At 33.7% G+C, this 117,371-nt stretch overlaps 11 protein-coding genes, 1 long non-coding RNA gene and 1 pseudogene across 12 annotated transcripts; 4 read left to right on the forward strand and 9 right to left on the reverse strand.

Annotated features, from left to right (window-relative positions):
- Window positions 1–2,239: 2,239 nt before the first annotated feature.
- Window positions 2,240–4,520, reverse strand: LOC114730733 (glutamate receptor 2.9-like). Its single transcript, XM_028917842.1, has 4 exons — window positions 4,167–4,520; window positions 3,724–4,063; window positions 3,185–3,597; window positions 2,240–2,677 (listed from the first exon to the last, which is right to left on the reverse strand). Exons 1-4 carry the CDS (start codon window positions 4,518–4,520, stop codon window positions 2,240–2,242), a joined length of 1,545 nt encoding a protein of 514 aa, XP_028773675.1.
- Window positions 4,521–8,254: 3,734 nt separating this feature from the next.
- Window positions 8,255–10,009, reverse strand: LOC114730734 (glutamate receptor 2.9-like; annotated as a pseudogene).
- A 1,741-nt stretch (window positions 10,010–11,750) lies between these two features.
- On the reverse strand, window positions 11,751–14,097 carry LOC114730735 (glutamate receptor 2.9-like). Its single transcript, XM_028917843.1, has 4 exons — window positions 13,738–14,097; window positions 12,828–13,152; window positions 12,321–12,733; window positions 11,751–12,194 (listed from the first exon to the last, which is right to left on the reverse strand). The coding sequence occupies exons 1-4, from the start codon at window positions 14,095–14,097 to the stop codon at window positions 11,751–11,753; spliced, it is 1,542 nt and encodes a 513-aa protein (XP_028773676.1).
- A 3,875-nt stretch (window positions 14,098–17,972) lies between these two features.
- LOC114730736 (glutamate receptor 2.9-like) lies at window positions 17,973–20,203 on the reverse strand. Its single transcript, XM_028917844.1, has 4 exons — window positions 19,844–20,203; window positions 19,053–19,377; window positions 18,546–18,958; window positions 17,973–18,416 (listed from the first exon to the last, which is right to left on the reverse strand). Exons 1-4 carry the CDS (start codon window positions 20,201–20,203, stop codon window positions 17,973–17,975), a joined length of 1,542 nt encoding a protein of 513 aa, XP_028773677.1.
- A 7,503-nt stretch (window positions 20,204–27,706) lies between these two features.
- Window positions 27,707–51,959, forward strand: LOC114730787 (uncharacterized). Its single transcript, XR_003738857.1, has 4 exons — window positions 27,707–27,777; window positions 31,032–31,035; window positions 51,022–51,032; window positions 51,950–51,959. It is a non-coding gene; the product is annotated as an uncharacterized LOC114730787 (long non-coding RNA).
- On the forward strand, window positions 31,798–43,251 carry LOC114730786 (protein GLUTAMINE DUMPER 2-like). Its single transcript, XM_028917898.1, has 2 exons — window positions 31,798–31,814; window positions 42,448–43,251. Exon 2 carries the CDS (start codon window positions 42,449–42,451, stop codon window positions 42,968–42,970), a length of 522 nt encoding a protein of 173 aa, XP_028773731.1. The 5' UTR covers window positions 31,798–31,814; window position 42,448; the 3' UTR covers window positions 42,971–43,251.
- A 696-nt stretch (window positions 51,960–52,655) lies between the features above and the next one.
- Window positions 52,656–54,273, reverse strand: LOC114730784 (zinc finger protein CONSTANS-LIKE 5). The gene is made up of 2 exons (XM_028917897.1): window positions 53,453–54,273; window positions 52,656–53,359 (listed from the first exon to the last, which is right to left on the reverse strand). The coding sequence occupies exons 1-2, from the start codon at window positions 54,179–54,181 to the stop codon at window positions 52,964–52,966; spliced, it is 1,125 nt and encodes a 374-aa protein (XP_028773730.1). The 5' UTR covers window positions 54,182–54,273; the 3' UTR covers window positions 52,656–52,963.
- A 7,726-nt stretch (window positions 54,274–61,999) lies between these two features.
- On the reverse strand, window positions 62,000–66,614 carry LOC114730737 (probable 1-deoxy-D-xylulose-5-phosphate synthase 2, chloroplastic). The gene is made up of 10 exons (XM_028917845.1): window positions 66,498–66,614; window positions 66,180–66,377; window positions 65,832–65,996; window positions 65,551–65,701; window positions 64,221–64,492; window positions 63,836–64,109; window positions 63,420–63,727; window positions 62,895–63,176; window positions 62,510–62,794; window positions 62,000–62,367 (listed from the first exon to the last, which is right to left on the reverse strand). The coding sequence occupies exons 1-10, from the start codon at window positions 66,612–66,614 to the stop codon at window positions 62,209–62,211; spliced, it is 2,211 nt and encodes a 736-aa protein (XP_028773678.1). The 3' UTR covers window positions 62,000–62,208.
- Window positions 66,615–86,221: 19,607 nt separating this feature from the next.
- Window positions 86,222–89,973, reverse strand: LOC114730710 (ADP-ribosylation factor 1). Its single transcript, XM_028917818.1, has 9 exons — window positions 89,816–89,973; window positions 89,500–89,730; window positions 89,356–89,394; window positions 88,964–89,026; window positions 88,221–88,239; window positions 87,758–87,869; window positions 87,081–87,128; window positions 86,665–86,795; window positions 86,222–86,529 (listed from the first exon to the last, which is right to left on the reverse strand). The coding sequence occupies exons 2-9, from the start codon at window positions 89,600–89,602 to the stop codon at window positions 86,496–86,498; spliced, it is 549 nt and encodes a 182-aa protein (XP_028773651.1). The 5' UTR covers window positions 89,603–89,730; window positions 89,816–89,973; the 3' UTR covers window positions 86,222–86,495.
- A 1,916-nt stretch (window positions 89,974–91,889) lies between these two features.
- On the reverse strand, window positions 91,890–97,160 carry LOC114730781 (xylose isomerase). The gene is made up of 21 exons (XM_028917894.1): window positions 97,129–97,160; window positions 96,879–96,960; window positions 96,675–96,782; window positions 96,330–96,404; window positions 96,105–96,234; window positions 95,921–96,012; window positions 95,667–95,723; window positions 95,281–95,354; window positions 95,152–95,206; window positions 94,968–95,069; window positions 94,496–94,547; window positions 94,191–94,236; window positions 94,054–94,109; window positions 93,484–93,535; window positions 93,287–93,366; window positions 93,095–93,165; window positions 92,950–92,990; window positions 92,719–92,818; window positions 92,513–92,584; window positions 92,353–92,430; window positions 91,890–92,183 (listed from the first exon to the last, which is right to left on the reverse strand). Exons 2-21 carry the CDS (start codon window positions 96,939–96,941, stop codon window positions 92,148–92,150), a joined length of 1,440 nt encoding a protein of 479 aa, XP_028773727.1. The 5' UTR covers window positions 96,942–96,960; window positions 97,129–97,160; the 3' UTR covers window positions 91,890–92,147.
- A 1,939-nt stretch (window positions 97,161–99,099) lies between these two features.
- LOC114730788 (pathogenesis-related protein PR-1) lies at window positions 99,100–100,092 on the forward strand. The gene has a single exon (XM_028917899.1). The coding sequence runs from the start codon at window positions 99,119–99,121 to the stop codon at window positions 99,707–99,709; it is 591 nt and encodes a 196-aa protein (XP_028773732.1). The 5' UTR covers window positions 99,100–99,118; the 3' UTR covers window positions 99,710–100,092.
- A 2,407-nt stretch (window positions 100,093–102,499) lies between these two features.
- LOC114730800 (pathogenesis-related protein PR-1-like) lies at window positions 102,500–103,423 on the reverse strand. Its single transcript, XM_028917915.1, has one exon. The coding sequence runs from the start codon at window positions 103,352–103,354 to the stop codon at window positions 102,836–102,838; it is 519 nt and encodes a 172-aa protein (XP_028773748.1). The 5' UTR covers window positions 103,355–103,423; the 3' UTR covers window positions 102,500–102,835.
- Window positions 103,424–112,575: 9,152 nt separating this feature from the next.
- LOC114730739 (zinc finger protein 2-like) lies at window positions 112,576–113,061 on the forward strand. The gene has a single exon (XM_028917846.1). It carries the CDS (start codon window positions 112,576–112,578, stop codon window positions 113,059–113,061), a length of 486 nt encoding a protein of 161 aa, XP_028773679.1.
- The last annotated feature ends 4,310 nt before the right edge of the window (window positions 113,062–117,371 follow it).

A 117,371-nucleotide genomic window follows, 5' to 3' on the forward strand; every position in this document is an offset into this window, starting at 1 on the left:
TATACATTTTTATATAGAATTTATACACACACACACACTATATATATATGAGCGTGGCCGCATATGGAGGATGAGTTTTTTAATCAAATAGTAAAAATTAAAAAATAACATCTTTTATAGGAAAGATAATTAAGACGAGTCAAAATATTTGAATCCATGACTTGGGAGTTAGCTTTAAGCTTGAACCGGTCAAGTCTCCATCTAGAAAATTAGTTAAAAACAATAAATACTTTAGAAATATATTTTTGTTTTCAAATATGAGAAAAAAGAGGAAAAAATATATAGAAAAATGTGATAAGAGAGATTATGACAAGAGAGAATGAATAATTAAGGATAAAATAAGAAAAAGTGCATTAAATGTGAAGACAAACATGATAACCTCTCAAAGTTCCTACTTATTCAACTTGTTTTAGCACTCTTTTATTTGGTTTGGAAGTCAATTTTGTAGGAAAAAAGCCTGAAGCGAGTAAGGAATAGAGACCAGAAGCGGAGAGCTGAAAAGAGACCATTCGCCACGGCACATGGGAACAAACGCCATGGCAGCTCTAACAGAGAGGAAGGAGTGTACTTCTGTGTGAGGTGCCATGGCCCCTGACCATATCCGTCGCGGCGCCCAAGCTGTCCTGAAGGAGTCCTTGTTCGGTGATATCCGCCGCGGCCTATGATCACATGCGCCGCGGGGCCAAAGCCGTTCGCAGAAAGCCATTCTATATAATCTACCACGGTGGATGACCACATCCGCCGCAGCGCCTAACCCCTTGTAACTGTGCATTTTATGATGTAAATTAAAAGTTATGACATGTAAAGAGAGAGACTCGGTTTTTCTGGAGACACTTTGACTTTGGGGCAATTTTGAAGGCTTGCTCTGCTAGGGTTTGGAACTTTGGAGGCTTGGAATCTTTGGGCTCGAAGCTAGAAGAGATTCGAAGCTTGTTACTCGATTTTTTGGGTTTCCTTCTTCTTCCCTTCTTGTTTCTGCAATGACTACTGGCTATTCTTATAGTTGTAGTTTTTTACTCAACATGTATAGCTAAATCAGTTTTTCTAGGGTTATTTTAATCTATTGTATGGATTGAGACTTGATTTTACTATCTCTTGAATATTAATGATAATGTTCAGTTGTTTTTACCTTAAGCTTAATGCTTTCTTATGTCTGGTTATCATTTGGATTGATTGTTTGATTAATTTAACTTGAGAAAGTTAAGTTAATCTGTGAACTTTGGTAAAAACGTGCTAGTCCAGAAATTTAACTGAGTAAATAGACAGTTTGTTGATAGAACAGAGATGTATCTGTTAACTTAACATAGATTAAATGGGTTTTGGTTTTCAAAGTTGAACCTTTTTGAACAAATGCAAGAGATTACTATGTTTTATTGTGATTACAAACATTTGGTTTTGACTTGAGAAAGCTTAATCAATTCTGCAAACCCCGACTAACTGAACTTATTGTTAAGCACTACTTGAGAAGTGATTAATCTAGTTTTATGAAGTATTTTAGTGAAGAATAACCCTAGTCTCTTAATTGTTTCAAAGTCAAGTTGATTTTATACTGCCGTAAATCATTGCTTTCCTAATTTCATTTCACAAACTCTTTTACAACATTTGTCTCACTTAACCTAATCAAGAACAAAATCATGATTTTTAACTCATCTAGCCTTAGTCTCTGAGAGAACGATACTTTTTATATTACTTGTGACCCGTCCACTTGCAGTTTAGCTAATCGGCGAACAAAACACCAAATTGAAGCTTATAAAATAGACCACACCGCTCCTCCAATTTGAAGCTTATAAATAGGACCGGAGGGAGTAGTAAACAAACATGACAGCAGGGAAAAATAGTCAAAATTCTAAGTCCCAGAGAGTGGGCCATTCAATATCCGTCATGGCATCAATGCCTTCTCTTATAATTAAATCACTATATTAACTTCCCCTGTCTTTGTTAGTGTGGGTATATGAAGAAATTGGATCTCCTTCCCCTCCTTCTCTCTCCCCCTCCCTCCCTCCCTCTCCCTCCCTCAATATGTGATAGTCCAGAATAATATCACTACAAATTTTTTTAAGTTGCAAATAAAAGCAACAACTCAATCAATATGCAGTCTCCACATCCCCGAAAGAATATCTATTAAGTATATAATGGAGTTACACATTGTATGGCTAGAAAGTGGTTTAGGAACGTATGTATGAGCCCGAGGTGAGTCTAAATGAATGGCTTAAGCTATTTTGTGAGATGACAGAGAGATCTAGTGCACGTCTTCCACGTCATATACCTCAATTGTTTGTTGGTTATTTGATTTATTATCTTTGTTCATTGATGAGTTAAAGTCTCTTGTGATTGTAGAACCCTTCCTTAATTGACTTGCTTTCTTAGAATATCGAACCACCAATGTTTTGCTATAAGTTTTTGCCAACATCATCGGTTTTCTCCAAATACCACTTTCTGAAACTACCAAAGCCAAAAATGTTAGGCCTCCAATCACAATGAATAAACCTCCAAAACTATACGTGGTGAGACTAGTGCTGGTATTCTCAGACGACGACCCCTTATTTTGTTCTACGACTTCATCGTCATCTCTACTTCCAAAATATTTTCGTTCAATCTGCTCCATTGCGTCACTTTCAGTGACATTTAATATGGCTCTTGAAAAATACGAGGTTATGCTCGAGTTTTTTGGGAACGCCTGGAAGACAAATAGCATAATGTTAAAAGTCGGAATAATCAAGGCCCTACGAGTAGTTGATGTAAAGATCTTAATTTCATCACTAAAAATGTAGGAATTTAAGGGCCCAAGATGAAATTTCATTCTCAATAGATAATATGGCATATGTTTTTAATATATTTTGTAATATACTCCCTCCAGTCTATAGTATAAGATGTTGGTTAGAAAAAAATTATTGTTCAAAATATAAGAAGTTGTCAGGATAATTAATGTAATTTTTTCACTTATGCCCCTATTAAATATAGAAGAGAGAGGAGAGACAATAAAAATATAACATTAAGGGTAACTTTATCATTTTTTGGGGGGTTAAAATAGGAAAACTCTATTGTTTCAGAATAAACTTAATGACTAAATTTTCATCTCTTGATATGTGGGAAAAGTTAACTAACTTCTTATACTCATATAGGATTTAATCAATTTTAGTTCTGAATAGTATTGATATTAAAGTAGGGAAACAAAGAAACTTACGAAACCAAAACCGCCGGTGTGGTAACTAAGTCCGGACATGGCATAACTGGGACCACATTCCTTGAGGAAGACCTTAATATAGGGAGCTTCATCAAAAATAGCATCAACACCGCCATTTCTGCTTCCTTTGTCCAAGGCATCTTTGTATTCTTCGATGGTGCGGAAAGACTTTAGTCTTGATTCATCAAGCTTCAAGCGATCCACTAGCAAATCTCTGACAAATGAGTCACGTTGGTATCCAACGTTAATTTGAGGATCTCTCATGACATCATTAAGACCGATGTAATCAGGTTGTAATTGATCTACTGTCAGTATTGATGACAAGCTTGCTGTGTAGCTTTGCATGAGGATACCCGCTAATATCAACCACAACACCAACACAAACCTCGAACAATTCTTCACTAATGATTCTCCTATGAAATTAATTAAACAAATGTGTAAGTACAGACTTCGTACATATATATAGGATGATGCTTCTCATAAACTACAAAACAACAAGTAGAGATTTAGCATATGAGGACAAGAAGATTAAAATTTACTTTCAGGAAGAACTGCTTGTGTTAAAGGGAGCCACAAGAATGATACAGCTTTATTTAGTTGTTCTCTTGGTGGTGGTGGATTGCCGGGTCCTGCATTCTCATTATGGACATGACGTTCCATGAACCGTAAAGTACATCCTATAAAAATACTGAACATGACGATCGACAGCCAAAGATCCCAACTGAAAGGTCGTACGAAATTCCACATGTGCTTGTTCCAGTTCTGTTCTTGTCGAACTTTTACAAGCATTTTTACACCTGACTCTGCGTATGGTAGTGTAAGGTCTACATAATTTGATCGATTTGCCACAATCGTTACATCTCCCACCACAGCATCATACTTTTCATAAAAACAATGAATCAAACATTAAATTTATGTGCATATATATTATACATCGATCATTTAAAAAAGTGGCATTTCAATGTGGACAATCATGTCTCACCTGTCCAGGAATATTTTGAAGGAGTGTGTCGTAGGTTCCTGCGCTGCCTCCAATGTCGTTTACGAAAGCTCTAAATTCAACAGAAACATTGAAACCTATGTTCTGAAGGTGAGTTGTCGTAGCATTGAAAACCTCGATGGAGAAGCCAGTAACCTTCACCAACTGTTTATCACTTGGATTCACTTGTACATCTACAAATTGAGTGAAACCAGGTTTCTTAGGCACACCAATTATCAACTTCTTGCCCCCCAAAAGTGGGACTACGCCATCACATGTCCCAAGCTGAGCAATGAACCAAACAATAAAAGAAATGAGGCAGACGTAGTCATAGTAAGAAAACTTTGGTTTCGCCATAATCATCAGAATAAATGAAGGAATGGATTAGTGACTTAGTCTGAGTTCAAGTTCTTATACGAAGTAATCAGTGTGCTGCGTATATTCTTTCGTGTGCTGTAAAAACAACAGCAAAGGGAACTATGGCCCTTATTAGTTTGTTCAATTTTCTTTGTCTTTAGGCAAACAGAATAATTTTTCAGGTGAGACAAACCAATGAAGCAAAATATAGGATCTATTTGGTTGGACAGTAACACAAGTTTCTCAATTCATGTCCAGTGGGGCCAAATTTTTGTGGAAGATACTCCTCTGATCCTTAATATATAATCTAATTATTGAGTTGACTTTAGCCCTAAATATAATACCTATTTTTTATATTTATCAATTTTTTTAAATTACTCCTATGGATACTTCCTCAATCATCATCAAATAGAAGATGAATAAAGGATATTAAAAAAGATGACTATAGTGTTTTAAGAAAAACATGTCATATTTCTTATGATTAACTAACTTACCTAACTTCTTTAATATAATCAAATTAGTTAAATAGGTTTTATATTAAGGACCGAAGGAGTACTTTTTAATTTGTAGGAATATATTTGTGTGGTTTAGTGTCGGGGACCATTCGGGTGACAAACGTTTCTGAAATCTTATTGATTTGTTCGGGTGGATTTTGGGATGAAGCAGCTGCAAGTGACAGGGACCTAAAGATATATTTTGTAATTATATAAGATTTCCTTGTCAACAAATGGAAGCCCGTATCAAACGAATGAAAAGTCCTTCCTAGAGATGACACCGAAATTAAACATCATCTTAAAGCCTATAATTTGGTACTCCGCCGGTTCTTAATATAAGACCCAATTATTGAATCAGTTTTGGTCCTAAATATAAGACTCATTTCTCATATTTATCAATTTTCTCTAAATTACTCCTATGGGTACTCCCTTAACCATAATCAACTAGAAGAGGAAGAGGGGGTATTAAGAAAGATTATTATAATATTTTAGGAAAAATGTATTACATTTTTTATAATTAACTAACTTACCTAACTTCTTTAATATAATCAAATTAGTTAAATGGGTCTTATATTAAAGACTGGAGGAATATTATGTTACTTGTAAGAATTTCTTTGAATTATAAGGTAAATTAATCCTGGAAAAAATCAGCATCTTGGAATAAAATGTGAAATTTCTCAATCATGTGTACTCAATTGATAATTTGAACATTTTAAACGGAACAAAAAAAGGGTCGAATTAATTAGATGAAACACCATATATGCTGGCCTTCGAAGTCTATCTGTTCATGTTTTTCTCTTTTTGAACTCAAATTCATTTTGAACCGTCCGTTTGGCTTGGATTATAAAATAATTGCTTCTTTTTTCCCCTTGGAAGAGGAAATTAATATAACTTTTTATCCTATATTTGAAGATGAAATATTTTTATGACGGTTTGAGACAAGATTTGCATTAATATTAATTCTGTTCAAATCAAATATATATTTGGACAAAGATGTTGGATACGTAGGGCTAAATAATTGGAAGTAAGAATGAGTTGGATTGCGACATTGAGAAGACTTTTATCCGGGATGCTTCGGAGAAGCTAAGAGCAAAGTCAAAACCGTGTAATTAATTCCATAGTAGACATTACACCTGTAACGTCCTGAATTTATTTTAGGAACTAGAGATCTTACGAAGGCGTTAGAAGTTAGAACTAAGTATTGTAGGAAATCACTAACCTAATTGCATCATCACACCGTTATTAATTATAAGCTTCTAAACTTCCCATATGTTGATTAATTAAATTCTTAATCATAATTAAAGATGTATGAAGCAAGCCATAATCGGTGCCAGGTATCAAACTTGTCTTCATATTCTTTTGAGCACAGAAGCTCATCAGTAACAGCTGTCGACTACGTTCAAAATTAAATAAAGTTTTTTTATAGTTGTACAAAAAACTAATAATAAGTTATTAAATAAATACTTTATGATTAAATAGATCACTTAGTTATAATCGAGTGAAGTAAGCATTTGATCTGACATATTAATCTTGTATTTCTGACATTTTCAACATTAAAAATTGCCACGCGTTGGATATTTTTAGAGATCAATCTCAGTTTATTTCAAGACCATTCAAAAACAGAAACTAGTTTGCTTAGACGTATATTTAGGATAGAAAAGAGTAATATTTAAACTAATAAATAATCTATGTCCGTTAGCTATCTTTCTTGGTAATTTACTTAATTCTTTCCCATGGTTGAACATCATCGGCTTGACTCGTTCATGAGAAACTACGAGTCAAACCGACCAAAATCTATAGTTCACATAAAGACACACACAATGCAGCGCTCGGTCGGCCCGATTATGGAAAACAGATTTTATGAAATTAACATTTGATTTTTTTGGCCAACGGAAATTAATATTTGAATTGATCAAATCCCAATGTTCCATCTCGATCCTATTAGTTTATTAGGCCTAATGAATTGATTTAGCTAGCGAGTGACCTAATTGTTTGACATTTAATTTAATCTTCTTCTTTTTTGGAAAAATATTAGGATAGATTTTTAATTGTTTGTTACCAAATTTTTGAACAAAAATATATACACACACATGATAACATATGTACATGTTTTCTTTTTTATACCAGGCTTCTCTACGAATATAATTTACAGTTCAAGTTACTCGGTGTCTTTACATACTCAGCTTTTTCAAGAATCATAAAGAGAAAAAGAATATATATCTTTGGAGGAAAATAAAACTAATCATCTATATGTGTGTGAAATTTTATATATATATATATATATATATATATCAAAAGGAAATAAGAGGCTACCCAGTGGCATACGTGAACGCTTAAATATGAGAGGCCATAGGCACAATCCGCCTGTAAGTCGTTAATACCTGCTACTTTAAATTATATTTTAAAAAAAACAAAAAGAGGAAAAACAAGAGTTAAAAAAAACGGACAAGGTAGTACAATACCGGTACTACGGGGGTGTTTGGATAAAAACCAAACCATGGTTTCAGAAGTGCTTTTACGGATTACGAAGTAAATATGTGGAGGAGATTACCTCGTTTTGCGTAAAAATACTTCTGAAACCATGGTTTTGGGTTTCCCAAACACCCCTTACATAATATTAGCATATAATACATGTATCCGTTTCAGTCAGTTAGGTCAAAGTAGATGAGCTGTCAGCATTTGGTTCGTGCCACGTGTATTGTGGGTTTCTGTCCCTCACTCCTGTGTGATGTAAAAGGAAAGGATTTCTCCTCTTTCCTTCCCTTCTTTTCACCCCGTTTTTTTAAAAAACCATAACGTCAACAATCAAATGATTTCTATTTTATTTCTTTACAAAATGTTTGTTTTATTTTCTTTAAAGAAGTTTGAAAGTATTCATATCAAATTTTAGTAGTATAAATTTAATTATTTATTTTTAATTTATAATTTAATATTTTCATAATAATTTCATGAAAGATTAAATATGAATCATTCAATTGTAGAGATATAATGATTAGAAAAGTAGTGGAGGAGAGAAGAGGATGGGACAAGACCGAAGCATATTTTATGGATATCCTTGGTTTCTGGCATATAAATGTATAAAATATCTGGGATTTAACAAATCTGGAAACACAACTCACCAGCAATATCCTACTTTTCACATCCCACGTTAGCTCTAAATTCGAATCTCTATCGTCAAACCATTTACTCAGCAAAATCAACTACTGACTTGCGTACCACATTTTTTAATTTTATTAACGGTTATCTGTTTCCATCTGGTGAATCTGAAGCTGAAGTATCTATCGCAGCTGGAGAATCAGAGCTTGGATGAACAGTGTTATCTCTGGAACGTGTAGGAGTACTACCGAACAAATACTTCTCACTGTAAGCTCTAGCCATTGAAATGGGTTTTTGCCAAATAACACTTTCTGAGACTATCAGTGCCAAAACCGTAGCGATTCCAGTGACCAAGAAAAGCCCTTGAAAGCTATGAAAAGTAAGGTTCGTTGTAGTTGTTGATGACACTTGCCCAGTTTGATCTTGGACTCTTCCATTGTCATCATCCCCAAAATATTTCTTCTGAATACGATCCATTATATCACTCTCAGTCACATTCAAGATAGCTCTTGAAAAGTGAGAGGTTAGATTAGAGCCAAGCTGAAACGCCTGAAAATAAATAAAACTTGCAGTAAAATTTAATGGCGTAATTAATCTACCTTAAATGACTACCAAATAGATAAACCTTTATGTGAGAAAGAGACACTTACAAAACCAAAGCCATCTGCTAGATAGGTTGGTCCGGCCATCACGTAGTTGGATCCAAATTTATTAAGGTAAAGCTTAAGAAAAGGAATTTCGTCAAATATAGCTGCGACACCACCTCCCTGGCTTCCTTTTGATAAAGCTTGGTGATATTCAGAAAGGTTATCATAAGCCCTCAGCTTGGAGGGATCAAGCTTTAATCTGTGCACCAAAAGATCTCTTACGAAAGAATTAGCTTGATAGCCAACATAATAACCCCCTTTTCTTAGATCATTCACATTCAGAAAACTAGGTTGTAGCTGATCCACCGTTAGTATCGTTGTCAAGCTCGCAGTGTAACTCTGCATCAGCACGAAGGCTAATAATAGCCAAACCATCAACACAAATCTCGAACAGCTCTTGACTACAACCTCTCCTGAAAGTTGAACAATAGTTTGAACCATACTATATATGATGAAATGGAATAATCAATCAGAGGATATATGTGGATAAAGGAGTGAGTTTTAAAACTTACGATCAGGAAGCACGGCCTGTAATAATGGAAACCATAGAATGGTGACTACGTTGAGCTGTTTCGGTGAAGTAGTTTGGGATCCTCTTTCAGGCAAATTGTTTACATTTCGTTCCATGATTGATATGACGAAACCGATAGAGATAGAGGCGATGGCTATGCTAAGCCACAGGCCCCAACTGAAGGGTTTCACGAAAATCCACATGGTTCGGTGCCTCCCATGTTTGGCTGTTACTATCATCGATACTCCTGTCTCCGTTTATGGCAGCGTAAAATCCACAAACCTCGAACGGTTGGCCACGATCGTCACGTCTCCCACCACAGCATCGTACTGTGTTCCATGAAATTTCCAACAAGAAAATGGGAAGTTTTATTATTCAGAAGGGAAAAAAGTACTGTTTTAATGATCGATGGCTAGTTACCTTTTCAGGAATTTGCTGGATGAGGGAATCGTATGTGCCGGCGCTTTGTCCTGTTTGATTGACGTAGGGAATAAACTCAGGAGAAACCTTAAAGGGTAGGTGCTTTATTACGGCATTAAAGACATCAATGCAATATCCTCCAGAGACTTTGTACTTATTTTCACGAGGTTCCCATCGTACTTTCACGAATTGGGTGAAACCATCTTTCTTTGGTACGCCTATTCTCAGCAAATTGGGTGACCCATTCACAGTTTGGGAGTTTTGTAGCAGAAGAAGCTGCAAAAGAAGCCAGAAGAGAAGGCACTTCAAGGACTCAGCCATCTGACCACTACTCATGAGTTAACTGTCCTTTGGTTTTAAATTTGCTAATATATGCCTATATAAGGATTAGTTAAATATTTAAGGAAAATAGGAAAAACTAAAAACTTTGCAGTGGGAAATTATATACTGTGCCAATCATTTTCTTGACCAATTCACATTTGGAATAATTAAAATAATCATCTTTATCAATTCGCCCACGCAAACGAGTAAATTTTGAAATAAAACATCATTTTTATTGGGCGGAAAGGCTGATTATAGCTATTTCGTAATAAAGTCAAGACACAAGTTACTGTTTCATGAATTAGTAATATATGCACGACGTGTTAACATAATCGAGTCATCAACACGAATAGATACCTGAATATTCTTTATATGTGACGAAGAAATATTTGACTTTGGTACAGCATCATCTTTTTATGCTTTTAGCTAATAAAAAAAATTCTCGAATGACGATTTTTCAATCTAATTATTTTTGTTTTGTAAAATTAAACTTAACATATCAAGTTGTTAACACTTAGAATTGCAACATTGACCTTTTTGTTATTAAAATTGATAATGTTAGGATGATATTACTACAAATACATTTTATAAAATTAAGAGACTAAGTGTAAAAAATTATGGAACCTACATCGACTTTTTCCAAAAAAGTTATAATAAACAATTTAAATATTGTTATAGATGTATAAAAAATGTGTTTTAGTTTTCTTTTGGGCTTTGTCTGATTTTCATATTTATATTTGAGCCCATGTTCGTATCCGCCCAGCTCACGAAGTTCTGCTTCGGCCCATGAGTTTCTTTGGAAGAATGTTAGCCCATAACATAGTAACGACAAAAGTTCAAATCCAACACAAAGCCTATGGTGAAGTATCAGCATTTTTTCGGCATGTATCATAAATAATCCTCTTGCGAGGGACTTATTGAGATTGCCTTTCAATGACCTTAACTTAAAAAAAAAAATGAAGAAAAAGAAAAAGGGGAAAAGTATATTTTACATTAAAATGTTCACATTAAATTCTAGAATTTTTGATGGAATTGACATATTACATATAATTAATTTTCCAAGGCATACAGGCATGACCATAGGGAGAGCAGGCTTCAGTTTCTTCAGTGTTCATCCGTGTTTTATGAGAGGGGACTTTATGCGGACAAGTAGTTATATACTACCAAAACGACGTGCTCTTATATACTGCCATGTTAATTTCCTTGAAACATCAGTTTTGACTTGCTAACATATCGTTCAGAGAATTTAAGGGGACCATGCAAGGTAGAGATTAGGAAGGCCACATATTGATCTTTAAATATGCTTTACTTGAAATGTCGATGGTGTTGACTCTTTTTCATTTCCTGTGCTTCATTTCAACATTTTAATGGTGATGGGACGGAGAAAACGATGTGTTCCAAATTGGAATTCTCTATTTCTAAAACGGGTGCTGCGTTTTTTTTTTTTACCAAAACAATAATTGCTTCTCTTTAACTTTCTTCATGCTTTTGCAGATTGATGAGTTTCTTCAAATTGCTAACTTGAGTATCAAACAAAAGCCTGGCGCAAATTTTAAACAAAAAAAAAATGAAACCAAAGGGGGCAAAAAGAAAAAGAAATATACATGGTTTTCGTATACAACTTGACTATTACTACTTCACACAAACTGATTACTCTAAATCTTAAAACTTATTAGGAGTTGATCCGATATCACTATATACTAAATTATTTATCCAAGCAATGTCTTAGCTAAGTAGCCGCTTAAGGAAGAGATGCCACCAATATCTTTGCGTGGTTATAGTATCCATCTTCTGATCCAATATTTTCTCTGTTTATAGAACCTTCTCCATCCTCAACATTTCTCCTTACTGTAGAACTTTCCTCTGGCGGATTAATTCTTGTACAACTCCGACCCAACAATCCATTGCTATACATTTTCATTAGCATAACATGTCTTCTCCAAACACGATGTTCAGAGACTAACAAAGCTAGCAGTGAAAGAATTCCAAACACCACAAACAAACCTGCAAAGCTGTATGCGCTGAGGCTGGCACTATCACCATCTAACGATGAAGTAGATTTGCCATCATCATCGTCATGAGTTTTAAAATATTTATCCTCGATGCAGTCCATTTCATTACTCTCGCTTACATTTAATATCGCTTGAGAGAAGTACGAGGTTAAGGTGGAATTCTTACGAAATGCCTGAAAAATTATGCAATGCAGACATGTTACGAATTGTATTGAAATTTCCAACCATATCAGCAAACAAAAGTTCTGCACAACACCCCAACGTATACATCGCAAAAGAAAATATAGAATGGAACTTACAAAGCTAAATCCACCCGTGCGGTGCCTAGGCCCCACCATGGCATAATTTGAACCATATTTCTTAAGGAAGACTTTCATGTAGGGAACTTCGTCAAAAATGGCATCGACGCCACCTTTACGGCTTCCTTTGTCCAAGGCCTCCTTGTAACTTTCGATGCCAGCGTATTCCTTCACCCTTGAACTATCAACCTTCAAGCTATCAACCAGTAAGCCGCGGATGAATGAGCCATAGTGGCATCCAACGTAAATGTTGGGATCTGTTCTAATTTCATACTCACTAGAAAAACGAGGTTGGAGCTGATGTACGGTCAAGATTGATGAAAGGCATGCCGTGTAACTTTGCATCAGTACAAATACTAGAATCAGCCACATCACCAGCACAAACCTAGAACAATTTTTGGCCAATGATTCTCCTACCAATAGTACAGAAGTCAATTAATAAAGAAAAACAAATAGGAAGAAAGGGAAACATATTGAATCTTGCGTGTGCAAGGTTATGATGCTTACTTTCAGGAAAAACCGCTTGCACTACGGGAAGCCACAAGATAGAAACCCCACTAAGTTGCTTTTTGATTGGAGAATTTTGGCGTGTTGAACCTTCCTGGACATGGCGTTCCGTGAATATTATGACAGCCCCCGTGAAAATACAAACCACGACAATGCATAGCCACATGTCCCAGGTAAATGGTCGTACAAAAATCCACATATTCAAGCGTGGATCATGTCGAACTTTCACAAGCATCCTCAGGTCAGACTGTGCATATGGCAACGTAAAATCTACGAAGTTCGACCTGTTTGCCACAATCGTCAAATCCGCCACTGCAGCATCGTACTATTCATAAAAAGGAAAGTCAAATGTTCAAGTTAGAATCTTTATCTGAATTATGGTGAAGGATAAAATTCAAAACATTCTGTTGCTAAAATACTATCTCCTGTACTAGTTATAAGACCTTGTTTGTAGTTTACAAACAAGGTCTTATAACTAGTACATGAGATAGTATTTTAGCAAACTACAAACAAAGTCTTATAATTAGGAGCAGAGGTAATAGTGAAGAGGATGGATATTCTAAGCCTAAACTAAATTAACCTCGTCATACAGTCAGCTGGTCTGCAAGAACAATATAAACAGATTAAATTGTATTGCTACTGAATTGAAAAGAGATAAAAATACACGGGGCTTCTGTAAAAACCCATATTAGGATTACAAAACTCGACAGGTCGTTAAACCGAATGATGAGATACTGATGATTTAAGAGTGAACGGTTCGAATGGTCTCTTCTCTAATCATACTAACTAATCTCTCTCTCTCTCTCTCTACTTCAGGAGATCATGTTCACACCAACAGTGTTATACATATGTGCATCAGCGCACCCGCGCGCGAACACACGCACATCCAAGATATAGTATAGTGTCTAACCTTTCCTTGGTGAACCTCGTAGACGAGTCCATCATAACCCCCACTAGTTTTTCCACTTTTGTCGACAAAAGCACTAAACTCGTAGGAAATATTGTAATTTGAACGCCGAAGGTAAGCTATTGTAGCCAAGAAAACGTCAATTGAATAGCCAGTAACATTCAAGAGCTGAGTCTTGTTGAAAGGATTCAGTTGTGCATCCACAAACTGGATGAAGCTTGGTTTCTTAGGGACACCAATTATCAACTTCTTCCCTCCAAGGAGTAACCCTGCATCATCGCTTGCTCCAATCTCAGCCGTTAACAAGACAGCAAAAGAAATTATTATAAGGGAAGCATGGCAATAGAAGTTTAGGCTGGCCATCTCGTATAAGTTACGTGAGCAAGAAAAATGAAGAAATTGAGAAGCTAGTTGGGTCCATATGGTCTGAGTCTGTGCAGCTTTATATGTTTATATGATGAACTAGCAAGCTCCCGTGATGGTGACTTGTATTTGGCTATTGGCTATGGGATGTTAATTCGTTAGTTACAAGGGATTTGAATCCACGGCTCTCTGGTCCCAAAAAAAAAAGGGAATAATATCAATGACTTGCGTCTTGATAGCTAGCTTCAATCTTCAAGTCGGAGCCCATAATCGGTTGATATTTGCTCTAGTGGTTAGTTATATATGAGATTGACTTGTTCGCAGTTTATGAGTCTTGTCAAGTTATAATAATGCTTTTCAAAGAAAGAGCTTCATTATGCAATTCATAAATTATATATGAGATTGACTTGTTCGCAGTTTATGAGTCTTGAGTCGACCTATGCAAATTTCCAACTTCGCAGAAGAGGAGAACATATATATATAACACTGATTTTTTATGTTTTACATGAAATTTTGAAAAAACAAAAACAGAAACTCACAATATATAATTTATGAACGGTGGACCTTGATAGATTTTTTTTCTTACCAACAACTTATTAGAGTTCTGTATATTATATACAAATTAAAATTATTTAATATTATTTTTTATTAACGTATTATTTATTTTCTATTAATATTTGAATCCTTGACAGTTGGGCCCAAAAAAAAAGAAAGAAAGAAAGAATCGTTGACTTCAGAGCCAGCTTTGATCAAGTCTAAGCTCTCGTGGTTTATTCAAGTCTCATTTTTAATTCACACGCGGTCTCCCTGAAACCTGATAGTGCAGGATTCCCAGAAATTTCGAGGAAGACCATATATTGCTCTAAAGATTCATTCGGCTCCGGAATACTCATTTTTAAATAAAAATTAAATTGTATGAAATTCATTTCAATTATTTAATTATTTATTGTTAAATAAAAATCTTGAAATAATAGTTATATGTTTTATTTTATTATTTTATTTTTAAATTAAACTATTAAAATTTAAAAGTTCTTTAAATTTAATAAGATCGAAGCCACAAAATGCACTGACTAGAGTTTTGACCATTCAAATAAGTATATTTTGAATATCCCTTCAGAATATGACATTAAACCAAATCCGTTGGACCCAATAAAAAGTCTTTTTGATGTAACGAAGCATGAATTCAATTTTTTTGTGAGAAGCATCATTGTCCTCAACCAAAAACAAGAGTGTCAGGGCAGATAATTACCTATTAGATTAGCCGAATCGATGTCATATACTACTTATGATTTTTAATATAAGAACTAGTTAAATAATTTAAATAGAATAAAAAAATTTGTTAAATTAATTATTTATAATAATATGTATTGTCTTCCCTTAAATACCGTTACTAATAATGTATATTAATTAAAATAACTATTTAATGAAACATTTAATATGCACAATTACTATAAAAATTACCTTAAAAAAATAAATATAAAAGGCAAAATAGATTAGGATCTTATATTACGTATCTGATTTTTAAAATAATTTCACAATATAAAAGAGAAGTCATTGAAAACAAAATTGTGTGTAAGGGTATGAAATTTAAAAAGACGTTACAATACTAAAAATACAAACCAATATGTTAATTTCATTTAAAATGGAAAAAATTACTGAAAAATACTTAAAAATGAATTTATGAAAAAATATTTCTTATTTTTTCCGTTATTTGTTCCCCTCCCCTTGGCTATAGGAACTTGCTATGGTATGATTTAATTTTCACCATGTTAATTAATCTATTCCCCACCCCCACGCACACGACTTTGATATCGTGGGCCCTATATTAAAAAAAATAAATAAAAGATCATTAATTTCAATGGACAAAACAACTAGATAGTAATAACTAATAAGTAATGAAGTCAAGATTCTGCTTGATGAAAAAGGGATGTAATTACAATGTCTTAATAATTAATTAAAACGATCAACCCCTAGAGATTCATGAATGTTGTTTGCATTTGACGAAGGGGGCATTCTTTTTCACTGAAACGAAGGTGGTAAAAGTATAACTATAAGTCTTTGTTTTTTTTTTTTTTTGGGTCAACAGTACCTCTCATCCTTAATAAAAAAGCCAACTAACTAATTTGAGTAGACTAAGAAAACAAGTTAAATTAGTTATTTGTAATAAATAGATATTGTCTTTTGTAAAATATTCTTACTAATTAAGTGTGTTGGTTAGAATTATCATTATTAGAAGAATTACCTTAAAAAAATACATAAATACGAGAGATAAAATAAATTGGATTTTTATATTTAGGATCAAAATAAAAGTAAAAAAAAATTTTATATTAAAGACAAGAGGTAATATTATTTAAGTTATTAACAACCCCATTTTTTTCCCCATACATTAATAGTTTGATATTATAAATCGCATGTAACCTTTAACCTCTCGTTTATAAGAAAATCTTTAATGTCACTATATTACAAAACTATTAATGCCATATGGTCAAGTATTCAAGTTAAACTCTGATTTAAAGATGATCAGTTACCCGAAAATTACTCCATTGTTTGCAAAATAGAACGTTCATCTGAAAATAGCGCGAGAGACTAATTGCTAATAGCGGGTGCTATCAAATTGGACAAAATTCACCTAAGCAACATATGCTCTTTTTTTTTTTTTGGGCATCTAAGTAACAAATACTAATAAAACATGACAACGTGCAAATTCTAGGCATTATCATTAATATCTATGATAATCTTCTTTTGCTAACAATATATATCATAATATTTTTAACAAAATGTATTATTCATAAATTATGAAAAATTATAATAAAAAATACCCTTATCAGTGTGTAATAAAAACGCATTTTAGTTCATATTTTCTTTTGGGCTTTGTCAGGTTTTCATTGGTCATGTTCCAATTTTCTATGTTAATAACTTCAAGCCCAGTGTTATATTCACTATTTTGGGCCAACCTTTCGTTTCCCGTAGCATATTAACAACTTTAATTCAACATCTTAGCATATTGACAACTTTCACGGGCATTCGCCCCCCGGGAGATTACCATGATAGCATATGACGTTATTTTTCTCTCCCAGACTTCAGAGAAAATATATGGTAATTTACAATATTACAAAAATTTCATCAGTAATTTACTTCCCGACAATAGAATTAGTTTTTTTACTTATAAAATAATCTATTTCAAAAGAGTTAAAATTATTTAATTTAATTAACTTTAATATCATGTAAAATAAAATCTGCAAAGCCCTAATTAAACTCTCACGGCGATTGAATCTTATATCCAGTTGGAAAAAGGAATTTCACCGTAGAAAAGAGAATTCTCAAATATCGAGTCTGTGAAGTTTAATGTCGACCACCTCCCTCAATTTACTTTGCCAGTTGGCCAAATGCACTCGTATGCTTAATTATTTATTTGTAAGGGGAAAGACGTAATTTGAATAAACTTCGATCAAAATTTAGGTTAAAAGATAATAATTATCTTTAAAATTTTATAAAATATTTCACATATCAAAGCATACATATTTTTTAAAAATGAAAAAATAGAAAAAGAAAGTCTCTCGTCATAATTTTGTTAATAGGGATATTCTAAATCAGAGTACCAGTAAAGATAAAATTTTTATCATCAATAAAATTCTGAATGAAAGATTGTTCCCAATTTTTCCTTAAAACATAGCATACACACACACACACATGTATGTACGTATGTATGAAGGGAGTTAATAAAGATAAACATGGCTTCCATATAAAACTTGAATATTACTACTTCACACAACCTGATTAACTAGCTGGCTCTAAATTTTAAACTTATTAGGAGTTGATCTGATATCACTGTATATTAAAGTAATTATCCAAGCAATGTTTTAGCTACGTACCACTTAAGGAAGAGATGCCACCAATATCTTTGCGTGGTTATAGTATCCATCTTCTGATCCAATATTTTCTCTGTTTCTCGAACCTTCTCCATCCCCAACATTTCTTCTTCTTGTAGAACTTTCCTGTGACCGATTAATTCTTGTACAACTCCGATCCAACAATCCTTTGCTATACATTTTCATTAGCATAACATGTCTTCTCCAAATACGATGTTCAGAGACTAACAAAGCTAGCAGTGAAAGAATTCCAAACACCACAAACAAACCTGCAAAGCTGTATGCGCTGAGGCTGGCACTATCATCATCTAACGATGAAGTAGATTTGCCATCATCATCGTCATGAGTTTTAAAATATTTATCCTCGATGCAGTCCATTTCATTACTCTCACTGACATTTAATATCGCTTGAGAGAAGTAGGAGGTTAAAGTGGAATTCTTAGGAAATGCCTGAAAAATTATGCCAAAATGCAGACATGTTACGAGTAGTATTGAAATTTCCAACCATATCAGCAAACAAAAGTTCTGCATAACACACCAACGTATATATCCCAAAAGAAAATATAGAATGGAACTTACAAAGCCAAATCCACCAGTGCGGTGCCTAGGCCCCACCATGGCATAATTTGAACCATACTTCTTAAGGAAGACTTTCATGTAGGGAACTTCGTCAAAAATGGCATCGACGCCGCCTTTACGGCTTCCCTTGTCCAAGGCCTCTTTGTAACTTTCGATGCCAGCGTATTCCTTCACCCTTGAACTGTCAACCTTCAAGCTATCAACCAGTAGGCCATGGATGAATGAACCATAGTGGCATCCAACGTAAATGTTGGGATCTGTTCTAATTTCATTCTCACTAAGAGAACGAGGTTGCAGCTGATGTACGGTCAAGATTGATGAAAGGCATGCCGTGTAACTTTGCATCAGTACAAATGCTAGAATCAGCCACATGACTAGCACAAACCTAGAACAATTTTTGGCCAATGATTCTCCTACCAATAGTACAGAAATCAATTAATAAAGAAAAACAAATAGGAAGAAAGGGAAACATATTGTATCCTGTGTGTGCAAGGTTTTGATACTTACTTTCAGGAAAAACGGCCTGCACTACGGGAAGCCACAAGATAGAAACCCCACTAAGTTGCTTTTTGATTGGGGAATTTTGGCGTGTTGAATCTTTCTGGACATTGCGTTCCATGAATATTATGACGGCCCCTGTGAAAATACAGACCACGACAATGCATAGCCACATGTCCCAGGTAAATGGTCGTACAAAAATCCACATATTCAAGCGTGGATCGTGTCGAACTTTCACAAGCATCCTCACGTCAGACTGTGCATATGGCAACGTAAAATCTACGAAGTGCGACCTGTTTGCCACAATCGACAAATCCGCCACTGCAACATCGTACTATTCATAAAAAAGAAAGTCGAAAGTTCAAGTTAGAATCTTTGTGTGAATTATGGTGAAGAATAAAATTCAAAACACCCTGTTTCTAAAATAGTAAAGAGAATGGATATTCTCAGCCTGAACCGAATTAACCTCGTCATAAAGTCAGCTGGTCTGCAAGAACAATAGAAACAGATTTCTTAAGTTGTATTGCTACTGAATTGAAAAGAGAAAAAAATACCGGGGCCTCTGTAAAACCCATATTAGGATTAAAAAACTGGACAGGTCGTTAAACCGAATGATGAGATCCTGATGATTTAAGAGTGAACGGTTCGAATGGTCCCTTCTCTAATCATACTAACTAATCTCTCTCTCTACTTCAACACCAATATACTTTAGGAGATCACGTTCACACCAACAGTGTTATGCATCCACACACAAACACATATATATACGCTCACATCCAAGATATGGTATAGTGTCTAACCTTTCCGTGGTGAAGCTGGTAGAGGAATCCATCATAACCGCCAGTAGTTTTTCCACTTTTGTCGACAAAAGCACTAAACTCGTAGGAAATATTGTAATTTGAACGCCGAAGGTAAGCTATTGTAGCCAAGAAAACGTCAATTGAATAGCCAGTAACATTCAAGAGCTGAGTCTTGTTGAAAGGATTCAGTTGTGCATCCACAAACTGGATGAAGCTTGGTTTCTTAGGAACACCAATCACCAACTTCTTGCCTCCAAGGAGTGACCCTGCATCATCGCTTGCTCGAATCTCAGCTGTTAACAACGCAGCAAAAGAAATCATTATAAGGTAAGCATGGCATAGAAAATTTAGGCTGGCCATCTCGTATAAGTTACGTGAGCAAGAAAAATGAAGAAATTGAGAAGCTAATTGGCTATATAGTCTCCGTCGGTGCAGCTTTATACGTGCCTATATTTACAAGAAAAATGGCGATAAGATCCCTTAAAATCATTCTAAAGTCCAAAAAAACTCATTGTAAAAATTTTATCTGTTTAATTATCAAATTGTTCTTTTTTCTTAAGTACGTATTAACAATTAAAACAGCAGTTGTGAACAATTTAAAATGTAAAAATTAACAACTATTGCGGTGGATATTAATAATATATTTTCTCAGCACATTACAAAATGTAATATATGAGTTGTTAATATCTGCTATGATCGTTGTTAAGCCTTACACTTTAAATTGTTAATAACTACACTTTCAGTTATCAATACAAACTTTGAAGAAAAAAAAGATAAGAGCAATTTAGTAATTAAACAAATAGATTCTCTTACAATGAGATCCTTTGAGACTTCAAAATAATTTGATGATTTTAAATGATTTTTTTATTTAATTCTCTTATGTGAGAATTTATTACAATTTTTTTATTTAATTCTCTTATGTGAGAATTTATTACAATTTTTTTATTTAATTCTCTTATGTGAGAATTTACTACAATTTTTTATTATTTATATGATTCTTCAATGAACTGGCAAGCGCCTGTGATGGTGACTTTGTATTTGCTGTGGGATGTTAATTCGTTAATTACGAGGGATTTGAATCCATGGCTCTCTGATCCCACAAACAGGGAATAATATCGATGACCTGAGTCTTGATAGTCAGCTTCAAACTTCAAGCCTGAGCCAAGTGGCTAGTTCTATATAATACTGACTTGTTTGCAGTTTACGAGTCTTGAAAAAAGACCTTGGCTATGCAATCATATATGGAATCACTGCAATGGACAACCCCTCGGCTGGACGCGACCAATACAAATTTCAAACTTCGCAGAAGAGGAGAACATATATATATATAACACTGATTTTGTACGTTTTACATGAAATTTTGAAGAAAAAAAAAACAATAGTAAAGAAACTCACAATATATAATTTATGAATTGTGGACCTTGATAGATTTTTTTTCTTTTTTCCCCATTACCAACAGCTTATGAGAGTTCTATATATTATATATAAATTAAAATTATTTTTTTAATTAACGTATTATTTATTTTCCATTAATATTTGAATCCTTGACTGTTGGACAAAAAATAGAAAGAAAGCAAACGAATCCTTGACTTCAGAGCCAGCTTTGATCAAGTCTAAGCTCTTAGGTTTATTCAAGTCTCATTTTTTTTCCTAAAGCATAGGTATCCTTCTATTAGAGGCAATTCTATTCGAGACACTGTTGGACACTAAATATGGACACCTCTCCCAGCGGAGATTCAAATCTTGATTCGTCACGTTATAAAAGACTAACCCCTTCTACTAGACCTAATTCCCGTTAGTATTCAAGTCTCATTTAATTTACGCAGCGGTCTCCCTGAAACCTGAATACCATGGGATCCCAAAAATTTTGAAGAAGACCAGATATTGCTTTTGGTCCGTTTGGTATGATGGAAAATGTAAGGAGAGAACAGGAAAAAAAAAAGTTCGATTTAAAAAATTAAAAAAATAAGATTAAAAGTTTTTAATTAATTTTTATTATTATTTTAGATTACTTCTTTTTTTAATTAAAATTTCAAAACCTCACTTCTCTAATTTTTTATAAATAGAGCTAATTAAAATTTTTCTTCCTTTCCTCTCCTCTCCATTTTTCTCATATCAAACACTACCTTAAATATTCATTCGGCTCCAGATTACTCATTTTTAAATAAAAATTAAATTGTATGAAATTAATTTCAATTATTTAATTATTTATTTTTAAATAAAAAATCTTGAAATAATAGTTATAATTTTTATTTTATTTTTTAATTTTTAATTTTTTTACCTGGAATTATTTTATTTTTAATTTAAACTATTAAAATTTAAAAGTTCCTTAGATTCAATAAGATCGAAGCCGCAAAATGCACTGACTAGAGTTTTGAATTAGTGGGGCAGTCAATTTTTTTCAAATAGATATCTTATACTACCTTTAATTCTTAATATAAGAACCAATTGACTAATTTGAATATATTAAAAAAAGTTTATTAAGTTATGTATTTGCAATAAATATGTGTTGTCTTCCCTTAAATACCCTTATTAATAATATGTATTAACTAAAACTATTATTTAATGAAACATTTAACATGTCCAGCTACTATAAAAACTACCTTAAAAATAAATAAATATGAGAGATAAAGTATATTGAGGTCTTATATTTAGAATCAAATTAAAAGTTAAACTACCTCTTATATTAAGAATCGAACATAGTATGTAATTGATTTTTAAAATAATTTCACAACATAGAAGAGAAGTCATTGAAAACAAAATTTTGTGTAATGGTAAGAAATTTAAAAAGAAGTTACAATAATTCTTACCGAAAAAAAAAAATCCAATATGTTAATTTCATTTAAAATGAAATAAATTATGAAAAATACATAAAAATGAATTTGTGAAAAAAAAAATCATTTTTTTTCCGTTATTTGTCCCCCCCCCCCCCCGGGTTGGCTATAGGAATTTGCTATGGTGTGAAACTGTGAATGTATGATTTCAGTTTCACCGTGTTAATTAATCCATTCCCCACCCCCACGCACACGACTTTGATATCGTGGGCCCAGTATTAAGAAAACCAACTCGATGGTAATAACTAACAAGTAATGAAGTCAAGATTCTGCTTGACGAAAAAGGAATGTAATCACAATGTCTCAATAATTACATTTGACGAAAGGGGCATTCTTTTGGACCGAAACGAAGGTGGTAGAAGTATAACTATAAGCCTTTGTTTTTTTTTTTTTTTGGTTCCATAGTAGCAATTAGTAAGTCTAATACTACTTCTAATTCTTAACATAAAAATTAGTTAACTAATTTAAGTAGATTAAAAAAATAAATTAAGTTAGTTATTTGTAATAAATAGGTGTTGTCTTTTCTAAAATATCCTTACTAATTAAGTATGTTGGTTAGAATTACCATTATTAGAAAAATTATCTTAAAAATATATATAAATATGAGAGACAAGATAAATTGAGATATGATCAAAATAAAAGTCAAATGAGATTTTATATTAAAAACTGGAGATAGTCTTATTTTAGGTCATTAACGACCCTATTTTTTTGAGGGAATTACAATCAAATCCCACAGAAGAGAAATAATTACCAAAAAATCCCAATAACAACCTCAACAGTTTATAATGACAAGTTCTATAATGGAGATGACAACCTCTAGGACTAGTTTTTTAATTGTTTTCCTTACTTGGAACCTCATTGTAATTCTCTTTTTTTTTTTGTACATTAGTAGTTTGATATTATAAATGGGATGTGACCTTTAACATCTCGTTTATAAGAAAATTTTTAATGTCACTGTATCGCAAAGCTATTAATGCCATATGGTCAAGTATTTCCAATCGAACTGTGATTTAATGATGATCAATTACCCGAAAGTTACTCCAATATTTCTAAAAGAGGACGCCAATCCCAAAATAGTGCGAGAGACTGATTGCTAATAGTGGACGCTATGAAATCGGACAAATTCACCTAGGCATTATCATTAACATGTATTATAATTTTCTTTTGCCAACAATATATATCATAAAATTGTCATCAAAATGTATTATTAATAAATTATGAAAAATTATACACCTCACATCCTAATTATAAGATCTTATTTATATACTATAAATGAGTTTTTATAATTAGAACAATAGCTAGTAATTAGAGTATACCCTTATCTGTGTATAATGATAATGCATTTTAGTCTCTTTTTTTTTTGGAAAAATTACTGTAGAGTCCCACAGAAGAGAATTTACTACTGAAAGGTCCCATGAAATCATAAAATGTATATGAGGTCCCAAGGGACTTTATAGCAAAAAATTTGAAACGTGCAATTACTTTCTTGCCCTTCTAATTAAAGAAAGAAACCGAAGCACACGATTGAGAGAAAAACTCCTTTCAGTTGTCATCTTCGTGAAATCCGCCGCCGTCTCGTTCGTGTCCATCCTTGTGTGCTCCGATAGCTTCAATTTCCGGCGAGGTCTGTCAGTGTTTGCTCGGTACATTGTCACTCGCTGCTCCGCACTCCGTCGGTCTCTGGTCCGCACTCATTCGGTCTCTGGTCGGATGCCTCCAATCTCGTGCACGGTCCGTCGGTCTCTGGTTCGCACCCCACTACCCACGAGCCTCGTGGGTTCCATCATCAATGACCTTCGCACCCCACCGCCGGCGAGCCTCTCTCTCTTGGTATATCATATTGATATTATCTATTACTGGCATATTTAGGTGAGGCGCTTCTCAGTTTCAGAGCAACAGTTGGCTATTGTGTAAGTTGTATTAGTTAAATTTCGAAGTAATGTTGGCTATTGTTAATTGTTGTGCGTAAGTTGTTATTACAGTGATCGAAGGTTGTCATTAACGACCCCATGACCTGTCCTGCTATGTAGGATGTAAGACTTGTGTAAGTTGTATTAGTTAAATTTTGAACTAATGTTGGCTATTGTCAATTATTGTGCGTAAGTTGTTATTACAGTGATCGAAGGTTGTCATTAACGACCCCATGACCTGTCCTGCTATGTAGGATGTAAGACTTGTGTAAGTTGTATTAGTTAAATCTCGAAGTAATGTTGGCTATTGTCAATTGTTGTGCGTAAGTTGTTATTACAATGATCAAAGGTTGTCATTAACGACCCCATGACCTGTCCTGCTATATAGGATGGAAGACTTGTGTAAGTTGTATTAGTTAAATTTCGAACTAATATTGGCTATTGTCAATTGTTGTGTGTAAGTTGTTATTACAGTGATCGAAGGTTGTCATTAACGACCCCATGACCTGTCCTGCTATGTAGGATGGAAGACTTGTGTAAGTTGTATTATTTAAATTTCAAAGTAATGTTGGCTATTGTCAATTATTGTGTATAAGTTGTTATTATAGTGATCAAAGGTTGTCATTAACGACCCCATGACCTGTCCTGTTATGTAGGATGGAAGACTTGTGTAAGTTGTATTATTTAAATTTTGAAGTAATGTTGGCTATTGTTAATTGTTGTGCGTAAGTTGTTATTACAGTGATCGAAAATTGTCATTAACGACCCTATGACCTATCCTGTTATGTAGGATGGAAGATTTGTTTGGAGGTTCAGATGCATTGTCCATATCTCCACCCAATATGTTTAGTGAAGACCCACTATCATTGCCATGTGGTTCAGAAATGATGCCAACCCCAATTCCGAAAATGAATTCAACAAAGTGAAAGGATTTGGTTATTGGAGAAGGACAAATTTTTCCTAATGCAGTAACCCTTAGGCAAGCACTATATAGGTACAGCATTGCTGATAAGTTTTCATACAAATTTGTTAGGCCCATTGCGAAGGTTGTTAGCCACTTCTTTTCGGGTTGTCAACACCCACTGTTGAGGTTGTAAATGAATTGCTGCAGTAAAAATCTGCTGTAATCCTATTGAGTTCAGCTGTTAATAACTTTAAAATGCTCTCAATTTTTTTTGTTAAGGTCGTTATACGTGCTGATAATACAATCTATTTAGAAGTTGTGGCATCCCACAGAGTGATTTGTCAGGGGTACTGCCCAGGTTGTTAACCACTTGTCTTCGGGTTGTCAACAACCCCCGTTGAGGTTGTAAATGGATGTGGCAGAGAGGACTGTGATATATACCTATCATGTCATTATGGTTACCATTTGTTTATCCAGTTTTATTTAGTCTGCATTTGTGGACATGATCCGTGTGTGGAACGAAGAATTTCCTATTTTGTCAAAACACACGAATGTCATTACAAAAAAACTTCATAACCAGTAAAGGATGTCAATACACATTAACATATCTTAACATCCAGCTATCATTACATGGTCAAATAAAGAAACAAAATCTAAACTTTACATTCAGCTGTCAAATAAAAAAAACTAAATACAATCTATGCTCATCGTTTATTTCTTCTTCTTGCTTTGGGAGTTTTCTCATAGCAAAGACAGCACTTGATCACCATGCAGGTTGTTCCGATAAGTTACAAGCCACCACAAGCATCCAACCTTCAAGTCATGGATTTCTTGAGGGGAGTACAAGCATCCAACATGCACAGCATACAGTCACAACCTACACATCAGCCAATCACAACCCACATTTGTGCCATTCACAACATACACAGCAGCTAATGACAATCCATGCTAAATCAAATGACAACAAGAACAGCAAGCAATTACAACCTATACATAAGCAAGGGACAAACTAACAGAGGCTAATGACAACCTGCACACAAGACAATAACAACCTTCACATCAACCAATTACAACATACAAATAAGCAGTTGACAGCATACATACTAGTGAATGACAACATAGAGTAATAAATGACAACATACATGATAGTAAATGACAACATACAGAATAATCAATTACAACATATAAAGAATAGTATATTCCCACTGAGGGAGTTACTTGATATAACCCTAGAAAATACAGGAATATGATGAATGAATGAGATTTGTCCATCCTTATAACAACATAAATTAGATGAAATGAACCAAAAACTACATTAAAATACTGCACTCACGAACTTCTGAGCTGTGATAGGTTTCCTAGTTCATTTGGAATCGCTCCACTTAGGTAATTGCAACTTATGCACAACAATTGACAATAACTAACATTACTTCAAAATTTAAATAATACAACTTACACAAGTCTTCCATCCTACATAGCAGGACAGGTCATGGGGTCGTTAATAACAACCTTCGATCACTGTAATAACAACTTACGCACAACAATTGACAATAGCCAACATTACTTCGAAATTTAAATAATACAACTTACACAAGTCTTACATCCTACATAGCAGGACAGGTCATGGGGTCGTTAATGACAACCTTCGATCACTGTAATAACAACTTACGCACAACAATTGACAATAGCCAACATTAGTTCGAAATTTAACTAATACAACTTACACAAGTCTTACATCCTACATAGCAGGACAGGTCATGGGGTCGTTAATGACAACCTTCGATCACTGTAATAACAACTTACGCACAACAATTGACAATAGTCAACATTACTTTGAAATTTAACTAATACAACTTACACAATAGCCAACTATTGCTCTAAAACTGAGAAGCGCCTCACCTAAATATGCCAGTAATAGATAATATCAATATGATATACCAAGAGAGAGAGGCTCGCCGATGGTGGGGTGCGAAGGTCATCGATGATGGAACCCACGAAGCTCATTGGTAGTGGGGTGCGAACCAGAGACTGACGGACCGTGCACGAGATTGGAGGCGTCCGACCAGAGACCGACTGAGTGCAGACCAAAGACCGATGGAGTGCGGAGCAGCGAGCGATAATGTACCGAGCAAACACTGACAGACCTCGCCGGAGATTGAAGCTATCGGAGCACACAAGGATGGACACGAACGAGACGGCGGCGGATTTCACGAAGATGACAACCGAAAGGAGTTTTTCTCTCAATCGTGTGCTTCGGTTTCTTTCTTTAATCAGAAGGGCAAGAAAGTAATTGCACGTTTCAAATTTTTTGCTATAAAGTCCTTTGGGACCTCATATACATTTTATGATTTCATAGGACCTTTCAGTAGTAAATTCTCTTCTGTGGGACTCTACAGTAATTTTTCCTTTTTTTTTGGGCTTTGTCAGATTTTCGTTTGTCATATCCACTATTTTGGGCCAACCTTGCCTTCCCGCTTCCCCATGAATTCATGGTTTTGTGCTATGTCTTGCCTACTGATAAGCTGCCCACTAGTTTTCCTGCCTGATGTAAGCCCGTATTAAATTATGTCTGACAGAATTTGAATGATCTTAGTTTACAAAAAACAAAATAAATGGTTCTAAAAATAATATTTTATATTTATTAAAACAAGGGAAAAATTAGTGGAATGCTACACCAGCATAATTTAATTCAACATTTTAGCATATACCATAATAAAATACTATGATAGCATATGACGTTATTTTTCTCTCCCAAACTTCAGAAAAAATTTATGGCAATTTTAGAATATTACAAAAATTTCATCAGTAATTTATTTACCTACAATAGAATTATTTTTTTCTTTATATTTCAAAAGAGTTAAAATTATTTACTTAACTTTAATATCTTGTAAAATAAAATCTGCAAAGCCCTAATTAAACTCTCACGGCGATTGAATCTTATATCCAGTTGAAAAAAACAATCTCACCGCAGATAAGAGAATTCTCTAATATCGAGTCTATGAAGTTTAATGCCGACCACCTCCCTTAGTTTACTTTGCCAGTTGCCCAAATGCATTCATATGCTTAATTATTTATTTGTAAGAGAAGACACGTAATTTGATTAAACTTCTATTGAAATTTAGGTTAAAAGATAATAATTATCTTTAAAATTTTATAAAATATTTCACATATCAAAGCATAAATAATTTTTTAAAAATGAAAAATAGAAAAAGAAAGTCTGTCTCGTCATAATTTTATTAACAGGGATATTCTAAATCAGAGTACCAGTAAAGATGAAAATTTTATCATCAGTAAAATTTTGAATGAAAGATTGCTCCCAATTTTTCCTTAAAACGTACTGTGTGTGTGTGTGTGTGAAGGGAGCTAGTAAAGATAAAAGAATCAAATGTAGTTGGCCAAAAAAATGTAGAAGAGTTGGAGAAGGAGGTGGTGGGAGGAGGAGGGCCCTTTGATGCAACAACATTGTGGGAAGACAGTGAATCGCAGGCCTATTCATGTCTCCTCATCACCAAGCATTATTTTCTGTTCATTCTTTGTTCTTTTTTACCCACTTCTCTCTCTCTCTCTCTCTATCTCTCGCCCCCTTCCCCAAATCATCCACTCATCCTCCACACATTTCATATCCCACCTTTCTCTCTGTAATGCAACAAAACTTATGCTTAATCTCTTTTCTTCCTTTAAATCTCTCTCCCACTCCCTCACTACACCTCCATCATTTCATCTCTCTCCAATTATGATCCTCTTCGAATCTCATTGCCTCCCAATAGCTCCTTCCATTTCAAGTTGCCAGGTTTGTAGTGCCAAGTACGAATCATATCTTGCAGATTTCTGGTACAAATCAAATATCTTGCTCTACCAACAAGCTTCTGCAAAATTACTGTATATTAACAAATCCAGGGTGCTTATGAAAGATTTACATGGAACGCTTCTTTCTATAATGAAGTGCCGAATTACTAGTTGTGGGGAGTGGCACTGCAAGTGGCGGAGAATGGTTATATAAATTTGCGAATGATGTCGTTGTGCATTTGTTGTTGTGATTGTTACGTTACGTTACTTTACAGGACAATGTCTCTTACTCTGATTGAAAAGGATGCCTCATAATGAAGGGTCCCATTATATAGCGTCTTACCGGTTGTTCCTATTGCATTTTCTTTTTCTGGCTTCCTATAATTTCTTATCATCTGATGCATTAATAGCTGCAACTACTTGGCTTCGTGTGGGTTCGCTACATTTATGCGTTTGTCTGAGAATTTGTGTGAGATATTGACATCTGCATTAATTATTGTATAATTTAGAGACTTGTATGTTTGCCAGATTTGTAACAAGTTTTGAGCTTATCTCCATAGAACCTTTGGATAACCAGACTGCGTCCTCTCAAGTTCTCACCAGTAATTAAGAACAGAATTAACCAGTATATTAAGTAACAGTTAAGCATTTGTCACTACTACAAAAACATCCATTTTTGCCTGTTCTAGAATTTTTTTTTATCTGTTTAAAGGGAGACGTAAATCAAGAAAGTAGCTATATATTCGTCTATGTTAAACAGAAAAGTATTATGAAATTATACAAGAACAGACGATTATAACTATACATACTCGTCTGTTCTTGTTGAACAAATGAGTATGAGACTCTATATTTCTCTGGTTTAGTTTAACATACTAGAATATGGTAATTTTTTCTTCTGTTCTCAAATTCAAACAAAAATAAAAGACAAAAATAGACCATTTTTTAACTGTGTGTATCTTTGTTTTGTTCAGGAGATTTTTGGTGCGCAACAAAGTCATAACAATAAGATGTGCTTTGTATTCTATGTGCTGCAACAAGCAAATACCACTCGCCGCCCTTTTAGATTCGGATTGGCTAAGGCAACTAATTGGATTGTGAAACATTTTAGTATATTGAAGTTGAATCATCACGTCACATGCACTATATATATATATATATATATATTGCAATTTGAAGAAGTTAGACAAGGAAAGTGCTCAATTATTATGAGTTTGTGGTCAACGAAAAAAATCATGGAAGGGACCAGGCTGTCACTTCCACTAATGACACAAGTTAGTGATCTTCACACTCAGCTCATCATACTCAACTTAGTCACGTACCATCTGATCTGTAACTCTGATCTCAATGAGATTCTTCAGTTTGCTATTTCAGATCCGAACAAGAACAAATCAAGCACACCATGCTGGAAAACCTTGTCTGCTTCCGAGCTTGATACCTATGACCTTGTCCGATCTAGCTCTGATCTCCTCATATCGCAGATTAGCATCCATAAAAGTACCGATATGTTCAAATAGGTTGAAAAACTTTAGTAGTGAGTGTTCAAAAACAAGGCCCCGATCATAAATCATTAGTAAGATTATGTTTTGCTTTGGCCTCCTTGGAGTAGAGAACACTCATATCAGAATTGCTTTTTGAAGCGTTTATCTCTATAAGAGATGGCAAAGCACACGTGGAGTAAATTAATAAATGATGGGTGTTCAAGTATTGGACCACACTAGGATTTTTACCTGGCCAGATGAGGATGAACAGAACAGTTTCGTTCTCAGTCTGGCAACCACATTAATGAATAACAATGATGTTCAAAAAGGAGTGCTCACTTGGACCACTTGACAAAAAGTTTTATCTGCGATTTATATCAGTTCCTTTTCTGCGAAGAACAACACAGCGAAACAAAAACGTACGTTGCATTAATTAATTAACCTATGTGAACATGTATGCTTTGATATATCTCTATATATATCGATCCAAGCCTTGTGTCTATTGTTGACACATTAACTCCATCTGCTTTGTTGACTTGAAAACTCACAAAAACGTGTGGGGTTGGTTCACTTACATAATAGACCTATCTCTGAAAGTAAGGGGATGGGGACGCATCAGCATTATATATAGAGCCTACTTTGCATGTCATGGCGTAGACTGATTGATGATTGGTCCCATGACGACCCATTAAATATAAATATATATATATAGATGTCATATCTATGTGTTCATGATTGATGGTAATAACAGTACACTAGCTAGATAATGCTGATTTTGCCATTCTAAGAAGGATGAATGAGAAAGCCATTTATGCTTTTTGATTAATTGTGTGGCATTCCCTTTCTTTTCTTGTCACTGTCTGCTATATGTATCGTTTTCGCAAGTTTTAACTGTCTTCTAGTGGTACTGACAGTGACACCACCGGATGCATCATGCTCATCATCTCCATTTTTACCATGAGGCAACATCATCACCATCTAATAATTTACAATTTTATTAATTCAAATGCATTATATATAGTCTTATCGTTAAGGGTTTGTGAGAGAGGGGGAGAGAGAGGATTTGAGTATTGGCATTATTTTCTTAGTGGGATCAGAATCAGTAAGTACCTACCTTTCTGGATCCCCCGAGACTACATAGCTAATTATTCATTGGTGGTCTTTCTAGTTTATATGCCGCTCTTCGAACCGAGCCAAACCTGCAATGACAAAACCCACCAAATCAGCTTTTTATTTCTTTCATATATTTATAAAAAAGAAAGACAGAAAGAAAGAAAGGGTCACCTATGCTTACAATTATTATGCTTTCTCTAAAGCATTCTTGTCATTTTATGAGTGTGATTCCATTTCAAGGGCTCTCTTTTTCGTGTGTGGGTGTGTGAGTTATTATTATTATTATTATTATTATATACACACACATATATATAATATATAAATTCATGATGGATCGCAATATAAAGTAGATAATTTTAGCCTAAACAATTGAATTGCATGGAATCTGTTTATGACTCTTTAACTGTGTAATCAGTGTGAGTTCCCTTTTATTAATGAAATTATTAATATTTCTTTTCCTATGAAGCATGCATGCATGTGTGGTTTAATTTCAGGGAAATTTTAAAAGAAAAGGGAGGGAGGAAAAGGAAAGAAATAGGAAAAAGGAACAAATTATGAAGTCAATCTGTCCTTACACTTATCTTGGTTGGTGATATGAGATTCCAACGATTTTCTTCATCACTCATTCTAGCCTCTCTAATTAATTATTTTTATAGTGCCCCAGTTAATTTCCTAGGCTTATTATATATAGATCCTCCCCGCAAGTGCACTATTGCCCGTACATATTTCATTACTCCTCCTGTTATTAGTGCAAGACATATTTAACTAACTTAATTATATTAAAAAAGTTATGTAAGTTATTTAATTATAAAAAATATAACATGTTTTTCTTAAAACATTGTAATTATTTTTCTTGATATCCTTCCTCCCTCTCCTACTTGATTATAGTTGAGAAAATATCAATAGGAATGATTTAAAAAAATTAATAAATATAATAAATAGGTCTTACATTTAAGATTAAAATTAACTAAATAATTCAGTCGCATGTTAAAGGACCAGAAGAGTATATGTTCATTGGAAAAGTATGCCGTTAAGTGGTAAGAACAAACAAATTATCAATTAACTTTACTTCGTGGCCGAGTCCCCTTGATTTGCGAAAACTATGGGCTTCACGGCATATCTACTATGATTTTTTTTTTTTGGTTACACATACCGTTTTTTTATTAGAAATAATTCTATTCAAGTCATCATTGAATATTAAACGGGAACACCTCTCCCAACAAAAATTAAAATATTGATTCACTATATTGTGAAGAATTGACCCCACTCTACTAAATCCAAGCCTGTTGATATCTACTATCATGATTGATTATTTTTTAAAAGCATTAATGTCAATTTGCCTGAAACATCAGAGCATCTAGAATTACAAAGATTTAGTGAAGTTGGCCGAGAAAGAAAGGAAGATTTAGTGAAATTAAACGCAAAACTCCCCACTTTTACACGTAGTCATGTATGGATTAATATATATTCCAAAGGAATTATGCGATTTGAGCGTCATCCTATCGGAGGAGATACTTTTGAGTTCAAAATCTAAAAATGATGAATTTATAGATCATTATATTTGTACGCGTATTTTTTATTTAGCTGAACTCTATCCAGCATAAGATTTTTTTTTTTTAATATTAACTCAGAACTTGACATCCTAAAAGTACATTATTAATGCGGTAAAAAAACAGAAGGAACATCAAACAAATTTATAACTTGATTGAAATCAATGCTACTTGCAAACGTTTGTTCATCTATTTAATCTTTCTATCTTGCTCCATTAGCTATGATTATTTTTTACTCTCCTTTATCTTTCCATGTAAAGGTTGCAAAGACCATGACATAATTGCACACCAGTCCATTCCATTTGACGAGCTTTGCCTCCTTTGGCAATCATAATATCACATCACAACCTTTGCACGCGTGATAACATTACGTCAAAATCTCAAGTCTTTAATTTATATTCTCAATCCCATGAAAAATCAAGTGGATGAAATAAAAAAGCAGGTAATAATTATTGGTTAAATAATGAATCCGTAAAAACATCATCTGCCTTTTTTCTATATATAAATTTAGATTTTCACTCATTTGTGGAAGTTGAGCTGAAATGCATATATACCTTAGGATGGTGGATTTTGGAGTTACAAAGCATATTACTGGACTGTTATTTTGTTAATTTTATTTGCCATACAAATACAGGATTCCACTTACTAGTGGAAGCTGAGTTTGAGATGCATACTCGATTAGGGTGGTGTGTTGTGGAGCTATCAATCATATAAGACAACTTCCCTCCTAGGGGCTAATAGAAATTAGAAACATAATCCGGATATCATAATTAACACAGAGAGAATCAATATACTGACAATAGTATGGCATGTAGAAAAAAATATTAGGAATGATTAAAAATTAGTGTAAGACGAAAGAGACTTGCCATCATGGGAAAGAGAGATAGAGAAATTAAAGAGAGACAAACGTGTAGTTCACTTCATAAAATCAACATTTATTATGGACGCAACGAAGTGAGATTTAGTTTGAATTTGTATATTTGTATATATTTCTGCCTTCTGGTCTTATCTATAAATTACTTCTAACATGTTTCACACATATTAATGAAAACTTTAAATTTTATTAACTCTCATTTAAAATTTAATTTTTTAAGTTTATCTCTATTTAATATACATTATATCTTATAAAAATAAAGTCAACATAATACTAAATGAAGGATAAAATTGTATATCTACACACAAAAATTTTCTCAATACTCCATAAATAGGACTAAAAATATCTTTTTTTTTGTCTTATAAATAAAACCAAATGAGTATATGTTTTATCCATAGTTTCACACTACCGCTTATCCTATCTATTAGTGAGATGAGATAATGCATGCGAGTGCCTAGTTTATTAATGAAGCCCTGAAGTTGTGCTTAGACGAATAGTCACGGTTATGAATAATTGTACATATAATTATGACAATAATATAATATAGTGATGATGGAAGTTGACGAGGCCTAGTGCGTTCCTAAAGAGGGCCCAGGAAATTTAAGTGGAAGGAAAATGACATGGATACGCCACCTGCGAGGGTAGTGAATCGAAGAAATCAGAGGTTTGTATTAAATGGGGATGGGTATTGTTCATATATTTTTGGTATTTTATTATTAGTGATAGATTTTGAAAGGATAAAGGTGGTGAAAATATAGCTTCTTAAGAATTCTCTCTGCCTTGATTGGAACATGCATAGATGTCTTTCCTACTTCATGGGACCCATTATTACGTACCTTGCAAGGGATTAGAACTCATTTTTCTAAAGTTTAGGTATCTGTATATTGAGGCGGCACTTTTTTAAAATCTGCATCAATTTTAAAGGAATTTATAAGGTCTTTCTTAATTTTTTGGCTTATAGCTAAATTTTTATTATTCGATCAGCAAACATCTATATGATTTTCTCGCTTAAATACCCTTCATCATTTGAAGTTATTTTTTTTCTCAATTTTATATAAAAATAACTTTATACATGTATGTGTGTATATATATATGCTAGAAAAATTAATCTATTTTATTGTTAGAAGTATATTTTTTTGTGGTAGTCCCTTTCCGGTTAATCTTGACTCTATAAAACGGAAATGAAACATACAACGAACTACACGTTCAAGGTTAAAAAAAAAAATCCCTACCATGTTTTACAACAACTTAAAATGGCTATTAAAATTATGTTTTTATTTACATAATATATAATTTCATAATCTTGATAGCAATACATATAATTATGAAAATTATAATTTTCAAATTAAATACGACAATCATATTATTATGAAACTATTAAAAAATTAAGTGTGTGTGTGTGTGTGGATAAGTAATTATACACCATATAATTAATTAAGTTGTTACGGAGGTTAAGATAATATGAAACCGAACTTAATTTCCAAATTAATTCAAACAGTAGTGTTATAACACGATTAAAAATTAAAATTTAATATGCGTAAAATAAAACACAAAGAAGCAAAACAAACTACTCCTCTGATCCCTAATATAGGATCTAATTAGTAAGTTAATTTTGATCCAAAATATAATATATATTTATCATATTTACTACCTCCGATCCTAATTATAAGAGTTTGTTGACTAATTTGAAGAGATTAAGGAAAGAAGTTAAGTTAGTTATTTGTAACAAATAGGTGTTATCTTTCTTAAAATATCATCAAGTGTATTGGCTAGAACTATCATTGTTAGAAGGATTACTTTGAAAAATATATATATAAGTATGAGAGACAAAGTAGATTGAGATATTATATTTAGGATCAAAATAAAAGTCAAACAAAGTTTTATATAAAGAATCGGAGGTAGTATCAATTTTTTCTAAATTACCCCTATAGATACTCCCTCAACTATAATCAAGTAGAAAAGAGAGAGAAGTTATTAAAAAAGATAATTATGATATTTTAAGAAAAATATATTATTTTTTAATTAACTAACTTATCTAATTTTTTTAATTTAATTAAATTAATTAAATGGATCTTAGGATGAGAGGAGTAGTACCATAAGCTTGTAGCTTTGATCATATTCTTGTTTGGGTTGCTGCATATTAATTGATGGCGGAAACTAGGGAAGCTGAAAATGATATAGAGCAAGAACATGATAACATCACTTTATTCAGCCTATGTACGTACGTAGAGCTAACTAGTGTACACAGTACTGCTGCTTCACTGTACAACTTCGACCATGAAAGTCAGAAAAATAAGCGAGTCTTCATATTTTTAAATTATACAATTCAATAGTCATAAAAGTAAAATATTGCAGTGTACCATATGCTACAAATTATACATATTAGGCTAATTGAAGAATGAAAGAAAAGTTATACCTATCCTTAGCTATAGTGCTGGGCGTGTTTATAATGTTTATATATGAACAGAGAACACGTGCGAACACTTGCTTTGTGTGTGTGTGTTTTTTTTTTGTTATGTTAATTAATGCTTTTATCTTGAAATAATTTAAAAATTGAACCATTATATTTATCTCTTTAATTAATTTAATTTGTTTCATTTTTGAAAGCATTTTTAATTAGATACAATATTTTTTTTGTGAGTCCTCGGGGAGCGCATCGAAGGGTCCACGCAGGCTATAAGAGATAAGCATGCATTTCCCTCTTTCTACCTTCCTTCTACATCATTTTCAAAGTCCAACTACCCTTCATTTCCATCTATATATATTATTCACACCATTCCATCTCCAGAAGTAGTCAGATGAAAATTTTTTGTGTTCACATTATATTAACCATCGTTTTATATATATCCATGTCAATTATTACTTTTGAGTTACACAAAATAAAATGTACATAAATAATGGACTCCCTACCAGATAATTTGATGATACTACGCTTCCTCCATCCCTAAATATGGTAAATAATAATATGGGTTTATTTTAACTTTATCCATGCCCTAATACCTACACACACACACACACACACACACACATAATCACTCTCGTGTCATCGTGTGTGTTTGTTGTGTGGGGTGTGTTCTCTTTGTGAGCGTCGTGTGGTGCATATGCGCAAGTGTGTAATCCACATGTTGAATTAATTTTATTTATATATCCTCGTCCGGTCATCCATAATTAAATCATTATCCATGTCGAAATTCGACATTACATATAATTCTTAGTTTATTTTGCATTTGTGAACTCTTAATTTTCCATTTAATTTAAGAACTAAAAAATAAAGATTTGTTAATGAGATAATATGGTGCCATTGAAATTTCCTGTGTGGGATTGAATTCGCGCATGAAGACGCGGGTAGCAATTTAATGTGAACGCTCTGTGGCATCTGAGAATTTCTCCCTCAATAAATGGCCACCGAGTCCTTATAAAGCATGACGTCACGGGATCCTACTCCTACTCTACATGGTAGGCGTACGGATACAGAGCGCATCGACACGTAGGAATCCTCTTTCCTTCCCTTCTTTTAAACTAAAAAATAGCTACATTTACGGATACGACACGCCCCAGGCGCCCATGGGGGAGGAATCCACTTTTGGAGAAAAATATATACTATGTCCCGTATCATAATTATAAAATTTTATTTATAATTTATAAATAAGATTTTATAATTAGAATTAAAAATAATACTTACTGATTTTAATTTTTAAGTTAAAAATTATTTAAATAATTTAAATAAATTTAAAAAATTATTAAATTAATTACTCATAATAAATAAGTGTTGTTTTTTTAAATATATTTTTACTATCTTCCGTCTTTAATACAATGCAATGCTTACGTAAAGGGGCAAATCAGAGCTCCCGAGATCTCATATTGGAATCTCCAGGAATGCTTATAAATATTTTGGACATATGATTATTTCACTCTGTTTTTGTTTCCCCGGAAAAAAAGGGTAACTCAAAGGAATCCTGTTCTCCTGAGAGGTCTCGGATCCAGCGTGAGAGTTTTTGACTTTTTGACATCTTAGGCTTAATATTTTAGATTCGAATTCATATAAATGTAGAAAATATTTTTTTACAGAAATACATCAAATCGGACCTAATATTAGAGTTGTATTCAATCAGGCTGCACATATTAAAAAAAAAAAAAAAGGAATCTTTTCATTGGTTAAAATAAAATTTTATTCTTTTTTTTTTTGCGAACAATATAATTTTATTCATGACTATGAATCTCAAGCGTCATGATCATATCATGCAACTCGAAGATATTAATGAATATTAAGGAGTTATTCCTTAGAAAACTACACATATATAATCAAGGATAAGATAACATTAAGGATCCAAAAGTGAGGGCTTTTTGGTACAACACGATAACATACTTAATTAAAGCCGCCCAGATTGATGCCACATTACGTATTGAGTGGATGAATGGGAGCAATATGATAAAGTTTAAAAAAAAAAACAAGAGAAAAGAAAGCATGAAGAGGGATACTTTATTAGATAACATGATCATCAAATTATTTACTATTAATTGTCCATAAACAGGACTCTAATGATGAGGTGCAACAATACAAGTTGTAGTAAATTAAATGAAAATTTGCATTAAAAAAAAGAAGAAGATTAACTGAAAATGAGAGCCGATCAGGATCCAATGATAGAATGAAAGGAACATTCACTTTGGTTCCCCCCCCGCCCTGCCAGTGGAAACATTAACTTTGTTACCAGAGCACATTTTCACTTCAAGTTATATAATACTGCTTCCATTTTAACATAAAGTATTTCTAAAAAAAAAAATTTATGTTTGATATATAAAATATGGGAGAATTGTAGTAGCTAGAGTTTCAAGGAAAGAAAATAAATACCAAAAAGTTTCAATAATAAATAAAAAGTTATCATTTCATATTTTAAAACTTGTCACTGTAAGCTGTTGAATTGTTATTGAGATTTTATAGCAATTATATCCCTTCTTTAGGGATTTAATTATAATTCTCTCATAAAATATTTACAAATTTGAAAGACAACTAATATTTTCCCCCAGTGCCCTAGGAGCATATTTAAACTATTTTTCATTCCTTTATTAATATAATCCATTCCTCATGCATCAAATAAAAAAATTAAAATTTTAACTAGCTAGTTATTTTCCGACTAATTCATTAATTAATTAGCTCAAAGACTGATACGTGATATTCAATATTTCCCCAAATAATAAGAATATACTATCTTCTATTCTTAATATAAGCTTAATTGATTAATTTGAAAAATTAAGAAAGTTAATTAAGTTAGTTATTTGTAATAAACATATATTATTTTTTCTAAAATACCCTTATTAATCCATGTGAGTTTCAATTACAAATTAATACTCCCTCCGTTCCTTATTATAAGAGACATTTGATGCTTATGGCATATTCCTATATATAAGAGACACTTAAAAGTTGTCTCTATTTTTTTGTACTGATTTCCTATTTTACCCATATTTATTGTCTCCAACTCACACTCTCTCTCCTTCCCACTTCTCTTTTTTTTAATAAGTTACCATTGTTCCCTTTCATGTTCTCTCTCCTTATTAATGAGGGCATTTTTGGAAAAAAAAATTTATACTTTTTACACATTGATTGTTCTTAACTAATTTTAACTGTTTTTTTTATCAACGTAATTCGGTTATTTGTCTCTTATAATAAGGAACAGAGGGAATAGTAATTGCTTGACATATAATATTATTATAAGGATTACTTAAAAAATAAATAAATATTAAAAATAAAGTAAACTGATGTTTTATATTTAAAATTAAATTAAAAATTAAATTAATTATTATGTTAAGCACCGGAGGTAATACTATTTATCTCATTTTTTGGACCATATGAACGCTTCAAGGCAAATTAAAAGACACGGAAATGAAGGGAAAAAAGAACGACAAAATCAGTGAAAAAATTTGTTAGTTTTAATTTTGGTTTGCGCACACAAAAAGAAACTACTGATTTTGTCGCCATTTTCAGACAATCTTGGCCATTCGCAATCACCAAAGGCTGCTTCTTGCAGACTTACAGTACCAATCCGCTGAATCATCCCAACGTAATATTTTAAAATCATTAAAAATAAAAATGCATTCTTTAAAGTTATTTCAGTAATATAAATAAAAAACAGTCAAGGAATTAAAATAAAATATGCTCTTTATATGTTATAAATAATATAAGCACAACTCCACTTTATATTTATAGAAACAGCCTGCGGAGAAACATCTCTCGTGACATTAAATCTATTTTAAAAAGAATAAAAAATTGGGAAAAATCCTCCATTAAAACATATATTGATGAGATTACTTAAATCATCAGATATTATTAGTCTATGCATGTATACAGAATTTGCAGAGTACTAATATTTTTTAGAATAAAATTTATCAGATTATTCTTATTAATAAAATTTTCAACAGGGTATTTTTTTGTGTGAATATTTTCAAAATATAACTCGCTTCAGATTTTGTATAAATGAAGAAGCAGAAAAACAAAATTAGTGATAATAGGAAGGTAGGAGAGTGGCGCGGCCGGTGTGACGTGATTGTACCATAGTTGCACGGTAGGAAGCGGATGGCTGAGCCCTACATTTTTAAATTTATTTATGTCTCTAAAAAGCGTGCCTTTTTTGGTTTTTTTTTTCTTTTATTATTCCTCGCTTTCCTTTCTTGCCGAACACGTCCCTGAAGTAAGAGATCTGATATGACCAATATGCCCCTCGGTGCGCTTCACTTTATTGATGAGTCCTTTACTTGAGTATCCAAACAAGTTAAATTAATCCCCCCACCCCACGCAACAACGCAACCTTGCCTTTTTGGTTTCGGGGCAATAATATTTTAAGTCCGAAAAATTAAATTAATGATCATTAGGTCTTCAACAAAAAAAATTAAAGAATGAGTTACAAATGAATAGTAATTTAGAGAATTACAAATAAAAATCTTAATTGAGAATTTCATTTAAAAATATTTTATTTACAACTATAACTCCTAAATTTGTAACTCTTTAAATTGATATGTTCGACTCAATTTTTGCTTAAAATTTATTAAGACCTACTTATTATTAGTTTATTTTCTTAGAACTTAATTGTTATTCCACCTTTGTCTCTCTGTGGCTTTTGAAAATACAAGGGTCTTTTGCCTAACTCCCCCTCCGTGTTCCCCACCGGGTCCCATTTCCTTCTCATCCAAAATTATCCCAATCCACACCCTATTCTTATTTTTAGGAATTTCACAGAATATATTTCATATAATTCGTTCAGGGAGTCATAGAAGTTTCATATATTCACATGCATGACGATGTATAATCATCATTGATGCCAAATGCCTTTTTCTTCCACACTTGAAATGACATCAAAAAATAGTTTAAAAAAATAATAATTTTCTGAATTCGAAATGCTTTTTTTATATCCTTGATTTCAAAAATAACAAAAATATACAAAATCAGTAACTAATAATTAAAAAGATTCAATAGATTGTGCCCTTTGCATAACATAACCAAATCGATTCTTTCAAGTTCCACCTACCAACTTCAAATCTAGCAAAAATGGTTTTCGGGTTGAATATTGGAAATGTAATTGTACTAAATACTTGTTAGAAAAATTTTGTCATCCTTGTTTATCCAAAAAAAAAAAATGTCATCCTTGTCTTATTTCTAATTGGACTCACATCAGTTGAAGTTCAATGTAGCATTTCATCCAAGTGTTTTGATTAAAAACATAAATCTTTGTCATCTAAAATTAACTGTGATTTTTCGTTGTTTATTAAGATTATGGATAATACTTTTTATTTATTAAATTTAATTTATTTTCTTTCTGTACACTTTCCAATTGTGGAGAATACTTTTTATTTATTAAACTGAACTAAATATAATTGGAAATGCGTGTCCAAAATTTGGATATCATATACAAATACAGATATATTATTATAATTAAAATCCACCTGAAAAAATACAACCCAATTATTTATTAGAGATATTCAGTATGTCCTTGTACGAGCCAAGCCTGTACAATCCACTCTTTCTGGTCTCTCTATATATACCCCTTCCATCCCGGCGTCCGGTTCCCAACCCAATTCTTTCTTCTGTATCCTTCCTGGTCATTACACTAATTCTTAATTAATTCTCATTCTTCTGCCTTTCTCTCTCTCCCTCTCTCAGAAAATTAATGGCGGCAGCTTACAGAGAGCCCGTCGATGTCTCAGAGAAATCCCCTGTGTCGCCAGCGCAGCCACTCCACTCCCCGTGGCATTCTCCTGTGCCGTACTTGTTCGGCGGCTTAGCGGCCATGTTGGGTCTCATCGCTTTTGCCCTCTTAATCCTCGCCTGCTCTTACTGGAAGCTCTCCGGCTACCTTGAAGGCGACGGGGACGGCGAGCGAGACCTCGAAGCCGGCGACGCCAAACTCGACGACGAAACCCAGAAAGCTCCGGTTCCTTACGAGGAGAAATTCCTGGTGATTATGGCCGGACAGGAGATGCCGACATTCTTAGCCACTCCGATGTGGTCGAACCGGTCTGCTTCTTTCGGAGACAACAACACGACTTTTTGTTCCTGCGACAAGAACGCTAAATCTGAGCTGCCGACGGCGGAGACGACTGTGAAACCAGAGGGGATCAGCGGCCATCACGATCAGCCACAGAGCGAGAACAGGGGAGTCCCAGAAACCTCACATGACGAAGACCATTGAATCTTCTTCCTATATTTCTGATTTTCTTCCTCTTTAAAGCTGCCTTGAAGAAGCTCGTGAGCCAGAGATATAAAGTTTTTCCCGACCTTTACTTTTGGTCAGTCTGGTGCGGATATGAACGAGCTTGCATGCCCAGTGATTGGGTGATGCAGAATCCGAGATAGATAAAATCATATAGATCCAAATCTCCTCCTCCTTAAATGTATAGTGATAACTAATGAATTCGGGGACTGTAAATTCACTTGAGGTGAAATGAAAATCTGGTTCTGCTCTTTTTCTTTTTCTTTTTTAAATCAATTGAGATGAGATATGATGTTTTGGAGAGATAGGGAGGAATTAGCCAGAGGAGTTAAAGAAAAGCCAGAACTTTGACCTCTGTTTTTTGTGTATCTGTGGGCGATGGGATTAAGTATCGATATATACGTGGAGGGTGCGTGTAAATCTGGAATTGATGCGGCGAGAGGAAATTGTTGAAGCACAGTTTCTTTTCTTTTCTTTTCTGCCCTTTCTTTTTAATTTCTACTTTAATCTTCAATGTTCTGGGTTTCTCGACCACTGTGCACATGAAGACAAGACAAGCTCTGGTAAATGAAGAAAGCAGTTTTGAAATCTGTAGTTCTCATCAGTTTTAGTAAGAATGCTGAGTGGGAAACAGATTGATATACAGCTTGTTCTCAATGATTTAACATCTTGATAATTGGATTGGAGGAGGTAGAATTGAATACGAACCCCTAGATAATGCTAGAACTTGGAAAGAAGCTTGTTTATTGAATGAAATTGATGAGATAGGTGAACATGACTGGTTAACCATAATAATAATAATAATAATAATAATAATGGTGGATCATACTCACAGCTTTGTGAAGCATTTTTAGAGAATAGGAGCTTTAAACTTTAATGCATGTCGCAGGGGTGTCCCCAGAATGATGAAAAAACGACAATTCATATGCTGCGCTTTGAGAGTATGATGGTGCGAATAGTGAACCACACCACAAGCTGGGAAAGTAGGAAGCTCCCTTGCCCCTCACCTTAATGCTCTCTAATTTGCAAGTATTTTCACAAATAGAAAAAAGGAAAATAATATTTATGATATAATTCTGAGTGAGGGTTTTGTAAAATTGAATTAAAAATTTGCGGGAATAGTAGGGATTTTCGTTACTTGAGAAAGTTACTTGAGGTTTACAATCTCACACTCTTTTAGTTTTATTTATAAATCATTTTAATATATTCTACTCAAATAACAAAAAAAACTTTAAATCTCATTGTCATTAACCCTTCTCTTAAAATTTTAACAAATTTTCAATTTTTTATATTTAATATGAATTTTCTTCCTGTGTTTGTCAAAAACTAGTAAAAAATAAAGACATACAACTGTTTATTTTGGAAGATAATTTTTAAAATTTTATAAGAATGTGTTTGTAAATTCACTGTGTAATACAAAATGAGTTTTACATTGAAGACTAGAGAAGGTATATAACATAAAAATTTACAGAATATGTGATATTTATGAGCTACAAATAAGTAATATAATTTACACATCACAATTTTTTATACTATCTTCAGTCCTAATTATATAACTTTATTTGTACACTGTAATTGAGGTTTTATAATTATGATTGAAAGTAATACTAGTTTTAGGTGATTTTTCAATCAAACTCTAGATAATCATTACTCCTAACCACTGCAGTAAACACACACGTACATGTAATTACTAATTATTACGAGATGATACAAATTTAAGTGGAATTAGTTCAAAAATATACAGGAAGTCATTTTGCAGTTTTAAGCTTGATTCTATCTATGGTCATGTACCTTTCCCATTCTTCAATACTCTAAAAGAAGACAACTTGACACGGACGTTTTGTTTTCATGATGAATAATTAACATTGGTATAAAATAAAAACAATATTATGTCATTATTTACAAATGACGAATAAAAACACTTGATAAAAACATATCACATCGACACTCAGATAAAAATATACGTTCAAAGTGAAAGACGAGCGGATAAGAAAATAGATTTAACTGATAAATTCAGGCCATTAAATCGAAAAATTAATAAAGGATAGACTTTAATTAAAAGTGGTAGTTACGTTGTAGGGCCAAAAGAATAAAAATGGAAGAGAGGGATAGTAGAATTTCAGGTAATTTAAGCACGTAGTTTCTGATTATATTCTTTTCTTCGTGAGATGATTGGCGTAATTCATAATAATAATTCTCTGCCTTGCAAGCCTCAGTTATTCCAACCGAGATGCCTTAATCTTCTTTATTCATCTATACTTTCTTTCACACTACATTTAATTTTCTCTAAGCACTTTCCTTCAGAATCTTTCTTGGAATATAATCCCATATATAGATGTAATACATCTGAGAAAGTGAACAGAAAAGAGTAAGTGCAGGGGTGGGGTATAATTCTTCAGAATCTTTCCTTCACTTCAAATGGGATAGATGAACGTAAAAAATGTAAGAGGTCAATTACATTAAATTATTTACCTGATATTTGTCTTCAAAGCTATATTATGCTGTTAGTGTCCAAGTGAATGATTCACAATATAAAGCATGCCAAAAGATTACATTGTTTATGTATTCCTCCGGTTTTAAATATAACACTTCTTTTGTAGTGTAATTTATACTACAAAAAGGATATTATATTTAGGACTGGAAGAGTACTATAAATTAAATACTCCTCCAGTCTTTAATATAAGACCCATTTAACTAATTTGATTAGATTAAGGAAGTCAAGTAAATTAGTTAATTACAAGAAAAGTGACACATTTTTCCTCAAACACCATAATTATCTTTCTTAATACCCCTCTCCCTCTTCTACTTGGTTATGGTTGAGGGAGTATCCATAGGGGTAATTTAGAGAAAATTGATAAATATGAGAAATGAGTCTTATATTTAGGACCAAAACTAACTCAAGAATTAAGTCCTATATTAAGGACCGGAGGAGTAGTACAGTTTATTTATTATTATACGCATGTAATTGAAAGAATATATGAACAATATAGGTTTTCAAAAATTTTAATGTATAATTATATGAAAACATGTCACTCATGTAGTTCTTAATATAGGACCTAATTATTAAGTTAGTTTTAGTCCTAAATATAAAACTCATTTATTATATTTATTAATTTTTTTTGAATTATTCATATTAATACTCTATCAACTATAAGCAAGTAGTTAGAAAAAAAACATATCATATTTTTTTTCTAATTAATTAACTTACCTAACTTTCTTAATTTAATCAAATTAGTTAAATTAAATATGTCTTATATTAATCACTATAAGAGCATTAATTATGAGCAAAACATTGGCAAAATAAATTATAAGTACATGAGGGAGAAGAGAATGTGGAGGGAAATAATTAAAAGTAGAAGAGGGCCTGAAATGGGGTGAAATGTTTGGAGAAGTGTCAACTTCAGATTGACTGTGAGAAAAAGGGGCCTGAAAAAACACGAAACTGCTCTCTCAAATCTACAGAGAATAATAATGTGCAATTAATAATTGGATAAAGTTATCCAGATTAGAAAAAGTCCAGCTGCCACATCCTGTTTGTATCTTCTTCCTCCCCTCAACGCAAGGTCATTATTTTCCCTTTTCTTCCTTTTAAATAATATTTTATCGCAGAAAATTTCCACCGTACATACATTCTTTCTCACACGCAAAAATATATTTGCCGTTGGAGATATTAATCAATTTTTGGGCGCTTTCAATATGGCATTCCCAAGAAGAATCTGAACCAACAGCACGCAATGGATAATTATATAATATAAATCAATTTAGACATTGCACGGATACATTTTTATTATATGATATTAATATACTACTTCTGGTTTGAACTATAAATTAGACCTTATATTAAAAACTAAAAATAATAATATAAGAAACTCCCAAGTATTGGTTTTAATTGAGATTTGAGCCGAGTAATTAAGATAAAGAGGACCTTAGTAATTTAGTTGGGAAATAATAAGCAAAATAAAACTGATTTTCTTTTTGTGCAAAATCAAAAAAAGTGAGTTTAAATTGTGAAAAAAAAAAAACAAAAGTGAGCTCAACTTAGAACTCGTTATATCAATTTATACGCGTTATAATATTCTGTATTAATAAATAATCCAGCTAACACCGATGAAGGAAAAAGAAAATTTTGGGGAAAAGACTGCCCTATATATATCCCAAATATATATATATATATATATAAGACAAAAAAGATCATAATTCCTACAAATTAAAAAGATTCCCCCTGTTTCTTGTTGTATTAATATTTAATAAGTTAAAATTAAATATTCAACCACTTAGGTCACATCGCTTATGCCCAGAAAAGCTACATATTTTTCTTTGAATAGGGTCTGCTACAGTGCTTGACCTTTTATCTTTTGCAAGTAAAAGTATGTGACGTTCTAACTATTGATGGTCCAAATATGCAATAATAGCACTTGCGAAAATATATTACCATAGAAGCACTCACCTGGAACAGTCCAAATGGCAAGTCCAATTTTACGTATTGTCATAACTTTTTCCGTCATTTTCCCCTTAATTTTCAAATGAAATTAATCCAAAAAGTATTCCTATTCTACGCTAACTAATTACGTCGTGGTGGTAATTAGGATTTTCTGTCCAAACTTTGACCAGGTTAGGAGGAAGTTTGGAAACTCTTAAAAACACTTAAAAAAAATATTTTCACATGACCGAAATAAAATTTATTTCACATACTTAGTCCAAATATTATAAAATTATTTTGAAAAAACTAATCCAAATATTCTCTAAATAATTGAAGGTGAGCTTGGAAATCGAGGTTATTCTGCAATAGGACAACTAATTGTTGAGGAATATTTTTGCGGACGCAAATGATAATTGCTGTCAACGAGAGAAATTAAGATAGGTCCAACACTATTAGTACTCCTCCGGTCCTAAATGTAAGACCTTTATACTAGTGTGTATAAGGGTCTTACATTTAGGACCGGAGGAGTATTAATCATCACTCGTTAATTTAAACCCTTCCGTCTAATCATGTCTTTCTTTTTTCTTTTTGTCCAGTCAAGGATCCATTTGGTCCGGTTAATAGATTAACCATAATTTAAGTGACTAATTCACTCATTGCTAAATCAGAAAATTGGGAAAAATATTCCCATTGAAAATCTCATTAGTGAAAATGACCTAAGTCAGCATATTGATAAAAATATGAGTAAATATATTTAAAATTTAGTTCATGAACTTTGAGAGAGTTTTTTCAGTTTAGTATTAACTATTAACAAATGTCCTCGTACGTGGAAGAACGACAATTTTTCATAAGACTGGGTCTGAACTAACAAGTGAAAGCCCAATAACAAAGCAATTTAAGGGATGTACGTGAAGGCCGGCCCCCTATCAATCCCCCCCCCCCCGGGAGGAGCCCAGACTCGGAAGATCGAAGCTACGAGCGCATTACAGTGTTGTGAAGGACGGTTAAGAAATGCCAAAAGGAAGAGTGCATGCGTGTTCTTATAATATAAACGCCCCCAAGTTATTTATAAATACTCCCGTGCTTAATATAAAAATAGTTGATTAATTTGAATAAATTAAAAAAATTAGTTAAGTTAGTTATTTATAATAAGTATATGTTGAATTTTTTAAAATATCTTTGCTAATCAAATATATTGGCTATAACTACCATTATTATAGGGACTACCTTAGAAAAAAAAATAGATAAATACTCCCCAGTTTTTAATATAGGACCTAATTGTTGAGTTAATTTTTATCTTAAATATAAGATCTATTTCTTATATTTATCAATTTTTCCTAGATTACTCCTATGGATACTCCCTCAACTATAATTAAGCAGAAGAGGAAGGGAGGATATTAAGAAAGACGATATGGTGTTTTAGAAAAAAAACATGTTATATTTCTTATAATTAACTAACTTATCTAATTTTTTTAATCTAATCAAATTAGTTAAATATGTCTTGTATTAAAAATCAAAAGAATGTGAGAGAAAAAATAAATTAGAATCTTATATTTAGGATCAAAATAAAAATCAAATGAATTATTAGAATTGATTTTACGGTGGTATTAGTTTTAAATTGCAGAGTTAAATCGGAAGCTTGATCTAATCATCTAAACATGATCAATAATGTGCCACCTGTTTCTTGCAAACCTGAGGCTGAAAGTACAGTTGGCCTATGGCTGGGCGATAGTGGTAAGTAAAAGAAAGCCCACGGAGAAGCTTCCGGCTTGGACCTGGAGAGCCGTAACTGGATGGGCTGACGCCTTGGTGTCCAAGGAATGTTCAAGCCCAGAGGACCCAAAATTTGGATTGTTCCCTCACTCTCTCGGCAGGCCCTAAGCCCCCAAACCTCATACCACCTTTCTCTTTCTTTCTTTTTTTTTTGGGGGGGTGGGTTTAACCTCTAAAGTTTTAAGGGTTAAGGCACGTCTAATACTAAAAATATTTTTTTAATTACATTTAGTATTCTAAAATATATTGTGATGCATCTAGTATCCTGAAATATTTTTCTGGTGTGTCTAGCACTTTGGAATTTTTTTTTGTCTTGATATTAGATACACTATGAAATATTTCGGGACGTTGAATGCATGTTAACCCAAGTTTTAATGCATTTAAAGTAGCTTATGTTGATCTCTATTTTCCCACTTTGCGGCGATCAATTTATTTTTGTAGAGAATAAAAAGGGAAAATTGTCATTCACTTCTTTGTTAAACATATTTTGGTCAAAATAAAACAAGAATTAATTGCAATAGTGAATAAATAAATAAATAAATAAATGTAAAAATGAAAATTGAAATCATAAGAAAGTGACTTTATATAAAGTCGGTTCAGAGCCTCTCCTCTTCCTTCCTCATCTCTTCCGTCCTCTTCCTTTTTCTAACTCTTAGATTAATATTGGAATGGTTCATATTTAAAATTTTTTAAAACTATTACTAAAATATTAAATCATAAAAACAAATTATAAAGTATAAAGCATATTAAATTTAATTCTAATATTTTAGAAAATGCACTAAATATTTTTAAAATTTTTTTATAAAAAATTAAAATCTGAACTGTTAAAATATGATAATCTAGTAGTTAAAAAGAAAAAAAAGAAAAAGAAAGGAAGAGGATAAAAAGAGAAGGAAAGGGAAGAGAAGAGGTTGGAACCGATCTCAAGGAGGCCCAATGGAGTCTGGGGAGCGAAGGGTTTGACTTTCCATGCGGGAAAAGCACAGCAATTTGACCATTTCTAATTTCTCACAGCGCGTGAACCCCGCCCCAGGCTTATGTGACAGCAATATATTTGACACCAACTATTCTTTTCTATTCATTCCTACGGTACGCGAATCTCCTGTTGAAATGCAGTTTTCAACATTTTATTTCTTTTTTTTTTGGGGTTAAAAAAATGATTTAGATTAATTATGTTTGATAGGCTCAATAGTAAAATTGGTAATATCGAGTCTCCTACCATTACTTGTTTCGTTACATTTTCTCTCCAAAGGATAGTTCCATCTAACATTAGGCAGCACGCCGATCTTGTCATTTCAAATAGAAGAAAACAAGTATAAAATTCCAAATTTTCCCCAAAAAAGAAAACTCTAATGTCATTAATCCACTGGGTTAAAAAAAAAAAGAGAGAGAGAAAAAAGAAATCGTGAAAAATGACTGAACCAAATGGATAAACACTGGTACCATGTTGTCGGCCGTGAAAGGAGATGCTTAGGGTTTGTTTGGTTGTTGATTTTTTCTTGTGACTAATCATAGCTTAATCCGGACAGCGACACGTGGTGTGCTTGCCAGACAGCCGAGCCCACAGCCCACTCGTCTGGGCCGTTGACACACGTGAAGAGGATGAGTCTGGGCCCACCAATTGTGGGCCCCCCAATATCGATGGTGCCTCACGTGCCCCATCATGCCCCCGCAACTTTCCTTTTCCTGTTAAAAACAGAAAGCGCTACCAACTTGCTTTCTTACAATCCCAAATTGTGTTTAAAAATTGGATTAGTAATAAACCTTCTAAACTCAGCTGCATTAATTTAGATTAACAACCTTTTGAATTAAAATCGTGTATTGTCATGTAATCGAGAAACATGCAGTGTGTGAGATCGCGTTTGAAGTTCAAGTGAACATAATTTTGCCACCCACAGCCATTAGTTGCCACGTCTATTAAAGAGACTACAGGTATATTACAGTCAATGCCCTCGTTCTTCAAAATTGTTCACTTTAAATAGACATGAATCACATGAACACACGAATTAATAGCGATTTTATATCCAAATGTGGTATTCGAGCATCAAAGACTATTTTGATCAAAACCATGCCTTGACATTTAGAAAGAAAGACTTTTTCCTGGTTTTTTTTTTCTCAATTAAAGAATGAACTTGAATTTAAGAATTACTTACAAGGATTTTTTTTTCCTGGTTCTATTTATAAAATATTTTGAAGACATTTCACCGAAACAGAAAAAGCCTTAAGTGTCATTAAATTTAATTTAAAACTTAATAACTTTGGAGCTTCACTCCTATGTGATATATATTTGACTTGTTTTCATGAATAACAAATGAAAGAATAATTGTGTTGATATTTAAAAAATTTTTAATTGTGAAACTCGCGAACAGAACTAAAGAACACTCTTTTTATGAAAAGAGTTAAAGGAAAAGAGGAGTATTTGCAAATTATTCAGTAGTGGGAACAACAAGATACAATTTTCATCAATGGAACTAATTTGCGTTGAATATTTGCAGGGATATGATTAACGAAGCAGATACAAGAAAGAGGGCAAGAGAAAATCTGGAGGGGGTGCCCCACGGGGGGGAAGATATGAGGAAGTGGATTGAATGTCAGGGGCATATGAACACTGACTGCCATATCATGTCCCAACAAAACATCTTTGTTCTCATCAATTCCTGATGTTGACCCTTCTTCATGTATTTGCGCATTCCATGTATGCCCCATCTCTCCACATATCTTACTCTCTTTCTTTCTTAAATACTAATCATAAAAAAATTAGTTAGTATTTTCTTAGATTGTGTGTTGTTGTAATTGAATAAATATATAAAAGTTAATAGTGCCCTTGACATCACGAAAGGTAACGTTGCCTGGTTGGGTGGTGAGTCACCGACTCACGAGGTCTCCAAGGACAGTGACGCTCCCACTCACGCCTCACCCTCTGGGTTTTTTCTTCTTCTTTTTTTTTTTTGGCAATTTAGGAAACGTTTTGCTGTAATTTTTAGATTTTATGATATAAGAAATGATAATCCATCAATAATCTGGTTCCAAAAATATTCTTCGTTAATTAAGTAGGAGTTAATCAGAAGTTATTATATTAAATGAATGGTCCTTTTAAATGTCCATGCCATTTTTTGTTGGGCAAAAAAATTACCATTTTTTTTAAAAATAAAAGTCCTAATTGTACTTAATAAGATTGATTGATTTTCACGAGGCACTCTAAATTTGACCCAGTATGAATTTGAGGAATAAACTATTGTTTTATTCTCCGGGAATGAATCTCATAATTGATAATGATTGACGGCTTTTTCCTCCTGATCTCTCTCTCTCTCACGCTTCGCAAACTTCCATGAGATCCGAAGTTTCTAGCAGTTGCTCCCATTCCCAAACTTCCCATCTCTCTTTTAATTTAATATTCACGGATTTCCTCGTCTCAAAGAAACCAACATAATAAATAATAATAAAATGAGCCAATAGGAACGCGGAAAAAGATACACCGTCAGCACAGCACGAAAATGAAACTTTTCACTGGATAGCGATGGAAGCAGTTTTACAGTACAGATTCTCTCTACTCAAAGTAAATCAGCTTTTACTTTCCTAAGAAAACAAACACAACTCTTCGGGTCCCCGGAAATCCCCACTTCGTGGTCCACTTCATCAGCGGCCCTTCATCGCCCCTGTCCCACCGTTCTCCTCATAATCAACGGCTCAAGTTGACGCTACACATGGGGCATTCTACCGACGACCTAGATTCACTATTCCACGTCCTTACTACTGTTATTGAGCCTCCATCCCCATGTTTAAAACGAGGGGACGACGCCGTACTGAGTATCCAGCATTAGATCCGAGGTGGGGTCTACCGAGCTGAACAGCCGGTCGAAATCCGACTCCATCTCGGTCCGTTTGGCGAACCGCCCTTTGATCCTCGGCCGAGTTTCTGCGTAAGCCTTTCGCGATGCGTACCGTATGGTTTTCTCAAACTTGCGGTTCTTCCTCTTCTCCCTGTATCTCAAAACGCGAGCTTCCCTGTTCATACCACTCACCGAACTTCCCGATTGGTTTGTGGAATTGCCCGCCGATATGATCCCGCTTGATTCCGAACTGTTACTTATGTTCCTCCCGAACGGGAACGATATTTCTGACGCCGTGTTTCCTCCGTCCGGGACCACTCCCACATCAACCGAAGAAGATGACACCTGCATATCACCAATTAGGTTTCAAACATCAGCACAACTTGAACTTCAATTCCTATTTTTGCCTGGAATGAACAGAGTTTCAGTGATACTCACGCTTTGGCGGCTAAATGACTGCGCTGGATAGCTAATTGAAGAGAGCTTCGATCTGCAAAAATCGATGTCGAAGCAACTCTCTGTGTGATTCATAACCGGAGCTTGAACTGGAACTACGCTATCGTTATTACCCGCTCTGTTATTGTTATTCTGATCGAAGGAGTTTGAGTAATCGAAATCCAGGAATGGATACTCCATGTCCGGAAAAAACATATCGCCCGATTTGATATCCGGAACATCCACGATCTTCGGGTTGAAATTCGGATTGGAAATTAGCCATGATGCTGATTCGGACTCTTCCTGAGGGAATCCATCGGATCCGATTCCGTTATCATTTGGAACCAGAAAGTTAAAGGCAGCAGCGGAGGATTTCGCCACAGAGTCGGCGGCATCGAAGAAGGGCTCCACAGGGACACGCTCGTGACGGCGAGCCAGCGGGTTGGCGGAGTGGATATCCGAATCGCACGTGAGGCAGAGCGCGGCGGCGTCGGCCTTGCACGTGACGGAGGCAGGGGCTTGCTCGCAAACCTCGCACATCCACACACGCTCATGCCGCGACGCAAGCTTATTGGCAGAGTGAATCTTGTTGTCACAGAGCATGCACAGAAAAGCCGAGTCGGCTCGGCAAAAAACCACAGCAGCCGAGGATTTGCAGGAGTCACAGGGCTTCGGCGGCACGGTCCAGCCACCGCTACGAAAGCCCCTGAGGCTTCCCCTCTCGATTCCCATAAAAACAGATTCTCGTTCTGGCGAAGTAGGAAGTTAAGCTGAGGGGTCGGAAGCTGAAGGCCGAGACGCTAAAACACTTTGTTTGGGGAAGGTTGAAAACTTGAAATGAAGTGGGAGGGCTGGGGGCAAGGCTTTTCTAGCATCGAAGAGAGAGAGGAAATCTAGGTGATGACGAATGAGGGGAGGACACGTGGGTGAATATAAGCCACATGCAGGACAAATAATAGATATATACGAGTATCAATCCCCGTATTGAGAGGCAATAGTTGTCATTGTGAGTGGGGCCCATGTGAGGACCACAGAGAGAGATTCATTTAGATGCCCTGACGGGGCGTTTTATGAGAAGAGGCGACAAGTTGAAGTTGGCATGCCGCGACACCCACATGGGATGGGACTCGTCTTTTTCATTTTTCTTCTTTCTCAGAAATTACTTGATTTTTTTTTTTTTTGGCTTCTGCTTCTTGGGAAATAAATTTATCTTAGCGAGAGATTTTATTTTGCCGCTTTTGGGAAAAGAATGATGCGATATTTTTTCCTGTCCTTGGAACTATGAAAGGATGAGTTGTGTGTGTTGTTGAGGAGAGATGCAGGATCGATCTCGAAGAGAACAAGGTATTTGTTCATAGAAAGTCAGACAGCAACGGCACTTTCTCACCGATCCAGAATTCTTGCATGATTCTGGAAACACAAACTTCCATTCTTGGGACACAAGCTTCTGAGTCCCCAGAAAAATGCAAGCAATTACTAGTTTGGTTTCACCAACTTGAGGATTTTCTTCAAGAATATATAAATTCTTGAAATGTTCCCCTTTGCAAAGTTTATTAGTGAGATGACGTAAATCCGAGTATCAATATTCTCAGTGTGTAAAATTTATAGAGTGTTGATATTTTTTGTGTGTAAAATTTTTTGTGTCAGAAGGGTTTTGTTCCTCTCTCTCTCTAAATTTCCCCCTTTTCTTTCTTAAACAGCAGTGAAAAATTCAAGGGGGGCGTACGCGTATTTCTGGATCCTTTTTCCCGGCAGCGTAGCTAACTATGGCCAAAAGTACAAATTGGGTGTTTAGGAACTATGAATTATATTTAAAAGTTAATTATTAGCACTAACGTATGGGTGATTAATTAAGATCTACGTCAATACTACCTCTAATTCTTAAATAAGATGTCGTTTAACTTTTATTTTAATCCTAATTATAAAACTCTAATTCATTTTATCTCTCATATTTATGTATTTTTCTTAAGGTAGTCCCTCTAATAATAGTAGTTCTAGTCAATAAACTTGATTAGCAAGGATATTTTAGGAAAGACAACACTTATTTATTATAAATAACTAACTTAACTTATTTTTTAATCTCTTCAAATTAGTTAACTAGCTTTCATAATTAAGACCAGAGATAGCATATAACAAATTAATAACGCAATGAGGTCGGCAAAAAATCTGTATAGATCTACATGGGGGAATAAGCCTATATCAACTTGATGTGCACCCACGACCTGTCCCCATAATGCTCATCCCCAACACATGAAAAGGACATTTTCTTATATATAATTACGGACACTTGCTAACTTATGAACTAAGTCTAAATGTTTTTGTTGTTAGATAAATAAACTAAAAGATAAAACTTAAATCGCATCCAACCCAATGTTCTAGTTCACTGTGATCATATCAAAGATCTAAAAAACACAAATAAAGCAACTGGAGGAGAAGAAGTGTGAGTGTGTGTGTAAAATTACAATTCACAACACACACACACACCCCTCAGAAATTTAGTGAGCTTGTCTCTTCTTTTTTGAGGTCAAGAACGAACCTGCGAATAAGGAAACTAACATCAAATTGAGCTTTCTAACTATACCAAAAAGGGATAATGGAATTATATAGGCTAACTGGAGTCTGGTTTCCTAAATAAGCTAATAGCTAACTTGCCTATTTTAAACTAGCTAATTAATAAAGTATCAAAAACAATATAAATTGATAATTTATTGAGATATTTATATTTCATCAAATGCTCAAAATGGAAATATGAATTGTTGCTCATAGAATTATGATTTCTACCCCTCATTTTAATCAAACTAGTTGCATTAAAAAAATAAAAAGAATTGAATTAGAAAAAATGGTTATAACATTAGAGAGAAGAAGTATTTCACCCCATATATAAAAGCTCAAAGTGGCGCAGCAAGTGGATAAGAGGAGATAGACAAGATCATAGGACTAAGGTCACAATACAAACGCTATTAAAGGTGCATGAATAAATGTGTAGTTATAATTCCAAGGGAGAAAAGTGTGGTTTAATGGGTGTCATCTTCAACACACACAAATATAAGCCACTATGAACAAATTAAAGTGAATCTGTGCTACAAAGATTAATTTGAGAATGACCTCCTCGATCATCATGGACCATTTTCTTTCTTTGCCTTTTGGGAAAGTCAGATATTATCTTCAAACACAGTAATTACATATATATATATGAATTTTATTAATATTTTTTGGCCAGCCATCATTCTTATTTTAATATGATTCTTCTTAAAGATATGTTGATAGAAACCCTCGTTAATTTTACAGTCATATTTGAGAATTAATATGATGGGGTACCGAATATGATTGATCTAATGCAACATAATTCTTATTTTTCAATCCATTATTACGCATATAAAAAACTAGAATGTTTCATTAATTAATGAATTTCAATTCTATCTTTTGCCGTTAGCTGTGGCAACACTAAAAATAAACCAAACAAATTAAATGTGAAAAGAAAAGATGCACTGGACACAGGACTTTGTCCTCTAGCACTAAAGATGATTTGAAAGTTGAAAGATATAAAATCAATTAGAATACTCTGGACAAAAAATAAAATAATACCGATCAGATTACGCTTTTTGTGATTTTTATTGCTCTATCATGAGAACTGCAAAAGGACAATGGAAGTGAATAGAGAGGGGGGGGGGGGAATTTAATCGCAACAATGGAAGTGAATAGAGGGGGGGGGGGAATTGAATCGCAACTATGTGGGTCCATATGAAACAGTAAATTGATATTACATGTTGGCCCAAAAAAGGTGAATTGATATTACATAATCACTAAAATACTAACTATAGTCCTTATATATCCAGTTTTATTATAGAATCAATAACTCCCTAAAAAAGTTTTAAATGGAATGAGATATTAGCCCTTGAAATATATATAATCAATACTCTCTTCAATCTATAAGAATTAGATAATCAATTTACAGATGCTATGAAAATTATCTAAGTTGTTTATTTTTAATAAAAGTGTGTTAATTTTATAAAATATGCTGAAAACTACCATTATCATCACAAACATAAAAAATCTCACTTTCATAGGTGCAATTAATAAGAAAAAAATAAACTGAGATTTTACATCCAGAATGAATTTAAATCTCTTTTAAGAGAGCATTAAATTTGATGAGGTAAAAGAATGTATTGATGTTGTGCATTCTAATTGTTGGTGCACAAAATAGATGTCTCCTTATATCAAAATTTCTTGTCTTTTTGCTAAAATATCTAGATCCATTAGTCAAAATGCTAAATCACATGTTAAATATATGCTGATAATGATTAGAATTCATTAGGTTTGGAGGTAACTCCATCACATAAGATTTTTGCTTATCAAAAGAATTCATTCATTAAGCAAAAATTCGAAGCTTAGTCAAGTCTTGTTCCTGTCTTGGCTCTACAAAGTAAATTGATCAAAGGAGTTTGAGCCAAGAACTTCTTGATTCAATGATACCTCATACCTCCCCTCATAGAAAAGGTTATAGGTTGGTTATTTGCCATGACAAAATAACCAATATGGGTTGGGTGGGTGTGTGGGTCACCTATTCTGTGAAAGAAGGGGGTTTAAGCTGCTTAAAAAAAAAGAAAAGAGGCGCTGAACCATCCATATGGGGGCAACCCCTTACATTTAGAGTTTTGACAAGCCAATCAGCCATAAAATTACACAATCTAAGAACATAAGATAAATTAAATTAAAGTAAAATCTATGCAAGATTTAAGCAGACATTATAGATCAGTAACAAAAGTACTAGCCTTCCAAACAGGACAAGAAACTTGCTCTTTCACAACCTTCATTACCAATTGCAAAGAATCAGATTCAACTCCCAGCTTTACCATCACTTACGCTGTATCATTAGTTATTTCAAGAATAAGTACAGATTTACCAAAGAAACTGCTATGAACCTAACTGAGTCATACGACTGTTAAAAAGGCAGGGTGTCCATAGAAGTCTACAATTCAGATTCTCTGTCAATGTAATAGACAAATTAGTGATTAGTTCTGATTTTCCCTTTGTTTTTTTTTTACTTAATTAATTTGTGATGATTATCCAAGACTGAAGGGTTTAGGTTTTCAGGCGTCACAGGATATCCTTGCCAGCGCCACCCCACCTTTGGGATGCCTATCAGATCATTTATAAATTATAAATGTAATAATAGTCAACATTTTTCCTTAAATGAAAGAACTATTTTAGTGTTCGGACAATGTTACCCTCTTTGGCGTTAAGTGATTGGATGCATTAACAGACGGGGCAACTCAGTGTGAGCGTGCCACGTAAGCCCGCACCGCCCCGGTGGTTCAACCACGCTTCTTCTTTTTGATTCGCTTCCAAGATTCTCCCAACCCTACTTTCGTCCACCTACATTTTCTTCTCCTCTTTTACCCATCTCCTTCATTTTTCTATTCGTTTCCTCCTTCCTTTGCTTCCAATCTTTTGTCCCTTCAATTTCATTCTCAAGCAGGCAAGTTAAGTTCAGATGATTTATTATTATTAGCTTAGTTTTTTAACAGATAATATTTAATATCCGATTAATCGTTGTCAGATGAGCCAGTCTTTTAGAAGACAGTTTTTTTCACATTCATATGAATTTAATTAGAGATATGGTATTGAAACAATCATAACTTTTGGAAGAATTATTGTGAGGTTTAAAAAAATTTAATTATCAAAAAATTGTCATAACAAGGGAACAACATAATAAACATTGATTCCCTCTAACCTTTTCTATTCCCAGCTGGACGGTGCGTGAGGGAAAAGGACCTGGAGACGAAGCATATTCAATTATTTTATTTAGAGTCAAAGCATTGAAATGATAAGTTGCTCAAAATGGAATGGAGGATGACGTCGCACATGATGTCACAGCTCGATGGGGATAACCAACCAGATAATATTCTGATTAAAAAAAAGACGTGAAATATTATAGAAGAGATAAATTTATTTATTACAAAGTCGGTCCTGACATTCCACTACGGATGCTCAGTCAGAATTCGAGAGTTATATTAATATACATTGAACATATTCATTTGCATTGAACTGCTCAATTATTCGCTGCTCCTACCATTTTAGGAAGGTAATACTTAATTAATAGCCCTCTCACATGATAATATTATCATCTCATGGCAGTGTATGTTTGATACCCAACATTAATAAAAGCAAGCCCTTACACGTATTTTTTTCCCATTCTTTATTGGGTATAAGAAACTCACAAAATCAAATGCGTACAATTGCATATTTGAATAAGATCTGAGGAAGTTTGGTTAAACGGTCCTGATAAACCCTCATAACCATCAAAACATCTTTATAGTTATCATCATACTAGCTCTGATTCTAATTATAAGACCTCATTTATACTTATAAATAAAGTCTTATAATTAGAGTCAGAAATAGTATTTCATTTTTATCATGTTAAACTCAAATTATAACTTTTTGCTTCAAGAGAAGATAAAATCTGTATTTTAATACGTAAAATCCGATGGGGCCAGTGTTGTTGTGAAGGACCCACTATTATAATAGCATTGGATGACTATCATGTTCAACAATATAATTAGATTAGATTATTTTTTGTCAAGATAGATGAGATCATGGACGGTGTAAATTATAAAATTAACATATTAATTCACTGTAGTCATGTTTATAATTTGAATTAAAGTAAGGAAAAGAAAAGGAAGAATGGAGGCAGAAGTTGGAAGGAAAGGGACGACAGTACATCTCGAAGCCAAGAGTTTCTGTATTTTGGGGGACATTTTGCACTAAGAACTATTTCTGTGTTTTGCTTCAACAAACCATGGTTTATAACGTTTGATGACTGAGAATTTACGAACTTTTTTTGAAACTATAAGTGAATGTTTATAATTAAATTTGATCTAAACGATTGGAAAAAAAAAACAACGATAAAGTTTTAAAGAAAAATACAGTAGAGAGAGGGGGGAAAGGGAAAGTTCGTCAGGTAGTGAGAATGTAGAGAAATAAAGAAGGAGAGGGGTGGGTAGTTGGTGCGGGATGGGTTTGGCTGCCCTGCCGTCAAAGCCACAGCTTTCGGCATTTGGTGACAAATTTGAGTGACTCATTCTTTAATCTTTATCTTTTCTCATTCAATACTTTTTATTAGTTCATTAACACTTTTGTCCGTTCCCCGCCTTAATTAGGTTGCAGGCTGGGCCGACGAGCGAGCCCGATCAGGTTGGCAGATTAATTGTAATAAAAAGAATCAGTATTCCTTTTAATATTTGAATTTCTCTCTCTCTCTCTCTTAAAAATACCCCTGCAACTTCAGCCGTGAAAGAAATTAATCTTCACAAAACAAAAAAATTGTCAGATAAGTATGTGTGAATTGCAAATTGCCAATTTTTGAGGCCCTGAGTCCAAGGCCTTCAAAGAGTTTTAAATTAAGCTTTCATCAATCAAGCCTCTCACACAGATCCTTCCAAAAAAATCTTCTTTGTCGAATTCCATTAGATCGAAGCCAAAAAAAAAAAAACACTGAACACACATTTATTTCTTATTTTAGAATTGTCCTATTCCTTTTTGGCTCTATCTATGTCATTAATATCACACGGTCTTGCCTGGCCCTCTCGCCTCTAAAATCAACTTTTTGATCTTCAACTTTCTCACTTTATCACTTCATCTTATCTCTTCCTTTATTTCTAAGAAATCATCCACATGATCCACGCACCCAATGATTTCTTCAGCCTCTTTATAAAATTTTTCTGCATTTTTGGCTCCCCCAAAAAACAAAATTTTAATTTTAATTTATACAGAAAATCATATTTTAACTTATCAGTGTAGGTTTTTAATTCCATGGTTGGGTTTTTTCCCCTTATCTTTCGAAGAAGAAACTTGCACACTCAACATATTCACAAAGGTCGAACATTAAGTCTTATATTTAAACAAGACTTCAACAAATAGTTGGTGTCCTGGGTCAAATTAAACGATCCCCTCCCATCTTTGCTATACAGTACGTAAATTTTAATTACTGGAGTATTCTATATAATATCGTTTACCTGTTGTTGCACCGGATTTGAAAATTTTTAAGTTTATGTGTATCAATAAACATGATTTAAAAATCTAGCTATGGATTACTGTTTTCATGATGTGAAAGTTATATGTGGTGAATAATTTTTTTTCCCCAAAAATGAGATTGAAAGATAACGATTGAGGACCTTATCGATCTCTAAATTTCTCATTAAACCTCCATCAACCCCCGTCCACGTGTATTAAGATACATAAACGTCGTTTAATTTTTCTAAAATCAAGCAGATTTTCAAAAATAAATTAATTGTTTAAAATAAATTTTTAAAAAAAGACTAGTAGTGAAGAAGCATGATGCAGCAAACAAACTCATCAGATCAGTAGATGATAACAAATGGGATTTTTTTTCTTGAAGCATTTTATAATGTATTAACAAATTACCAAACCACGTTTCTTGGCCGCTGAAACGATATTAATTATTTTATCTATGAACGAAATACTTTTATAACTGATCCACAAAACATGAAATTAGATTATCCTATCTGATGAGGGTCTCATCAGCTCATATGAACAACAATAATTTCCATTATTGCGCAGAAATACACTGCGTTATTACAACTTTATTTATTACCATAATATTTAGGGAAATTAAACATACTATATTTATATATTTGATTCCTTTCATGCTTACTGCGGCCGTACCCCATTATTAATTGTTATCTACAGTCCCTTTGCTTCATCCACAAAACGATCACAATTAACAATGGCTTCAGGCTTCAAATTTGCAAGCTGAGAAGAAGATGATGATCCCAATTCACATTGGCCAAAGTTAAAGCAGTGGCTGCAATATGATTTGCACTCAGTCCTGCAGCTTCAGTTTGATCAGCCTGAGACCCATGGTCGATGTATCTATCAGGCAGTGTCATCGGCCTCCACTGAAAGAAACAACCACACAAACCCAGCTAAGTCTTAAACATGAAATAACAAAACGTGCTTCCAGTTCATATAGAAGGATGATGAAATTAAAGCGACAAGTTATTAAGATTGCAGTTGATAATGGTGATACGTTATACGTACCTTGAGATTTCCATCCAGCAATCCGTTTAAGCCGAGGAAATGGGAAACATGGGAACCAAATCCTCCAATGGCTCCCTCTTCAACAGTGATGAGAATTTCGTGCTGTTTAGCCAGTTCCGTCATCAGACCTCGATCCAGAGGCTTACAGAATCTCGCATCAGCCACAGTGGTAGAAACCCCATGAGCTTCAAGGATCTTTGAAGCTTCGACACAATTCTGTACCATTGTCCCGTATCCAACCAGAGCAACTCTGCACCCTTCCTTTATAACTCTTCCTTTTCCAACCTGTATATACATGAATTTCAATTAGTTTTGCTTACAGTTTCATTGTTCTGATAATCCTCAGCATTGCGTGATGAGTTATTAAGTAATAATAATTAAGTACCTCCAAAGGCGTGCCCTTGTTATTTGGTGGAAGTGTGGTTCCTATTCCGTTTCCTCGCGGATATCTGAAGCAACATGGCCTGTCGTCGATGGCCACAGCCGTTGCGATCATATGCATAAGTTCAGTTTCGTCCGACGGAGCCATAACCACCATGTTGGGTAAGCAGGCCATGTACGTAGTGTCAAAGGCTCCACAGTGAGTCGGACCATCAGCTCCCACAAGGCCAGCTCTATCCATGGCAAATCTTACTGGTAGCCTTTGAAGGTCCACATCGTGAGCTACCTGCACCAACAGCCACAATGCCAAATATCAGACAATGAACGCATTTATTCTCAACTCACTTTGGAACGTTTAAGATTAAAACCCTCTCAGTAAATATGTTTCTTAAGAATGGAGCTTGTGTTCTTCTTCTTATTGTCGTGAGGTTGGTTACCTCTACCAACAACTTGTTTGTTGGTGACAAAGGACATATTTTAAACCATGGGGATGGACTAACTAAACATTAATGATTATGAAGGGAAAAACCTGATCGAAGCCTCTTTGAAGGAAAGTAGAGTAGATGGCACAAAAGGGCTTAAAGCCTTCAGTAGCAAGACCAGCAGCGAAGGTAACAGCGTGTTGCTCTGCGATTCCCACGTCGAAACACCTATTAGGGAATTCTTTCTGGAAGAGGTTGAGTCCTGTGCCACCTCCCATGGCGGCGTGGATGGCCACAATTTTGTCATCAACCTTAGCTTCCGCTATCAATGACTCTGCAAAGTACTGTGTGTAAGAAAGTGTACTTGTTTTCTTCTTCATCTGCTTCCCTGACCTTGGATCAAACTTCACAACCCCTGCACACACGAAGAAAAAAACACAACCCCTCCATATTTTTGCTACATGCATGTACAATGATCATAACAATATAAAAAACAGGTCTTTTGAACTAGTAATATACGTACCGTGCATTTTGTCAGGGGCATTTTCAGCAGGGAGATAGCCCTTTCCTTTCTCAGTGATGATATGAACGAGAACAGGTCCCATAAGGGGCGAGGTTTTGAGGTTATCAAAAACATATGTGAGGTCTTCCATGTTATGGCCATTAAGAGGACCGATATAGTACAGCCCAAGCTCTTCAAACAAACACACACCAGACCCACCAGCCACCCCTCTCACTAACGTATCCAACTTTGCAGCAACCTCATGTGCCTGGCTTCCCATTTGCTTCGTGATTCCCTGTTACGTCCGTAACCAAATATCAGGCTTTCAAGTTCTTGGGCTTATTAATAACTCCAAAACAAGTTGAAACAAGAAAGAGAGCGTTGTTATAATTAATTAACCAATTACCTTAGCAGCTTCACGCAACTTAAGAAAATTTTTGTTGGATTGAAGCCTGGTTAGGGCTCTGCTTAGGGCTCCAACAGGTTTGGCTGGGCCATCCACGGTTGCAGTGGGAAGCGAGACCTGTTCGTTGTCGTTTAAGACAATAATAAGCTTGGTGTGGTGGAAACCAGTGTTGTTCAGGGCCTCATAGGCTTGGCCTGCTGTGAGGGCTCCATCTCCTATAACAGAAATCACATGGTTGTTCCTCCTCATCAAGTCCCTCCCAACTGCCATTCCTGATAGCCAACACACAAATTAAATTGTCTCCAAGATTTGTTTTTTCATTTTTGGTCACAGGAAAAGTGGGCTTATATGGCCTACAAACTTTCTCGGCCTATATATTTGTTCCTTCCCGTTCAATTTTTCGGCCCATGGATCTCTAGACCTGCTGATTCCAACAACATTGGCATTCACAACTTGACATGCTTTTACTAGAAAGGCTGGGTCTAATGAGGCCTGTCCCCTTATAACATGACAAATCAAAATTTAAATACTTGTTGAGTGATGTGTTTATATTTAACACCTAACAATACTTTAGATATGATGGTTTTTAATTGTAGGATAGTCATATGGTTAAAAAAAAACCCATGCTTTTAAGCCGTGCACACGTACTTATAAGATTCTATGACAATACTTTCTCCTGTTAAAAATATAAGATAAATTTTGTTGAATGAGTTAGGGTTTTTAAGGAAAAACCATAAAAAAGATCGCTGAAATAAAAAAGTTACACACAGGGACCCATTCACAAAAATTATTGTCAAAACCCATACTAATATTGTCATGAGTCCTTATTTTTTAATTTTTCTATTTTGATGGTCTTTTTTTGCCATTTCCTCTTTTTTAATAAGATAATATTTATTTTTGTTTAAGTATTTAGTGATTTTTTCCAATTTTACCTCTAACATATATTTTCCTTTATCTTTGATTCATTTATTATATCTTTTATTTGTTCTCTTCATTAATAAGGGCATATTTGAAAAAAAATATATGCCTTGCATATTTATTGTTCTAAAATGATTTTAAATAATTTCTTAATAAACGCATATGAATAAAATTTACGTTATATTTTGAAGCGGGTGGAGTATTATTTTCCTGGAGCCAGCTATGAATTTATCGGAATTTTTTAAAAATTTTTTTTTCAAACTCTGAAAAAAAGAAGAAGAAGAAGAAGAAGGAGCGGCCTGTGAAAAAAATTAACCGCAGCAACCAAATGAAGAATCTAAACAGTGATTAATTAAGATTATAAAAAGAGAATCTAATCAGAGAATAATGAAAAATGAAAAGACATGTATACCCAAGCCAGCTGAAATGCTAGTAGAGCTATGACCAACTCCAAAAGCATCATGAACACTCTCATCCCTCTTCGGGAACCCGGCAAGTCCATTCGTCTGTCTGATAGTATGCATTCTGCTTCTCCTCCCCGTCAATATCTTATGCCCATAGCTCTGCAAGAAGCCACCCAACCACACACACACACACACACACACACATATATATTCTACGAATCATTCACACACACAGTGACAGAGATTATTCATTAAACTCTCAAATCAAAATGGTTCATTTGTGTGTTACCTGATGGCCAACGTCCCAGATAATCTTGTCGGTTGGACTGTTGAAAACATGGTGAAGTGCTACAGTTAAGTCAACCACCCCCAGGCTCGCACTTAAATGGCCTCCTGTCTTCGACACTACGTACACTATCTCCTCTCTCAGTTCATCGGCCAGATCTTCCAGTTCCTGGGCATTTCATAATTCTTCAGTAATAATGTCACTGTCAACACGTGCGCCAAAGCGCACCGCTTTTAACTAATCTGGTCGATGCAGTTAATCAACTCAGATACATGAAAATTAATGAGTGTGCAAGTGAATTCATTACAGCCACTTTTTGTCAGTTACTTTTGCCGCTCAACAGAGTCAGACCTGAATGGACAGATTCTTCATGTGGATTGGGTGGTTGATTGTGTCCAGGATCGGAGTGAAAGGCTTCTCTCCTGAGAAGTTCAGATTTCTCCTACTCTGAATCTTTGGATCATCGTTCTCTTTGCTTCCTTTGGGTCTCTTCGAGTCCTCATCAGCATTAGCATTATCCCCTTGTTGAGCACATATCGCTCTCTTCATCTGAGAAACATATCATCAAATACACGAATTAACGTTAATATATATGTGCCAGCACCGACAGAATCAATCCATAGATTTTTGCCTTTCTGCTTCTGAACTGGTATATGTTTATCAGCATACCCTTTGGAAGAAGGAGGCAGAGATTTGGGTTTGACGATCTGGGACGAAGCAGGATTTGTGCAGGTCGCTGGACTGGAAAAGCGGAAGGAAGGAGGGTCGAAGAACAGAGGAAGCCATTGTTGAAGCAGAAGGAATATGACGAGGAGGGGAAATAGTGAGAGTACAAGCTCGATGGCTCTGTGGTTGTGAAATATGAGCAGGACTTTCAGGTCAATTTATAGCCAAATTAGTCGCAACAAATTAATGAATAAATCTGACCTCATTACTTAGCTTTACCAAACAGAGAAAATCTGACCTCATTACATCGCATTGAATGAGTTGTTTACTCCTAGTTATTTCTTCCTAAGGCATTATAAGATACAAATAATTGAACCATGTAATTAAAGTCAAAATTGGTTGAGGACAATAATTAATTCATACAATTTAAAAAGTTAATTAAAATCTGTTAAAGATAATAAATATGTAAAACAATACAACTTATTTTTCTAAAATATTCTTATTTATGAAGAGGTAAGTAGGAAAGATAATGAGTGGAAAAAAAGAGATGAAGAAGACTTATACTTTATTAAGGGTAAAAATAAAAAAATTTATTCAATAATCAGACAAATTCAAAGTGATACTTATAAAAAAAAATCAAACTTCTTCAAAGATTTGATGCTTATATTTTGAAAATATAAAAAAAATATTTTTTTGAAATATATCTTTATTTATGGAGAGTGACTGAATGAGAAATAGAATGAGTTGGGGAAAAAAAAAAGATGAAACAAAGAATTGGTTAATTGATGCAGTGCATATTTATATCTATAGAAAAAAAATGAAACGAGTATATTCTATATATAAATTCGATGACTATGATTTTATGGCTGCTAGGTATGCTATAACTTATGGCTGTTAGGTATCCTATAATAGGAGGTCACGAAAAGGAATTATCACAATTCGGTCATATGAATTTCTTATTTGCTGACACTACCACAACTAGAAAACTTCAAATTGATATAATTGTCAATAATTTGTATGGGAGAAAGAAAGGATCTCGTTCATTGGGAACATTTAATTTTTTTGGACAAACTATTTGAATTATTTTCATTTCATTTTGGAAAATTTACTTTTAAGATGTATTTGTTTAATTCTTTAAAACAAAGGAAATACTAGAATAAAACAAAGACCCTATGAACCATTTATATTCAATTTAAATGAAGAATTTATTCTTACACTCGTATTATATAAAAAAATAATTATGAAAATGCTACCATATCCCTATTTTTATTGCTCTACGAATTACAAGAAATGAACCACTGCTATTCATACTTGATAAATAATAACTATTGGTAAAGTTTTTATATTCTATACAAATATAAAACTCCAATATATACATTTTTTTAGATGAAGCAAGAGTATCCTCAAGTTACATTGGACTTGAGACTGATCCTTTTCGGACTTAGAGCGGGTAAGGAATAGCCCTCCCAACAAGTGCGTTTCTCGGGATTCGAACTTATTTTCTCCTATTTATGTGAGTAAGACCGCTATCACATCAACTAATAGCTTGTTTTTTCCAATATATACATTTTTATCACAACAAATCTTTATTTTCTTTTGCTGTCGTCTGAATACTTCTTATAGGATATGATTACTAATTAATATTTCTATACATAGCATTCATATAATATTTCATTCATGCATTTGCTATCCATAGAGACAGATTTATACAAAATTTAGATATTGGATAATTGACTTTTTGTTCGTTTTCTTATTATGGAATTGAATGTATCTGGTGATGATTAAAGAGAGGTTTCATGTTGGCAAAAACAAAATTATATTTATATAACCACCCTTTTTTTTATTATCAACTCTCCAAATATATTGTTTATGCCTTGGCATGTTCAAATTACAATCTCCATTTCATTTTTCTGAAATTCGGTGTAATTTTTTATTCACACATTCAAAATTAATCATGCGCAGCACATTTAGAGAAGACAATAAATATGTGCATGCACACTGATATGTAGGTACATTGTAATATTTCATAAGATCATGTATTACTAGATTTTTCTGATTCTGAAGATAAATCCTAATATTTGTATGAAGATTATTAGTGATATTATTCCATACATACTTGGTTTTAATGTTAGTTAATATTTCTAGTGATGCATGAGAGAAATTATAACTTAATACCCCAAAAAAAAAGTTGATGAGAAGCTAAATGCTTCAAATTAGAACACATATCATGTCGCAGTCTCAAATCGATTATAAATTAAGACATATAAGTAAATCAATTTTATATTGACCATTATGTTAATGCATGGTGATATTGATTTGCTGACTATTACTCCATCTGTTTATATTTATAATTTTTGGAACACATTTAAAAGATGTTTAAATTTTTAACCAATCTTTTTATGTTTGCCCCTATTAATTATGTATATTAATTATCTCTCCAACATCTCTTTTTTTTTCGTACTTATTTTATTTCTCATTAACTATCTCTCCCCAAGTAAAAAGGTATTTTTAGAAAATAAAATATATTTTTTTACTCATTCATTATCTTTAACTAATTTTAACTAACCTTTTAATTTATATAATTGAATTATTTGTATATTATATATAGGATTGGATGGGTGTTAAAAAGGTCAAATTGAGCAAGGAAAATTACAGATTCTTATTTTTGTAAGTGACATAAAAAAAAATCAAAATACAGTATTAAATGCAAATGATTAATGGGGAATGAATTCTACTGGTTAGTTGTATCATATGCTCAACCTGACCAAATTCACTTTTATTTAGTTATAATTCAATGCACATGGTGCAAAAATTAAACATACTAATAACCACTATGATCCTCATTATTATTTTTTTTGGGTATAATTCAGAAATTTTCAAATCATTTTAGGTTTGAGACTAACCAACGAGTGTTCTCTTTCTTATAGGAGGTGAGACTGCTTACTATCCCAACCAATAGCTTGTTGGTTATGACTCTTATAAGAAGAAATTTTGGTTTTTTTTTTATTTGTCACTTGTACCCTTTTCAATGCCTTGTTTCTCTTTTTATTGGTTACTTATTTGTCCCTTTCCAATTCTACCCGTATTAATTATAGTGAAGATGAAAGGAGAATGAATGAGTAAAATAAAATATGCTACTATTTAATGCGTTCTAAGAAATTATTATGAGTGATAAATAATGAGGAGCATACGGATATTTTTAACCAAATTTCAAACATTATGCAAGATGCATGTCCCTGACAAGTGAAATGGATTCATTTCATTGATGTTAGGACAAAAAGAAATTTTATCGTTGTTTGTTTCATGTTTCTTAAAAGACTTTAATTTTAGGATTAATATTATTGTTTATCTTTATATTTTGATCAAATTTCAATTTTGATCCACATAGCTTTAAATTAGTGGCTTTGGTCTTTACAATTTTATAAAGACTTCGGTTGAGTTTAGGTATGGGAAAAAAAAAGAAAGAAATGATGTTGCCTCTTGAATCTGAAAAATGGAGCAATATTTTTCCCTTAGACTGACATTTTCTTTTGCCAAAAACTTATATTATTTTAACCATCAGTAGATAGAGAAAATTATAAAGAAGGCTGCTAAATATTACGAAGAATAAGTTTCCTTAAAAAATTAATGCCGACGAAGAGTCTAAAATTATAAACAAATGTTAAGAAGCTAGTGTTATTTCCTACCATTGTAAAAACAAGTGATTAAGCACTTTAACAAACTTTAATCGGTTATGTATCTTTTGATCGTCATCGTCATTTGTGACAGTGCTAGTAAGTAATTAGAAAATAAAAAAAATTACTTTAATAATAGTTGAATTTGTAAATTTCTAAGAAACACTCATAAATGTTGAAGGAGGAATCCCAAATTACCACACTAATTTAATTTAATACTTAACTGATATAAAAACACATTTACTTATAAATCACGTATGTTCGAAAATTTTTGAATAAACACTTATAAATTTTGGAAAGAGACTTGCAAATCAGCACAACGTTTTAATTGACAACTTAGACAGCGTAAAGGAACACTTGTAAATTTATTATGAGATTTGCCCTGTCGGCCCAATTAGATAGTTATTGGTCAAAATATATTGATAATAAGTAATGGTCTTTCACAATTATTTTTTATCTTAGATATTTATTTTATATTATTTTTTAATAAAAGACTTATTTATAATTTTATGGGGTTTATTCAAAATTTTCTTTTATCACTAACCGTCAAAATAATGGAAGTAAGACCGCTCTATCTTTTGGACTTAACACAAGAATAGAGAGTTATGGATAAAACTTTATACATATTAGCCACAACCGAAATTCAGTTCAGAGCTTCAGTCAGCGTTTTGCAGTTACAATCCGAGATTTGTACGGAAAAAAATTACAATCCGAGCTTAGACCTGCCCCAGTTAAAATATTAAAAACATTCATATATAAGTCTGCAAAATATAAAAGAAAACATTTATATATACACAAAAACATATAAAGATTCAAATAATTTTTAATAGAATTGTAATTCTCTAATGTAACTGTAATTTTATAAGTTGTAACCCATTAATATATTAATATAATACTATATCTGTTTTTTTTTTATTATAGCATAGGTATCCCTCTATTAGAAGCAATTCTATTTGAGGTATTGTTGGGCATTAAATGTGGGCACCTCTCCCAATATAGATTCAAACTTTGGTTCGTCATGTTATGAGGGACTAGCTCATTTTGCTAAACCTAACCTGGTCTGGTTCTAAATATAATATTTTAATTTATTTTGTTTTCTAAATTTATAATTTTTTTTCCTAAAACATCCCTATTGAATATAAAGATTTTTCCCTTTTCACCAAAAGGGCGTTCTAATATATATAACTAAATAAGGAAATTTAAAAAAATTCAACATATTTTTGTTACAAATAAACAATTTAACTGATTTTATTAATCTTCTTAAATTAGTTATCTACTCCCTCTGGTCAACAAGCTAATTCACAAAGAACACAAAATAATAGTTATATCATTAAATGTGTTTTAAAAGTATACAATTTTCCAAACCTATCCTTATAATAAACTTCAAGGAGTCGGTGAAAAGCTATTTGTATCAGTAATAATAATTTGTAACCGGGGATAAATTAGGAAAAAAATTTCATTAATGACCCTGTTGACTCCGTATAATAAGGACCAAAATTTTAGATAATACCTTGTAATAAGAACAAGAGGGAGTAGTTTTTATATTAATGATGAGAGAGATAGTAAAAAGAAATGATATGATGGCGAATTATTTTCTTCCTTTGCTGTGTATGAACTCTTCTCTCGATTCAAATTAAATTTAAAGTTTAAAATTCAAATCAAATATGATTTACTGGAATGACTTTTCGTGTTCGCACGGTCGTTTTCTTTGGTGTTTTACATGTGTTACGACCGTGCATGTGTCGCACTGTTCATAGTCCAATACCACATTATCACATCTACGTAATCATATTTACTGTTAAAAAAAATAAGGCGTTGATTCTAATACAAAATTAATAAACAAATAATAACATTTATCTCTCATTATAATTGATTACTAGATGAATCTTTATATATTATAGACCAAATTATATAAAACTCTTATGAAATTTATGTCATATGTAAATAACTTATTTAATTATTAAAACTTTACAATAAATGACTGTCATAGTACTAGTATTAATTTTCTTTATTATTAATTACAGAGGATGTTAGATATCATATATACGATACTATCATATATTAACTAATGTGTAGATATTATGGGGATATTGAGGAGAGAGAAAAGTCGGTCAAACGAAGTATATTTACAGTTAGGATACAGAGAGATATATGCGGCTCACACACCTGTATATATGCAGTCATTGATATTCGAATAATACATACTCTCTTGATCCATTCCAATTTATCATGGTATCAGAGCGGAGATCCATAACAGCAAAATACTAGAGCTTAGGTGTCTGAGCCAGTGAACACAATGAGCGAAACTACACCAAGTGTGATGTCGCCTTATTTTATTCATGCCTCAGATAGTCCGGGGCAAGTCTACGTGGGAGAACTTCTCCATGAGAGCAATTATAGTGAATGGGTGGTTGACATGAGCAACGCTTTATTTGCAAAGAATAAGATTGGTTTCGTTGATGGTTCAATTCCCATGCCAAATGCAGATTCATCAGACTTGAATCACTGGATGCGCTGCAACGCTATGGTCAAAGGGTGGCTGAAAAGTGCAATGGATAAAGAAGTACGTAGCAGTGTTAGATATGCCCAAACAGCCCGTGAAATATGGGTGGACCTTGAAGAGAGGTTCGGGAAAGGCAGTGCACCCAGAGCCTATGAGTTGAGACGAGCTATCGCACATATGCGACAGGACAAACAGTCAGTGCCGACGTTTTTCAACAAACTCAAAGGCTATTGGGATGAGATCGATTCCATAGCACCGCTGCCCAAATGCTCGTGTGGAGGATGTAAATGTAACATACAAAAGCAGCTCATTGAGATGAGAGATAGGGATCATCTTTATGACTTTCTCATGGGTCTTGAAGATAGATATGGGACAATCAAAACTCAGATACTTAGCATGACGCCTCTACCCCGACTTGGCGTTGCGTATCACCTTGTGGCTGAAGATGAACAACAGAAGCAAATCTCAGCCATGAACAAGCCGATGACTGAAGCGGCTGCTTTTCAGGTACGTAATGATCGTGGTGATCATAAGAAGGACAGGCCGAGGTGCAGTCACTGCAACAAACTTGGGCATACTCAGGATAAATGCTATGATCTTGTGGGATACCCAAGTGACTGGAAGAAAGGAAGTCGAGAACGCCGAGACAGACGCGGTAACCCCCGAACGGCTCATCATGTCAGTGGAGAGGCTAGCCCAATTCCTGGTCTCACATCGGACCAATATGACAAACTCATACAATACTTAAGCTTGGATTCTAAGGAGACCAAGACGAGTAACAATCAAACCCAGCCAGTGGCAAATATGTCAGGTAACTTTTGCGATGGTGAACCATGGATAATAGACACAGGTGCATCAGTACACATAACTCACAACAAATCACACTTGACGTACCTGAGAAGCTCCAACTCGCCGCTAGTAAAGATACCCAATGGACAGGCAGTTCCAGTCAAAGGAATAGGGAGTGTTATACTCTCTCCTAAGATGAAAATAGATGATGTTCTATATATACCAGATTTTAAATGTTGCTTGTTTTCAGTCAGCAGATTCACTAAAGATTTTAATTGTGCAGTCGTCTTTCTTGCTGACTTCTGTGTTATTCAGGACTTGAATTCGAGGAGCCTGATTGGAGTGGGTAAATGCTGTGATGGTCTCTACTACTTGAAGCCGCTGCAGCAGGAGGGGGTGGCACTAGCAGTACGAACTGATAAGGCACATGATTTGTGGCATTCACGATTGGGTCATGCATCTTTTGATAAATTAAAGCAAGTTTCTATTTGTTCCCATTTATTTAGAAATAGAGAAGGTGAATCTCTCTGTGACTCTTGTATTCGGGCTAAACAAACTCGGTTACCTTTTGGCAGTAGCTCAATAAAGTCCAGCTCTTGTTTTGATTTAATTCATTGTGATATTTGGGGAGGTTATAAAACCCCGTCTCTCACTGGCGATCACTACTTCTTGACAATTGTTGATGACTACAGTAGAGGTGTTTGGGTATATTTAATGAAACACAAATCTGATGTGAGTTATTATTTACAGTCCTTCATTAATATGGTTACTACTCAGTTTGGCAGAAACGTTAAGCAGATACGAACTGATAATGGCCCAGAATTTCAATCAGACGCTATGCAGCAATTTTATACTGAACGTGGGATTATCTTGCAGACCACATGTGTGTACACACCACAGCAAAACGGGGTTGTTGAACGCAAGCATAGACACGTTTTAGATACTGCACGTGCTCTTCGTTTCCATGCCCAGTTACCCGTTCAGTTTTGGGGTGAGTGTGTACTAACAGCTGCATATATCATTAATCGTCTACCCTCCAAGGTTCTTCATGGGAAAACACCATATGAAGTATTGTTTGGGAAGCAACCAAACTACGATCACATGCGAGTCTTTGGATGCCTTGCATATGCACGACATGCAATGTGTCTTGACAAGATGGAAGAACGTGGCCGTGCTTGCGTGTTTCTTGGTTATCCACCAGGTAAGAAGGGTTACGTCCTCTATGATCCTCAAACCTGCAAAAAGGTGGTTTCTCGAGATGTCATTTTCATTGAGACCAAGTTCCCATATGCAATGGTTTCACCACCCAAACCCACTACTGCGGCCCCGCGTCCGCCACTTGTTTATGATGAGCCTAACGAGATCATTGGTCCTACTAACATGACGGTTGATAATCAGAATATTAATGAGCAGATTCCTCTTGAACAGTTTGCTGTTTCAGAGTTGTGTCAGCAACGTAGTCAGCGTACTAGAAACCAACCAAGTTATCTTAGAGATTATGTTACCGAATTGCCTCCATCTATTGCCCCCCTGCAGCACCATCCGGTAATGCCCCTCCATCATGTGCCTCGGTAAAGTACCCTCTTCCTCAATACATCTCTTATGAACAGTTTTCTCCCTCACATCGAGCATTCTTAGCGGCCATTGATGCCCACAATGAGCCTAAGAGTTATTTTCAGGCACGACAACATGCTTATTGGCGCGATGCCATGAAGAAAGAAATTGCTGCTCTTGAAGCAAATGGTACGTGGGAACTCGTCCCTTTACCGCCTGGCAAACATGTCATTGATTCCAAATGGGTCTTTAAGATCAAATACCTCCCTTGCGGAAAGGTTGAGCGATATAAAGCGCGTTTAGTTGCACGAGGTTTCACTCAAATTGAAGGTCTTGACTTTCATGAAACCTTTGCACCTGTTGCCAAGCTTGTCACTGTACGGTGTTTATTAGCTGTCGCGGCCAAACGGTCTTGGCATGTCTGTCAGTTGGATGTGAATAATGCATTTCTCCACGGCGACCTTGATGAAGACGTCTATATGCGCATTCCTCAAGGATTCGCGCGTGAGGGGGAGACAAGAGTATGCAAACTCAAGAAGTCTCTTTATGGTCTACGACAGGCATCACGAAACTGGTACCATAAGTTTACCCAAGCACTACTGGACATTGGCTATCGTCAAAGCAATGCAGATCACTCATTATTCATTTTTCGAACATCTACAGCATATGTTGCTTGTCTCATATATGTTGATGATGTATTGTTAGCCGGGGATGATGAGGCAAAGATACAAGAAACCAAGAGGCATCTAGATCAACGTTTTAGCATTAAGGACCTTGGGAAGCTAAAGTATTTTCTTGGGATCGAAGTAGCACAATCACCACAAGGTATTGCCTTGAGTCAACGGAAATATACTTTAGATATATTAAAGGAAACAAACATGATGAGCTGTAGGCCAAGTGACTTTCCAATGGAGCAGCATTGTAAGTTGCAGAGCAATGATGGTGACCCCAAGGTAGATGCTATGCGATATAGGAGGTTGGTTGGAAAGCTTCAATATTTAACAGTAACGCGACCAGACATTGTTTATGCTGTCAATGTGCTGAGTCAATTCACTTCCGAGCCGAAGCATCCACATATGGTGGCTGTAGAGCGAGTCCTTCGTTATCTAAAGAGCACCCCAGGACAAGGTATATTACTTCGAGCAGAAGGACCGTTAGAACTAGAGGCGTACTGTGATGCAGATTGGGGAGGTTGTCCCTTAACTCGACGCTCATGTAGTGGGTATCTCATGTCTTTGGGAGGCTCACCGGTATCATGGAGAACAAAGAAACAAAATGTCGTCGCAAGGTCATCGGCGGAGGCAGAGTATAGAGCAATGGCTTGTGCGGTCAGTGAAGTTGTGTGGCTTAGATGGTTACTCAAAGAATTACAGACGCCACAAAGCAAAGCGACTCCACTATACTGTGACAACCAAGCGGCATTACACATAGCCATGAATCCAGTTTTTCATGAACGAACCAAGCACGTGGAAATGGATTGTTATTTTGTGAGAGAAAGATACCAATCAGGAGAAATATTGCCATGCAAAGTTTGGACGAAAGACCAGCTAGCGGACATGTTCACAAAGGCGCTCGGGAAGGATAGGCTCAAGACACTAGTAGACAAGTTGGGCATTACAAACTTACATGCACCAACTTGAGGGGGAGTGTTAGATATCATATATACGATACTATCATATATTAACTAATGTGTAGATATTATGGGGATATTGAGGAGAGAGAAAAGTCGGTCAAACGAAGTATATTTACAGTTAGGATACAGAGAGATATATGCGGCTCACACACCTGTATATATGCAGTCATTGATATTCGAATAATACATACTCTCTTGATCCATTCCAATTTATCAGAGGACTTAAAGTGTAAAGGGTTTATATGCATATATAACTCAGTGCTAAAGGTCAAATGCATTAAAAAAAAAAAGAAGTTTAATGAGATATAAAAATTGATAGTTTCGCGTTAGTTACGTAGCCTTGAAAGTTTAGGGGATTTATTATCAAATTTTAAATATGACAGAGGTTATAATTTGTGAATGATTCTGAGTTTAGAGAAGTTTCATGTAATTTATTTTATATTATATGCACTTTGAATAACAATGCTATACGGGTTCCAGTAAATAATATGATTTATTGTAAATTTTAAGTTTTATTATAATATTACTATATCAACAAATTAAAGGTTACGTAGGAGCCAAAAAAAAAAAAAGTAACTAACTAACTAAAGGTTGCAGGTAACTGCACTAGTTGACCGTGATGGATCTTAATAAAATAAGCCATTTTACAGAAGACTACAAATTTATCAAATTGATCCATTAAATGATATCGCCACATATTAATTACTACTATTTTTTTTCCAGCTTTTGACTCATATTAGTCATTGATGCTATTATTAGTTCACTATATTTGTTAATTGTTTGTCACCAAGCAATTGTTATTATATGATTGCTGGTCAACAAAATTATTATTATATAATTTTGCTATGCTCGACGGAGGCAAGGCGGCGTCCCACAGAGAAGGGCAGGAGTTCAAGGTGAAATTAATTAATTAAGGACTTAAACTAAATGATCGAATAAATTAATCATTTTATTATTGAAGTGTTATACACTTATCCTACCTCTAGTACTTAATATAAGATCTAGTTAACTAATTTGAGTAGATTAAAAAAATTAGTTAAATTAGTTATTTGTAATAAATATTTGTTATCTCTCCTAAAATATCTTTGCTAATCAAGTATATTGGCTAGAACTATAATTATTATAAAGACTACGTTAAAAAAAAAATACGAGAAACAAAATGGATCAGGGTCTTTTATTTAGGATTAAAATAAAAAGTAAACGAACTCTTATATTAAAGACCAGAGGTAGTATAATACATCCCACCTCTTAACATATTAGTTAATAGAAAAAAACCATTTTACATGCATTTATATTTTTTAATTTATAATATGGTACCTATACATTTTTTTTATTAAATCCTTTAACAATTAAAAAAATTTAACAAAAAACAAATCGACATCAAATATAAATAGCTTTAAAATGATTTTCCTATTTAATACACACGTATGTGTGAAATTAAATAAAGGCTCATACAAGATCTATGATCGATGGTCATTTGTATCGCCTTGGTGTTATTTTCATCAGACCAACATTACTATTTTGCCTAATTATGATCATGTTATTTAATGTTGAGCAATTATTAATCAGTCAAAATGACAAGTAAGAAAATTCAAACACATGAAATAAACATAAAAATAATGACAAGAACAAGAACACTATCTACGGATAAAACCTAGTTTCCCAAACTCAAACTTAGGCTGCCTCTTTGACTTAATTAAAGTAGCTCAAAATTCAAATACCTGTTTTTGGCATTGATCGTGTGCCTCATGTTTATATGATATCCTTTTTATATTAAATGGTTTCCTCATTCTACCCAATCACATAAGACGTTCATTTGAAAATAAATATTATCTTCAGTCCTTAATATAAGAACTAATTAATTAATTTGAATAAATTAAAAAAATAAATTAAATTAGTTATTTGTAACAAATAGGTGTTATCTTACCTAAACTATACTCTTACTAATCAAGTGTCATTTGATTGAATATTTAATATGTGTAACTACTATAAAGACTACCTTAAAAAAATTAATAAATATAAGAGACAGAGTAGATTGGGGTCTTATATCTATCATCAAATTAAAAATCAAAATAGTTATTATATTAAATGTCGGAAGTAGTAGTTATTACTATCTTGATTTAATCTGTACTTCAAATTCCCTAAATTTTAAATAATAAAAAGGTCACAACAAGGGTAAATGACCAAAGGGAAGTCGGTATCGTAGTATCCTTGTTTCCGTTTCTCGGACTTGGAATATTAAGTAGGGTTAAATTTAAATTTAAAATTATAGTGAAAACAAGTAAAAATTTACTTTATAAAATATTTTAATAAAAATTTAAAGTTTTAAACTATTCACATCAGATTTTAACAATTTAAATTTATTCATGTATTTTTTATGTGAAGTTATTATTATAAATGTTAAATTTAAACTATTAAAATTTTAATCCAATAGTAATAAAATAAAAGGTAGAAAAAGAGAGATTCCGCTAAGTAAGAACCGTCTATTAATTAATTAGAAAATAATTAATCACATAAAAATAATTAAGTTTCTCATACACCAAACATTTCAAATAATATTGACGAATTTAAAAATTTTACTCTGGTCAATTTTTTTAAAAAATAATTTATCTCAAGATATCCAATACAATCATCAAACTATATCCAGCATTAATTAGTCCGATGAAAAAAAAGCTCTTGATCTAATTTATTTTTCACCTTCAATATTTGAACTCTCAATTTTATTTAAAAAACACAGAGTTTATTTTTTCCACTTAACCTCACCACCATGTGTAAATTTGATCAAATATAATAAATGTGGATTAAAATTTTAAAATAATACTCAATGTCTGCTATTATTTTCACACACACACACACGTGTACATATATTGTGAACGGAGCTCACGAGGTCAAGTTTTGCAGCTTGCCCATCAATGTGTATGTGTCTTAGGACACGTGCTGCAGTATTAATCAACCAATGCATGCATGGTTGTTAGAACTGATGTTGCAAAAATAAACGTGCATATACAAATGATGAATTAAAAGCGGAGGACAATTTCAAATTAACAATTGTCACAAAACCTAGTACTCGTTTTCTGTTGTTGTCAAGTTAATGTTAGTAAATGCTCTCGTTTATCTTGGGGGGGGGGGGGACTAAGGTACTACTTAGTTTTATCATGAAATGGTGATGAATGATGGGTTCTTTTTTTCCCCAATGGAGTTTGACTTATAAATAAAATTAAGAGCGTGACTAATTTCCTTATTCTGGACCTAGCTATTTGTAATTCTCCAGCTAATATGTACTCATGCTTATGTGAAAAAGCAAAGACATTTTATTTGTAATTTCTTTCATCATTCAAAGTAATTTAGTAAAAAAATCAAAAGAGCATTGCCTGGAATCTCCAGCCTCTCTCTCATATTACTTAGGCTATCATTTTTACGGAAACAATCAGAGACATTCGATGCACACGAGTTCGACACTCCAATGTATCAATTTATTTTTTTAATTCTTTATACGAAAATTTAGAAGAGTTGAGCATTGAATTTATTACTAGGGTTAATTAACACAAGCATCAAGACTCAACAAGGGGTTCACAGAGATTAATTATATATTACTACCTTTTGTCCTTGATATAAAATCCTATTTAACTTTTATTTTAGTCTTAAATATAAGACCCAAATCGACTTTGTCTCTCATATTTATACATTTTTTTCAAAGTAACCTTTCTAACAATGATAGTTTTAGTCAATACACTTAATTAACAAGGATATTTTAGGAAAAACAACACCTATTTAGGACAAATAACTAACTTAACTTACTTTTTTCTTTAATCTCCTCAAATTAGTCAATTGGTTTTTATAATTAAGACCGGAGGTAGTATTTATCAATAAAATCTTGATATCAACAAAATTTACAGGAGTTTGGGTATTAAATTTTTGTATATCAATTTATTTTTCTGTGAGACTATGCACACAGCGCTAGAATATTCAACTCGTGATTTCCGATCTCCACGTGATGAGTCATTCGTGGCAAACGCGGGGCACTTAAAATATTAATCAGGAACAAAACTAGTTAAGAATGGCACAACGGGAAAATTGTTATTAAGTAATTAACATGATTTGCCAATGGAGGAAGATTGTTAACATAAAACATCAAAATATTTTTATACAAATATTTTGTCAATTTTCAGAATTCTGTGAGCTTTAGACACTTATATAAATTTTGACCCCAAAACAAAGATCTTACATAAATAATTCATTCGCTGTGCCGTCATTTTATGAAGAAAATCAAAGTGTTATCACTGATAAGGAATCCGTTGGCATAAGTTTTTGAAAAATAAAGAAGATAGATGTTGATTGTCGATTTGCCGTCTAGAAGAATTTTATCCTATTTAATAGAAAATTAACGCAAAAGACTGCTTAATGTTGGAGAAATTGCTTACAAAAAACCTCCATTATCAATTTTATTATTCAAAGGTACTTAAAGTTTGTGTAAGTACTTAGGCTCAAACTATTTTTTCCGCCGATGCAATTTTTCTACAATTATATATGACATATTTTTAACTATATGTAAAACAGAGACATCGGATATTTTTTAATAATAAAATTTGCAATGAAAAAATTTTCATCAATTTTCCTTTGATGTCTTGTCCTGACATGATATACACAGACATCAAGTTTATGAAGGCACGGCGCGGACCCTCTAATACTACTAAAATTATTATACTATTGACGTAATTTAGGCATAATATTAGGTAATATGTTTTTTTCAAAGTTGAAAAAATTCATTTTATATGGCCTTTAGAGGTTGGCTGGGCGCCAAGCACAAACATGTTTCCGATTCAATGTTAAGAGTCACCTTTTCTTAGGCCACGTGGGGGCTTAACATTTCAACTGTGAATATATAAAATCAAATACTTCCTCTAATCCTATATATAAAAACTTCACATTTAGAGAGAAGTATGGTCTAAAATATAAATTTTATTTTTGAATCTGTCTAGTATTTATTATTTTTTTATATTTTGCCTTTAGTTGACCGTATTTTTTTATTAATATTTCCTCTGATTCAAAATATAAGCTAAAATTTGTTAGAAGGGCTTGGTTTTTTTAATAAGATAACATTCACTTTTGTCTAAGTATCTAATGAGGTTTTTTTTCCAATTTTACTCCATATATTCTCTTTTTTTTTAATTCATTTATTGTATCTTTTACTTATTGTCTTCATTAATAAGGGCATATTTTGGAGAAAAAATATATGCTTTACATATTTATTGTTTTAAAGTGATTTTAACTAGTTTCTTGATAAACATAAATAGATAAAGTTTAGCTTATATTTTAAACAAAGGGAGTATTAATCCCATATTTTCTCCTACATTATTTTTTTAATTTATTGCCTCTCTCATTTACTCTCTTAATAAATAAGAAAAAATTTGAAAAAAAAAATACATTTCTGACCTATTTATTATTTTTAACTAATTTTAACCGCTAATTCATTAAATATGATTCGGTTATTTAAAGCTTATGTATAGGAACATAGGGAGTACTTTTTTATTTAGATGTTCCCTCATAGTTTTTTGGTACAAATGTTCACATGTATTGTTTCTTAATATATAAGAGTTAGTTTGACATTCAATTTGGTTTTAAATGCAAGACCCTAATTTATTTTATCTCTCATATTTATTAATTTTTTTCAGGGTAATTCTTATAATAATCGCACATGATAAATATTTCATCAAATAATAGTTCCAGGTTTTTAGCTTATTACATGATTAGCAGAGATATTTTAAGAAAGATAGTACCTATTTATTACAAATAACTAATGTAACTAATTTTCTTAATATATTCAAATTAATCAACTAACTCTTATATTAAAAATTCGAGGTAATATCTTTTTATTGAAGATAATCCTATTCGAGCATGTTATATGTTTATAACATGCTTGATTCTTCATATTACAAGGAACTAACTCCTTCTACTAGACTAAAGTATTTTCTTGTTACAAGGAAGGAATTTAGCTTGAAAAAGAAAAGACCATGGAATTAAAAATCAGGCTGGACTGGCCAGTTCCAGTCACCTGTCTGGTCTAGGTGATCACTAGCCGGTGTGGAAAGAACTGAACCGGTGTGACACGGTCTAAACCGGAATAACCCGCTGGGCTAGGCGGGTTACTAGTTTATTTTTTAAAAGAAAAAGGGAAAGGAAAACTCAGTCACCGGATCCCCGTTGTTCTCCTTACCAGCCACTACCATACAAAATAGCTTCTTGCTCGTACTCCCTCGTCCATTCTAGTAGTGAGATCTCTCTCTTGGACCATTGCAAACGCAGACGATACTAAGTTCAAAGTAGAGGGACCAACATGGAAGCTACTGAAAGTCCAAGCTTTAAGGTGTACTCCTTCTAACTTGTGGGTGAATTGAGACTTGGCTGCGCGTGCTCCTCTCTTCTTTGAGGAAATTCAAAGACGCAAGTTTGGATCTGATAATGGGTTTTGGGGAAATGACCGGAGGAAGAAAGTGATTATTATTAATTCATCATTACATTTATTAGAGAAAGAGAAAAGGTATTAATGGAGGAGAGAGATAAAAAAATTTGTCAATCCCGTTAATCATATTGATTGTTGTGTGTGGGGAAAAAAAAACAGAGAGAGAAAAGACTTGATGTGTTGAAGAAGAAAAGAGGATAAATCATAATTAAAATGAGCACATAGTTATAAATTTTGATTAAATTATATTATTTTAATTATTACCAATTTGATCCCGGTTTGATCCTAATCTGATTCACTGACTCTTAATCCTCTATCTTAACTAGTTTATTTACCGGTCTGATTTTTAGTATCTTGGAAAAAACTAAACTAGAGGGATTGAAATCCCAAACTATCGGAGTGTCCGCAAGACATCCAAAAGAGAAGTGTGATACTCCTTTGGCTGAAGCATCAGTTAGAGAATTCTGTTGCCCAGGCACATGAGTGAGAAGAAGTTCCCAGTCGGTGACAATGTTCCCTTCGGAGTACATTGAACTGGTTGACTCAAACCCATCCTCTTCTATGTTGAAAGCCCAACTTTTTATTGGGCCACTATACAAAGGCCGACTCTACGTCAAGGATGATCCAGAACTTCGACATTGTTTGTAGCAACAAATCCTTAAGCCGAAGAAAAAAGAATACTCTTTCAACAGAATATAAAAGAGGTGCAATTTACGTATATAAAAAAATCATCATGCTGCGGGCTTCAATAATTGTCATTGTATTAAATGATTTCAAATATTTATTATATTAACATTTCTTCAAATATTGGAGACAAATCGTGGTAAATATACTGTGTGAATGTAACTAGTATGATCATGCGTTTGTGACAAATGAGAGTACAAATTGATTTGCCAATGGAAGAAGACTGTTAACAGGAAACTTCAAAATATTTTTATACAAATATTTTGTCAACTTTTAGAATTGTGTGAGCTTTAGATCTTATATAAGTTTTGACAAAAAAAGAGAGGATCATATAAATAATTCATTCGCTGTGTCGTCATTTTATTGAGAAAATCAAAAAGTTATCAATGATAAGGAATCCGTTTGTACAGGTTTTTTGAAAATAAAGAAGTTAGATGTGATTGCAGCCTAAAACAATTTTATCCGATTTAATAGAAAATTAGCGCAAAACTGCTTAATGTTAGAAAAATTGCGGGAAAAAAAAAATCCCCTATTACCAAATCTATTATCCAAAAGTACTTAAAAATCTGTTTAAGTACTTAGGCTCAAACTATTTTTCAGCCCATGCAATTTTTCTGCAATTGTATGTAACACATTTTCAATGATATGAAAAATAGAGTCATAAAATATCTCTGACTAATAAAATTTGTGATGAGGTTTTCATCAATTTTCTTTTGATGCCTTGCCTGGCGATGATATATACAGACGTAGAGTTTATGAGGGCACGGCGTGGACCCTCTAATGGTACAAAAATTAGCAAACTGTTGCTGTAAGTTAGGCATATTAGGTAATGTGTTTTTTTCAAAGTTGAAAAAAACCCATTTTACGTGATCTTCAGATTGAAGACAAAGAAGCTACCTAGGTGCCAAGGCCAAACATGTTTCCGATTCTAGATTATGACTGAGTGTCGAGTTTTTTCTTAGGCCGCTTGAGGGCTTACCATTTGAACTATAAATATATAAAATCAAATACTTCTTTATTCAGATGCTCCCTCACAGGATTTTTGGCACAAATGTTCATTCGTATTATCTCCTCTTCTTAATATAAGAACTAATTTGGCATTTAATTTTGATTTTAAATATAAAACTCTAATTGACTTTATTTTTTATATTTATCTATTTTCTTTTAGGTGGTCTTTGTAACGGTTCCACATGATAAATATTGCATCAAATGATAGTTGTAGAGTTCTAGTTTATACACATGATTAGTAAAAATATTTTAAGAAAGACAATACTTATTTATTATAAATAATTAATTTAACTAATTTTCTTAATATACTCAAATTAGTTAATTAGTACTTATATTAAAGATCTAATATATTATATTTTTATTCAAGACAATCTTGTTCGAAACATTATCAATCATGTTACATATTTATAACATGCTCGATTCCTCATGTTATAAATAACTACCCCTTCTATTAGACTTAATTTTTTTTAAAAAACAAGATAGGGACTCGGGCCGGAAAAGAAAAGCTAGATCAGGGGGGCTGAAATCCCAAACTATCAGAGTCCGTAATGCTCCCAGAAGAGAAGGGTGATTTTCGCTCTTTTGCCACAAAGCATCAGCTAGAGAATTCTGTTCCCCGAGCACCCGAGTGAGAAGAAGTTCCCAGCCGGTGACAATGTTCCCTCACAAGTACGCTGAACTGGTTGACTCAAACCCTTCCCCTTCAATATTGAAAGCCCAACTTTTTATTGGGTCACTATACAGAGCCCAACTTTACGTCCAGGATGATCCGGAGCTTCGACGCTGTAGCAGCAGAATCCTTAAGCCGAAGAAAAAAGAACACTCTTTCAATAAAAGAGATGCAATTTATGTATATTAAAAATCATCATGCTACGGGCTTCAATAATTGTCATTGTATTAAATGATTTCAAATATTTATCATATTAACATTTCTCCAAATATTGGAGACAAATCGTGGAAAATATATAGCATGAATGTAACTATATAGTATGATCATATGGATTTGGATTTAAGATTTAAAATATCATATTCAAAATATGTATTTAAAATCCTTTGTTTGAATACTACTTAAAATAAAGAACCCACAAAGAAGAAAAAAGAGTTTTCCCATATGACTTGTCCACATATCCGGATAGCATTGAAAGAGGATGTTTGATATTTACAATAATTACGGTAAATTAGGTATTTGAAATTGTAAAAGAATTTGCTTGAATTTGAATCAAATCCAAATCCATATCCATAAATAAAATTTTATTTACCCAAAGAATGAACCTGGTTCAAACTCAAATCCCTACTATTCCAGCTAGATACAAGCTTATTAAATCCCACATACCACGCACTATCTCTTGACGCCATCAACCAATTTCTTGCAAAATTAAGATGATCTAAATCCATTTACTCAATCAAATCAGAACAAGAAGATTTTCCCAGGATAAAACAAGGATAGAATGAGAGAACATTAATAAAAAGCCCAAGAAAAATGCCGCTCACGACAGCCAAGTGATCAGAGTTCATCATGTTTATCAACACAAACACATATACATGTATATGAGAAATGAATAAAATGATCTTGCAAATATAAATCATTCATGATAGATTACTGTGTAAGTTATAGAAACTAGAAAATACATGTCAGCCTTCCTTTTACATCGGTCAGATGGAGCATCTCATCTTTGGATCTGACACAGTGCCAGGCTTAGCCACCTCCGGATTTGAGCGTATTACTCAACCTACAACAATAGAAAGCTCATAACTTAAATTGCACACCATGAAACTGATCGGTGCGGGAACAGCGCACCAAGTCTGCCAACAGCATGGAAGCTCAGATTTGTAACAAAATACGGTTTCAATCTTATTTGACTCACCAGTCCAGCCCCTCAAAAATTCCTTCGCCTTTTATGGCAGAAGTTTTAAAAATTGCCCATTGGCGACTTTTAATCTTGTGTAGTTCTAAAGCCTCTGTCACCGCGGCATCATCAAGGGCCCCTGGAAGGTCCTGCATAAAACAGAGAGATACATTTACACAAAAATCACATAATCAATTCTTTAATTGTTATATGGGCAAAACGTATGTTGAAGCATATCACTTCTGAATATATAATTGCATCTATCCCCATGAACAATATTAATATTTTCTAGCTCGATTTCATATAGCAAAGACTTCCAGCAGACTAAAATCTTATTGATATAATCTCTTTTGTATTATTCACAAGGTCTTCTTCCGTTTCCCCTTTCTATTTTCTCCTTGACTATGAGAACCCGACAAACAAAATTAACTAACCTGTTTATTTGCAAAAATGAGAACAACCGCCCCTTTAAGCTCCTCCTCCTGATGAAAAGTTCAACAATAAAAAACGTAACGGGTCATATAAGTTGGCAAAGATTAACAGGATACAACACATATCTACTCCAAGGGTAAAGGTCAAGTATGAGGGATAAAAAATAGAGATTATTTGGTATTACTTTCACAAATAAAGCATGCAGATATATGAATCTCAAATAACTTAGAAATGGAAAGTGGTTATTGGGCATCGACCAGTGTGCTTAATGATAGTATCAAATTACTTGGTTACGAAAATAGTTAACACATACTACAGAAACTGCTCAAGCACTCATTTCTTATAACCAAGCCAAGGCTGCTAATAAGAAGCTATTTTTTATTAGTCATATCAGTCTTTCAATTCAGAACAACCGTTTGCAAGTGAAAGCTGCTAAATATAACTACAAGATAAACTTTAAATCCACATTACATTTACCAAAAGCATCCACCTTAGTTACATAGACCAAAATTGCAAATGGGCCACTATTGCTAACAACTTTTACAACGCCTGCCCTGCCTTCCAAGTGATATGCCTCTGTTTACTGGTCATATTTACTTAATAGTTTATGGAATAGACAAGGGTTCACATCATATAAAACATTGCATATGTCTCAAGACTTTAACCATGATTAGCATACCTCCAGGATAGCATGAAACTCTTCCTTAGCTATCACAAGCCTGTCAACGTCACTTGAATCAACAACATAGATGATTGCTTGAGTATTTGGAAAGTAACACCTCCAATAAGGCCTATGGATGAAAAACCAAAATAAAAAGATGTGCTCAAGATTCCAATCGAAAGTTTATTTTCAACAGATCATGGCGAAAAGCAACATAGCCTAGATATAAATTAATAAAATAACAGTTCATTTTTGATCATGCATCCACTTAGATCAAGTGGATCTAACTTGAATGACACAGAAATACTAGTTGATGTTCAGGCTTAATTATATGGCAATCTTTAAAAGTTGTGGCCGATTAATTAATGTATTATACAATAATCTTCTAAATTTCTGCTTGGCAAAACCACATGGTTCGAATGCTCTTATCTATTTCACCACTGTGAGCTCAATGAAGCAAAAGAGAATCCAAAATGCTTACCTAATACTTGTTTGCCCACCTGTTTCAAGAAAAGCAAGCCATCAGAATAAGAAACATTCCTCTTATGTTACAAATGCATGTCAATTCTCATGAAATTATAAGCTTATATTGAGAACAATAAACTAAGATGAAACCAGAGAAGTTCTATAGTTGTCTGAGTTGGCGTATTTATTACTTACTAAAAGGAATAGAAAAAAGACAAGAATAAAAAAAAAGGACCAACGTGAAACAGGACAAAATTATTGCTAGGTTCTTTAAGTCTTCTTAACCTACTAGATTTCCATCAACCTGGAAAAAGAAAAGAATATTCCAAGGTTTCTTTGTATTTTCAACCTATCTGATTTCCATGAACATTTAATGATAGCAATAAAAAAATATACAGAAGGTCAACAGAAGACGAAATGTCATCTCCTAGTTGCTTTATGCGCCGTACTAATATTATCTAGCCCTAACACCGGAAGCTTCTTAAGTCTGGCATCAGCTTGTGCGCTCAATGAGACAGGCTGAGAGCTTCATTGGTTCAATTCGCCAGTCATCTATCTTTCAAGATATATATGTGAAAAGATAGTAATTTCTGATCACTATTTGGACGGACTCAGAAATGCGAAATGGACAATCATTTTGAGGATTCTAAGCTATCGAACTATCATATATAAAATTAAAACCTCCTGGCCATTGTCATTATAAGTCCAATGAAAACATATGCCGGCTATGTCAAGTAAACAAGTTACTTAAGTCCTTACCTAAATCCCAGACTTGAAATTTAATGTTGTTGTATTGCACAGTTTCAACATTAAACCCAATTGCTGCATCAAATAAAAAAATAAAACTGTCAGTAATAACTTCAAATAAGGAAATGTCTAACAGCATATATACAAACTGTCGGTATTCTAATTCTAATTTTCCATATCTTGGACCAAGAAATATGAGAATCGACATGTTGTACATATCTGTTCGGTAGATTGATATGGTTTTAACAGAATGAGTTCCCAGAAATATAACAGGATACGATATGACACTAAAATAAGAATTCACAACTAAAACATCTGCTCTGCAGCTGGCAACCAATGTAGACAAACCAATTATTCAAAAAGAAAGCATGATTTGTCCAGATCTAAAATGAGAGAGTACCAACTTGGAATAGTGGAGACAACTTCGCCCATCTGAAGCCGATCTATAAAGGTAGGACATAAACAACCACGTATCAATTACCCCCAAAAAAAAAATTATCAAAGCAAAATTCACTCAGGGTGGACCAGCACAGAGCTCAGATACATACAGAGAATTGTTGTTTTTCCCGCATTGTCGAGACCAAGAACAAGTATTCGAGCTTCCTTGCTACCAAATAGAGAAGAAAACAATTTCGTAAACACCAAACCCATGTTCCGATTCCGCAGAGGGACAGGCAGAATGCTCTTAGCGCATGAATAGCATTCAGTTCACTAGAAAAACATGCATAAGTGTTTTGAAGAAAATCAGATCAGATCGTAAAGCAGAGCCCTGATGCTCCCTGCCAAATCACGAAAAGCAATCAATGTCAATAAGACTATGATTCTGAACAGCATACAACTGCGAGTGAGGGAGAATTCACGTGCCTGAGGAAAAAGGAGAGGGCCTGCGATTGAATTGCCAGAGGAGGATCAGGATGGAAGATAGAAAAGTTGAGTCTGTGAAGCTTAGCTTATCCGTCTCAGAGGAAAACGAAAACGAAAATGGAGAAGGAAATGGAACCAACGGAATTAGAGGGAACCGGGCAGGATGCTTAATTCCCGGTGCGTTCGGGATCTAGTCACCACTAGTGCGTTGTGGATTATTTAACCTGGGCTGGGCTCGCAAGGTTCCGCTTGACCCGAATTCTTCAATATCTGGGAAATTATTTTTTTCTATAAAATTATTTAATATTAGCTCCCATCCTTAATATAAAAATTAAACAAGAATTGAGTTTGGTTATAAATATAAGAGTTCGATCAATTTCAACGCAGAGAGTTTGCAGCAAGCAGTTATTTTAATGTAAATGATTTAAGCGGATATTCTAGAAAAACCAACACATATTTTTGATAAATAATTATAACTAATTTTTTTAATCTATTTAAATTAGTTAAGTAGACTTTATATTAAAAAGGAAAAGTAGTACATGATTTTATTAAGTTATATCTAAACAATAATTGACGTAATTAAAAGTATATCTCTTTGCATAGTGTTTTTACATCCACGGATGTTTGAATGAAAACCAAACCAGAGTTTTAAAAGTGCTTTTACATTTTACGAAGTAAATATGTGGAGGAGTTTGTCTTGTTTTGAAGAACAGTGCTTTTAAAAAGCACTTTTTCATCTTGCCAAACACCTTTTAAGTTTAAATCCTTCAATTTTCTTGCAGGCAGAGAAAAAAAATCGTTGAAAAGTACTAACGTATATCTCCCAACATAATGCTTTTAATCTTTTTAGGTATCTTTGCTAGGACATTTGGGTTGCACGGTGTAATAAGCTGTTCAATGAAGAGGAAGGTATGGACAAGGATATGGGGAAAACTTCTTTCTTCAGAGCTTCATGGGATAGGGATTTATCAAGAAAGTGCAAGTTCTGCAAGGAAAAAGTTTCGATAGAAGAGTTTCAGAGTAGAAGAGCAAGATAGAGTGACACTGGAAATTGATGGCTCTGTGCTTCCTAGTGGAGACAGCAGTTGTGGAGGTGTTGTAAGGAGTATCAACAATACTTGGATTCTGGGGTTCAGCTGCAAGCTTTCATCGGTCTGCAATTATGTTGGAATAGAGGCTTTCGAAAGATTCTTTTAGCTACTGATTGTATTAACGTTGTTAATCTCATAGGTAGGGGTGTGATAATGACCACTCGTATAAGGATGTAGTGGATGATGCTAGGTTGATTTTTAATAGGAATTGGCAGGTTCATATCAGGCATATTTGAAAGGATCAAAACATTACTGCACACTTAAGCTAAATTCGCCCATAGGTCTTTAGAAATCTTTTACATCTTTAATCAATCTCCACCTCTTATTCAAAAGGCGGAAATTAATGAGAGCATAGGTAGCTGAGTCTTTGTTTTGTTGTAACCTTTTGATTTAGTAGTATACAATTTACCATTAAAAAGAAAAAGAAAAAAAAGAAGTTCTATCTACGAGAAGAGAAGATTAGAAAGAAAAACATTTTTTAATAGTCATAATATTCTTTCAAACTAAATGTGAATTATCATACCCATCAGGATGAACAAGTCAACTTAAAAAAAAAAATTAAAAACATAATTTAAATAATCTTACTAAAATTTTGACGAATCAGCTTAAGAAAACTTGGACTTTTACGTTTTTATTACCGACGGATAAAAATTATTTGACTAATTTAAGTAAATTAAAAAAATTTAGAGTTAATTATTTATAATAATTAAATATTATCTTTCTTAAAATACTAAAATACTCTTACTAATCATGTATTAGTTAAATAAGTTATTAATAATAAATAGGTATTTTTTTAAAAAAATATCCTTGTTAATCAAGTATATTAGTTAGAACTACTATTATTATAAATATTATTCTAAAAAAAAATGAAAGATAAAGTAAATTAAAATCTTATATTTAAAACTAAAATAAAAATCAAACAAATTATCGAAAGTAATAATATAATAATGGTCATTCTACGATTATTGACGAAGAAAGGAACCTTAGAAAAAGCTAAAGCATCATTATTCATGAACAAGTCATATTTATTTTGTCATGGCCTGTGTGCGATCCATAATTTTCTGCCAGAAATCTGTTCGCTAAGCACTTAACTGGAGAAATGTGCAGGACCACGTGGATCTTAGTATTTTCCATGTTTTATTATTAAAAAAAAAAGAAAAGAAAAAAAAGAAACTAGGAAAGCCTAAATATCTGAATCATCACTAAACAAACGATTATCAAAATAAAAACGATGAGACTTCCTACAAAGCAGACTGAAAGATCATCTCTGCTAGCTCCTGCAAAACATTGAACAAAGCCGTATTAAAATTTATGCCATAGTTATTACTGTGCATAGGACAAATAAATTTAACAGGCAAATTTCACCCAAACAAACAAACAAATGAACAGAAAGACCACTCTCAGTTTCTTCTCTTCAGCAAAAGAAGTACATAATATGTGCAATACCTGTTTAGCAGAAGGAACCTTTGGTTCACCCATTTCTTTGACTTTTTTCTCAAGCGTTTCAAAGTCAGCTTTACCAGCCTATTGCAACAAGAATATCTTAAGTACGAGGAGCATTCAATGAAAAGGAAGGGCCAAATTGAGGGGAAGGAAAGGAAGTTACCTCTACTTGAGCCCCTAGTTCAGTGTCAAAACTCTGATATCGCTTGCGCACGAGTTCAGCCAGAGAACCATCCTTTTTTTGAGATAATGGAAAACATTTAGTTTCACTCGTAGGATAATACAAATGAATTATGAATGTGAAACTTCCAAAAGAATAGTCCACACCCCAGAAATATACTATTGTTACATGGGTCTACATCAAATTACCTCGATTAACTTGGCTGCATTCCGGAGGCCACGTGCCATGGTATCCATTCCAACAATATGCGCAATGAACAAGTCTTCAACATCTGTGCTCTCTCTCCGCCTAAAACATTGTTTTGTGTAGAAAATTAGAAAGAAAATTAACGAATTTGGCACCACAATTTTATCAGATATGTATCAACCCATAAGGGAAAAAAAAAACTTCATGGTGCCAGAAGAAACTAGGCTACTCACAGTTTTGCATCGAAGTTGAATCCACCAGGTGCAAGTCCTCCCTGGCAAAGACAAAAACAGACAAGAATCCAGACAAATGAGCTTGCATTTCTAATGACAAGGTTTATCGCATGTCATGATGCAACTTAAGAGACGTGTTTCATACATTCTTGATCACACTGAGCATAATCATTGTGGCCTCTCCAACGTCTGTCAAAAACTGATCTGTGTCCCAACCTGTAGTACAAAGGCTTCACATTACAACTTTCAATCTCAAGGGTTATGATGGCACGAAGTGAAGTTCTGTGGTAATGTACAAGAAAATATTATTTTCTGGATTGAAAGAGAGGATACATACCAACTTGAGGATCACCAGTATTTGCATCAATATTTCCCAACAAACCATTAATTCTTGCTGTTTCAAGCTCGTGATGACAGCTTTTGTGATGACAGGGGTTGAAGGTTTACAGACAAGTCCACAGTTTCAGTAATGATTATCATATTGAAAATAGCAAATACCATCAAGAAACTACGATACTTCAGTGTTTGATTTACCTGTGACCAGACAGGGTTGCATGGTTGCACTCTATGTTCAGTTTGAATTCTCCTACAGAAGAAAATGGAATCAGATCAGATTGAGTATATAGTAGGCTGGGGCTAACATAGTTCTCAACATGACGTGAAGAACATTTTAATTATAATAGAAGACTCTCATGCTTGAACCCTTGTTTTGTTAACCTCGCTTCAGCAGTTAGTCAGTAGAAAACCCGACTTGGTTCTCTATTTTCTTTAAACAAGTATCGGCCAAAGAAATAATAGAATAAACCGTCTCAGCCCTTTTGAAAGAAGGCCAATCCAGTCATTAACTCGGCAGTAGTGGGAGAACAAATTCATGTGCAACGACCATATCAAGGACAAATTACTAAGCACAACAAAGCCGTAGACTAAAGCATTTAGATCACACGAGATGAAATATAGCAGGAAATGGATAAGAAAGTAATATCTCTTTGACATCAAAATGTGAAACCTACAGTAAACATAAAATTTATCATGGAAAATATTTGAGAATCCAACTTCTTGTTCTTGAGTAAAAGCCAATGAAATAAGGAGACAAGTGAAAATTACCTGTAAGTCCATATTTCCGCAAGAAATTGGCAGTGGTTGCAGCATCCCAATCATATCTAAAGGAATACAACGTTGTGATTTAGTTAAGATGTGAAAAAAAAAATCCCGATTTAATAATAGACAGGGAAGAAACTTACTGATGTTTTGTAGGTTCTTGTGGCTTCGGTTCAATCAGCAGTGTCCCTGACATCGGATAGGGGGGGGGGGGGGAACCACGTAAGGAAAACGTAATCCATGAGAGAGAGACACAGAAAGAGGGCGGAAGGAAAAGTAAAACAGATATGAAAAGTCCCACGAAAGTTTGGTATGATAGGCAAAACGAAAATTGAGCAGCTGTAAATATTTAATTCGTAATTGGATGATTAGCTGTAGGCTCTATTGTTTTAATGGTATACGATGGTTAAGCTACTTAATTATTGGTAGGAAATTTCAAAGAAGATACCTTTAAATCCAATCTTCTTTTTGTAAGCAGCAGCAGCTTCAAGAAACCTGGCCTGTAAGCAGATAAATTAACAGACAACAACATGGAACTTATTAGAGACAAACTATTCAATGTTTGGCATAGGCATCCATAAATATTAAATATCAAAAGCGTAATCCTGAAAGTATATCAGTTCATTAGATACGGACCACAAGGAATAGACATGCTTTTCAAGAGATTACGCATCTTGTGGAGTTAAACAAATTCATTTTCCCCAAAGATACCCAGTTTTGGTGCCATATGAATTTTTTCCCTTCTTAAAACTTCTCTTTATTGCAATCATTATGTTTTGTTTGACTTTCACATGGCAATGTCTCCATTCTTCATTTCCACTGACTTTTACTTTCACTTGAAGCAATCCTTCTTTTGTTTTATTGATAACCAAATTCAAGGATATCCAATGAAAATAGTTTGCAGATAGTCAGAGACACACCAGATGATTAAGTTCCCGTTCCATGTCTGTGTTCAAAAGAGATTGGTAACCTTCACGGCCGCCCCAAAAGACATAATTTTCACCCCCCAAGTAATGGGTGACCTACAATATGTATATGTATCAGTACAATAAAGTCGGTTCCAAAATAGCAATGGCACCTGTATATGTAAACACAGAAAGGTACCTCCATTGCCTTCTTCACTTGAGCAGCAGCATATGCATACACTCCTAATTCAGAGCTGCGAGGCAATCCATTTTGTGAGCCACGAGTCCATGAACAAGAATCATATATGTCAGGCCATATATAAGTTACCTGGTTGCAGCACCATGCATATAACGGGCATGCATAAACAACTGAGCTGTTCCCCATAAAACTTTCTTGTTATTCTGTCTCGACAAAGAAAATAGTTATCACAAGCATAAGGGTGTTTTGCATAATGAAATATACATGTTTGAACATAATTTGCGGAAAAGTGTGCTTGACCTAAAAAACACACAGGATTTGAACAAAATCAATACTATATGGAGTTTTGTGACGTCAGGTTAAAAACAATAAAAGAGTCTACATCTTAATAACGTCCCAGTCATATTATAATTTCCTTGTATCACACAGGACATCATGTCCACAGAAGTTATACCTGCCAATGACGCATGTAGAATTTAATTAAAATCAACTTGTTTGATAATGTCAAAAAATACCTCTTTCTGGAGCTTACTGGCAAGGGCCACCACTTCATCTAAGTTTGCATTAGCTTCCTGAGACAAGCAGTACAAATCTAAAGACTCAGAAAGCAGATTAAAACCTTAAATAGGATAGCAGACAGTTACTCAATAAAACTAATTCCAACAACTACAATCATAGTTGGAGAGTTCTATTTTCAGGAATAGAAAATGAAAAAGCATAAGCCATTCCCTCCAGCATGTGACATAGAAAATCTTCACAGGGTGCTCACCTCAAGAGTTTTCCCATCAGGGGCTATGTCCCTGTCGTGGAAGCACCACCAATCCACTCCAAGCTTGTTTAGGAATTCAAAATTAGCTCTCACTGCGCGAAATAAGAGAAATCAGTCTCTCATAATATATGATTATTTGAATGAATATGAAGTATATCAAAATGAGGGTCATCTGGTAACGTACTTCTTCTTTTAGCCATATTTAATGAATTAGTACCATCTTCCCATGGCCAAAATTTGGTTTGTGCCCCAAATGGATCACCACCTGTTCCACGGAAAGTGTGCCAAAATGCAACACTAAATCTGAACCAATCCTGCCATTCCAGAAGGAAATTCAGTGAGAAGATAATAGCATGAGGATGATCAAAGTATTAATTAAAATAAACATGAATAGAAATAAAAACCCAACCTTCATTTTCTTCCCAAGAATTTCCTCCTCTGCATTGTAATATTTGAATGAGAGTGGATTCTTGCTAGAGGGGCCCTGAAATTAAATACACAAATGTAAATACAAACAAGAATTATCATTTAGATTTCTCCAGATGACCTTTTCATCGACAACACAGGGGAAGGCTAGTTCTTTTGAGGCCAATCAAACTGTATTTCATTTCCCCCTTTCTAGAAGGCAGCCAACGTCTTCAGTGGATAATTGAGAGAGGGAAAATTTCTAGAATTAAATTAGACCTACTTTTACAGAAGATTAATCACTTATTCATCCTTACAAAAAATATAAGTAAGCCATGAGTAAATCTACCTCATATTTAATTGTGGGGATGCCGGGGAAAAATTCCCCTTCCCACCCATCTGGATCGCCACATTCATCAGCGTTCTCAGCAGGGCAAGTCTGCGGCTGCGCAGAAATCTGCTTGCCGACGATGATTGGAAAAGAAAAAAAATGAACATCCATACAGAGAAATAATTATTAACAAGAAAAAGCATAAATAGTACTGCTTCATACCACTGCATAAGAAAACACATTCAAACAAAGAAGAAGAAACAATATTTTCCCAGCTTTCATCATCCTGGTTTTACGCTGACAACTGCGGGGAAAAACATTAAACTGTGAGCAAATATAAAAAAGACAGATGAATTCCAGATTGTCCGTGGGATTGTTACATAAGAGCTGAAAACAGGTTTCGACATTGCATCATAAACAAAAAGGAGAACGCTTTCATCCGAAAAGTAGGGGAACGAAGAGAATGACTTACAGACTCCGATCCTAGGACGAACCGAACTCGACTACTTCCTACTGGCGAAACCCAAGTGATCTATGACTAATATATACAGGTTGACCGATTGTGGAGTTACAATTACTAATTATTATATAATATATAATTATTATATATAATAAAATATTGGATTATGACGGCCATCCGATTTGGATTTGGATAAAGATCAACAAAAGATCAGATATGAAGGATATTTTACGTGGCAATTACTGACGACATTAAAAACATTGATACTTTGCCAACGTTTCAACAGCTATCACATTTTTGTATCCCTATTTAATACTAGTATATTTTTTTGACCTGATAAATATATTTTTATAGAAATGTCGCTTTTATGTTGGAAAAATAGAAAAGAACCGTAGCTTTTAAAAGTATTTATGAACGAAAAGATATAGGTTGTGGATGAGAAGTTAACTTTTTAAGAAATTAAGAATATATGAGTTGTTACTTGTTTGATTGATTTTGTATTTCTTGATAAGATTCAATTTTTTTTAAAAAAAATTATATTTACTTGAAAGACATAAATAGTAGGAAAATAGAACTTAAATAAGTTTTGCTCAAGATATTATTCATTAAATACCGATAAAATGTGAGGTAAGCTTTTTTTTTTTTTGTGGTTTTCCTAAGCACAGATATTTTCATATTGGAGTTAATCTATCATTAAAGCATGACCCTCGAGTATTATCTCTTTTTTCTTAGAGAAAAATGGTACATTAGAGCATGATCCTAGCCTGACGCATTGATCCTCTTAGTTATGGGTCAACTTTGGATGAGTAGGCCAGTTTAGGCATGTTTCGGAAAGCCCAATGAGTCCAAAATAACGGAGTTCCCCGAGCTAATTTGTGGCCCCAATAATGTGTCTCACGTGGCAGCAATAAACTAATCACTCCCTTTACACCAGTAGGGTTAGGTCTAACAAAAGAGACTAATTTCTCATAATATGATGAATCAAAGTTTGAATTCTTATTAGGAGAGTTGTTCATATTTAGTGCCCGACAGTGTTTCGAATAGGAGCCTCCAATACAACGATTCCCATGCTTTTTTTTAAAAAAAAAGACTAATCACTCCCTTTGTACCCAAAAAAAAAAATATTCCCTTTGTACGCAAAAAGAAATACAAGTTAAGGGGAAAAAAAAACAAGTCTTAAAGATATGAACTGAGAAATCTAAGATGTAGGAGGGCTGTTTTGAAATTTTGGGAATGGATGGTCAGGGAGAGGGTGGTTTGGCACTCAATCATTAGATGCGTGTAGTAAGATCTACCGTTTGGTAGGAACACAAACTGTGGGGCTTTCCGTTTTCTGTTTTTTTTTTTTTTTTGGGTCTTTAAGAAAAGTGAGGGAGTTTTGGGTGGGGATTTGTGAGAATAATGATAATGATGTGGCCTTGGGCATATAAAGCCAGGCGGGTAACTCTAGAACGTCCCATGGTGGGCACAGATGTTTGAAACTTCCTATAATATGGACAAACCACAACTCACGGGCTCAACTTAAGCCCTCCCCCCTCCCTCCTTCGCACTCACGAGACGCCTCTTTCCTCTCCCCAACATTATAACTATCCTTCTTATTTTGCCTATCTGCCACGCCGTCTTCTGCGTTTCCCTATCACTCCCCCCACAAAATACCACTTTACCCCCGCTTTAACGCTATTCACTTCACATAACTTTGCGCGTGCTCCTCAAACCATACTCACCGCAACTGGCCCTCCTCCTCTCACGCATCTTCACTATTCAGCCCCATTCCTCACCTGTTGATCCGACAAATAAATCACAAGACTCTCCATTTTAATGTTTGCCTTATTTTTTTTTTATTATTTAAACAGCATAAGCTTTCATGTTGATTTTTTTTTCGAAGACAATTATTGGCCACATTCTTATTAAATTCCCCAAAACTCTACAGGCGCCAGCCTACGTGTATAAAAGGAAGGTCACAGACCTCAAATTTTAGTGCCCTGTAAGACTTGCAGTAAACATGAAAGCCCATTTGGTTTTCTTCTTCATTCTCTCTGTCATCTTCGCTTCCACTATCACCCTCTCACTAAACCCTTCTTCTTCTTCTTCTTCATCAGAGCTGCAGAAAAGACCAGACAACCAGACCATATACCGAATCTCGAAGCAGCTATGCTGGGGTTGCTTAACAGAGTCCATAGAATTCTTGTTCGCGCACAACCTCGTAAGAGCAGCGAAGTGGGAGTTTCCATTGATGTGGGACTTCGAGCTGGAGAAGTACGCGAGGTGGTGGGCGGGACAGAGGAAGTCAGACTGCAAGCTGCAGCATTCCTTCCCGGAGGACGACTTCAAGCTGGGAGAGAACATATACTGGGGAAGTGGCTCCTCGTGGACTCCGACGGACGCCGTCAGAGCCTGGGCCGGCGAAGAGAAATATTACACTTATGCCACTAACACGTGCGAGCCTGGCCAGATGTGTGGCCATTATACTCAGATAGTGTGGAAGACCACCAGGAGGCTCGGCTGCGCTAGGGTTGTTTGTGACGACGGGGACGTCTTCATGACTTGCAATTATGATCCAGTTGGGAATTATGTCGGTGAACGGCCATACTGATATAAGACCAATATAAGTAAGCTTTCATTTCAAGTTTGATTAGAGGGTTAATTAACTGCGTTTAGATGTTAGTGTTAGCTAGAATCTAGTGGGTGTGTGTGTGAATTTGTATGTATTTATATACTTGTGGGAGGTGGAATGAGGGATTAATTTCGTCAACTGATTTGTGGTTTGAGCAAAATAAGTGCATAAACGTAAAAGGGTGTGAATTAGGTATTTGATGGATTTTAGATGTGAGATTGAACTCTCTGTATTGCATGGGTCAGGTCTGTAATAAAATAATACTGCTATATTTAGATCCTGAAAAGCCAGAACAATTACTTTATAGAGTCTGACTGAAAAAGTTGTCTTCACTTCTATAAATCAGGCAGCAAGATTCAAGACCAGTACTCCATGAGCATCTGAATATTGTAAATCTCAACTGCTTAAATTTATCATCATCATCATCATTATTAGTTTTTTTATCTTATTATATATGCACGATTTAAAATAAAAAAAAATTTTTATAACTTTTTTAAAAACATAAATTTATCGTTTAAAAAATTAAAATTAGAACATATAAATTATCCCTCCAACTCCAAATGCTAGCTAGTTAAAGAAATTATTTAATTTTTCGAATCTTTATGAGTTAGCTAAATTGCATGCATGTCTCTAAAAAGACTATTTCAATCACATGCGTACATTTCAAAAAAGAACAAGGGGAAAACGACGATAAATCCCATGTGGCCCGGAATGCCTCTTGCATATCCATAAGTTCTTTTGTTAGATTTTTTCCCCGTGTGAGTTGGGTCATGAAGGCTCATCAAAACTAAATTATATTTTCAAGCTCAAAAAATATTTATAAAAGTATTTATAAATCGCTGTATCAACAAGATCCTTATATTAGTAGAAAATTTAAATTTATGACCTTATAAGTTACAAGTCAGCACCTTATCAATTAAACTAAGTTTTGTTGAATTTTTTGTGCAACTTTTTGGGTTTTGTTTACGTGAGCCCGTAATAGCAAGCCCAGTCAGCTGAGATAATGATATTTGCTACTACTTCATGTTTTTAATATCAAAACTATTTGACTAATTTTAGTAGATTAAAAAATTAGTTAAATTAGTTATTTAATAAAAATATTTTTTTTCAAAATATTTTTACTAGTCAAGTGTATTAGGTATAACTACTATTATTATAAGGATTATCTTGAAAAAAATAAGACAAATATGAGAGACGAAATAAATTGAGATCTTATATTTATAACTAAAATAAAAATTAAGTAAGTTCTTTTATTAAAAACCGGACTGGAGGTAGTATGAATTATTAAGAGTTTTAACTAAGATAACGTAACAAAGAAAGAATTTCTTAAGACCCAACTTAAGACCCAATCATACCCAAAAAAAACACCCAATCATATTATCGTCACGCTGCACATGGCTTGCCTGCGAACTCTTCGTTTGCGAACGTGTGTGGGGGCCTATGGGGCCGGTTTGACATAAGTATAAAATTACCATCCTACCCATACGTCGTTGTGCGTTAGTGTTATGCATGACTGAAGTAATAAATGATGCGTGCGTGATGTGGAGTGTTAAATTTAAAAAAATGTTTGGATGAAAGCCAAACAATGACTCTAAAAATATTTTTAAAGTATACAAAATAAATATGTGAAGGAGTTTATTTTATTTTATTAGAAAATATTTTAAAAAAATATTTTATCCATCTTACATTTCGATGCTATACACCAAAAAAAGCAAATTGAAATCAAATATATTAATAGATAATGATAATCTCTTAATGAAACTCGTTACTCTAGTTATATTTTTTTAATTATGTATAGATTGCAAGCTCTGATGGGAGCAAAATTATTTGGTAAAAATTCATAACCGAATTTTCTTGAGGGACCACGTGGGCTGCAGCAAAATGATATGGTGGATTTACTAAACCAGTTGGTGCTTGAGCTGACAGAAGCTATTCACTAATAAATGTGTTTTTCTTTTTTGGTAATAAATGGGTATTTTGGCTCGAAATGACTGACTCGAAAATTTTTACGTTATTATGTGGTAAAAAAACTTTTTTAGATCAGTTTTTGAAAAATGTTTTCAAACCGGACATTGTCCTAATTCATCCAAATTTATATGGTCTAGTTGAGAGTTTTGGACCGTTTTGAAACTTCCCAAAATCCTTTGTCCTTTGCTTGCTAGCTTGCTTTTTGGCTTTTGCAATTCTTTTGGCTGATTTTATGCTTTCCTAATGTTTTATTTTTTTAAAAACAAAAATGGAAATTGAATTAATACCACTATTCATTTTGAGAACAAAATTTTTATAATGATGATTTCTTTATTTTCATAGCTTAATTAATTCTTTGTCGTGTCTTTTCTCTAATTACGTGTGTTTTTACTTTAACATAATTATTGAGCCAAGAGAATGGGAGTCAGCCAATTCAATCAAAGCAGTCCAGTCCAATCCCATCATGTCACAGGACAGAAAGAGGAAGGGGGAAAAAACAGTTAAAACAGCAAAAAAAAATTACTCATTAATTAATATCATACTATTCTGATATTCTAAATCTTAACTATCTCTATTTCACACACTTTATCTTTATTTTATGAGAGTATTATTAAAAAAGAATAGGTATCCGTGTAAGTGCAGAAAAACATCCTTAGAAAAGTTACCCTTGACTGAAAATGTTTGAATCTCAACCATTTACGTTTATCCCTATAAAAAATGTATTATTAAAAAAAATAATATTTTAAAATTTAAAATCGGCCATATATTTGGACACAAAATAAAAATTCAAATCGAGACAAGTTAATAAAAAGGGATGACGTATAAATCAGATCCCATTTGGAAATGTGACTAGCCTTTACACTTCCAAATTAACCATACACATATAATTTATATCATAAATAAATAAGACACATATACAACTTACTGAACAAAGACGACACAAAACAGATCCAGCTCAGTGATTCCACTGGAGGACTGGGCAAATACACTTAGATCCACGTCATGAACAAGCAGTTCAATCTCGGAGACAGAAACTATCTGGCTAACACATTATAGTATACATTTGCTGCGTCTTTATCCTCCTTCTGGAGATCGTTGTCTTCCTCTCGTCGAGAAACCTAAACAAGTCATTGTTGATCAGTAAGGTCTCTCTCCGATGTAGTTACCAGGAGGATCATAGTTACAGGTCATGAACACGCCCTTTCCGCCGGAGCAGTTAATCATAGCACACCCCACCCTCGTCGTCGTCTTCCACACCACCTGCGTATAATGCCCGCACATCTGCCCCGCCGCACACGTGTTCGACCCATAATTGTAGTACTTCTTCTCCGACACCCACGCTGCCGCGGCCTGAGCCGGCGACCAGCCGAAGCCGCTGCCCCAGAATATGTTCTCGCCGTAGGGGCCGTTGGAATGCTGGAGGGCGCAGTCTTGCCGCCTCTGGTTGGCGTACCACCGGGCGTAGCGAGCGAGCTTCGGGTCCCACACCAGTGGGCGCATTCTCAGAAGCGATCGGGCCGCATTCTGAGGACCCAGGAACAGCTGCCTGGTTAGGCTGGCTCGTTTCTTGGTGGGGTAGGCTAGAGCCGCCGGCGAGGAGGTGAGGACGAGGAAGAAGAAGGAGACGGTGGCTAAGTAGGCGAGAGAGTGTGTCATTGGGAAGAATTGGAAGGATGGGCACCTGAGAGAGAAGTTGGGAAGTTATTATGAGGAGTGCTTTTACAGGTGAGCCAAGATGACGAGTATTTATAAGGAGAAAGGGTGTGAGGAGTGCGAATAAGTTTTGGCATTTGAAGGATGGTTAAAAAAAAAAAAAAGCAAAAGGGAAAAGAAAGAAGCAAAGGAAAAGCCAGCAAAAAAATATTAAAAAAAAGAGTGTAGGTTTTGGAGTGATTGGGCAGCTGAATTTTTCAAACCTATGAGATGGCATCCATGTTCGATAATGATTGCCACATTTTTTCCTTTTGAGGGGCCCATGCATCTACGGTTTGCCGTTGAATTGCATTTCAAGGATTTCTTAGTTCATCACTATTCAACTACAACCGTATTTGTATTCTCTGTAGTGGAGATGGCGTCCCGCAAGTTCATAAAATTCAACCTAAGTTATATGGGTATGTTATGCTCATCCTTAATTACCTTTTCAAAAGATCCAAACTCTACTCGATCACATGTATTGCATAAAGTTCAATATTAAAAGCCACAATTATTAGAAATTAGAATGATGTGACTTCGAATAACTTGTCTTATATTTCTTATAAGGCATGGATATTAGGTTACAATTTTTTAAAATATTGACTAAGATGTTTAAGCAGCCCCACAGCTGTTAAGTTATAAACTTATATACCAGCCATATAAAATTTTACTAAAAAAACTAATAAATAGTAGTCAAGGAATCAGAGATATGAATGTGATGATGCGTTATTCTGAAGGGTGGCGTCTCTAATTATATACTCAGTTTGGATAGGTCTAACCGTCTAATTGCATGTGAAGATTGGCTAAGAATTATAATAATATCAATATATATAGAATGTGACTTTGAGTTCGTGAGCCTTAAGATGTGGCGGAACATGTGAAATTGTGAATGAAGCAAACTAGTTTTTTCCTTTTTTTAATAAAAGGGAAGAATATATGTTAAGTGTATTATTATGTACATGTGTGAGAGCAAGCTAATTAACACTATAATTAGGAGGCAGGTCCGTATGTCTATATATTATTGCGTGCTTAATTATTTATAGGGCAAGACGGCAAATATTCTCTTCTCTGGTTCATACTTTGATAGACTTTCTCATAGTCATATACTACCTTCGGTCTTATATATAAGAGCTAGTTGACTAATTTGAGAAGATTAAGAAAAGAAGTTAAGTTACTTATTTATAATATATAGATGTTGTCTTTCCTAAAATATTCTTACTAATCAAGTATATTGGCTAGAACTATTATTGTTAAAAGGACTATATATTTTGAAAAAAATGTATAAATATGAGAGACATAGTAGATTAGGGTCTTATATTTAGGATCAAAATAAAAATCAAACAAGGTCTTATATTAAGGACCGGAGGTAGTATTAGACTAATTAATTTTCTTAAGTGGATCATGCCCGTATATCGTTACAAACTAGTACTAAGTACCTGAAATATATTAAGTGATTTATATTAGTTTTTTTAATAATGATAAATGGTTGAGTTAAAGAGATGGAACCATCGCTTCCTAAGAGCAAGAGGACATATCTATATCTGTGACCACTTCCAAAAAAAAAGTCAGAAGAACTTTGTATTAGTTTATAATATAATTACCTAATATCCATTACTAGATTTAAGCATTGTTGCCGAGACTAATTAGCGGTAATTTTTTCAAAGTATCTTTCCTATTTATAGGATTGAAAACTGAGCCCCTGCCGTTTGATCGACCCAATTAATATTATTGATGAAATGATGTTTGTGTAAATAGAAGTAACCTATTCTTACGTTCAAATCCGAAAAGTAAAATGCAAAATTTATATAAAGTAAAGTGAAAAATAGAAATAGAAAAAGAAAAAGGGAAAAAGCAATATGTAATAGGAGGGAAGAGTGGAAGGTAAGGGAAGTTATTTAGTTGGTTTACTTTTGGGAAGGAATAATGATGGCGCCGCCTTCATCACTGGCTGAATCGGCGGAGCCTTAATTCCCGGCTGAGTTCATGGCCCGATAATCAGTAACCGAGCCCTTAACCCGCTCAATCACTCAATTCTCAATCTTTAATATATATTATTATATCATAATCCTCCCTTCATCTCTGATTTGTACAATAACGAAGAATTGACAATACAAATGACATGCGAGTGAATAAGGAAGGTGGAAAAAGAAAAATCACATATTAAGTCCCATGTATTTACTTCTATTAATTGCTTATAAATACTTTGATGTAAGTCAAGAACAAAACATTTTGTATTTCATAAATTATAATTAAAAAACTATTTTTGAAGGCTTCAATTGCTGTTTCAAACAAGCCCGAAATGAATGTCATTTCTTTCTTCTTTTTGGGAATACACAAGGCTATGTTGCATCTTTAACCGAATTCGATTATATGGACTGCTTCTGGAAGCCTGGGATACACACTTTCCTCGTCATCATTGTTGAGTCAAATGCTCAAGCTCGGCCTTTTCATTATATTCCCCGGAGGAAGCAGGTTTTGCAGCAAGATATTAGGTGATTTTCTACTTTATTTGCCTGCTTGTGTTGTTGGTGTGTATGTTGGTTTGTTTTTTAATCTTGCCTCTTCCTTTGCTAATGCTATTTTATTTTATGTCGTAACTGGTATATTTGATATTATGGTCAAAAACAAGGGGCTATGTTGCAAAGACAACAAAAGGGGGATAAAAAAACAGAGTCTATAGGTTGGAACAATTTTTCTTTTACACATGCATGTCAATATCTAAAAGTCTTCTATATCTGATTGGTGAAATATTGAAAACTAATAGATATTGGCATAATCTCCATAACATCATGTTGATGTAAGCTATATCCTTTGCCATGGTAGCTTCCTGGTGCATGAACTTCTCGCCTCATTAATTTCTTGCGCTTCACATTATCCAGTAACTCAATATTCACACACACACACACACACACACAAAGATATATATTGGTCAAGCTAGGGTTGTGTATTAAGTTTCAACCTCAATTTCTAAAATACCAGGCCTCACAAGCAAAGAAAGAAGGGTGATTAGAGACTGAATTAGCTTGACCCAAAAAAGTATATAGTATTCTCCTTCACATGAGTTGTTAACCAATTTAATTTCTTATGATTGAAGATGACATTTTTATTAAGCATGATGAAGCCATACGAAAATGGTGCTTGAATTCCGTAATACATGAACTAAAACATGATTGGTTATCAAGTCAAGATAGAAACACATTCCTTGACTTATGCATCAAAATGCTACGTTAGGCCTCATAAATTATAAAAGTGAAACAATTTATAGGAGGAAGCTCTCTGGTACTATCTTGCTACTCAATTTAAAAATTAGTTTGATATTTAATTTAGTCTTAAATATAATATTTTAATTTATTTTATCTCTAATATTTATTCTTCTTTCTTTAAGTAATCACTATGAAATTGCACATGTTAACAAGTTTTCATAAACAGATAATTTTAATACACATGATTGATAAGAATATTTTAATAAAGACAACATATATTTGTTATAAAAAATTAAATTAAATAATTTTCTTAATATTTATATCTTAATTATTTACTCTTTACTATAAGAGTATTATATTTAGGACCGAAAGAGTAGCTCTTATATTAAGGATCAAATATAGTATTATTATTCCTTTTCCCAATCCTATTTTGTATGACGCGGGTCTCAAAGACCAAGGAGGTGTTTGACTAAGATTAAAACCATGATTTCAGAAGTGCTTTTACGATATACAAAGTAAATATATGAAGGAGTTTGTCTTGATTTAAAAAAAAGTGCTTCTGAAAAATGATTCTGAGATTACCCAAACACCCTCCAAGAAAAATTTAAAAACAAAACTTTCGGTGACAACTATGAAGGGTAGGATTGAACCATGGGCCTGAATTGCTGCAGGCCTGGGAAATAGGGCCTATTGAACATTGTAGAACAGTTAAAGGCCTTGCCCATAAGGCCCTGTTAACCAAAAAAAGAAAAGAAAAGCTTAAAAGGCTCGATTGAATAACATGGGCCCGACAAAATGATCCTAAGTGGTGTGAAACCGCCTTATGACGCGGCGAACTTTTAGGAGCCTTTCTTCGGCCCCCAAAAAAAGAAAAAGGACGTGGTTTATCCTTCGACCATAAATTAACCAAAGAATGTACCCAAAAAAAAAAAAAATTAACCAAAGAAGGGCGGGTTCAGTTTTTCTTTTTGGGTACTTTAGCATAAACTAGCTGTGATTATTTATAACTATTTACTTCTTACTACACAAGAAAGTTAATTTGATTGATGAAATGAAGTAACTTTCTGTCTAGCATAAATTAAAAAAAAAAAGAAGAAGAAAGTTATACAAGCCTCAGTGAATTTTGTTAAAATTATACATATGTTTTTTTCCGAAAAAAGTTATCTTATATACTTGGATTATATTTTAAATTTTTGGTTGCTAAAATATTCTCAGTTAGCTCAGATGCATATTTTGCTTATTGTTTCTTTCTTGATTTTAATTTTAATTTTCTGGTTGCTTAAATTATCTCATATAACTCTCTGTTTATAGGTTATTTCTTGTTTTGTTTCTTTTCTTTGAGTTCTTTTGATTTTTTTTATTGTATTCTTGTTTTTTCATGTGAGTTTTGTGTGACAGGTTGTATCTCTTGGTCTTTCTAAGAGTTTTATTTGGTTTCGGCTACATATTTTGCAGAAAAAATGTTTATTAATTGAAAAAAAAATAAAACTAGCTTGAAATGAATCGTAGTTTTTATTTTAAAATTTTCGTATATTTTAAAAAATATTATCAAATATTGGATAATGATGAAACCAAATTGACGTGTGCGCAAGAGAGAGAGATCTTTAGACTTTACCCAAAAAATTTGTCTTTAAAATCTCTATAGATATATGATATCAAATTTATAAGAAATGAATGAGTTATTGGATTTTCCTCAAAGGTGGTGGCTTTGGGATCTAGACGTCAAACAAACAGATTTCACCAGCCTGGTAAGAGGGGCTTGTTCAGACTCGATCGATGATCTTCTAATCTGTAGCCCACTACTAGACAAGTCTAACTGTTGGTAAAATCGCACTTTGACTCGTTAAATCCTACGTATTTCCAATTTTATCTTCTCTTCCTGGGTTGATTCACCTTTGGAGTGAGTTCATCTAGAACCACAAAACTCGCACTATCTCCAGTGCATTGCCGAGTAGGGTTCATGTGGATTTCCTCAGTGGAACGTAGTGTGTTTTGCATTTCTATGTGCCAAATAAATCAAACAATGATGACCACAATAATTGGCTATATAAATCATGCTATAGTGCTCCATTGGTATTAACTCCCTGTTTATACTGGGAGAATTATTACGGGATTTTAAGGAAGTAATTTAATTACCAAGAAGTCTTAATGAAAAATGAACAGCACAAACATGTAGTTGTTTCTTATACAGGAACTTGTCATTATATACTTCTCAATTGTTAACAGATTTTTATGTGTTCAGATCCTTTTTTTGGAACCTAATAGTAATTCCCCCTTAAATATATTATTTTGTGACTTTATTAAGTGTTTTTCTTAGTTTTCCTCTAGATTTTGATGTAGGGTTAATTAAAAAATCTACTCGATTCTCAACATTAGAACAAATGTATGTCTAAACAATATAGAACAAAAATAGTACTGGCCATGGAAAATTAAATATATAACAAACTGATGATTTATTGTATACTATTCAATGTCTCAAGAGTTGCAAGTGAGGACCTCAATTTGGAGCCTTAATTTATGAGTTTCAACGCCAGTCACCATTACATGTCACTCTCTGTGTGTATGGACTAAACGTGACCCTTACAGATCATCATCACTACGGAAAACAAAAAAAAAAAAGAAAAAAGAAAAAGGGAGCACCTTTCAGGAAGTGTATGTAAGTATGCTTGCTAGAGAATAGAGAGGTCTTCATCGACGAGTGTTTGTGTGTGTGCATATATATATATATATATATATATATATATATATTCTAGGGTTTATTTGAGCTCTAGCCGTAAGTGTTGTCTGCAGAATGTATGTCAGATCAATGAATCTAGCTCTTAAATAGATCTGGTGAATGTTCTAATAATCTGTATGTACTTTGTGCTTTAGAAAATAATGTTTCCATTTCAGTTTTGGTCCCCTTTCTAAAGTCTCTTACAGGGAAGATCCTAGTGGATTAATATTGGATATTGTAAGTACAGTTAAGCACAGGAATTAATGTTCCCCCCCTAGGGTTTGAACTTTGAAATCTTCCGGCAGCACGTAGTTTTCTTGGTTCTTCATGTGTCCTGTGATCAGTAGACAAGGCTCACTAGTCATAGCTGATCACAAGATTATAATCCCCACGATCATAGTTCTATTATTTATTTAATTTCCTTGAAGCTACGTACCTTATTTCCTCATGAGACATATATATACATGATATAAATATATTGACGTGTTCGAATTTAATTTATCTGTCACACCACATTTTAAAATCCCATATCCCATGTGCTTGGTCCAGTCCACAAAAATATGTTCAGAGATGAAGAGAGAGATAAAAGATCAATGTATATATGTTTGTGTGTATATTTACATTATATGGGGCCTGATTATGTTATAGCATCAAGATACATGACCGTACCACAATTGTTTCTGCTCCAACTAGTTCGATCTGAAAGCATACATACATACATGCATACACATAATGGCCAATAGTTTTTTTTTTTTGGATCATTAACTGGACTTTTTTTTATGAGGAACTATCGATATAAATGTTTAGGCCATTGAGGCTTAGGGACTACCATAAATAAGACTAGAGCATAAAGGAAAGCTCTATTAAGCTGCTATAAGACCAGCAATATAGGTAATGAATGTTAGGCTCTAAAGAGACAATAAGAGCAAAAAATTAGGGTAATAGAAATAAATGCGTTGAGATAGATATGTGATCATGCAAAAAAACATAATATTTAAAATGATAATACCAAAGGAAGAGTAAGTGTGGAGGTTGTTGAAGAGAAAACAGTAAGAAGTAGTTTAAAGTGGTTTGAACATGTACAAAAAGAGCCGTTGGAAGTATTGCTGAGAAGGATATATAGACTAGACAATATGGAGTCTTTTTAAAGGGGTAAGGAAAAATCAAAGAGAACGTTCAATGATTTTTTTGGTTAACAACTTGTTTAAAAATTTGGTTGTTAACAGAGTATAGTGATATCGTGTGATCTATATAGATAACTTCATCTAATGAGATAAGGCTTATTGGAAAGTCACATACTAAATATTCATTGTTGGATTTATGTTGGGTGTGTATTGGAAAGGCACATCAATATTCATGAATGAAGCATCAAGACAAGTGAGAATAATTGTGAGATCCGGCATTGATAATTATTGACTGAATGGAGCCAAAGTCACAAGTCTTAGTACTTTTATTTCAAGTGCAGACAGATATGTATGGCTTATATATATAGTAATAGAGCTGAAGAATCAGTATGGAGCTTTTCGTTCATACAGAAGAGGTTCATGATGAACTAGCTTGCCAGCGCAATCTCAAACTTAGCTTCTGCAATTATTAATCTGAGCCACTGTTATTTAATTAAAACAATGTCCAATGTCGTGTGGACAGATGGTGAGCTATTAGCCACGGACACCTTATAAGACGGGAGATTAATGTAAAAGTGGTGTTTAATCATGTTCATTAATTTGGTCTAGTCAAGGTGGATTATCTTGCCCAATCTGCAATACCAATTTTAGAAATTGGGTGCAACACTGCATGATTTTCAAGTTTGATTCAGTACTTGTTAATTACAAGGTTCAGGACTAGCTAAATAGCTTTTCTTTTTTGGCATTATTGTTGAGGCTCTGTCAGGGCTAAGATTTATCTTAAACTGATATTAATGATTTTTTTTTTTATGTCAATTTGAAAGTTTATTTCCTGCAGAGTCGTCGTAATAAGATAAATCAAACTCCTGGTCCTTTTTCTCAAGCTAAATTGCTCTTCTTCTTTTTTGGCGCCAAAAGCTAAATTGCTCTTCTGAATCAATTAGCTACGTAATTAGCATTCCTGTAACCAGGACTATAATTTGTGTTTCTAAATAATATGGGTATAAGAGAGAGATATGGGCACTGTGGTGGATCTATTATTTTATTTAGATAGTTTATATTTTATGTATTTTATATTTTTTTTAAATTCTTGAAAATTATTCTTATTCTGATTCCCTTTTTAAATTAAAAAATTGAAATTAAATAGAAAAATAAATAAGATCTAAATAGTCTAAATAAAATTCATAAATGATGTACATATTTAATTTGAAAATACGCACCAAATTTTCACCAAATTTTATTCAGACATATTACATAATAATTCTTTTTCGATGACAGACATATGTACATAATAATACTCAAATGTGTGTGTGTGTACACACTGACGAATTAAGAAAATTTTATCGCAAATGTAAAAATAAATGAATTCTAATCGAATAAAATGATGATTTAAAATTTCCATCTGGATTTTATCTTATTTTTCTGAAACAAAGACTTAATTCCTATTTTTTATAATATAATTTCCTATTTCGAAGAATCAAACTTTAAAAAAAAAAAGTTTAGACGCACACAATTCATTAAATGCATATCCAAAGTGCCCTACTTTTGAAAATAATTATACGAATTGTTTTGAAGCAATAAACTAAGAACATCCAAAATAAATACTATATATAAAACTGAATTCATTAGTACTGATGTACAAGTACAAAAGCATCCGCTACCCATCTCATATCTTGTGATTAATTAATTAGATGCTGAAATACTCAGCATTTACATATTATATGTCCAAGCAGAGATCTTAAGATTAAAAAGAAAAAAAAACCAAACTCCATTGATCATCATTATTGTTGATAATTAATTAATTATTTTTGCATATATGTTGGAAGTGCTTCATGGTATTTTTTTATGCCACGAACCGACAAAGGACTGTATCTGTGCCATTAATGAAGGGGACAACCTCTTTGATTCCCCACTGATCTTGCAGATATATATGTCTCTCTATCTCACTCTATAATACCATCTTCTTCTTCTTCTTCACTCATTAGATATTACTCCCATTTGTGCCATCTCCTGTAATATTATTGCACCAATATATAAAACCCTTATATATCTATATACATATCACCCCACTTGCTAGTCTCTTTCTTTTCATATCTTCCTCTCCGTAAAGCCAAGCATCGATCTTGATTTTCCCTCTGAGCTATGAGTTATCACCCCAATACTTCTCTTCACTTAAATCTCCCAGACGACAATAATGCTCCATTACTGAACCTAAATCTTCTTCTTGAGCCTTCTTCTTCTTCTCCTTCTTCCAACTCCAAGGAGCCCAGGATATTCTCGTGCAATTATTGTCAGAGAAAATTTTACAGCTCTCAAGCTCTAGGGGGTCACCAAAATGCTCACAAGCTTGAACGCACGCTAGCCAAGAAAAGCAGAGAGTTAATAGCTAGTTCTTCTTCTTCTTCCATTGAACCCTACAATAATGGCGGTTCAGGAGGATCAGACCAGCACCGCTCCAGCTTCAGCGCACCGAACCATCTCAGCCATCGGGCCGGGTCATCGGGGCTTGGCCTGCTCGTGAACCAAGATCAAGGTGGGAGAAGGACGACGGCGACGGATTTTAGCTATGGTTCCAAGGAAATTGTTCAGGAGGATATTGGCCAGCTTGATCTCTCTTTAAGGCTCTAGTGAAAAATGTGAGATACTACTCAGAAGAAGGTGAAGTTCATGATGATGATGATATGTAGGAAATCTACATCAATGATCAGTTGTTAACTTTATTACGGTCTGTACTTAGTACTTGGCTTGTTTGTTTCTATATTGTAAGCATATATGAGAGAATTTTATGCATTGTTGAAACATATATAAGAGATATATTCTTTTGAAGATGGAGAGACATGTGATTGAATAAAAGCAAGCAACAAAACAAAAACATAAGGCCCCATAAAACAAAGGTTATTCTATTATGATTATATCAACATATGTGTGCTTTGGTTTAACAGTTCCGTTCCATCATGCATAGTTTTAAGGAAGATTCCAAGTCGCATTTCTCGTTAACACAAGAAGAAATAGTGAAGGCGCACAATTCAAAGCTTGAAGCATTGCCCATAATTGCATAGTTATGGAGTCATGTGGAAGTATTTCCCTTTCCGCTTGCAGATACAGCTTATCAACTATAGATCCAACCACACACACACAGATATAATATAAAATTAGACGAGAAATGATTGTTGTTTGTGTGTGTGTATGTGTGACATGCTTACGTACATGTTCATACCCGATTGAATATTTAGCTCAAAACTTTACTTTCTCAGATCTCTCTACTGATTAATGCAGAACTAGAACTTGATTTGATTTATTGCATCTGCAAGTTGTGCCATGCACTGTTACTGTTCTTGTCTCGGCTCTTTATTAATAAGTTCTTCAAAGTTCATGTGTTTGCATGGTTGGAAAGCTGAACAGAAGCAGATATAATTAAGCTCTTTGAGAATTCATTAATTAATTTCTCTCTGATTCAGCAGAGGGCTATTTGTAGAGTTCCTCATGACATGCAACGAACTCTCTTGCTTTTCGAAGTGATAATACAAAAAGAAGTTGAAAAGGAAGAGGAAGACAAGTGTCGAATAAGCCTAAGGTAAAATTAGATCAGCTAATTTCATCCGGCCAATGACATAACGGCCTTGATGAATAAACTCAGCAGAGTCTGTTACTTTAGCCAAAAAGTTTTTTTTTTTGTTGAAACTATGAAACGTTAATAGATATTTAGTACTCTTCCGGTTTTTAATATATGACCTAATTATTAAGTTAATTTTGATCTTAAATATCAGACCTATTTCTCATATTTATCGATTTTTCCTAAATTACCTTACAGAAATTCCTTCAACCATAATCAAGTAGAAGAGAGAGAGAAAATATTAAGAAAAACAATTATGGTATTTTAGGAAAAATATGTCATATTTCTTATAATTAACTAACTAACCTAACTTCCTTAATCTAATCAAATTAGTTAAATAGATATTATATTAAGAACCGGAGGAGTAATTCACTTACAGAGTCCTTTCCCATTGGACAGTATTATGGAATATCAAGCTTATATAATCTGTACTATATGACCCTTTATATTGTACATCTGAATATTATATGTTTTAACATGTCACATGTATATAATAAGTTACGCTTTGTTGATATATATGATAATCCAAACCGTCCCTACATTGAAACGCTGATCATGATAATTATTTTGAATTATACTCCCAAAATTATAATAAGATACTAACATAAGTTGAGCTTAGCAAAAACGGTTAGTTCCTCACATAATAAACTAATATTCGAATTCCTACCAAAAGATGCCTACATACTTAGTGTTCAACAATGCCTTGAATAAGATTACCTTTCTAATTGAAAACATCTGTACTTATAAACAAAAGAATTATAATAAGATCACTATAGCTTCATTTTATTTCCTACCTGTTATCTGGTTTAATTCTTTGGGTGTATGGCAGAAATGTAAATCATCAAGAAGTAGTAATTAATAACTAGGTATCTAAATATGACACTGATGTCAATTTAAATAATCAACTTCGTGGTTGATTATTATAGTTTTGGTACACATCAAAGACGTAGAATTTGGTGCTTCAGGGAATGATATACATCGAAATGGTTTTCCCTTGTTGCGTCACACTGTAGTGACAGTAAATAATGACTATTATTGGTTTAGATTATTGATAATGACGACACCTCCAATATAATAGTTAGTGATATATATACATATATATATATATATATTGCTCCCACTTCACTCAGTGATAGCGATTAGCCTCATTCGAAACCCACAAACTTTAATTTCTGAATTAATGATATACATAGCACATATATATCGATCGGGTAACTTTCTTTATTATTTCTTAGTTGGATTGTTCATTCTTCATTTTTTCTTCTGGTAATCAATTACTACAGGTTTTGGCCTCCATCAAACAATTGGCATAGGATATCCGTGTTTTCTGCAAATTGTTCTAGTGTAGAAGTTATAGTTGTTTTTTTTTTTTTTTTTGCCAACGTAGAAGTTGTAGTTCTTAATCCTTTGTCTTTTGTTTCTTTTTTAATTTTTTTCTTGCTGCTGTTCTTCTGTTAATTAAGTACATTACATTTTCTTATTAATATCATTTGACTTTTTATTAAAAAAAATAATTATGCAACATAGATGTTATCATGCATCGATCTAATGATCTTATCTTATTCAATATCGTACAGCATATACGTGTGTGTGTGTGTCGTGGAAATAGAATGAAAAATCATGAAATTAAATTTTCATTGATGGACATGGTTGGATGACTTGGATCCTTGTTTCATCCCTATCTTCTACTCTTTATTTTGTCGGAGATGTTTTCTTGGGTCAGACTTCTCTCTTGATCTTTTAACCTTGTCTTTTCCAAATGCATGTAAATAAGCAAGTTTTGTGCGTATTTAATTTGAAAGGGATATAACACCATTTGATTAGGATATAATTTGAATCAATGCTTCTTTTGTAATATGAAAAAAAAAAAATCATATGATTACATAGATTGAAAATACAAAGTGGCTAGTTAGGCCAAAAGTAGTATTTCATGATTCTAAATTGTTTGAAAACTAATTTATATATATTTTTAATGGAAATGATATTTTTGATATATATTTTAACACATAAAATTTAATTATTAATTTTTTAAAAATTATATTTATTTTAAATATACATTATTTAATTACAAAATAATATATAGTGGTACTTTTGATATATATATATATATATATATATATCTCTACACACACATATATGTTAAAAAGTTCTATTGTAATAGTGGTTGAATTAGATCATCGTCCACACTTTGATCCAACTCTATGAGTATGGTCACTTGAGCTTAGGAATAATAAAAATTTATGTTTGATGTCGAGTTTGAGTTCATGTGAACATAGTAAATGTTTTTGAGAGAGCTATTTTCAATCAGGTATGATAATACTTGAATCTGATCCAATCAAATAATCATATGGAAAAAAAAAATCTAACGAGATGGAAGCTGAGAAAATGGAATCAAAAGGAGGGAAGAAAATGGTGCAGCAGATGCTATAAATATGATCCCTTAATTAAGTCTGCTCGTTCACACAGTAAGAATGGTAATAAAGACATGTAAGTTTATGTGTGTGGATCAGTAGATCGAATGTTAAAAAAAGCCACTAAGACACATGCAACAGATTTAAACCAGACAAGGATGGTTACCAAGTACTATGAAAACCCTCATCGTGGGTACGAGATGGTCGGCCATAATCACAAGTTATAGGGATAGTGCCAACATTAGGTGCCTCTTTTAAGGTTGTAATCCTACCTAGCTAGAGTCCTCCATCACTACTCGATGTCTCTCTCTCTCTCTCTCTCTCAAATTTCTTCCTCTCTCTCATATCAGTTTCAGATTATAATAATTTCATCATCATCAATGAAATTATTATCTGCATAATTTCTTTGTGCTTCTGTGGTCCTTCCATTAATTCTTGATTATGAGACTATCTCCAATACCAGTCCTTTTTATGTGGGGCACTAATAATAATGAAGGCGGTAGAAAAATTCTAGACATATAGCTTACGCTCTTGAGTTTTCTTCTCTTACAGCTTTGGGTAAAAGCAAACAAGTCTTTAATTTCTTGTTCCAGTTATATATATAGATGGCAAGTGATCGATTATAATATACATACATACATATATCTTTTGTAAATATGTTTTTTGTTTCTGCCACATTAACTTGAGTTTTCTTCTTTATTTTTGTAATCTGCAAAAGAATGATAATCTGTTGAGTGAAACAACAGTAAAATTGAAACAATTCAACACGTAAAGGCAACCACAAGGCCAAAGAGTCACGTCCCTAAATAATTTTGCTTTCCATGAAGATTATATTTAACGAAGCTGTATCTCACTAACATATGATGATGAGGACCGAGTGGTTTCCACTTTGGTCAGTTAGCAGCCTGTCATTA

Source organism: Neltuma alba, unplaced genomic scaffold, assembly GCF_004799145.2.
Source record: "Neltuma alba isolate B1F8T4 unplaced genomic scaffold, ASM479914v2 tig00012763_pilon, whole genome shotgun sequence".
Lineage (NCBI taxonomy): Eukaryota > Viridiplantae > Streptophyta > Magnoliopsida > Fabales > Fabaceae > Neltuma > Neltuma alba.

Coding starts and splice junctions, on each gene's coding strand:
- LOC114730733 (XM_028917842.1), bottom strand. CDS start 4,520: ATGGCGAAACCAAAGTTTTCTTACTATGACTACGTCTGCCTCATTTCT. Junction 4,064..4,166: donor TTCAAAATATTCCTGGACAG/GTGAGACATGAT, acceptor TTTTATGAAAAG/TATGATGCTGTGGTGGGAGA. Junction 3,598..3,723: donor ACAAGCAGTTCTTCCTGAAA/GTAAATTTTAAT, acceptor TTAATTTCATAG/GAGAATCATTAGTGAAGAAT.
- LOC114730735 (XM_028917843.1), bottom strand. CDS start 14,097: ATGGCCAGCCTAAACTTCTATTGCCATGCTTCCCTTATAATAATTTCT. Junction 13,153..13,737: donor ACGAGGTTCACCAAGGAAAG/GTTAGACACTAT, acceptor TTTTATGAATAG/TACGATGCTGCAGTGGCGGA. Junction 12,195..12,320: donor GCACGGGTGGATTTAGCTTT/GTAAGTTCCATT, acceptor ATAATTTTTCAG/GCATTTCGTAAGAATTCCAC.
- LOC114730736 (XM_028917844.1), bottom strand. CDS start 20,203: ATGGCCAGCCTAAATTTTCTATGCCATGCTTACCTTATAATGATTTCT. Junction 18,959..19,052: donor GCAGGCCGTTTTTCCTGAAA/GTAAGTATCAAA, acceptor TACTATTGGTAG/GAGAATCATTGGCCAAAAAT. Junction 18,417..18,545: donor GCACTGGTGGATTTGGCTTT/GTAAGTTCCATT, acceptor ATAATTTTTCAG/GCATTTCCTAAGAATTCCAC.
- LOC114730786 (XM_028917898.1), top strand. CDS start 42,449: ATGGCGGCAGCTTACAGAGAGCCCGTCGATGTCTCAGAGAAATCCCCT.
- LOC114730784 (XM_028917897.1), bottom strand. CDS start 54,181: ATGGGAATCGAGAGGGGAAGCCTCAGGGGCTTTCGTAGCGGTGGCTGG. Junction 53,360..53,452: donor AGTCATTTAGCCGCCAAAGC/GTGAGTATCACT, acceptor GGTGATATGCAG/GTGTCATCTTCTTCGGTTGA.
- LOC114730737 (XM_028917845.1), bottom strand. CDS start 66,614: ATGGCTTCCTCTGTTCTTCGACCCTCCTTCCTTCCGCTTTTCCAGTCC. Junction 64,110..64,220: donor AGTTGCGTGAAGCTGCTAAG/GTAATTGGTTAA, acceptor CGGACGTAACAG/GGAATCACGAAGCAAATGGG. Junction 63,177..63,419: donor TTCAAAGAGGCTTCGATCAG/GTTTTTCCCTTC, acceptor CTGTTGGTGCAG/GTAGCTCACGATGTGGACCT.
- LOC114730710 (XM_028917818.1), bottom strand. CDS start 89,602: ATGGGTTTGGTGTTTACGAAATTGTTTTCTTCTCTATTTGGTAGCAAG. Junction 89,027..89,355: donor AGTTGTCTCCACTATTCCAA/GTTGGTACTCTC, acceptor TATTTGATGCAG/CAATTGGGTTTAATGTTGAA. Junction 86,796..87,080: donor TCATTTTTGCAAATAAACAG/GTTAGTTAATTT, acceptor TGTTTTATGCAG/GACCTTCCAGGGGCCCTTGA.
- LOC114730781 (XM_028917894.1), bottom strand. CDS start 96,941: ATGATGAAAGCTGGGAAAATATTGTTTCTTCTTCTTTGTTTGAATGTG. Junction 96,235..96,329: donor TTCTTGGGAAGAAAATGAAG/GTTGGGTTTTTA, acceptor CTGGAATGGCAG/GATTGGTTCAGATTTAGTGT. Junction 93,367..93,483: donor GCAACCCTGTCTGGTCACAG/GTAAATCAAACA, acceptor TCATCACAAAAG/CTGTCATCACGAGCTTGAAA.
- LOC114730788 (XM_028917899.1), top strand. CDS start 99,119: ATGAAAGCCCATTTGGTTTTCTTCTTCATTCTCTCTGTCATCTTCGCT.
- LOC114730800 (XM_028917915.1), bottom strand. CDS start 103,354: ATGACACACTCTCTCGCCTACTTAGCCACCGTCTCCTTCTTCTTCCTC.
- LOC114730739 (XM_028917846.1), top strand. CDS start 112,576: ATGAGTTATCACCCCAATACTTCTCTTCACTTAAATCTCCCAGACGAC.